This window comes from Gadus chalcogrammus, chromosome 6 (assembly GCF_026213295.1).
Source record: "Gadus chalcogrammus isolate NIFS_2021 chromosome 6, NIFS_Gcha_1.0, whole genome shotgun sequence".
NCBI classification, from domain to species: domain Eukaryota; kingdom Metazoa; phylum Chordata; class Actinopteri; order Gadiformes; family Gadidae; genus Gadus; species Gadus chalcogrammus.
Window position 1 is genome coordinate 23,011,314 of NC_079417.1, and position 144,179 is coordinate 23,155,492.

General features: G+C 44.1%; 3 protein-coding genes across 5 annotated transcripts; 2 read left to right on the forward strand and 1 right to left on the reverse strand.

Annotated features, from left to right (window-relative positions):
- Positions 1–14,222: 14,222 nt before the first annotated feature.
- On the forward strand, positions 14,223–74,213 carry LOC130384905 (hemicentin-2-like). The gene is made up of 10 exons (XM_056593303.1): positions 14,223–14,668; positions 14,782–14,879; positions 15,202–15,355; positions 71,299–71,417; positions 71,588–71,752; positions 71,976–72,086; positions 72,927–72,979; positions 73,092–73,182; positions 73,266–74,012; positions 74,086–74,213. Exons 1-10 carry the CDS (start codon positions 14,484–14,486, stop codon positions 74,211–74,213), a joined length of 1,851 nt encoding a protein of 616 aa, XP_056449278.1. The 5' UTR covers positions 14,223–14,483.
- A 1,420-nt stretch (positions 74,214–75,633) lies between these two features.
- LOC130384906 (uncharacterized) lies at positions 75,634–78,459 on the forward strand. Its single transcript, XM_056593304.1, has 7 exons — positions 75,634–75,723; positions 76,025–76,179; positions 76,473–76,505; positions 76,936–77,005; positions 77,417–77,639; positions 77,857–78,026; positions 78,114–78,459. The coding sequence occupies exons 1-7, from the start codon at positions 75,704–75,706 to the stop codon at positions 78,457–78,459; spliced, it is 1,017 nt and encodes a 338-aa protein (XP_056449279.1). The 5' UTR covers positions 75,634–75,703.
- Positions 78,460–80,640: 2,181 nt separating this feature from the next.
- Positions 80,641–104,452, reverse strand: ptgs1 (prostaglandin-endoperoxide synthase 1). 3 transcript variants are annotated; one of them, XM_056591652.1, is made up of 11 exons: positions 104,303–104,451; positions 104,146–104,223; positions 101,154–101,270; positions 100,017–100,157; positions 96,822–96,965; positions 96,552–96,733; positions 96,048–96,131; positions 86,604–86,850; positions 84,065–84,351; positions 83,588–83,735; positions 80,642–83,278 (listed from the first exon to the last, which is right to left on the reverse strand). In XM_056591652.1, the coding sequence occupies exons 1-11, from the start codon at positions 104,346–104,348 to the stop codon at positions 82,929–82,931; spliced, it is 1,824 nt and encodes a 607-aa protein (XP_056447627.1). In that variant the 5' UTR covers positions 104,349–104,451; the 3' UTR covers positions 80,642–82,928. The 3 variants fall into 3 exon arrangements, with proteins under 3 accessions (XP_056447628.1, XP_056447629.1, XP_056447627.1); XM_056591653.1 differs by lacking the exon at positions 101,154–101,270 and having other exon boundaries at positions 80,641–83,278; positions 104,303–104,452; XM_056591654.1 differs by having other exon boundaries at positions 80,641–83,278; positions 100,509–104,223; positions 104,303–104,324.
- Positions 104,453–144,179: the final 39,727 nt, after the last annotated feature.

A 144,179-nucleotide genomic window follows, 5' to 3' on the forward strand; every position in this document is an offset into this window, starting at 1 on the left:
AAACTAACCTTGGATTGCATTGCATTTTGAATGACTTGCTGTGTCTCAGCAGCAGTGTTATATTGGTATATCTGGTAGTAGGCTACGGCAGCGGCGAACTGATACCTAGGTTAAATTCCGCTGCTGCTGAGAAAGTAGTCCCTCAAAATGCAATGATTCATGCGATGCATGGTTAGTTTTATTTCTAACATTATTCTATCAACACAGATATTTACATCTATAGTCTGGCGTTATAATTGATTTACCTCGGGTGTACTGTGGAGTGGGTAAGACTGTTTCATTAGCAGGCTAGCATTGCCCGTTGCTGTGCGCTAGCCTAGCACGAGCGAACTCTGCAACTAGAAGGACTGAATGAAATGTGTTGAAAACTGTCTCCAATGATAAAGAACACCAAGGCTAACTTGGGAATCAGGCCCCATGTCCAAAATTCCGAACTACCCCTTTAAGAAAATTCCCACGAGCGCTGAGAACAGGCTTACTTCCTGTTTGACGACTATGCAGTCAAGTTTGATTGGATGTCACGGCCAAACGGTTTTGAATTTGAAAAAGCTGTTCGACAAATTTGTTCAGCTTTGTCTGAAGATCATGTATGGCAAGTTTGATGAAGGTTGGACATAATTTGTGGCCTGTGGATATGTAATATTGAATTTGACAACTTTCAACCTGGCGGGCAAATTCTGATGTTGCCATGAGAAATAATTTACTAGCTATATGGGGAGGTCTGATAGTATCACGAGACATTGAAAATAAGTTAGACATGTACTCATGTGAAGAGAGAGGAGTTAAAACACATCTTCATTAATTACAGCGCCCCCTAGAGGTCAAAGATCACCAATTTCAATGCGTGTCCCCATGATGATGTCATGGGTCGATGTACCAAGTTTGGTTATTATATGTCAAAGGTTACTTAAGCTTACTTCCTGTTTGGCGTCGTCGCGGTCGAATTTGATTGGCTGTAGCCGCCAAACGGTTTTGATTTCAAAAATCTATTCTGTTTTTCGTCAAGCATGGCCTGTAGATCATCTGTGCCTAGTTCAGAGAAGATTGGACAACATTTGTGGTAGGAGATACATTTTGAAGGTTTTTGACATAAACCAAGATAGCGTAAAATCCATCATGGCACAAAAAGACGACATAGGCTGTGGCTGTTTCTCAAAGTGAAGGCTGCAGCCTTGCTAGGACGCGTCCTTGCTAGTCGCGTCCTATGGAGATGAGACTAGAGTGCTAGCTCGAGTGCTTCCTAGCGTTTGTAACGTCTGACTTTGGGAACGACTTGGTAGTGTGGAAGCGCTTCCGCTTCCGCTTTTTAATACTGCGTGTCCTCTTGTAAACACATGTGCGCTTATGAATAAAACATGGCAGCAATCAAGCTGATCGATATTTATTTGACTTTTGTCTGTTATGAATGCGGTCATGTCTCGTTCGCATGGAGCCTCTTTGGGGAAGTCACAAAAGCTTTGTTGTGGTTGATCGAATTGTCTTTATTAAAAGGAAAATCCATTAAATTTTTATAAAACTAAGTGAAATTGTCTGAGAACTTAATTCATGCATCACATTTACAGTACGGTTGATTACTATTATGCAGGGGGAAAAAGAGAAAGAAAGAGATGATAAACGTGTATTTATTTGGATGTATGATCTGATTCATTCATTCATATATGCCTACAATCTACCAGTGCTTTGAACACATAAGTATATCATGTAAAATACAATTATATACGTTCATTAAAAATTACAAACATTGCAAATGATCGGTTGTGCATTAATTTTACAACATTGGATAGTGGCACTATCCCTTCCACCGGTAAACAAATGTTTGTGCGCCACCCTAAGGCGCACAAAAGCCTCAGTTTGCTGGGCTGACCCTAAAAAAAAACGATTCAACACAAACATAAATAGGTATACATAAATAATGTAATCTTGTGAGCGAGTAAATTGACATTGGTGACAGTGGTGTTTAACACCAGCTACGTCCATGCAAAATATAGCAACGTATCATTAAGTTGCAAAAACGTTTGAAAAGTGGCACAGGTCTTGAGGCTTGATTATTTGCATTAACATGATGAATCTATAAAAAGCAATACGGCACAAAATATTTCTGAAAACTAATATAACTTCACTTCGTTTGAACGTGTACTGCTCTGCCATTTTCAAGAACCCGCCCAGTGAACGCAGAGGATTGTGGGTAGTTTTGGCTCGTCTCGGATCCAGCGATGCATCCTTGAAAAATCTCGGAATTCTCAAAAACAAAGGACGCAAAAATGGCGCGGCTTTCGAGTGTCCTCAACATTGGAACAGTGCTTGTCGGCGTTCTATGACGTAGCGTCCTTAAAAGGGCGGCCGTTGAGCATGCTTCCTTGACATTGGGAAACAGCCCCTGTCTCAATTAAGGGAGGCCATTTTGAAGGCTCCTTCAAATGCGGCCGACAAATGCAGCCTTCTTTTCCCGGATTTGAAGGATCCACCGGATGGAACATTCACGGCCCAACGTATCCCAAGATTCATTGCGCATTGGATTTTTTCAGAAATGGCGTCAGAGAGAGCGGAAGCGGCAGTTGCAGCAAATTACATATTCATTGACAAAACTATGTTAAAACATTTTTTTATATTAAAATAAAGTTGGGACTATTTTAAATATGTAACTTTATTGTCAAAGTTCAATTTCATTAACACGAGCCATATAACGTTAACTAATTAACGTAATATTTTATATAATTATTATAAAACCAAATCAGAATCAGAATCAGAAAACTTTATTGATCCCCGGGGGGAATTTTTTTCGTTCCAGGTGCTCCGTACAAATAGAAATTACAAGCATAGAAGATAAGATTATAAAAAATAGAAAATTATAAATAAAATTAAAGTAAGAATAAAGTAAGAAGTGAAAGTGGACATCTCTAAGTGGGTTATATAAGACGGCTCCATATTTCTCCTCCGCCGTCTGGTTTGAACCGCAGCTGTCAGGGTTGCTAGGTTACAGGAGCGGCGCGTCATCACGCAAGGTAAAGGGTGTTAACGGCTTGTTACGCAAACTTGAAATGCTCCGTAGGGCAGACCGTCTCATTTAAAAATGTTCATTCAGCCTTCGGTCCGGCGTTCACGGTCTACGAAGGCAACACCTTAATAGACCGCATCCTTCGAAGGATGCGTCCCCTGAATAGAGACACAGCCATGGGGTGCGTTGACCTCGGCTTGGACCAAGGATTCCATTGATACCATGTTTGTAAATATTGGATGAATGGGTCAAAAGTTATAAACATGAATGCATGTCCAACTTTGACCTGTTGGTGGCACTAGAGCTCATGGGCTAGCGACCACAAATTAGCTGTGAGCTCTCTGGGGACTGTCCTGAATCAATGTGTTAAATTTCACAACTTCTGACCATGGCGTGCTATGGGCTGCCTCAGACTCCCATGGAAAGATATTAATAATAGGAAAACGTACAAAAACAATGCTTGACCCCCAATAAACTCTCTGTCTACTCTCAGAATCCCGAGAGATGAAGACAAAAAGGAGGCGTGCCTCCGTGAAATGCCGCAAGAACGCTGGGAGATTTCCCCACTTCCAACTCGGAAGGCTGGTGTCCGAGGCATCTGGATCACACCATAATACCACCTGTTGCCTGCCATGACTTGATGCTAATCAGAGCTATAGCTAAACGACGATAAGCTTAACCAGCACCATCCCACGTTACACCCGTTCACTCTAATACAAGCGGGGAACAGAAATGTGTCTCCGCAAACATTTTCTGGATATCAATCAAAGGCTAATAATTATCTTTAGACCATGTACTAATAAAATGAAAAATTTCTGGAGAAGGAGGGGTGGGCAGCTGAAAGGAGTCGTATTGAAACAAGTTTTGTGAGCTCAGTGCACGGCTCTGTTAACTTCTCGGGTCGGAGGTTTTTCCTTTTAATTAACATGAAGGACGTTGATGGTTTTTAGGCACTGTGGTGACTTTTTATCATTTAAAGTCGCCGAGGGATTTGTAGACTCAGCTGTCGGACACGTGCATTCAATAACTCTCACGTTCCTCTGCTTGCCATCATTGTGATTCAACATTTATTGATACATTTTTTTAAAAGATCCAAAGCCAAAGAACGGGTGCATTAGGGTATCATGGTCAAAAACTGTTTGCTCATCCCCAGCCTCACAATCACCTCTACTAACCTCTGGTGGGTGCCATGCCATTTGCGCTACCCAGGGTGGTAGCCCAAATGGCTGTAACAGGCACGGCGTATTGATCACCTGAATGATTATGGGAGACCTACGTAATATTTATATTATTGTTAATAGTCGAATATAAACATTTCAGTTGTCTTGGATTTAATTTTAATTTGCTTGTTTAGGTATGTATGACAACAATGTTGGTGTATTACAATTCATTTTGTCATTGGCTACTCCAACTTTGTTGCTGGTTGTAACCATTTGTTTTTACATAAATTGTTGATTGCATTTTTCGTGAATAGTAAACAAAAACAAAAGTAAACAAAAGGAATCAGTTTCTTAAGCAATAACATTGAACTCATCATCTCATCTCACCTTCATCCGCTTATCCGGGGTCGGGTCGCGGGGGGAGCAGCTCAAGCAGGGGGCCCCAGACTTCCCTTTCCCGGGCCACATTGACCAGCTCTGACGGGGGGATCCCGAGGCGTTCCCAGGCCAGTGTTGAGATATAATCTCTCCACCTAGTCCTGGCTCTTCCCCGAGGTCTCCTCCCCACTTACCAGATGCCCGAACCACCTCAGCTGACTCCTTTCTAAGTAAAGGAGCAGTAGCTCTAATCCGAGTTCCTCACGGATGGCTGAGCTTCTCACCCTATCCCTAAAGGAACGCCAGCCACCCTTCTGAGAAATCTCATCTCGGCCGCTTGTACCCGCAATCTCGTCCTTTCGGTCATCACCCAACCCTCATGACCATAGGTGAGGATAGGAACGAAGATCGACCGGTAGACCGAGAGCTTTGACTTGCGGCTCAGCTCTCTTTTCGTAACAACGGTGCGGTAAAGCGAACGCAATACCGCTCCCACTGCTCCGATTCTCCGGCCAATCTCACGCTCCATCGTACCCTCACTCGAGAACAAGACCCCGAGGTACTTGAACTCCTTCACTTGGGCTAAGGACTCATTTCCTACCCGGAGTAAACAATCCACCGGTTTCCTGCTAAGAGTCATGGCCTCAGATTTAGCGGTGCTGATCCTCATCCCAGCCGCTTCACACTCGGCCGCCAGCCGATCCAGTGAGTGCTGAAGGTCACAGGCCGATGATCCAATGAGGACCACATCATCTGCAAAAAGCAGTGACGAGATCCCCAGACCACTGAACTGCAACCCCTCCCCACCACGACTCCGCCTCGATATCCTGTCCATGTATATCATAATCAGGATTGGTGACAAGGCGCAGCCCTGGCGGAGACCAGCACCCACTGAGAACGAAACTGACTGGCTGCCGAGGACGCGAACACAGCTCTCGCTTTGGGAGTACAGAGATCGGATGGCCCCGAGGAGAGACCCCCTTACCCCATACTCCCGCAGCACCTCCCACAGTTTCTCCCGGGGGACCCGGTCATACGCCTACAATACACATGTAGACCGGATGGGCATACTCCCAGGTCCCCTCCAGGATCCTTGCGAGAGTGAATAGCTGGTCCGTAGTTCCATGTCCGGGGCGAAAACCGCAATGTTCCTCTTCAATCTGAGGTTCGACGATCGGCCGAACCCTCCTTTCCAGCACCTTGGAGTAGACTTTACCAGGGAGGCTGAGAAGTGTGATACCCCGGAAATTGGCACACACTCTCTGGTCCCCCTTTTTGAACAGGGGAACCACCACCCCGGTTTGCCACTCCTTTGGCACTGTACCCGACTCCCACGCAATGTTGAATAGGCATGTCAACCAACCCCTCAACACCCAGAGCCATTAGCATTTCTGGCTGGATCTCATCAATCCCTGTGGCTTTGCCACTGCGGAGATGTTTGACTACCTCAGTGACCTCCACCAGGGAAATTGACGACGAAACACCATCAACCTCGAGCTCTGCCTCCAACATAGAGGGCGTGTTATTCGGATTCAGGAGTTCCTCAAAGTGTTCCTTCCAACGTCCGACGACCTCCTCAGTTGAGGTCAACAGAGTCCCATCCTTACTGTACACAGCTTGGATGGTTCCCTGTTTCCCCCTCCTGAGGTGCCGGATAGTCTTCCAGAAACACTTTGGTGCTGACTGAAAGTCCTTCTCCTCCGAACTTCTCCCACACCCGCTGCTTAGCCTCCGACACGGCAGCAGCTGCAGCCCTTCGAGCCTGTCGGTACGCTGGAACCGAGTCAGGAGTCCTCCAGGATATCATATCCCGGAAGGCCTCCTTCTTCAATCGGACGGCTTCCCTGACCACCGGTGTCCACCACGGTGTCCGAGGGTTACCGCCCCTTGAGGTGCCTAAGACCCTGAGGCCACAGCTAGCCGCCGCAGCTTCAGCAATGGAGGCTTTGAACACCGCCCACTCCGGCTCAATGCCCCCAACCTCCACAGGAATGCAAGAAAAACTCTGCCGGAGGTGTGAGTTGAAGATACCTAGGACGGGGGCCTCCTCCAGACGTTCCCAATTCACCCGCACTACTCGTTTGGGCTTACCAGGTCCATCCGGAAATTTCCCCCATACCCTGATCCAACTAACCACCAGATGGTGGTCGGTTGACAGTTCCGCCCCTCTCTGGTCCCTGTACTGTGGAAGACATCCTGCCTGGTACCTGTACCGAAGAAGGCGCGTCCCAGCATCCTCAACGACTACAGACCGGTGGCACTGACGTCTCACCTGATGAAGTCCCTGGAGAGGCTGGTCCTGTCACTTCTTCGGCCCTTGGCTAGCTCATCATTGGACCCTCTTCAGTTTGCTTACCAGCCGAGACTAGGTGTGGAGGACGCCATCATCTACCTGCTCCACCGTGCCTGCGCCCACCTGGACAGTCCGGGAAGCACTGTGAGAATCCTGTTCTTGGACTTCTCCAGTGTGTTCAACAACATCCGGCCTGCTCTGCTGGGGAGTAAGCTGACGGCGATGCAGGTGGACCCTCCCCTGGTTTCCTGGATTACGGACTATTTGACAGGTCGACCGCAGTATGTCGGACTGCAGGACGGTGTGTCTGATACTGTGGTCAGCAGCACTGGGGCTCCTCAGGGAACTGTTCTTTCCCCCTTTCTGTTCTCCCTGTATACCTCAGACTTTCAGTTCCTCTCTGAGTCCTGCCACCTGCAGAAGTTTGCGGACGACTCTGCAATTGTTGGCTGTGTTAGTGAGGGGAAGGAGGAGGAGTACAGGAGCGTTGTGGACTCCTTTATCGAGTGGTGTGCAACTAACCATTTGCTTATCAACCCCACCAAGACTAAGGAGCTGGTGGTGGATTTCCGCAGGAGGAAATCTACCCCTACACCCATCTCCATCAACGGTGTGGATGTCATCCAGGATTACAAATACCTTGGAGTATTCCTGGATAACAAACTGGACTGGGCCAAGAACACAAGGCTGTTTTTAAGAAGGGCCAGAGTCGACTCTATTTCTTGAGGAAGCTCCGGTCATTCAATGTATGTATCATGCTGAGGATGTTCTACCAGTCGATGATAGCCAGTGCCATCTTTTTTGCAGTTGTGTGCTGGGGCAGCAGGCTGAGGGCAGCAGATGCCAGGAAGATCAGTAGGATCATCAGGAAGGCTGGCTCCATCCTGGGGGTCCAGCTGGACTCTTTGGTGGTGGTATCTGAGAGGAGGATGCTGTGTATACTACACAATATCCTGGTCAACAATGCTCACCCTCTCCACCAGGTGCTGACCTCGAGCAGAAGCACCTTCAGCAACAGACTCATCCTCCCCCGGTGTAACACAGAACGCCAGAGGAAGTATTTTCTTCCTGTGGCCATCAGACTGTTTAATGCATCTACCTCCGGCTGCAGAAGGGACCGTGGAGACACTATGCCCTGAGACCAATGTCACTTCATTATTTATTTATTTTTACCCAATTTATTTATTTATATATTTATTTACTTTTACCCAATTTTCAATTAATCACTTTAGTTAATTTACCTTTTACTACTAATACCACTTTTATCCAATCGCTCCTTTTCACTTATTTAGTTTGTACTTATTTTATTTCCATCTATTTGATCTATTTTGACTCTAACCCTGTGTTACTTTCCCACCTTTGTATTGTAACTGTTGCACAGTAATTTCCCTAGGGATAAATAAAGCATCTTGAATCTTGAATCTTAACCCGAGTGTCCAAAACATGCGGCCTCAGATCAGATGACAGGATCACGAAATCGATCATCGATCTTCGGCCTAGGGTACTCTGGTACCAGGTACACTTATGAGCACCCTTATGTTCGAACATGGTGTTCGTTATGGATAATCCATGACTAGCAGTCCAATAACAATCGACCGCTCGGGTTTAGATCAGGGAGGCCGTTCCTCCCCACCACGCCTCTCCAGGTGTCTCCATCGTTGCCCACGTGGGCGTTGAAGTCTCCCAGCAGAACTACGGAGTCCCCTACTGGAGCCCCATACAGGACTCAATTCAGCGCACCAGACCCCAACGGGTCTTCCCACAGGTGGTGGGCCCATGGGATGAAGAGAGGGGGGGGTGCAGAGGGGGGGGTGCAGTTTGTTCGGGCTGTGCCCGAACAAACTACCGGGCTCCGTGGCAAACCTGGCCACCAGGCGCTCGCCATCAAGCCCTCCGTCTGGGCCTGTGTAATTTAAACATCATGTATAGAGGATCATCGGGGGTGGTAGTAAGTTATACTTCCATGGTCGGCAAACAATGCTACGCTCGCTCAGACCTCTCGCTTAAAATGAATATTTCTACATCCGGAACGTCATGGAACGTACACTGTGCGTCATGCCCTAGGGCGTGGCTAGGCTCCCATTTTGTGGAAGAAAGTCTATACTTGATGTTGCCCTGTACCAATGAGCAGTTTTCATAGGAATGAATGGGCGCCATGTTTTAATACGCTGACCATTTCTTTATAGGTCAATGGTCTTATCGCATTTACATCAAATGAAACCGTCAATGTGTGTGGGGCTCAAGCTGGCAATTTACCTTGAGCAGTGTAAACGTGCGGACCAGGCCAGGAAAAAGGCGTGCATAAGATGGGCATATTTGACAGCAGGCGCGTGCCGTCCAAATGGCAGGTTGGGCAGCGAATTCCCTGCAAAAGCATGCTCCCAAAAAAAATTGTCACATTAACTATCTATAGTTTCTGTAGGCTTTCCGACTATTTTTGGTCTGTTGATATCAAATTGATGGTGGCGATTCTAGTTGAGTTTAACGTGTCATGCAATCTGGGGCAGCGGAGCTCAACGACCGCGATCCTCCGTATGTTCTAGGTCGTATAGGCTTCGCCTTTAAGGCTATCGCTATTCGGTTCTCCCTAGGCGTGAGCCGTAGCACTGAAAAATTTGTAATCCCCGCCCACCAACAGCTTGGGTCTCAATCACGTCCGCGGGCCTCATTTACGTCCGCAGTTCGCAGATACACGCAGGCGCCGGCGGACGTTCGGCTCCCATTTTCTTCATGTTCCTAGCCAACTGAATGGATACGAACATGGACTCCAGGACGGTCAGCATCTGCAAGTCATGTAACACGGGTTACATCTTGCTTCATGACGGCCATGAAGTGTGCGAGGGCTGCCTGGGGCATGAGCATGCTCTCTTGGCGCTCTCGCCGCTCTGCCTGTGTCAGCATTGTGAGACGCTGTCGATGGAATCGACGGCGGCATAGCAGCACCTCATCCAGAGGAACCCGTGGTTGCAGCAGACCCCAGGCATCCCTGAGCCGATGAGGCGGCAGTTGTTGGAGTGTCCCATCAGCCCGGATGGGCTGTTCGGGCCCCGCCTGTCGTCTATGGTGGACGAGATGCAGGCTGCGTCCGAGGAAGGAGAGAAGATCTGGAGACACGTCTCCCCCTCCGCCTCAACCCGGGCACCAGCGCTCCGCCCCGGGGTTGAGACTATCAGAGCTCACTCGACCAGAGGAATGTCGTCCTCTGTCGCTCTGCAAAGAGGGATGCCTATGGAGGATATCTGCCCAGCATCCTCCTGGGCTTCCCCATGCTCTTTTATTAGGTTCTAGTGGGGTCCCTGGACCCCCGGGGGTCCGCGGCGCGTTGCCAGGGGGTCCGTGAAGAGCTTGTTGTTACAACATAAACATACCGGTATTTATGGAAAAAATGCTGGGCCTGTCGTCATTACTCCCGTCGGCGTAACGTTAAACCAATGAACACTCGGCTTTTACATTACGTCAAACTCCCTCAGGCTTTACCTTCACATCTCGCACCTAAATAACTAAATAAAAGCCAATTAAACAGGCGCATTATGTTCAGCCCTCCCCCTGCTTTAAATTTCGGCCAATAGTAACTCTGTTAACATTGCGTCAACCTGTCAACGCATGCTCGAGTCTGAAAACTTTTAAGTTGACTACTGAGGAGAATCCACGATGGATAAATATTTAAAAAGGCCTAATACTGATAATCCTAAACAAAGCGGAAAAGTGAGGAGGTACGATGAAAACAACATTGCCTTTGGATTTATTGAGAACAGTTGTGGGAAGCCGATATGCGTTGTGTGAGGAAAAGTGAAGACGATCAAAACTCACTAATTTGGCCACAACGTCTGAGAGGGCACAGAAGGCTTCATTTTTAGTGGCTCAGCAGATAGCAAAATGCAAGAAGCCTCATACCAACGCACAAGAGCTGATCCTCCCAGCAGCAGTGGGTATGTGTGAGATAATGCTCGGGACAGAGGCAGCAAATAAATTAAAAAGCATACCCCTCTCCGATGACACCGTGAAGCGGAGGATCGATGACCTGTCGGGTGATATCTTATCGCAGCTTCTGGAGAGACTTCGTTGCAGTGAGGTGCAAATTTCCATACAGTTAGACGAATCAACTGAAGTGGCTAGCGCAGCACAGCTGATCACTCTTGTTCGCTACCTGTGGGATGGAGCCATTCTGGAGGACTTCTTGTTCTGCAAAGAGGTCCCTGGCAGGACAACCGGCGAGGAGGTATTCAAGATCCTGAACGAGTTTTTTGAGTTCCATGAGATGAGTTGGGAAAAATGTGTGGCTGTTTGCACTGATGGAGCTGCAGCAATGACGGGCCGAAAGAGCGGCGTTGTCGCTCGGATAAAGGCAGTAAATCCCAAAGTGAAATCTGTGCACTGTATGCTGCACCGGCAAGCGCTCGCCTCCAAAGGTATGGAACCAGATCTGCACTTTGTGTCGAGTACAGCTGTAACTGCAGTTAATTTTGTTAAGTCGAGGGCATTGCAGTCACGTTTGTTTGGCCAACTTTGTCGGGAGATGGATGCGGGCCATGACACACTGCTTTACCATTCTGAAGTAAGGTGGCTCTCTCGTGGGAAGGTGCTTCAGCGGGTATTCGAGCTACGCAGCGAGATGTCAGAGTTTCAGCGGAATGAAAAGCCCGACCTCGCAGAGTTTTTTTCCGACCCTGAGTATGTTGCCAAATTGGCATATCTTGTCGATGTATTGAACATTCTCAATAGCCTCAACCTCTCCATCCAGGGACGCTATTCATCCATCCTTGACGTTAGCGACAGAATAACTGCTTTTATGAGGAAAACTGAGCTATGGAGAAGAAGACTCCAAGATGGAGTGACCGACATGTTCCCGCAACTCACGGATTATCTTCACGCAAACAACCTGTCAGTTGCTGCAGTGAAAGAGGTAGCCACCTCTCACCTCACTGCACTCAGCAAGCACTTCAAATCGTACTTCGCGGACGTGAATACTGATGCTTGGGACTGGGTGCGAGATCCCTTTGCGCCAGGAGTAACATGTAGCGGCCTCACTAGCAAAGCAGAGGATGAGTTGGTGGACTTATCTTGTGATCGGACTCTGAAGGCCCGATTCCAGCAGGTGAGCCATGTAGACTTTTGGCCCTCCCTCTCACGTGAGTATCCTGAGCTCACAGCACAGGCCATGCAGGTATTGCTACCATTTCCTACTACCTACTTATGCGAGTCATCGTTCTCAACTTTGACTGCAATGAAGACAAAGTACAGAGCTCGTCTCCATGTAGAGAGTGATCTTAGAGTCTGTTTATCGTCCATCACGCCAAGACTGGACAAACTATGTAGTGAGAGACAGGCACACCCATCTCATTAGTGACACATTAATCTTAATATGGGGTGCCTATTGATCTCTCTTTCTGTTTAAGAGTATGCATTATTGTCACCTTATATCAGTGCTTTTGTATTGTCTGTTAACACTACTTGATTTGATTAATCAAAGAGTTGATGTTGCACTTGTTACATTATGTTTCACTGTGTTTCTACAGTTAATTGTATTTCCTTTCTCTCTCTCTCTCTCTCTCTCTCTCTCTCTCTCTCTCTCTCTCTCTCTCTCTCTCTCTCTCTCTCTCTCTCTCAAAGTTAAAAAGTTTGATTCTCTCTGTACCTGTTACTGCATCAGTACATTTTCATTGTCTTTAATCACTTTACTTATCAAAAAGCCTTTGCACTATTGTTGCAGTTCATTTTTATTTGTTCAATATATATATTGTCTGTTACATCAATGTTTTTTGCACTGACCGTTGTCAATTTCATTCATTGTTATTTGCTGTGATGAATTACCAAATGGCCCAACTATTTGTGTGTATGTGGGCGAAATTTTTATACACACATTTATAAAAAAAATATTATAATTTATGCCAAAATACAATAAAATGCTTATTTAACACTATTGTGGTATTAGCACTGAATGATTGAAGCATAAAAGAGTTCAAAAGCATCTAACAGAAAAAATAGACGTGAGCCTATATGATTACATTTGTGTTGCGGTTATGAGGGGGTCCTTGAAATAAATTCTGCCCTATGGGGGGGTCCCCGGCCCCATATAGTTTGAGAACCCCTGCTCTATGACACACTCAGTTCTAGGTGCTTTGTCAGAGTGAGTGTGATTGTGCGTGACTATTCCCCTCACATATTAAACAATATGAGGTGAAGTCAAATCTTCATGCTGAGAGCTCTTTTGTCTTATCAGACACCTTAGAACTGCTCGTTGATGACGTGCCGTTAGACGCATGACGTATGTTATGCTACGTCTGACGCATGATACTAGCTCGTATGTAGCTGTGTTTCTTCTTGTACTGATCAGGACCAATGAGGCATAGACTATATCGTGCTTCGCCCTTTAACCCAATAGCGATAGCCTTAAAAGGCGATGCCTATACGACATAGAACGATAGTTACGTATTGTAACTCTAGATTCTATGAGTATAGGCGCAGCCTTTTAAGTGTCGGCCTCATTGTCCTTTAAATAGCTGCAGAAAAGCTGTTTATTGGGAGCTGAACGTTCGCCGGCGCCCGCGTATATCTGTTGTTTCATTTACGAACTGCGGATGTAAATGAGGCCCGCGGACGTGATTGAGGCCCACACTGTTGGCGGGCGGGGATTACACATTTTTCAGTGCTACGGCTCACCCCTAGGGATAACCCAATAGCGATAGCCTTAAAAGGCTGCCCCGATACTCATAGAATCTAGAGTTACAATACGTAAGTTACTTTCGTTTCTCGCATAACCCTGCAGGCTGCAATAAGAATTGCAATCCGCGCTATAAGACGCCCATATGGTCGTAAAGTAGTCTGCCCCATGGTCATATCCTAGGACTGTTGTTATTTAAAATCGAAATACTCCGCCTGTATATTTTGGCATTGAAGACTATTTATTTATTTATTTCAGCAGGTATTAAAATTGTATACCTGATTTCATACCTGATTTAAACAGTTGTTATTGAGAAATATCTGATTTCAAAAGTGTTGTTATTGAGAGATATGCACACATCGTCGGGCCAAGTTCCAAATCGAAGGTTTGCTTGATTGATGACTTTTCATGTATTTGCAATGCACTCGCTAAGCCTGTTGTTAAAATAAAATATTGGAGAAATAACTTCCCTATAAGGGACATCATATGACGAGTCTTGCGGATGGCACTTCAAAAGCGTGCAGTAACATTAGGCTATTAGTTTATTTTTAATTCTTACTCACAATTAGTTCAGTTAACAGGTTTTAATGTAGCTCAAAATATACATGTTAAAAATATATATCAATTGTGGGTGTGGTCATACGCCAGTAGTTTCTGCCCCACCGAAATGAAAGGGCATCGCACGCTGCTGTTTGACAGTGTAAAAACGGCAGCAACATCTCTACCAAAGTCCCTCCCCTGGAACCGGGGAGCCGCCTAATAGCATTTACATCACAATGAAATAGCCAATATGTGTAAAGTAGCCAATACGGTATATTACCTTGGTTAGTGTAAACATGCGGACCATGCCTGGAAAAAGGCGTGCATAAGACGGGCATATTTGGCAGTGTCAAAATGTTTTCTGATCCAATCTTCCCCTAAGATCTGTCCACTCCACCTCAACAGTACCAGGGGGTACAGTTGACAATCAAAAAATGTTCTATCTTCCTTCCAGGAATGGACTGGAGGTTTGTCCAGCAGCCCAGAAACAAGACAGTGAAGGAAGGGGATAACGTTACTCTGGTCTGCCGGGCTCCCAGGAGCCGCCCCCCCGCCCGAGTGTCCTGGGTGAAGGAAGGCAGGCCCCTAGGGCCCCAGGCCCCCCTCACCACATCCCCTGCTGGAGATCTTCTCCTCCACAGGTCTGGTTGGATCTAGGGGGGGTGCCCACTGAATGGGTGTAGAGTGTGTGTACCCCTGTGTACTACACTCCAGAGTCTATTTAAATTGTTGTTCTTGTTATTTGCTCTCCTAGAGTGCTGAAGGACGATGCCGGGACGTACTTCTGCAGGGCCTCCAATCAGCAGCTCAACCGATCTGTCACATCGAAAAGAGTAACCCTCACAGTTCTGGGTATGCCATCGTCAACATACAAACCACATAGAGTACATAGAGGTAATAAGTCATAGCCTGAAGTCATTCGTTCAAATGTAAATGCTTCATAGAGAGAAAGAGAGAGCGAGTTTGTGGGAAAGGGGAGACGGACATAGAGGGAGAGAGATAGAGGGGAGAGGAAGAGGAAGGGAGAGAGAGGGGAATAGAGGGTGAGAGAGGAAGAGAGTATTACAGAACTGCTTTAATGCATTACATTGACTTTTACTTTGAAGTGAAGACAATGAGATCACAGTCTAACCTATCTAATGGGTGGATCAACAGTCTGTGTTCCTCTCCGCAGCGCCCCCTACGGTGAGTTTGCGGCCTCAGTGGATGACATTGCCCCCGGGGGGGTCTCTGCGGCTGCAGTGCGATGTGGGGGGTCTCCCTCCTCCCTCCATCAGGTGGTACAAGAGAGGTCCGTCCACGCAGACCGGGGGAAAAGTCACCATGGGGTATGTGTGCAGTTCCTCTCACAGGACAATTTAACGTTCATTTTATGAGTGCCATGGAAATATAACAACAAAATGTTGAATCTAAAACAGTAACTGCCCCACACAGCTGCTGATAAATAAAACTTTATTTTTCAATCTTCATAAATTCAAAATCAAATCTTCAACGTTAAAAGCAATATGCACAATTCAGATGCAAAATTCAATGTATACATTTCAACTCAAATATTTTAAACGTCCCCAAATTCAACATGCAAAATTCAGCTACAAAATTCAATGCATGAAATTGAAATCGATCCTAGATACTAGATCACGTCAAGCAAGGAGAGCAGGCGGGAATAAGAGCATCACTTGTGGGATACCCGTCCGACTCTGATGCGGGAAGGCATGTGCAAAGCAGGTTTTAGCCATGTCCAACGGCAGCAGGCCACCGGCAGTGATGATGGGTCTTTCTTTCTTGATACAAACTACAAAGATACAAACTAATGTTCTTCTTTGGTTTTATTCTTTATCCTTTATTATTCTCTCCAAACTTTGGGACCTATCTCCTTCCTCAATTAATCACCTAGATTTTTTAATATTCAGATAAGCTTGGAATCGTGCGCCTCTTTTCCGATTTATTTATATTTTAAACTTTTTAAGATATTCTACTTTTAAATATTGTTTTTTACAATGGAAGTGAATGGGGGGATGGCGGAGCCGTCCGCCCATTCTGACAAAACTACTTCAGACTTAGTCAATTATTCAAACGTTGAACAAATCAACACACTTTCAGTGTGTTCTTTTGAGGTTTGTGTGTGCGAGAGATAGTTGAGAGGTTCCTTTTATAGGCCTACCACATAACGTCATAGTTAATAATCAGGTTGCGTTTAGGTGCGTATTCGTGTAATTGTCGTGGTTAAAACCCATGGTCTAATACTCAAGATACGACTGGTTGAGAAGGGATAGGGTTTAATGATCAAGACTTTTATTGTAACTTCACAGAGTCACAACATAACCTGAGTTGGTTTGCAAAGAACTGGCCCATGCGGCTCGGGCTCTGTGAGGTAGCCCCGAAATCGGTGACTTCCTTGACCAATCACAATGCTCTAACCTACGGGCCCTTCCCGTTCTACATTAACATTTATCTTCCCGCCCATGGTGCCCAGAATACATTCTATGCAGTAATTCAAGCATTACGTAGCTACATATTAAACATTATAGTTCCATGAAGTAACATATAACACATCACAGTTATATGAAGTGGGGTCTCCTTACTTAAAATCATTTCATCACCATGTTTATTAACCTGATCTTAAATTGGCATGACTTATCATATGTATTAAAGAGATGAGCCCTGTAAAAGCAATATTAATTTAAACCGTAAAACATGCATTTGTCAACTTTATTTGTCTGTGGCATATCTGATTTTAACCGAGGTATGGATAAGTTAACTTAACTTCTAAGGCCCTGTCCACACTTGCCCGGGTAAACATAAAAACACACATTTGCAATGAAAACGATCTCCGTCCACACTATCGATTTCATATTGTTTATGGAATGTTTTGCATCGACGTTCCACACTGAAATTATTTTGATAAACAGCTGTCGTCATGGTTACGCGACTCCAGCAAGCCTTTATGTTTAGATTACAGGTGCGCAATCAGCTGTGATAGTTGCAGTTGATCAGCTGGCTAATCATTTTCACTCACAAGCCAAAATATGGCGTCGGAGGTTCATCGGAATGCAGGTTGACAGGTTGACAGGTTTATCTGTTGACAAAGGAAGGCCAGGTAATATCAATACAGTGTTCAACATTTGGCTCCATTGTAACTATATTTACCTTATATTCTCATAAACTTTATACTTATGCTTATTATTTAAGTGAACTGAGAAATAGACTGACGTCATTGACCACAGAGGGATATCTGTCTGAGTGATCACCGGTCAACCCAGTACCCTCTGAGGTGTTATGAATGACAACGGGACAGGGCCCGGAACAGGCCCCTCCCCCCCTGCTGACGCGCTTCTCTCTCTACCAATATTCCAACAATTTGGCTGAGAAGCCTCCAATATTTTACATTTACATTTACATTTAGGGCATTTAGCAGACGCTTTTATCCAAAGCGACTTACAATAAGTAGGCTACATTTGTCCCAAGCAGTGAAACAATATATCGCTGTCAGTACAGTAAAGATTATCATAGAACCATGTGCAAGTACTAACAATCGCTAGGCTAACCCATTCCCTGTGTACAGCAGTGATATCAGCTACTCTAAATGCTACACAATTAAGTACTATAAATTTGTGCGTACAATAAGTGCAGGGTGTCCGCGGAGGTCTTAAAAGTCTTAAAAAGTCTTAAATTCATTTTTAAAAATTTAAGGCCTTAAAAAGTCTTAAATTCGTCAAAAATGTCATATGCTGGTCTTAAATTTATAACTCGTAGGTCTTAAATTTGTCGGGGCAGGGCTATTTAATTTTTTATTTTTCTCGCGGGACTTTTCGGGAAGGAGATGTACGAGAGGCTACTTTCTTGCTAGCTGCATATATAAACGGATGTCTGCGCGCTTGCTAGCTAGTCTGCAACAATGGGTAAATGCAAGTTCAACGTCAGTTTCCGAGGTTGGCCAGATGCTTCCGTGCAAAAGTAGCCTACATTCAAGCTCGGCACCATGGGGATTAAGGCTGTCGTCAGCCATATGCGGAGCCAAAAACATAAAACCTCTGCCAGGAGCCACACACAGACCCCAGCCATTTCTACGTTTTGCATCTCTGCCCCGGCGCCACAGCCGCAGACGGTCCGCGCTGCTAGCACTGACCTGAGGGTAGCATTTGGTGCGACACCAACACTGAAAGCGGAGGTGTTGTGGATTCTAAACACAGTGGTCAAGCACCAGTCCTACAACTCGAATGAGGGGATAGGAGATCTCTTCGGTTTGATGTTCCCCGACTCTCAAATCGCGAGCACCTTTACTGCTGGAAAGGACAAAACGGCGTATATAACTCGCTTCGGACTAGCGCCTTTCATCCGAAACGAGCTAATCTGCAGCGTCAACAAGGCTGATTTTGTTTTGATGTTTGAGACGTTGAACCACGCCACTAAAAGCAAGCAACTTGACGTGCACGTCCGATATTGGGTCGGAGATCAAGTGCAATTCGGTACTTGAACTCGCAATTTATGGGGCCCCACATATATGGGGGTAAAAGGGATGATGATACATAATATTTTTTAGACAATATGCAGAATCTTTTCACTTACGAATTAACACGGTCGGCTATTTTTGCCAGCACGCCACCCTAGCCATATTATGGGCAACCGTGTTCCCCTTGGCTGTGATTTGAAGTTTGAATTCCTCGTAGGAGTTCATAATAATACATTGCTCGCCTTGGATGAAATACACCGCTCTTGCGCGATTTATTTTGCATAAGGGTGAGTCAAATGACGCGAGAAACGCCCCTTTTATGTGAACGCGCATTGAACCTAAAGCGGAAAACCTGGTTCAACTAATTGAATCTAAAGTGAGCGTCGTGGTACCATTTAACTATGATTGCGAGTTGCGGCTCTGTCGAGCCAGGTTTTCCCAAGAAAGCCTCGGTATGTTCAACGAGGTTCGTGGTATACCCCCCAGGTCTTACTGAAGGCATTTATTTAATGGTGAAAATATTATTAATCAGTGGAGTAAATATCGACGGTGCAACCGGTGCAGCTGCCCGGGGGCCCGTGGCCCCCCCCTCTCAACAACTCACAACTTGGGTGCACCATAAATACGTGCTGGTGCACCCAAATTAAAAAATTAGGCGCACCAGTGCACCCAAGGAAAAAGTTAGTCTGGAGCCCTGGAGTATCACTTTATGTTCAATAAACAGACAGATAGTAAACTTGAATGAGTCCCATTGAGTGACACACATGCTATGCTTTGGTTGTAATACAGCGGGATCCCCCCCACCATCGCGGGTTTAAGGTCTTAAATTTCATTCAAGGTGGTATTAAAAAGGTCTTAAATTTGACTTGCTGAAACCTGCAGATACCCTGAAGTGTGTACATGAAGTGCCAGGACGTACAACATACAATGGTGGCCGGAAGAGGGTGGCTATGCAGAGTAGAGGTGAACTCTGAACAGGTGAGTTTTGAGTCTTTTGAGGAAGCTGGTGAGCGACTCTGCGATCCTGACATCGGCAAGGAGCTCGTTCCACCACTGAGGTCCCAAAACAGAGAAAAGTTGTGACTTTGCTGACCAACCTTTGCTTGCTCTTAGCGATGGCGGGACCCCCGCACCGAAACTTGGCCCGGTCGGACCCCGAGGGCAGGACTGCTAGGGCCTAACTGGGACCCCCGCACCGAAACTTGGCCCGGTTGGACCCCGAGGGCAGGCCCCCCCTTCCCTCGGGGTCCGACCGGGCCAAGTTTCGGTGCGGGGGTCCCAGTTAGGCCCTAGAATAAGGTATTCAAATTTCAGGGCGGTAGGACCTTCCTAACTCAAAAACTGTTTTTCCACCTCATTCGGAACAACTAGGTCTTGCAGGCAACACTTCTGAGGGGCTTTGTCCAAATAACAGTCCATTTGGGAAAACCTTTTGTCTCTAAGGGCTAGAACTCCAAATCTCGGATATGTCATTCTCGGGACCCCGGGAAATGTGTGTCAACATTTTAGCATCCCTAGCTATCTCGAAAAGGACAGAAAAGGGTCCTGACCTCCAACAGTAGAGTAAATGTACTTAAGACAGAGGTTAGTTTCTAGTCCCCATTTTTTGTTGGATGGAGGTGTACATTTTTGGCTTAAGGTGTGCAGACGCAGCTGGCCTGTGGCCACGTCTTTGAATTGTGGGGTCAAAAGGTCAATAGGAGCCGGCACCATGCCGCTTATGAGATAACAAAAAGTTAATGTGTGTTTCTCTCATAACTTTTTGGCATTATTAAAGAGAGGCCTGAATCTCAGATATATGCATGTTGGATGGCTAGGGTGTAGGTCTGGGAAGAACTTCAGACCAAAATTTTCCAAGCGAGCCGCTGGGTGAGGTGCAACGAGATGGAGCACTTGCTGAGTCATTTCCTGTAGGGCTGGAGCCACAGGTTGATGCGTATGCGTCCTTTGAGACCCCCTTTGATATATAAGAGACCCCAGTCACCTATTGCATCACTTCCTTTAGGGCTTTGGCCTTCTAATTGATCATTGTAGTATAATTGAATGCCCTCTTTCATATATATGATACCACCACCACTGGGACGTGGCAACAATTCTCCAAATCCATATGGGGAGGGGGGGGGGGGGGTGCTTGTGGAGAGTAGGGGTGTACACTAGACATGAATAGGAAGTAGGGATGGGCGTGAGGAATCGATTACTCGAGTACTCCTCGTTACAAATGAACTCGGTTGGTGGACAGGCAAACTCGAGTTTGCCTGAAACAAGCAAATGTATCAATTTTCTGTCGGCGCCACTAACGCATGACGTGGGCACAAAGAAAATTAAATGCATCCATTTCCATGGCGCGTTCCGTGCCGTGTGCAGGCACGCCAGAATTCAAAAAGTTAAGAGATGGCGGTTAAAGCAAACCGCAGCGAAGAATTTAAATACTTAATAAGGTGAAATGTAAAAAATACCAAGCGAATTCGAGCTACCAGAAAGTACTATACGGCAACATATGCTCGTGAAACACAACGGTGAGTTTGGGAAAGCAGACCCGCAGCAACGGTGAAAGTGAAAGTGTGTCGGCTATTTTCACCGCCGCAAGACGCAGCTGTATCCCGGGCGTGTAGAGAAGATCACAACGCTGAGTATTTCCATAGTCCATTTGCTGCCGTTTTATTTGCAGCTTTAAGCATTTATTTGCAATGGTTAGGCTACTTGTTTCGTTTTTTTTAAACTGTTACAGGCCTTGGTTCGACGTGATTTAAATTGTGAGACGCAAATTTATTTTTGTAAGGAAAATGTGTTTTGAACGTTTGCAAAAATAAATAATGAATACTCTGATAACTCTGACTGTTTTGATGGAGAATAAGCATTACATGTTTGGTTGGTAATATTGCCGTTCATCATCAGGCCTATTCCTGCTGCAGATGCGTTGCATTCTAAAAATAGATTTGATTTAACGAGTACTCGATTGATCCTCGAGGAATTCCTGCGATCACTCGAGTTTGGAATTTACTACTCGTTCCCATCTTTAATAGGAAGCAAACTCAGAAGGAGGACTGACCTCCCACACATATTTAATTCATTGTTTCAAATAACCCTGCCTCTTTCAATCAATTAGCTTGGTGTTTTGCTTTCAAAAATAGGTGATAGAAGAAGTCTAAACTGCAGAAAATAAAAACAATCCAACGTGCCTTTTAAGGATACCTTGGAATATCGGTCTATTTTTTAACCATCGGACCGTAGTTTACGACAAAAACAACACAATTGACGGCAGCTCCTTTGCCGCGTGGTTTTTAGAGCCATGTAAGGATTAGAGGGGGTGGTCGAAAGCAACCACCATAGCAACCATGACAGTCAAGTGACGTGGATGCAGCCCCATTGGAAAAAAATTGAATACATACCCTACACAGGAGATTAATTATATTTAAATTATTATGACCATGGAGCCTTTATTTGCATGGGTTTACATTTCGTTCTGTGTAGCATGGAAAAATCGGAGAAACACTCCCACTCAGAATGCATTGGTTTACATTTCGTTCTTTGGAGCACATGTTCAAGTTGAATGATAATGCATGAATTTATTCTTTATTCTGCCATAGTATTTATTGAAAGGGTTTGGGGGGGTGGGGGGGCATACAAGTCTTTTGGCCATGGATCCAGATCGGTTTCGGAGCATTTCAACACCTCGGGCAACAGCGCAGGGTTGCCAGGTCCTGCTAAAAACGTCCTGCCCACATACCGTTGAAAATCCACCCAAAATGTCCTAGAAGCAGCCCAAATAAAATGATATTCCATTTTGGCCAATGTTAAGAAAGTAATAATATTTGAGGGAACTTTTTCTTCTATTATTTTTGTTGTTTTAGCAGCGAAATGCATTGTGTGTGTGTGTGTGTGTGTGTGTGTGTGTGTGTGTGTGTGTGTGTGTGTGTGTGTGTGTGTGTGTGTGTGTGTGTGTGTGTGTGTGTGTGTGTGTGTGTGTGTGTGTGTGTGTGTGTTTTTCCACGGCCAAACCCCACCCATCCTCTGGTGTCTAATAGTTCTGACTGAGTTTTCATAAAGATTATACAATACATACTGTAGGTATAACGCGCTATTTTATGTTGAAATGCGACGTAATCCAGTGTTCACGAAAACGTACACTGTCAACGTATGCTTTTGGTGACTCGGTTGGCTCTCATATATATGTGTTTCTAACAAGATGATATAATTAAAAGTTACATAAAGTAATGGTTCAATAACAGAACCGCAGAAAACACGTGAGTTGCTAGTTTAGCAAAAGCAGCATCCCTAGCAACCTGACGTCGTTGAAACATGCGAGTGAGCCGATAAAATCGTAATAATAACTGTAAAACTAAAGATCAAGGCAAGGCAAGGCAAGGCAACTTTATTTATATAGCACTTTTCATACACAAGGCAGACTCAAAGTGCTTCACATATAAACATTGTCATACAATAAAATAAAATAATAATAGATAAGTAAAAGAAAAACATATGCAAAGAAATGGGTAAATTAAAAAGGCATTTTAGTATTAAAATAAAAAATAGAGGCAAAGTTAAAAAGCTTTTTAGAAAGTGCAATGTATTTAAGATTTTAGCAGAAGGCTATAGCAAACATAAAAGTCTTCAGTCTTGTTTTAAAGGTGCTCAGAGTTGGGGCAAGTCTTAAATCCTCTGGGAGTTTATTCCAGCTATTTGTTGCATAGTAACTAAATCCTGCTTTCCCATGTTTTGTGTTTACTCTGGGGATAATTAACAGATTGGTCTCAGAGGATCTTAGTGGTCTAGAAGGCTGATGTAGTGGAAGCATATCAGTTAAATATTTTGGGCCTAAACCATGTAGGGATTTATAGGTTAGCAACATGATTTTAAAATCAATTCTCTGACCTACAGGAAGCCAATGTAACGATTTCAGAATTGGTGTAATATGATCAAATTTTTTGGTCTTTGTTAGAACTCTTGCAGCAGCATTCTGAACAAGCTGAAGCTTCCTCAGAGTTTGTTTTGGGAGACCTGTGAGGAGACCATTGCAGTAATCAAGCTTACTAGTGATAAAGGCATGTACAAGTTTTTGTAAGTCTTCGGTGGACATGAGCCCTCTAAGTCTTGCTACATTTTTAAGGTGATAATATGCCGATTTTGTAACTGATTTGATGTGACTGTCAAAATGTAAATCTGAATCCATGATAACCCCTAGATTTCTGGCTTTGATTGAGGTTTTCAGGGACAGAGAGTGAAGGTGTTGGGTTACTTTAAGCCTTTCAGTTTTAGAACCAAATACAATTATCTCTGTTTTGTCCTCATTTAGTTGAAGGAAATTTCGGCACATCCATTCCTTCACTTGCTCAATGCACTGGCACAGCAGATCTATGGGCCGATAGTCATTTGGTGATAGCGATACATAGATTTGCGTGTCATCAGCATAGCAATGATGGTCAATATTGTTATTTTGCATGATTTGCCCTAGTGGGAGCATGTAGATGTTGAATAAAGAGGGTCCTAAGATCGAACCTTGTGGTACTCCACATGTCACGTTGGTTGATTCTGATACAAAGTCGCCAATGGAAACAAAGTAGTTCCTATTTTGTAGGTAGGACCTGAACCAATTTAAGACAGTGCCTGAAAGCCCCACCCAGTTTTCTAACCTTTCCAGAAGTAATGTATGGTCTACAGTGTCGAATGCAGCACTGAGGTCAAGTAGCATTAGTATTGAGGTTTTGCCAGAGTCTGTGTTAAGACGGATGTCGTTTACAACTTTAATAAGGGCGGTCTCAGTGCTGTGCAGGGGTCGAAATCCTGATTGGAAGGTGTCATAGCAACCAGTTGATGCCAGGAAGTGATTTAGTTGCTGGAGGACAACTTTCTCAATGATTTTACTTATGAAGGGTAGATTTGATATTGGTCTGTAGTTGTTAATAATAGAGGCATCTAGGCTCCGCTTTTTTAAAAGGGGTTTAATAACTGCAGTTTTCAAAGCTTTTGGGAACTTGCCTGACTGGAGAGAGTTGTTAACTATCTGCAATATGTCTACTGCTAGGCAGTCGAAAACATTCTTAAAGAGGTTGGTAGGTATAGTATCAAGGCAACAGGTGGATGGCTTTAGTTGTGTCACAGTTTCCACAAGATTTTGAGAGTCTATAACATCAAAGCATGCCATCCTTGCCACGTAATTTTTGCCTGAACAGGGTGGTAGTCCAACATTTTTGTTTGACGTGGAGATATTGATGGCGCGTCTGATACCTTCAATTTTATCAATATAAAAAGCTGCAAACTCATTGCATTTCTGCGTGGAATGGAGATCAGGTGGAATTTCTGTTGGGGGGTTGGTCAGTCTGTCAACAGTTGCAAATAGGGTTTTTGCATTATTAGTGTTGGTTTTAATGATATTGGAGAAAAATGTTTCTCTAGCATTTTTTAAGTCTAAATTGTAGGCACGGAGGCTCTCTTTATAGATATCATGGTGAATATGAAGTTTTGTTTTACGCCAGATGCGTTCAACCTTCCTGCATTCTTTTTTCTGTGCTGTTACAGAAGCAGCTTTTCTCCAGGGTTCCTTTTGCTTTCCAGAAATCGTTTTAACCTTATAAGGTGCAATGATATCTATGACTTTCAAAATTTTCAAATTAAAGTTTTCTACAAGATCATCAGCAGAACATGGGTTTAGAGGTGGTAGCAAGGAGATGGCCTTTTTAAAAAAGTACATTAGAATCTTCATTGATATACCGTTTTTTGACAGTGTTTGATTTTGTCTGTATGTCGGGAATAAAAGATATGTTAAAGAAAACACAAAAGTGGTCAGACAAGGAAGGATCAGTCACAGAGAGATCAGAAACATTGAGGCCCTTTGTGATAACCAGGTCTAGAGTGTGCCCCTTACAATGAGTAGCCTCTTTCACATGTTGAGACAGTTCAAATGTGTCCAAAATGGTAAAAAGTTTTTTGGCACACTTGTCATTCAAATCATCAGTATGAAAATTGAAGTCACCAGTTATAACTAGACAGTCAAATTCTGTGGAGATGCTAGACAATAATTCTGTGAAGTCATCGAAAAAATTTGCAGAATATGTGGGTGGCCTGTAAATAATTAATAGGAGAACTCTGGGGGAGCATTTCAATACAGCACTAAGGTATTCGAACGATGGAAAATCAACAAATAACATCTGTTTCCCCTGAAATACATTTTTAAATATAGCAGCAACCCCTCCACCTCTTTTTCCAGATCTACATGCATCAAAAAAGTTATAGTCGGGAGGAGCTGTCTCTATCAGAACGGTTGCACTGTTATTTTGTTCCAGCCATGTTTCAGTTAAAAACATAAAATCCAGTTTAGAAGTGTTAATAAGATCATTAACTAAAAATGATTTGTTATTAAGAGACCTCACATTAAGTAGAGCCATCCTGATGGTGCTGTTGATAGGCTTTAAGGTTGTTTTTGGTTTGGAGGCAATAGATATGAGATTTGTGAGGTTAGCAGTGTGTCTAAGTTTCCCTTTGTTTACTCTCTTAGTGGTTACAGCATGAATGCGAAAGTTGCCCTGCTTTGACGTAGGCAACCTTGGGTTCAGCAGATTATGAGAAACTTCCTTTATACTGTGTCTACGGCTGAACCCTTTTTTGTCTCAGTAATACTCAGGACTACTATCAGTACGGTGGTGGGGGTGGGGCGCCATCCTCCTGGGTGTTAGCGTCCTGCGGCCATGACGTGGCGATGCTATCATTGACACAGATGCAAGTTTGATGCCAGCATATTCCAGTTTCTTAAATTCGGCTGGAAAATCGCAAAGGGAGACATCGGAGACTCTATCCCAGCTGGAGTTGTTGTTGTGGCTATGGGAGAGATGAGGCTGGAGGTCATCGTCGATGGGGGAATGCAGAGGAGGGGGGTGGCCGTTCCTCGCCAAGCCAGCATCAGCGATGGGGGAGGGCACAGTGTTGATGGCGTCGGGCGGGCTGTTGTCTCTCTTCAAGGTCTGTGGGCTGTCTGCTATCTGTGTGTCAGATAGTGGCAGAGTAGTTGTGTGGGGGAGGCTGTAGTCTCGCTTCTTCTCAACCAGTGCTCTGATTGTGGCCTGTGCGTCAGACCATGGCAAGATTGTGGCCTGTGCGTAAAGCGAGAAGAGAAGATTGTCCCTCAACAGTTTTGAGCCTAACCTGTTTGGGTGTAGGCCATCTGCTTTGAAAAGATATTTGCGCCCCCAGAATAAGTTGAAATTGTCAATAAAGTCCCTTCCTCTTTCATTGCAGACTCTGGAAAGCCATGTATTCAGTGCAAGTAGACGACTGAATCTGTTTATTCCCCTGTCAACTGTTGGTATGGGTCCACTGATGGAAGACTTGATGTGAATTTTGTCCAGTGTATCCAATAGATCAATGTAATCCCTCTTCAGAAGTTCTGACTGTTCTCTTTGAACATCATTAAATCCTGCATGCACAATAATCTGTGAGATTTTGGGGTTCTCCAATATGACTTTGTCTAGTTTATGGTTGATATGACTAACCATTCCATATGGGAAGATGCATGTTTTGATCTTCTTACCGGTTATATCCTTGATAGTTGAGTCTCCTATAATCAGAATGTCTGGTTCATCTGCTTTCTCTGAGATGGGCCCTTGTTGGACGGTGGCAGACACATGCGCAGCCCGCCTCCGTGGCGACTGGTTGTTCCATGTCTGTCCGTACCGTCTGTGCGGACACATTTCAGGGGTCAGGGTTGCACAGGTGGCCGAGGCATGCGCAGCCCGCCTCCGTGGCGACTGGTTGTTCCGTCTCTGTCCGCACTGTCCGTCCGGACGCATCTCGGGGCTCAGGGGTGCATCGGTGGCAGGCGCGTTCGTGGACTCTTGAAGTGGCAGGAACCGGTTCTTCAGTGGCAGGGTTGATTTGAGTGACGGGCTAATCCGGCTGATACATGTAACTTTAGCTTTGGGTAGCTTAGCATTTGGTGTTGAATGAACTTGTTGATTCACTTTGGTATGTTGCTTTGGCTTAGCGCCGACTCTGAGCCCGACTCAAACACAATCACTGACTGAAGATTATGCAAGTAAAAAGTATATTGCTCGCTAGAAATGTCATTAGAAACACGTTTAATGGTGAATCAGTCCTAAAATATTGCATTCCCCATTCAGATAAAGATTAATCAAGATCATACACATTCACTTACTGAAGATTATCAGGGAAAAAGTATAGTTCTCGCTAGAAATGTCATTAGAAACACATTTAATGGTGTATCTGTCCAAAGATATTGCATTTCCCATTCAGATAATAAAGATTAATATAGGCTACGTAACAATTTCACCAAATGCTGGGAGAACGTCTTGCCCCCTGTTGGTGCTATTCCTCCATTCATTTAGATGAGTGGAAGAAAGCGTCTACTCCTCACGCTTTGGTCAGGCAAAGCGTGACACTGAACACGTCTTGCGAGATGGACCACGTATCAACGTATCAACGTATCTATTTCTCTCTCTCTCTCTCTCTCTCTCTCTCTCTCACACTCTCACACTCTCACACTCTCACACTCTCACACTCTCTCTCTCTCTCTCTCTCTCTCTCTTAAACGTCCGTGGTCATTTCACAGATTCCTGTGAGACCAGGTTGCTATTTCCAGTTCACGCCTAACTTTGATCAGGAAGTGACCTCTCCATCCATTTTCTTTTAGACATTTCAATTTTAACAGCAGAACCATGAACTACACTGCATTCAGTTTATCATTAACTTATTTATTATAATATAATAAACATAATAAAATAACAGTTAGAAATCAAATGATAATTGTACTCTTACTTCCGGTGTTGCCATAGTAACACATTGCCGTATTTCGAGCGGTAGCTACACTCCCACCAAATTACCTTCAATAACACAAAAGGAGATGTGAAATACATTTACACTCTTCATTAATGGTAATTTCCAAGCTCTGGTCTGTTATTTCCCATAACTTTTGAAAATGAACCATGTGACCATAACCACCATTTTCCACAACAAACAATTCAACAACGAAGATAATCAATATAATTCAACTCCCAACACTTAGGAATACTCATTTGAAAATGAACCACAGTATAACAACTACCTTTAACTTAGAAAGAATACATTTAATCAATATCTGACCTTTGTCCCCTTATTCACTACTCTTCACTAGAACTACTAACTTCTGAATAGGTCTTTGAACGATGAAAGAGTGCTTGAGACATTCACCCCTTTGTCCAAACTTCCGTTCTCCAACTTGCACTGTCACTCTCCGTACCAGTCCATCATCGTCCTCATGTGCTTCGACAACCTTGGCAAGTTTCCATTCATTGCGAGGGACGTCCTCCTCCTTGATGATCACAATGTCACCCACATCCACGTTACGCCTTGGCGCATGCCATCGCTGACGCAGAGTAATATTTGACAGGTATTCCTTCCTCCATCTGTGCCAAAATTGCTCGGACAGATAATGGACCCTTCTCCACTGTTTTTTAGCATGCAGGTCTTCCTTGAGAAACTTTCCTGGCGGAGGAAGTGGTACTGAAGATTTCATAGATTTCGATTATTTACAATGGCCATAGCCTCGTAAAAGAATGTTCTTAAAGATGCAGCGTCCAACCTTCCAGCGCTGTTGACAAGGACTGTGCTCAGTACACTCCTCACTGTCCTGATTTGGCGCTCCCAGGAGCCGCCTGTGTGACTCGAGTGTGGTGTATTCATCTGAAAGTCGCATTGATTATCTGATAGGTATGCAGCCACTCTTTCCTTATTGAGTTCCTTCAGAGCCTTTGCCATTTCATTCTTCGCTCCCACAAAGTTAGTGCCCTGGGCCCAGTTTCCCGATAACGATGGATCTTCGCTCGTACGATCATTCTCACGATGGATCTTTCGAACCATCGTTAATTTCTTTGGAGCGTTTCCCGAAACTCCTCTTAACATGAACCTGTCCACTGACATGGTGCTGAAACGGGCCATGACGCAGGGGGAGACGCAGGAATGTCGCAGGAAAATGGGATTAAAAAGGGTTAAAATATCTCCCCATCAAGGCCAACCGCAGAGCAGCCTACGAAAAGAATAGAGTGCATAATATGAATACTAAAGATATTAAAACACAATTGGTTAGGCCTAGGCCAACATATATATCAGTCCTAATCCTGAACGCACTGTGCATACATTTATTCACGGCATTTCCTCCCCTGAAATAATTCCATATTACAAAAATCCAAAATAGCCTGTGTGACAACTACATTTATCTTAATGTGCTGATTTCTGAAACATACTTTGCGCAGCAAGAGAGCCGACTTTATCTGATTCCGCATAAGGTTTTATTGATTGGCTCTCTAGCACTATAGAATATTTGTAGACATTAAAAATGTAACGTTCCATTTATTCATTATCATTCAAACACGGCTATTCAAATTCAAATTCAAAAAAACTTTATTTGTCCCCAGGGGGCAATTGAGGGCACATAGCAGCAGCATTACAAAGGACAGGGCCATGTCCAAACAAAAACAAACAAACAAAAACAAACAAACAAAATCAAACACGGCTTCACCAGTCCATGTGGGGAGGGCACAAGCCCGGGTGGGGGGTTTAGGAGGAGTTGAGGAGGTGAACAGCCTTGGGAACAAAGGTTGCTTTTCTCCTGTGTCCTACAGCCGAGGCAGCGTAGTCGACGCCCTGAGGGGAGCCACTCAAAGGCGGGGTGTAGAGCGTGTGAGGGGTCCTGCATAATTCTTTTGGCTAACCGGAGTGTTTGCTGGTCGTGGAAGGAGGAGAGAGTTCTTATTGAAAGTCCAATTATTTTAGAGCAAACTCTGGCCGTACTCTCCAGGCGGTTTCTGTTTTGGAGGGTGATGGAGTGGAACCAGCAAGTAATAGAAAATGTACAGATGCTTTCAATGAAGGAGTAATAGAAAGTAAGCAGTATGTTTTTGCTGACTCCAAAGGAATTTAGTTTCCTTAAGAGATACTTCCGCTGATGACACTTCCTAAGGATCTCTTCAGTGTTGGAGGAGAATTTCAACTGGCTGTCGAAGATGGTGCCCAGGTATTTATATTCCTCCACCAGCTCCACCGGCCTCCCGTGGATTGAGATGATGGATGCTGCGGCCAGCTCTCTCTGCCTCTTAGAAAAGGTCATCACCATCTCTTTGGTTTTACTCACGTTCATCTCAAGGCATGAGCTGTCGCACCACTCCACAAACTCCTGGAGAGCTGATCCATGCTGCTGTGAAGGACCTGAGAGCAGGGACAGGAGAACTGTGTCGTCTGCGTACTTCACCAGGTGACACTGAGGCTGTGTGGATCTGCAGTCATCTGTATAGAGGATGAAGAGCAGAGGTGAGAGCACACAGCCCTGAGGGGAGCCCGTCGAGGTGTGTCGGAGGTCGGAGAAAATGTTGTTGACCCGGAATCTCTGTGACCTGTCGGTTAGAAAGTCCATTATCCACCGGATGAGCTGGTCGTCTAGATGGAAGTAGGAGGTGAGTTTGTTCGCCAGGATGTGGGGCTGTAGTGTATTGAATGCAGAGGAGAAGTCAATAAACAAGAGTCTGGCTGATGTGTTGGGCCGCTCCAGATGTTTGTGTACAGTGTCAATGATGAATGCTTTTGCGTCGTCCACACCTCTGCCTGTGCGGTAAGCATACTGTAGTGAGTCCATCAGGGTGTCGGTTACAGTGAGGATGTGTTTTTTAACAACCCTCTCCATGGCCTTCATCACCAGGGAAGTGAGGGCCACAGGCCTGAGTGTTGATGGTGCTTTTCTTTGGGATGGGGATGACTATAGAGTGTTTCCACAGCTGGGGGACTGTGCTAGTGTCCATGGATCTCTGAAACAGGGTTTGGAACACTCCCCCCAGCTGCTCAGCACAGAACCTCAGGACGCGGCCACTGATGTTGTCTGGGCCAGGAGAGCTGTTCTCCCTGGTCTTCCTGAGGGCTCTCACCACCTCCTCTGTTTTAAAGGTGAGTGTGGAGTCACCAGGTTTCAGTGTTGTTAATGTATCTGCTAGTTGGGTGGAGTTGTCAGTCTCAAACCTGGTGAAAAAGGAGTTGAGGTCGTTAGGGAGAGATGTAGAGCTACTACCCGCCACCTGGATGGTTTTGTGGTTGGTAGCAACGGTGTTAACAGCAGCCATGGTTTTGAGGCCCTGCCAGGCTGAGCGGAGGTTCCCCTGGATGAATTTTTCCTCAACCTTGTTCTTGTACTTCAGCTTAGCAGTTTTTATGGCACGCTTAACTTCCCTGTTGACCTCCTTCTTTTCAAACTCTGAGCCAGTGAAGAAAAACCTTTTTTTCTTGTTAAGAATTTCCTTCAATTCTTTTGTAATCCAGGGCTTATTGTTTGGGAAGATGGTGACCGTTTTGGAGGGGATGATGTTGTCCACACAGAAGTTGATGTAAGATGAGACGGTGTCCACTTGCTCCTCCATGTCGTTTGAAGGGGTTAGGAGGTTATTCCAGTCAGTGGATTCAAAGCATCCTTGCAGCGCTTCGATGCCGTCGCTAGTCCACTGCTTGATGTTTTTAATAACCTTCTTTGCCCTCCTTATGACAGGTATGTAAGATGGAGCAAGCAGGATGGTGTCGTGGTCGGCAGTGCCAAGAGGGGGGAGGGCTATGGACCTGAAAGCATCTGGTACAGAGCCATAGCATTTATCCAGTGTCCTCCCACGGCGAGTGGTGCATGTTACATATTGTTGAAAGCCTTTGAGTGATTTATCAGGAGAGCAGTGGTTAAAATCACCCAGGATGAATTTTGGGGAGTCTGGTGAGATTTGTTCTAGTCTATTTAATGAGCTTTTGATGTGCTCAGTGGCAGTAACTGCGTTTGCTCTGGGGTGTATGTAAGCCAGGATGAGAAAAAGTTGAGGAAACTCTCTGGGGAGGTAAAAGGGTCGTAGGGAGACAGCCAGGAGCTCGATGTCAGGGGTGCACAGTTTCTCTCTCACTACAACTGTGGAGCACCAGCGGGTGTTAACATAGAGACACACACCGCCCCCATGTTGTTTACCGGTGCGCTCACTGTCCCGGTCGAGTCTGAGAGGGGGTGCGAAGCCATCAATATGCGTCGTGCTTTCTTCATCGTTCTTATTTAACCACGTTTCGGTGAAAGCAAGAATAGAGGCACTTCTGTATTCATGCATGTGGTTAACGTTGGCTTGTAACTCATCCATTTTGTTGCGGAGGGAGCGCACATTGGCCAAGATGATAGACGGAAGTGGCCGTTGTTTAAATTTCTCCCGTTTAAGCCTAGCTTTAATTCCTCCTATTCCTCCGGTATATTGCTGACCCGATTAGGAGAGCTTGGTCTAGATCCTGCCCATATTGTTGGGCAGGATGAAGTAGGCTATAGGCAGGGTTCAAGTCATGATTCCATCTCTGTGGGGGTCTCTTAAAGTTGTTGACGGCGGGAGGAGACCACCGGCCTTGCACTGAATTTTGACCGGGGGGGGGATATAGGACGTAAATAAAGGCTATTATGAAAGGCTATGTCTTTGGCTGCTGATCAACACACTACGTATGGTAACAAATAAATTGTATTTTTTCATTTGGCAAGTAGCCGCTCATTATCGAAAATATAAGCCCCTTCAGGTCGAAGCACCTCCGTTTCGCGTCGGTGTCCAGTTCGCCCTGTCTGGGCTTATTTTCCCGATAATGACCGGCGTTCTATTATCCCACTTAAAGTCAATATTACTCTGCATGTGGAAGGGAAAATAGCTTTATTTGTAATTACAATATTATGCTGCTGTATTTTCAGAGACCCCCACAGATATTTGAGGTTGCTGCTTTCATGGGAGCCAGACCTCTCTCAATGGGAGCTCAGCTCCCACTTGCTCCCACCTAACTCGAAACCTGGCTATAGGTCTTTTTACAGTGCCGAGCCGGTTCGGTCGCAGCTTGGCACGTCCGGCGATTTCACCTTCTTATCTCAAGTTTCCTGTGTAAAACCGAGGGGGTCAAATCCCCCGTTCGTCACAGCGCTGGGTTTCTTGGTTCACAGGGGAAGGCGGGGCTGTGCAAGGAGTCTCTGACATCTTTAGAATAATTAGCATTATTGCATACTCATATACCACAGCCTCACCGAAGCGCCTGCAGTGCTTAATGCAAACAATCGCAACAAAAACGTTCGACACCCGCTGGTCTCAGCATGATGCATGTCTAGTAGACTCTTCTGTCATTGATCAATATGAGGACATTTTAACCACGATGGTTGAATTAAAATCAGAGGGAGACAGCAAGTGCAGCTCGAAAGCGACCTCCCACACAAGAGCAATGGAATCATTTGATTTTATATATGCCTTGTGACGTGGTGTTTGATCGCTACATTTCGGCTGCGCATGTATTTTTGGAATTTCTAATTGCTGCAATAAATTATGTTGTTGTTGACTTCTAACATGTCTCTATCTTTGCTGTTTAAATCTAACAGTAGTCTTTGAGTAATATATCGGCGGTAACCACTGTTTTTGGTTGTGGAATGGCTCAAGCTGGGCATTCCGTGGTATTGGATGTGTTTTAATAAAACACATCCAATACTAGGAATGTCCGCTGGTGACGCCACTGAGGCTATAGTAGGCTAACGATACTCTTAGCGTCCTACGAGGAGTCCTCGTTAGCTACGAGTGTTTTCCACAAAGTTCCAGGGCAGTTCTTTACGACCCTGCTTGGTCGTAAAAAAACATGAAACCTTCGCGCATCATTGTTGATGTAGCCGAGAACCACTTGAGAATCAGTCCAATAATATTCTTCATCGATCCTGAGCTCTAGCTCCTCCCTCAACATGTTGCTCACTGCTGCTGAGGTTACTGCAGCAGTTAGCTCCAACCTCGGTATGGTGACTATTTTGGTTGGCGCTGCTCTCGCTTTGCCAATGACCAAGGAGCAATGCACCTTATCATTGTTCAACAGCCTGATGTAAGAGCACTGGCCATACCCTTGACTGCCCGCATCAGAAAAATGAGGCAGTTCAGCTCTGGACCTCACCAAAGCCGTCAGCTGTGAAGCATCTTGGTAACTCGATCCTCTCAAGGTTTTCCAAATCCTTTACCCGTCTCCCACCTTACTTTCAAAGCCTTCGGCAGTGATTCGTCCCATCACGTACCTCTCTGACACATCTCCTGCAGTACTATTTTACCCTCAAGGATGAATGGTGCTAAAAAACCTAAAGGGTCGTATAGAGAGGCCACGATTGAAAGAATCCCTCGTCGTGTAGCTGGCTTCTCATCGAGTGTCACCTTAAAGGAGAAGCTGTCGCTTTCAATGTTCCATCTTAAACCAAGCACTCTTTGCACTGGTAATTCATCATGGTTTAGATCGACATTTTTCACCTCTACAGCGCGTTCTTCAATGTTGATGGATCCAGTACCTCTCGGTTATTGGAAAGGAATTTGTGAAGGTGCAACCCTCCCTTGGCACACAGATCTTGAGCTTCCCTTACTAACTCAATTGCCTCATCAACTGATTTCACGCTTATGAGGCCATCATCAATGTAGAAATGCTTCCTGATGAAGCTAGCTGCAGGGGGGCATTCTTTCTCATTTTGACTGGCAAGGTGTTTCATGCCATAATTGGCGCAGCCAGGGGAAGAAGATGCTCCAAACAGGTGCACCTTCATGCGGTGCTCTGTGGGTTCTGAGTTTGTGTCCATATTTTCCCACCAGAGAAATCGCAAATAGTCTCTGCCTTCTTTGCTGACATGAAACCTGTGGAACATTTTTTCCACATCGAAAATGACTGCGATGGGATGTTTAAGGAAGCGACACAGTACAGCTGTGAGACCATTTGTAAGGTTGGGTCCTGTTAGCAGATGATCATTTAAGGTTAGGTGAGGACGTACTTTAAAGGGAAGAGGCATCTCCAGGTGGCCAAGCTTGTTTTGCAGGATTCCTTCCTTTAAGATCTGCAGGAAGCAAATATCTTCTTGAGATATGCTTTTGTCGTCTGATTTGGTGTCTGCAAAATCGGACTCAAGAGCATTAATGATAGAAGATGGCGTTAAAGGTGGTAGCTCTCTTACAGATACCCGATGACAAAGTCCAGTCACATCTTTAGCATTCACACACTGTGGCACGCTTCCCACAATGCTCTAACCGAGGTCGGTTTTGATGGCGTAGGGCTCGTAGTCACCCCCAGACCTTTCTTGGTATTAGCGCTCTGGAGCAGTCATAGCCAATCAATAATCCCACACCACAGTCCATTAATGGGGGTATCTCCTCGGCCATGTTGACAAGGTGTTTCCATTTTTGGGCTGTTTGACAAGTGGGGATATGTGTGCGTTCAAGAGGAATGAAGTCTCTCGTGTAGGCTGGAGGTAAGCTGCTGGAAATGTTTTAGGAGAGAACTCTGACTTTGAGATCACATACTCTTTGACCCTTCACAACTGAATCTTTCCCCATCATGGTGGAGAGCTTCAGCTTCACAGGTTCCATCGCTGCCTGAAGCTTTTCACACACCTCTTGATCCACAAATGTGTGACTGCTTTGAGTGTCCAGTAGGGCATATGCTAGGGTTTCATTGTTGGGAGCGTTAGGTGCTGAAATCCATACTGGCATGATCATAGATGTGCTCCCACCTTCTCCATTCACGCAGCATGATAATGAGGATGTACTTTCCTGAACTGCACTTCGCCTTGAGTCTGCTGAGAAACGATCTTCATGCAGAGGTGTTGGGTGATTCTTTCTGCATCTGTCACATATGGCTCTGTTTCTACAGTCTTTGAGCTGTGACCTTTTCTTAGACATGCAAAACACCGTTTATTTCCGTGCATGCATTTTTTCTCTTCTTCTATAGACATTTGGGTTAGCTTTCTGCATCTATGTATGGATACAAAATAAAATACACTTTGTCATGTTTGAGTTTTGAAGTGGTGTGCTCCATTTCTTTGATTTCTCCGTGTCTCTCAACTGGATTTCACCAAGGTCTGGTTTGGATGTGAAGCTTGATAGAACTGGAGCTTTCATATTTGTGGCAAACGTGTTTGCTTTTGAGCGCTTCACCTCTCTTACTGGTGTCTCTGTGGAGTGCCTTAAAGCATGTGAGGATGACACTGGATTACATGCAATACGTGCCTCTTTAGCGATGTATGAAGCAAACTCATTAAAGCTTGGATAGTCTTGGCCTCGATCCAGCTGCTCCGTGACGTAGCGGTTCCACCTGGACGTCACCCATTCGGGAAGCTTGGCCAGCATTTTCTGGTTCTCCTCGCAGTCATTCAGAACTTGTAGGCCCTTTATATGAGACATGGCACTACTACATGTTTGCAGGAAATCACTGAATTCTCTCAGTTTGACAAACTCTTTTCCACCAATCCTTGGCCACGTATTTAGTTTCTCTCTGAAAGCTTGTTGCACTACAAAGGAATGACCATATCTTGCTTTCAACCTATCCCATGCTTGTTGATAGGCTTCCTCATCTTTCCTGTAGAAGCTGCCTTCTAGAAAGGATTTAGCCTCCCCTGCTATGTACCTTTGCAGGCAGACAGAACAGCCTGTCTGCAGGGTTGGAGCATCGTCTCTCTATAAGAGCCTCAAAGCTTGTGCTCCATTCTATGAACTTCGGAGGATCACCTGAGAATACGGTAGGTTCTGGGATTGGAAGGCGAGTGAGAGCTAATGATTCCTGTAATGCCTGGTCTAAGGATGACTCATTTTTTACAGCTTGCCGTTCTTGACTTGAGAGGCAGTGAGTGAATGACTTTGCATCATCAACTTTGCTGCATACAGGACTGCATGATCCATCCTTTCCTTTAGATTATTCTTCAGTGTAAACATTCAGCTTTGCTTGAATAACATCAATGTCTCTCTGATTTTCAAGTTTTTTTAACTGCCGACGTTGAGCTTCAATAGCAGCTTCCATGTCAATTTCAGCTCTCTTTGCAGCCAGCTGAGCTGCTGTTTCAGCCCTCTTAGCCGAAATGCTAGGTGATTCTGAGAGATGCTCTGAATGGTGGCAGCTGCGTGCAGTAACTCGGGAGGCTTCGGATCCATATATGGACCGAGCATATTCATTATCAAGTAGCATGTGTAAGCTTGATCTCTCTACCTAAGCATCAAACTCACCTCCTCCTTTAGTGATTTACACTCTCATCAATTGCAGTAAGTCTGCGGTCACAGCTGCGCATGCATCAACTTTTCTCAGAATTTCTTGACTTGGTGCGACTCGGATGGCATCATACAGCTCCTTTAAAGGCCCACAATGCAACTTCGGGCATTTCTTCACTGTTTTCTTGGTTTTAGCACGCACATTTCTTTACACAGCACCCCCTACAGCTTCGTAGTAGATATTTTACAACACTGTCGTAACAACTTGTTGACGACCCTTCCCCATGCACTTCTACGCAAGCCATGTGCATTTGTTTTCAAAGAAGCCGGCGAATGCGTGGAGCCATGTCCGAAGTAGATGTTCATAAAGTGTAGGCAAGGTTATACATTTTTTAAATGGTGTATTTGTATTGCAATAAACATATATCCATCCTTTTTTATAGTTGACGGGGAGAATTTATATCCTAGATTATAATTGTTTTATCTTAGGTTGAACAGAACAATCAGTGTGAGAGTGTTGGCCAACATAATAATCTAAATAAACAAGAACCTGGATTCGGGGATTCAGTCTGTATCTGCGGGACGAGACAGACGAACAGCAAAACACCCATGGAAACAAAGGTGTTTATATGGTTGCAACCAAGCAAGCTAGAAACATACAGGGCTCACAACATAACGGTCGAGAAAACAATTTTTACAGGGCTCACAACAAAATGGTTGAGCAAACACATTTGTACAGAGACTATCAATATCAAGAATACCACGAAGACAAAGTTCACCCAAGGGTACTTTCAATTTCAAAAGCAACACGGCCAAGTCGGCGTCTGATTTGCAGTCTTCTTTTTCTTTCAGTTCACGCTATTCCTGAAAAGCTTGCCCAACGTTTACTCGTGTCTGGCCTCTCTGTCGGTCAGTCTCCCTTTTCTCTTCTTCTGTTCCTCCGACATTGGGTTTCTCCTTCTCTTTTTAGTCGGCTGATCTATGATGAATGTAACAATCCCTTAGTTACTTGTGTTTATATCGAACTGGGTCCGTGTTTGGGGGTCTGTGCCGTAAAGCAATTTGTTACTTCGCGAGACCCGAGACTCCCGCGAGAGTGGGCGGCGGGTCGCCGGCAGAAACATATTCCTTTTCTCCGCCAAGATGCGCAAGGGGGAGTCGAAACAACCAACAATCGAACAAAAATGTATAATAGAACAATCGCAATGACTCTTAGCCTGTTATATTAAGGTAAATCAAGCCAAAAAAGTTGCATAGTTCCCCTTTCACTCGTGTCTGATCTCTTTTCTGGTCCATTCTTCTTTTGTTCCACCGACAGTCGCCTCTTGGGTCCCTTATCAGTCAATTGATCCATGATGAATGCAACAATTGCCTCGCAACTGGCTGTTTATATCTAGCCGGTGCCATGTTTGGGTGTGTGTCTGTGCCGTAAAGCATTTTCGAAACTACAATCTGACTACATTTTCGAGGCACGATTGGATACTTCCGCTACGTCACATCCGGATTGTGTCGGTCCGAACAGAGCAAGTTGCATATGCGCTTTTTCCTTGGAGAGGTGACATGGGGCAATGACACGCCCACCAAACGACCCAGAAATGGTTGCAGAACCATCAGAATAACTCTCAACCAGCATAATTAATGTCATTTTGGCTAAAAAAAGTTGCATAGTGGCCTTTAACTCTGAGCCAGCTTCTCAGCTTCATCCATCATGTCATACATGTCGCTTTCAGAGCAGTCTTGCTTCAACCTTGTGCGAATGTCTCTTACATTATTTCTCCAATTCTCATACGTTGCTTTAAATTTCTTCTCCCTTTTGAATTAACTTAAGTTAATTAAGTTATTAAGTTCTTTCAGTTCTTGCATTTTAGGTGTTAATCGTCTTTCACAAGAGGATTTCCTAATTTTTCCTTCATCTAGCTCCCCTGCATCTTGCCCTTGTGACATGACAGACTGATTATCACCATTTTTAGACATTTGAACCTTCTAGAATTAGCATATGGAGAAAGCAAGGTAAGTATGGTAAGTTATGATGACCGTAATTAGCATTGATTAACCAAATAACACATAATACATAATGACAGCCTTAATACCTAATCAGCACTTGAGATTAACTTTCTCAATTTATGCAATTTAGCAAAACAACAAAAAATTGCACTTTTCAGAGCATTCAATATACATATATATAATTCCTTCTTTTTTTTTTTTTATGTTCAGAATCCCCTTTAATGTCTTATTTGTTATGATTAAAACCGTAACATTCTATCTATCAACTTCCTGAGGCATATCAATTGCACTTTCTGACCTGTGGACCACGTTCGAGCCTGAAGCTGCTCCACGGAGTGTCCACATAGACCAGTAGATTGCTGGAGGATGTAAAGCAAGCTTGTTGCAGGATGAAAGCACCGCCGCTCTTTGTATCTCCTAGCCGGTAGCTTGTTGCAGGATGAAAGCACCGCTGCTCGTTGTAGCTTCTAGCCGGTAGCTTGTTGCAGGATGAAAGCACCGCTGCTCGTTGTAGCTCCTAGCCGGTAGCTCGTAGCCCATTGCAGGAGGTAGACACCGCCGCTCCTCGTAGCTCCTAGCCGGTAGCTCATAGCCCGTTGCAGGATGTAGACACCACCGCTCCTCATAGCTCCCAGCCGGTAGCTCGTAGCCTCTCCCTCCCTCTCTCCCTCCTCACATACTATTTCCAGTTCACGTCTAACTTTGACCAGGAAGTGACCTCTCCATCCATTTTGTTTTAGACATTTCAATTTTAACAGCAGAACCATGAACTAGACTGCATTTAGTTTATCATTAACTTATTTAACGTAATAAAATAAACATAATAAAATAACAGTTAGAAATCAAATGACATTGTACTCTTACAATGGTGTTGCCATAGTAACACATTGCCGTATTTCGAGCGGCAGCGACAGCCGGATCCTGCGGATGTTGTAAAGTGCAAATCTGCAGGATCGGGCCACCATACCATACCATTGCAGAAGTATATGATTTATCGGTTTTCTGGCAATATACGTTTTAGTCTAAAGTTGAGCAGAAAATTGCCAACAGAACAGCTCAGCATTTCTTTATTTTATCTCAAATGTATTGAAACTTGATCACATTAGCTAATTGTTTAACTCACTTTATTTGTTTCCAAACATTTTTAAATTTTTTAAATAGTGTGCATGTTTACATTGTTGCGCTCTCGTTACCCCGCGGCGGTGGTGCCACGCGGAGGTGGTGCCCCGCGGCGGTTGTGCCTTGCGGCGGTGGTGCCTCAGCAGCAGGGAGTGGGCAGTGGGCAGCGGGGCTCCGGCTGGAGACAATCGCGGGCAACAATCCCTTTCTCCTCCATGTTGCGGTTCATGTACTTCAGGGAGTCAAAGCGAAAGTTCCTTGCCCCCAATTCCTTCTCAACAATGGCTGAGATAACCCCCACTACGAGTCTCGTTGTGGAAATACCAGAGACGTCAGAGAACCCAACGTGTTATGCGGCAAAACACCAACAGCAGAACGGTTATCCAAATAACACAGAAGTGTAGGCCTACAACACTTGTGTTACAGTGTGAGTATTCACACACACACACACACACACACACACACACACACACACACACACACACACACACACACACACACACACACACACACACACACACACACACATGTGGCGCTCGCACAGTCGTAGCTCATTGCCTCATCGGCGGACCAAATTCTCTCTCTCTCAAATTCGAAATCGGAGCGTCTGAGCTTTCATTTTTCAAAGGCGGAGCAGGATACCTAGTGCTCGTTTTACACCTAGCGCCCATTTTCTAGCTACTGAGGGACCATAGGCAGGCTAGGGGAAGTCATATTAATGTTAGAAAACCTCATAAAGCGAATATTTCATGCCATGGGACCTTTAAACGATTTATCGATTAAATAGCATATTGAAAAGGAACTAGAAAATGCATTTCCTGCAGAAAATGCATTGTGTTGTAGAGCAAGGTAAGGTTGAAAATATGTTTGAATAAAGCCACATATATTAAGACGTAAAGAAATGTTAAATGGCTTAAATCAAGTAAATTGATTTGAACAGAGTTCAAAAGTCAAAATGGACAACAATGTAAACATATACTCTCAAAACTGTTTATTTTATTTATATTAGCAAAAGGTAATTTTCTTTAAATGCAAGGGCTTGAAACGATTTTTATAAATGTATGAGACCAGTACATTCATTTATTCCTCATAATTTATGTTGAGAGGAACTTAAAATGTAAGCAGCACCCAGGTGGAACTGTTGACACTTAAAGGTGCCATGACATGCTATTTTATGGATGCTTTAATACAGGTATTAGTGGGCCACTAACACAGTATTCAAAGACGTTCCCTAAATTCAGCCGTGGTGCAGTTACAGCTACTCCGAGCCAGTCACACATTGAATTTCCCCCAAATGTGCAGTTTTGGTGTCTGTAGCTATAATGCAAATGAGGAGGATCAAGGAGGGTCAAGGAGGAGGGTGGGGGTGTGGCCCTGAGCAGCTTGCTGCCACGGTACCATGCGCTTTGTTTACAGTGGAGGTATCGCAATGGCGAGGCCCACACAGCCTTAAGACGTGTTCTTTAAATATTCTAGAACACAGGAGTCCTGGAGCTCTATATCAAAATAATATCATATACATAGATATCTATATCATATAATATATATTATCACAGCCAAAAGCTGTCCGAGCCGATATTATGAATAACATAACACCAAAAGCAGAACGGTTATCCAAATAACAAGGAAGTGTACAACACCTGCGTAACAGTCCCGGAGATCTATATCTAAATAATATCATATAATACATAGATATCTATATCATATAATACATATAAAGCTGTGTGCGCCTCCAGACGATATTATGAATCACAAACGACTTGGTCGGGTTCTCCGACATCTCTGGTTCTTCCACTTTCACATCAATCTGAAGTAGACTAAACCGCGCGCTGCCTGCTGCAGGCTGCCCGCTGCCGGGCGGTGGTGCTTCGCGGCGGTGGTGCCTCGCGGCAACCGACGGCATGTCGCAGTTCATGTACTTCAGGGAGTCAAAGCCAAAGTTCCCTCTGGGCGGGCCAGGCTGAGTAAGGGGAGGAGCTTAGATGCTTAGTTAGGCCCTAGAATAAGGTATTCAAATTTCGGGGCGGTAGGACCTTCCTGTCTCAAAAACTGTTTTTCCACCACATTCTGAACCATGGTCTTGCAGGAAACACTTCTGAGGGGCTTTGTTCAAATGACAGTCCATTTGGGAAAACTTTTTTTCTCTAAGGGCTAGAACTCCAAATCTCGGATATGTGGTTCTCGGGGCCCCGGGAAATGTGTGTAAACATTTTAAAATCCCTTGCTATCTCGAAAAGGCCGGAAAAGGGGCGTGACCTCCAACAGTACATTAAATGTACATAAGACAGGGGTTAGTTTCTAGTCCCCATTTTTTGTGGGATGGAGGTGTACATTTGTGGCTTAAGGTTTGTAGACACAGCTGGCCTGTGGCCACGTTTTTGAAGTCTGGGGTCAAAAGGAACCGGCACCACGCCGCTTATGTGATAACAAAAAGTTAATGTGTGTTTCTCTCATAACTTTTTGTCATTATTAAAGAGAGGCCTGATTCTCAGATATGCATGTTGGATGGCTAGGGTGTAGGTCTGGGAAGATCTTCAGGCCAAAATCTTCCAAGCAAGCCGCTGGATGAGGTGCAACGAGATGGAGCACTTGCTGAGTCATTTCCTGTAGGGCTGGAGCCACAGGTTGAAGCGTATGCGTCCTTTGAGACCCCTTTTGATATATAAGAGACCCCAAGGTACAGCTTACTTAAAGGTTCTCGACTCAGTCACCTATTGCATCACTTCCTTTAGGGCTTCGGCCTCCTAATTGATCATTGTAGTATAATTGAATGCCCTCTTTCATATATATGATACCTCCACCACTGGGACGTAGCAACAATTCTGCAAATCCATATGGGGGGGGATGCTTGTGGACAGTAGGGGTGTACCCTTGACATAAATAGGAAGCAAACTCAGGAGAAGGAATGATATTTAATAAATATTTAATAAATTGTTTCAAATAACCCTGCCTCGTTGAATCAATGAGCTTGGTGTTTTGCTTTCAAAAATAGGTTATAGAAGAAGTCTAAACTGCAGAAAATAAAAAACATTCAAGCTGCCTTTTAAGGATACCTTGGAATATCTGTCTATTTTTTAACCATCGGACCCTAGTTTACGACAAAAACAACACAATTGACGGCAGCTCCTTTGCCGCGTAGTTTTTAGAGCCATGAAAGGATTAGAGGGGGCGGTCGATATAGCAACCACCATAGCAACCATGACGGTCAAGTGACTGGATGCAGCCCCGTTGAAAGAAATAGAATACCACCCTAAACAATCAGGAGATTAATGATATTTAAATTATTATGACCATGAAGTCTTTATTTGAATGGGTTTACATTTCGTTCTGTGTAGCATGGAAAAATCAGAAAAACACTCCCATTCAGAATGTATTGGTTTACATTTCGTTATTTGGAGCTTGGTTATTTTTATTTATTTATTTATTTTCAGTTTTTGGGGAGGTGCTTCAAAGATGCTAATTTTTCTGCAATAATCCAAAATCCAATGGAAAAACCTGTTGGCTTTTTGTCAAGGGAACCCAGGGCGACGCTCACTTCAGGGTTGGTCATCCCTCCACCACTCTATACTGTAAAAACACATGTTCAAGTTGAATGATAATGCATGAATTTATTCTTCATTCTGCCATAGTATTTATTTAAGGGGGGGGGGGCATACTAGTCTTTTGGCCATGGTGGATCCAGATCTGGAGCATTTCACCACCTGTTGTTGTTTTAGCAGCCAAATGCATTGTGTGTGTGTGTGTGTGTGTGTGTGTGTGTGTGTGTGTGTGTGTGTGTGTGTGTGTGTGTGTGTGTGTGTGTGTGTGTGTGTGTGTGTGTGTGTGTGTGTAACACGCTATTTTATGTTGTGGCAACCCGGTACTCGATTGGGCCGGGTTCCACGGATAAATGACACATTTGTGTGCGGGACAAGCCATCCAAGGCATTTATTACACACAACTTAAATCAAACACGAAGTAAACGCGGTCTCTAGGGCCTCCGTGGGCCTCTCGGCTTTCTCGGACCAGAGCGCTACCTTCTTCCTTGCTCCCGTGCCGTGCTGTCAGTCCACCTGCTCCTTTTAAAGAGTCTCCCTGGCTGTCCAGCCAGGTGTCTCTCATACCGCTGATTGGGGTTCGGCAGGTGCTCTCCATCGCCGGCTGGTGGGTGACGGTGGTATCGGCCATCCCGGACCAACCCTCGGGCTGGTCCGGGCCGAGGTTTACGTGGCTGGATGCCACAATGTCGAAATGCGACGTAATCCAGTGTTTACGAAAATGTACACTGTCAACGTTTGCTTTTGGCGACTGGGTTGGCTCTCAGATATACGTGTTTCTAACAAGATGATATCATTAAAAGTTACATAAAGTAACGGTTTAATAACACAAACGCAGGAAACACGTGAGCTGCTAGTTTAGCGAAAGCAGCGTCCCTAGCAACCTGACGTCGAGCGAGCCGATAAAATCTTCCTAATAACTATAAAACTAAAGATCAGACACAATCACTGACTGAAGATTATGCAAGTAAAAAGTATATTTCTCACTAGAAATGTTATTAGAAACACGTTTAATGGTGAATCGGTCCTAAAATATTGCATTTCCCATTCAGATAATAAAGATTAATAAAGATCATACACATTCACTGACTGAAGATTATTCAAGGAAAAAGTACATTTCTCGCTAGAAATGTCATTAGAAACAAGTTTAATGGTGATTCTGTCCTAAAATATTGCTTTTCCCATTCAGATAATAAAGATTAATAAAGATCATACACATTCACCAAATGCAAGGAGAACTTCTAGCCCCCTGTTGGTGCTGTTCCTCCATTCATTTCGAATGGAGAAGAAAGCGTGTTCAGGGTCACGCTTTGGTCAGGCAAAGCGTGACCCTGAACACGCCTTGCGATGTGGACCAACGTATCTATTTCACGCCTTGGCGTGATACCAGGTTGGTGTGTGCCACGGAATATCAGTGTCATTAACTTGCATTGGAGCAAATTCCGTGGCCACATCACAGACAATTTAAGTGATTCCGTGAGACCACCGCCGACTTTGAGTTAAGCGCCCATGGTCGACTCGCTCGTTGAAACGGGGATCCGTGTGTGAGCCACGGAATAACAGTGTCATTTACTTGCATTGGACCAAATTCCGTGGCCACATCACGGACAATTTAAGTGATTCCGTCAGACCACCACGGATTTTGAGTTAAGCCCCCGCCGTGGTCAACTGTGGCACACACTCAGATTGAAACGGGAATCTGTGTGTGTGCCACGGAATATAAGTGTAATTTACTTGCATTGGAGCAACTACCGTGGACACATTAAGGACAATTTAAGTGTTTCAGTGAGACCACCAAGGCTTTTGAGTTAAGCGCCCGTGGTCGACTCGCTCGTTGAAACGGGGATCCGTGTGTGAGCCACGGAATAACAGTGTCATTTACTTGCATTGGAGCAAATTCCGTGGCCACATCACGGACAAGTTAAGTGATTCCGTGAGACCGCCACGGATTTTGAGTTAAGCCCCCGCCGTGGTCAACTGTGGCACACACACAGATTGAAACGGGAATCTGTGTGTGCCACGGAATATCAGTGTCATTTACTTGCATTGGAGCAACTTCCGTGGACACATCAAGGACAATGTGTTTCAGTGAGACCACCACGGGTTTTGAGTTAAGCGCCCATGGTCGACTCCCTCGTTGTAACGGGGATTCGTGTGTGAGCCACGGAACATCAGTGTCATTAACTTGCATTGGAGCGAATTCCGTGGCCACATCACGGAAATCTGCGTGTTTCCGTGATGATCCCACGGATTTCGAGTTAAGCATCCGTGGTCATTTCACGGATTCCTGTGAGACCAGGTTGGACATAATCTTATACAAAAAATTGACATAATAACATGCGTCAAAATAACACACTCAAAAATGTATATTTCATCATAATAATACAGTTGTTGTTTTTTTACAAATATGAGATTGTCTGCATGCTTGCATGGATTTCAATGGCTCAGGTGATCTTCATGAATTGGTGTGTTGGAAACATGTGGGGGGGTTTGGACATTGACATTGTCATAGTTGTCATAGTTGCTCCTGTTGGTTGTCATCAGGCTCTGTAGATCACTAGGCCGGCTCACATTGAGAGGTTATAGCACATCACCTGTGAGCCTTCACCTGGTGTTGGATATTTCACGGTCCGCTCTCCTCATCAGCTTCATTCGGATCAATTTCCCCATAGAGCCTCCGCTCCCACTCATTTGACTCATCCATGCTAGTTACCATGAGGGTCATTTCCCTGGAGAGTCTAGATCAGGGGTGCCCAACCTTTTTTGACCCAAGATCTACTTTTCTACTTTTTTAGCCAACCTCCCGAGATCTACCAGTCTAGTGTCAACCTTCAAGCGGGGGGGGGGGGGGGGGGGGGGGGTCATTCCGTCTGCGCACGGCACCTTCTCGTATATGTACCGCGCAAATACTTTTTTTTTTTTTAATTTTTAATTTTTAATGTATATATATTTATTTATTTTTTCACCCCTCGCGGTCGACTTGGGATCTGTCGGCGGTCTACTGGTAGACCGCGATCGACTGGTTGGGCACTCCTGGTCTAGATGCTATCATAGATCTGACAATGGGAATACAACAGCAGAAAATCGATCCCATCACTGTTAGTACTATCAGGAGCACTGCACCTATTTTGGCTAACATCATTCGCCATATACCAAACCTTGTTTCCAACCATGCAAACATACCCTGACCATGGCCTGCATTATCCTTTACCTCCTTTCTTAGACGTTGTAGGTTGTTCATCGCGAGTGTGAACGATCCATCTGGAGCAGTGTTATTTGGGATGAAGGTACAACACATTTCACCTATGAGAGCACAGACTCCTCCCTTTTTGCTAAAAGCCAATCCAAGTGTAGCCCTTTTACCCCTATAATAAAGAGGGCAGGGCCCTAGGTTCTTATATCAATCTTAACAAGACTAGTTTTGATTTCCTATATTTGGTAACCATATAACAAGAGCATGCTTAATAAATATTAAACACTAAACATACACAATATCAACACTGAATTAGTAAGCAGCCAACAAAAAGGTAAGTAGTTGAACGTTTACTTATTTTAGTACAAAATATAAATGCATGTGCATGTCACAGATACCATCACAATAAACCATATCACAATACAGGCTATAAGTAATAATAACATCACTAAACCTAGCCAGTATAAAGAAAACATAAGAAAACAATCCCGTACAAAAAGAAAACCCTGTTGCAGGCCTGTTGATGTATAGTAGTCTTCTTCGCTCCTCCGAGCCAGAGAGAACACGGTAGGCTACTCACACGTCCAGGTGAACGGCAACGGGCGTCCTTTAATGTCCGTGGAAAGACCAGTATGGGGAAAGTCTGCGAAAGTCTGTCGAAAGGACAAAGGCGCTCCTCACTGCCTTATCGCTTGATTCCTCTTCGCCAGAGGAAGGTGAGCCAACCCTCGTGGTCACACCCACTATCTGGTGCGGCGGTCCACGGGAAAATCCCTTGTAGTAGCATCGCTAGCTGCGCTGGTTAGCAGGCCACTACTGTTCAGCTACTTTTGTTAATTAACTGACCGGGTCGTTAATATGGACTATTCCGGTGGAGTTTTCAGTAAAGTTTGTGTTGAACTTTATCTTGAATCTTCAGAGTTGCTGATATGTCATCAACAGACTGTACTCCATCGAAAAACATGTGCTCCATCCAACGAACGTCTTTCCTTTTTCTTCCCAACTCCAGCACGTCTTCCCTCTCCTCTACTTTCCCGCCTTCTCCACATTCACCCACAAACACAATCACGCCCCCTCCTGGCTGGATGACCATATCACAGTTCAATTAAGCAAAGGATATATACAACATTTACAATACATAAAATAACATTTACAAAGTTTGCAACCATTACACAAACGTCAAAAAACATTATGAAAAATAATAAACTTATATAATGTTGTTTATTCTTCTGAATAATTAGAACCCGAATCCCAACTTGGTTACACAAGGCTTGCCTATTTCTCCAAGCCACAGTGCTTGTGGCTTTCAGTTGTTCGCCTAAGGCAGATAAAGCATAATCCGTGTAGTTAATAAACCTTCGTTGATTGTAATAAATGGAATTGATCCATTCCGTATTTTTAGCGATTACGATTACTGGCCCAAATCCTGCTGCTATTTCACTTCGTGCTTTGAATTTTTCGGGTATGCCTCTGGGTTGTCCTATTTTGTACATTTTTATGTTCTCGTATGGTTCGTATGCTCTTTTCCGCCTATTTAGGTTAGTACTTTCTAAGTTACCAACAGCGCCTTCTAGTGATAGTAATATTGCAATTTCCGTAACTACTTACACTCTTGCGCTTCTACCTCTCCACACTTTAGGAAGTGTGGTACGAAGGATTTTATTGCCGCAGATCCAAAAATGATCCGCCACCATTCTGTCCTGACTTAAAGGGGTAGTTCGGAATTTTGGACATAGGGCCTGATTCCCAAGTGAGCTTTGGTATTCTTTATCACTGGAGACAGTTTTCAACACATTTCATTCAGTCCTTCTAGTTGCAGAGTTCGCTCGTGCTAGGCTAGCGCAAGTCAACGGGCAATGCTAGCCTGCTATTAAAAACAGTGTTACCCACTCCACAGTACACCCGAGGTAAATCAATTATAACGAGAGACTATACATTTAAATGTCTGTTTATAGAATAATGTTAGAAATAAAACCAACCTTGCATTGCATTGCATTTTGAGGGAATTGCTGGGTCTCAGCAGCAGTGTTATATTCCTGGTAGTAGGCTACGGCAGCGGCGGACTGATACCTAGGTTACCGGCTCTAGTTTTTTTACCTGCCGCTGTCATTGCTACAAGCGCAGAGTACAGTGAACGAAGGAATTATATTAGCGTATTCAATTAACAAGATATGGCCACGTTTGGAGGACTTAGCGATGCATCTGCTTTTGAAGACGATTATGGGGAATTTGTTGTATCCAACGAACCGTACATGTACGAGCTAGTGTTTTGATGTCCAAGCCAGCAGCAACAAGCCACAGTTGAGTCCTTTCTGGATCTCGCACTGGAAATTGGTGGAAACTTTGTGGTGCCCATCTGTAGCGCTTATTTCTACAATTTCTAAAAGCACACTGAACCACCATGTTGCCTAGTCGTTCAATTGCACTTCTGTTTACCTTCTTCGTCGTGATTCGGTTACAAACCTAACCGGCGCATGGTAAAATTCCGCTTCTGCTGAGAAAGTAGTCCCTCGATGATTCATGCGATGCAAGGTTAGATTTATTTCTAACATTATTCTATCAACACAGACATTTAAATCTATAGTCTGGCGTTATAATTGATTTACCCCGGGTGTACTGTGGAGTGGGTAAGACTGTTTTTAATAGCAGGCTAGCATTGCCCGTTGCCGTGCGCTAGCCTAGCAGGAGCGAACTCTGCAACTAGAAGGACTGAATGAAATGTGTCGAAAACTGTCTCCAGTGATAAAGAATACCAATGCTCACTTGGGAATCAGGCCCTATGTCCAAAATTCCGAACTACCCCTTTAAGAATACACATTCATGCCACGTGGTTAACATCCCGTATTTTCCGGACTATAAGTCGCGGTTTTTTTGTAGTTTGGCTTGCCCTGCGACTTATATTTCGAAGCGACTTATATGCCAAAATTGTGCGTACATAATCTTCGGCCGCAAGATGGCACCGTCATTCATTAGGCCTACAACTGAACGCTGCAAGCCTACTGCACCACCGAATAAATTATATTCTCGTCGTCATCGTCCTCAATGTTCTCCGGTTCAACCAAAGCTACCCCAGCCTTAGCTGCAATGTTGTGCAACATAGCTGTCACACATATCACAGCGCATGACTTGGCCAGCGAAAACTGGAGCCCTCCGCTGGACTTGTGAAGGCATCTAAAGCTAAACTTCCACCTCCCGATCGTGCGCTCAGGTTTAGGACCGCGGCGCATACGCGTCCGGTGGAATCCCGGTGTCACTGAATTCGGTATACTCTCAGAACTACGAGTGGGACCGACACACCCATATTGCTATTGCAATTTTATTCAGTCTCTCCAGACTAAACGTTCTTGTTTAAATGTTTAAAAATAAATGCGACTTATACACCGATGCGACGTATATATGTTTTTTTCCTCGTCATGGAGCATTTTTTGACTGATGCGACTAATACTCGGGAGCGACGTATAGTCCGGAAAATACAGTATATGCTTTTTTAGCTATTTGCTCTGGGTCTTGTGGATGCAGATCACCTTTAATGACAGGTGGTCGTTCTCGTAGTAGTTTCCGGTTGATATCGTGTCTTGTGATATTCCATATTATACCACATAGTTCCTCTGGGAGATGGCCTACATTTCTGACACCCTTGCTTTCTTCATCGTTTTGGTAACATTCTAATCCCTCCTCTATATTGAAATCTGTTCCTTTTGGCACTGTCACTATTTTTTCTGATAGAGTTTTGTCCATGTCTAGACATCTTCTCATAATTTTGTTCAGAGGACTTCCGTCCCGACTTTTTTCATAATAAATGTTGAAGACACTTGATCCTAAGTAAAATAAACATTGCATTGAACGCACACCGTACTACAATTTTCTTGCTCAGTGAACTGTTGTCTCCACTCTTCTCTACATAATTCCCAACTAAATTTAGTATTTATTACGTACAATGCTTTCTGACGATTTCTACTACATAAATAACAATTGTCTACCTCTATCTGTTTTCAATTGAACTCGATGTGACGATGACGATCTTAAGATTTCAGCTGTAATGGTTTCGGATTTGGGAGTTGGTATTGCGATCCCATTTATCATAATTTCATAATTTACCATTGATATTGCAGTCGCCAGTGTTTCTATATTATTCTCTTTTGATATCGTTGTTGGGGTCACCTCTACTTTGGTTAGCATTGTTGTCTGTATTATTTTATTTTGAGCAGTAGCCGCTGTACCATTTGTTGCTAGTGTGTTTATTTGTTCACTTATGATTGTTGCTTCTTCTCTAGTGGGAGTTACATTAGTGATTGCTGGTATTGTTGTTCCTTCTTTTATATAGGTTACATTAGTGATTGCTGGTATTGTTGTTTCTTTCTAATAGAAGCAACGTTAGTGATTGAAGGTTGTGCTAAATCCCTGACGTCAGTCAGGGATTTAGCACAGTTCCATTAATCTCGCCTGCATCTAGAGATGAATTTAGTTTATTAGCGGTTGCAAGTGAATCTTTCCCATTGTCTCTAACTGGAGCTTGATCTACTTTACCGGTGGCTGCGGTTGTATTCACTTTGTTATTATCCGAAGATTTTCCTGAATTACTTTGTTTGAATTCAACGACCTTACCCGGTTGATTTTTGTTTGTACAAGGAGCTTCTGCTTCTAGCGTTAAGTTGAATGTTCTTTCTGACACTACTGTATGAAGCAAATATTCCTTCATACGTAATTTATACTCGCTGTTGTAGTCCCATGTCTTTTGTGACTTTGCTGTCGGACACCATTTCATTGGTTTTGGCTGAATATGCAATTCACACTGACTGAGGTAGTTGATACATCCAGTGGAATATTAATGCACATAATGATTGTTTACCTGACATGACAGTAATCACAAATTTATTAAATTGGTTTTGACATGGTATCTGAGCATATAAGACAATTCTATCTTCCTTGTTAACTATTCCTGAATGTGTCAGGGCTGGATTGTTCTGTGTCTCTCTTACGCTTCCTTCACTACCAGCCCCTGATTCCTGGCCGTTCCAGGTCTGCATTGTCTCAATAGTTTCATCATTCCTCGAGATCTGTCCTTGAGGCAGCGGAATCTGGCCCAACCTGTAGAGCAGGGGTGCCCAACCAGTCGATCGCGGTCTACCAGTAGATCGCCGACAGATCCCAAGTCGATCGCGAGGGGTGAAGAAAAAAAAAAAAAAAAAAGATTTTTTTTTTTTTTTTTAAATAAAATTAAATTTGCGCGGGACATATACGCGCGGTAGCACATGTGCTGTTAACAGCAGTTGAAAGCCGTCAACAGTAGTTACACACTCCTAAACGTTGGCATGGCTGAGGGGAAACAAGCTAAGACCTACCATTTTCACCCTGAGTGGGAGGAAGATTATTGATTATCGTTGAGAAGGTGCCGTGCGCAGACGGAATGAAACCCCCACTGAAGTCCGTAGGTTCACGATACAACCCCCCCCCCCCCCCCCCCCCCGTCAACAATTGTTCTCTACCCCCCCCCCCCCCCCCGCTTGAAGGTAGGTTTGCTGGTAGATCTCGGGAGGTTGGCTACTTGAAAAGTAGATCTTGGGTCAAAAAAGGTTGGGCACCCCTGCTGTAGAGGATCAGGAGCAGGCTCGCCATTTTCAGCATCATCGTGTGGCTGTTACTCCTGGCTCGACTGGATCTGGTCCCGGGGTAGTTGGTCAGCCCCAGGCGTGTCTGCATCTGGCTCCTCCTCACGCTCCTCCTCATGCTCATCCCTGGTTTTGGGTTGAGCGGCTTTTGTGCAGTGGTTGAGGTGATACCACGTGGTACTTCCTTCCACCTGGACGGCTGTTGGTGTTGCGTAAACTAAAACCAATCTATTGGGAAGGGAAATCGAAGTCAGTATATCCAAAACCAAAGGTTGATATAGGTGGGTTTAACATCAGCCGCCATGAACCCACGCTGTTCCCAAAGTCATGCACTAAACCGAAAACATTTCATGCGTTAGCAGGCGTTTATACAACAAAGTTTAAACAGAATAAAACGCGACATGCCCCGTTCCAAGACCACCACCTCTGCTGCCAGAGCTGACATATCTGACTCCTGTTCCCCCTCCACCTTTCACCAGCCGGCTCTTTCTGTGATGGTTGCAGTTCGTCACTTCATGATCAAGTGCTCACAGTGGCCCTCATTTATCAAACGAGCGTACGACAGAAAACGTGCGTAAAATGGACGGACGCTCATTTCAACGTTGAGCTTGGCATTTATCAATTTGAACGTGAGCGCAGGCTGCGATGAAAACTCACGTCAGGTCTGAGCTCGTGTACGCAAGTTTTTTTGGCGCAACATACGGGTATTTCAATGATGAATCGTGCAGCACAAGTAGGCCTAGCCCATGTTCAACATCTGTATTAATTACTAAATAATTGGAATTAGCCCAGCCGTTCAAACAATTACAATCAAGTCAGGCCTAATTAAAAACAGTATTGCTATGAAAATAATTAGAATGTGAAAGGTGAAATGTTTATTCAGCTGTCTATATTAACAGGAGCTTTGCCAAATAGGTGTCGTGTCTCAGCGATGGCAGATCTGGCTCTGTTAAGGACCTCAACGCACAGACGAGAGAGTTTTTCGAGACCGCGCCGATTTTTTTAAGGAGGGCGATGAATGGCTCTTGAGTCGTTTTCGTCTCCCAAGGCATCTCCTGATGGAGCTATGCAATGCTTTGGAGCCACAGTTAAGGCGAGAAACTAGGCGATCAAACGCAATACCTGTGCAGGTTTGCTCTACCTTGGGATTTTTGGCCACCGGGATCTTGCAGCGGGAGATCGGGGACAGGTCTGCTATTTCCCAGCCAAGTATTAGCCGAACCATGCCAGCAGTTTTGGCAGCTATAATGTCCCTCTCCGAACGTTATATTAAATTCCCATATAATAACGATCAGCAAACTGGAATCAAACAGGATTTTTATGCTATTGCTAGGTTTCCAAATGTGATTGGTGCGGTTGATTGTACCCATGTGCGTATGAACCATCTATTAATGATTACGCGTACATCAACCGCAAAAGCTACCATTCAGTTAATGTTCCGATTATTTGCGATGCCAGAATGTCAATCCTGAACATGGTAGCCCGATGGCCTGGGGGCACGCACGATTCTTTTATTTTCCAAAATAGCAACGTTGGGCATCGTCTACATCAGGGCGCACTACATGGTCAGAGTCATCTCGGTGAGTTACGCTGCAGTCGCACTGTCTGCACCGGCCTCCTCCCGTTTCTTGCTTGGCCGGCTTCACAGCCGCAACACGTTTTTTGGTGCTGAGCTTCATGTCGGACCATTTTTTCTTCACCTTATTCGGAATTAAATAACTTTAACGGAATGCAAACAATAGCATATATGTGAAATGTTTTAAGCTGGATAACAGAAGTTGTACATTTAATTTATTATTTAATTAATTTAATTAACAAACCTCTTCCGTAGCCCGACGAACATTGGAAACACTATTCACTGCAACAGTTATTTCCTTCCATATAGCATTCTTTTGCTGGCCTTTAATGCCAGCTATAGGCTACCAAATAAAAACAGTGACCCGAGCGTCTCCATTTGGGTCTCGGAAAAATTCCTCTATTTTACCGTTGGACGTTTCTCCATGTCGTAAAAGTTAGGGGCGAGACTTCTGAAGACGTGCTTTTATATGGGCGTGTAACGTTAATTACGATCGATCTCAGCCGCCGTATTTATCAACACCAAGATCCTTCGTACACTGGGATTGGTGTGATACGAAGGTTTCGTAAATCTCACGTGGGTCCTAACGTAAGATGAATCATGCGTTCAGATTTGCGCTCATTTCTACGTTCGTTTGATAAATGAGGGTCAGTGACCCTGCCAAGTAATCTTGACTGTGCCTGTTTTAGGTTGTCCCGGGCTTCAAGGTGGGATCTTAAATTAAACCCCAATCTATTCGGAATAAGTGTATACATGTCGATTAAAACGGACTACACCACCTCTTCTATTCGGCATAGAATTCTATGGCGAACAGATAATTGTATTCCGAATGAAGCGTATATCTGGGGCCGTATTCACAAAGGATCTTAGGGCTAAAAGTAGGCCCTAACTGGCGAATTTAGGAGTAACTCCTAAAAATAATGGGCGTGTCACTCTTAAATTTAGGACTCCTAACTTTTTTCACTAAGAGCAATTCACAAAGTATTTTAGGCCTAAAAGTAGCACCTAAGTCGCGGAGAGCTTAAAAGTCCTCAAGAGGACTCCTAACTCAGTAAGACCTATTCACAAAGAATCGTAAAATGCCTGCGAGACGAAATATTAGGGTATTAAACTTGTTGTGGATTAGTGCGCGATGCATTAACATCCCCGACTAACATGAATAATCCGATTAGTCCCGAAATAAAATGTTTGGCCACACTACGTTATTTAGCAACAGGGGAAATGCAACTTTGCAATGCCGACGATTTAAAAATATCGCAACCATCAGTCAGCCGTGCCATAAACTTTCCTTTGGACATTCAACAATTACACAGGATCAAAGCCAACTTCATGGCACTTGCAGGTATGCCCGGTGTGGTCGGTGCTATTGACGGGACGCACATAAAAATAATTGCGCCATCAAAAGACGAGGACGTGTTTGTTAATAGGAAGAAAGTGCATTCCATCAACACGCACGTTGTTTTTGATGCAAATTTTAACATAGCCTACTGGATGTTGATGCAAAGTGGCCTGGAGCTTCAGCTACCCATGATTCGCGCATTTTAATGGTGTGCGGTCTGAGGCAGCTTTTTGAGATGTACAAGGTGTCACTTGCTGGGTGACAGTGACTATCCATGCAAGACGCGGCTCTAGACACCGTGGCTCTAGACACCCTACCTCAATCCACAACCGGTCGTGTATGTTTGTGTGCTCTAGCATACATGGAAGAAATCAGTAAACAATAATAAATATGGATTCAACAAATAAAAGGCATCAAAGAGCCATTACGATGTGTTTTACGCATAGGACTAAGCGTAATCTGCGTAATCACTTACATGTTATACTTTAATGTTGTGGAGAGAGGAATTGGGCAGATGAAACGGCGGTTTCATGTCCTCCACGGCGAAATACGCCTTACCCCAGAGAGGGCAAGCACAGTAATCACTGTATGTGCCATTCTACACAACCTCTGCAAGCGGAGGAACATTCCACAGCCAGACGATGATGATGATGATGATGATGGCGATCAACATGACAAGGAATTTGGCCGTGTGGTACAGAGTGGACAGGCATTTAGGGATCACTTTGAAAACACATTTTAGGTAAACACCTTGGCACAAATCAGTCAACACTTAGGTAGTTCATAACATTTATTTTCTTTTAAATTTTACGTATTTTTATTGTTTGCTTTCTCTCTCTCTTGAACGTGCAGGCTACAACGTCATTATCGTGGTCTGCACAAAATTGTCATCATGTGTGTATTCTGCTAACTGCACTATAACTACTTAATAGGAATTCATTTCTAGCCTAGGCTATTTCCTTGATTTTCGGTGATTCAGTGGGCTCGTCTGAACAACCAATCACCGAACTGACCGCTTCTAACCTCGTGCACGAGAATTGACGTAATCCATAGCAACGGCGCGTCACTCTTAGTTCACTCTTTGTGATTTATCCTTAGTAAGAGTAGGTCTCAGCGGCTTTGTGAATAACTTTTAAGAAAAAACTCCTACGTAAAATGTTTTAGCGCGAGTTAGGAGCACTCCTAGCGGTAAGATAAATTGCTTTGTGAATACGGCCCCTGATCATTTTCTATTCCGCATAGAAATCTATGCGGATCAGATGTGTCCAGGTAAACGCGGTTAATCAATCCCCACCCATAAGGTAGTATAGATTGCAAAGTGGAGGGATGGAGACAGAGTCTTCAGTCCCATTTGCCCATGCAGCCAAGTGCATGCGTAATGGGTACACATCAGGGCAACTACAACAACAACAACTACTTCAACCTGTTTGTGTGAGGGGGCGTATGATGGGGTGAATCTAAAGGTAATTTATTTGGGTTAAAAATATCATATTATCAATTGTTAACATTTTATAAAAGTGTTGCAGCAGGAGTAATGGCATTGGAAAGGTAAACCCACTACTTCTGAATGTAAATCGAGAACCTAGCATGTAGGATCCCTTCCCAGCAGATGTAGCGTCAATCCACCTATTGTCCTTAACTAGGGAGATGTAAAATAAAATAAAAATTACAACATAAAAATTTGCATTTTGAATATTAGGTGACTCACTTCTATGTTAAACGTTACTCATTATCACAATACCCTTCATAATTCTACCAGATTGTCCTACACTAACTATTTAAATTTGAAGATCTATTCTTCTTTTAATCTACCTGATAATTGCATTTGATGTTTTCCACGATATGATTCACTACTATGTACCCAACACGTCTCTCTGTGTTGTCCTTATCTAGTTTTCCGTTGGTCAACATCGAATCGATACACTATTTCCATTTTCTAATTAACCTCATTGTTTTATCTGAAGTACGCTTTTAGTACCCCCTCGTTTATTCCATCACTCTGAGTAGGAGAGGATTCTCCCCTACCTCGGTGGTCCTGACACACACACGAGAACAGGCTCACACACACACCCTTTTTTTTTTACTTATTTATTTTAAATGACATTTGTCATTGTGGATAACATGAATTAGAAATTTGGATAACATTTTACACGAGAACAGGCTTGTGTAACACACACACGAGAACAGGCTCACACACACACCCTTTTTTTTTTCTTTTTACTTATTTATTTTAAATGACATTTGTCATTGTGGATAACATGAATTAGAAATTTGGACAACATTTTATTGTACTTATTTGGTCTAATTTTAAAGGTTGGGTAGGTGATTTGCGAAACGCCAGCAGATTTTGAAAATACACAACTCAAATGGTCCTACCCCCTCTCCTTCAACGCTGACTCTGACTCCACCCATTCCAAGTACCTGGACGCGCAATCATGCACGAGCGCGAACAGAGATGCGCGAGAGCGAGCCAGGCTAGCGTAGGTTTTCGTTTAACAACATGGCACTACATTCAGCTGTAAGTTGCACCCAGTACCGCGGGAAGTAGGGGTGCTGGGGGTGCTGCAACACCCCCTGTCCGAGGCCCTGTCTTATCACAGAAAACGATCATTTCTAAAAACTCCGGCCAGAGTGGAGATTTCTGAAAACGCCGGTTATGTGTTGTCGGTTCAACGGGGAGAAACGGGATTTTAGTTTCTGAAGCGTCACATTATGCACCAGGAAATGCTTAACGTCATGTGAGCGCCCGCTGTACCGTATTGGTCCGAATATAAACACAAACCCCATTGTAAGACGACCTATATTTGGAAAAAAGATTTGAAGACCAGATCCGGTTTTTATGAATAAATAAATTGTATTCATTGAAATAATATACGAAAATAAAAAGGCATCGAATAAAACACTGCATTGCCACTAAACAGTAGTGCAAATAGGCCGTACTGATGTGTACACCAAAGACTATTCCTGACACTCCTCTGCCCCGCTGTGTTCGCTCTGGCTGTGGTCGCTCCGAACTGTTTCGGCCCGTGGCAAAGCGAGTCATCCTCGCTGCTGTCCAAGGCATTTTGAGACGCAGCATTTATTTAATGCTCATATGACCTAGTGCTGAAAAAAGGTTATATGAAAAAGTGTGAGGGTAGCGGTGGTGCGCTAAACTTGTTCTGTGAGCAGCTGGATGTGAACGATCGATTTTCAACTGTGCGCGCATGCACTGGTGTAATTGAGCTGCGCTGCTATACATCTTTTTTTATCAATGTAACGAGTTGCGAGTCTAGTGCAGGCTGAGTTTTTTTTTTCCCAGCACCCCCTGCTGAGAATACGTTCTCGCTGCTATGGTTGCACCAGATGTTATAAACATTAAACGGTCACATAAATCATTACTATTTTTAGAAAATGTATGTTTGTTTCATATAATTGTATTTGAAGTCCTGGTTTTCACTAGGGTTGCCGCGGTGTGGACATTTTCACACCGAGTAATACACTCGTCTCCACACCGGTATTACCGAGTATAAACGGTATAAACTTTGAAACTAGGTCAACCGCCACACAAGCATCGGTTTTTAGACCCTTCTCGTCCTTCAGTTGCCGCCAACGTTCGAAAGCAGCGCCTAGGATTATTCTTGATTTCAGTTTTTCTCTTTCAGCGTTTTTATTATCAATTACTCTCTGAAAAAGAGTTTTCCTTCTCTTTGCTGGTGGTGGTGGTGGTGGGGATGGTGGCGTTTTGTCTGCCATGGAAATTGTCTTCTACTGCTAGGTCCAAATGTGGATTAACTAGTTCCAGTAGCTACCGCAGGATAACAACAAACAGGAGCTTGCTCTGGGTCACGAGCTCTGGGTCACGAGTACTGCACGAAGGGGTCGCGCGCGGGGCGCGGGGGAGGGGGAGTGCAGTACGACCGTTTGATTGACGTACTTACTGTCCAATGAAACTCGGTGGCAATGGATATGATTGGCTGGAGTTTTTCGAGCCCTGCCCGTTCCACAGATGATTGACAAGTTTAATTTTCATGTCAGTACTTCTAACTCAGTGGCTGTAAGCGGGTTATGATAAGGATTTCAAGTAATTTTGCAAAAATGGCCAAAAAAGCAAATCACCTATGCAACCTTTAAGTATTGCTGATTTTTTTTTCTAGATTATAAGATCACTTTTTAATAAAATGTCTGTTATTATCGTAACACCTAAGGAAATATTTTATTTGTGTTGTCATTTTGGTACTTGAACCTCGTCAGTTCTGTTGTACTGTGCCTATCCACGTGCTCCCGCAGAGTCCTCTGGGTTGGGTCACTCTCCTCTTTTGATGAGTGCAACTGTATACCCTAGCGCCATTAAACCCCTGGACTTCTGTGGATGTGTGGTGTGCAGACAACTTTTAATGCTAATTGTTCATGTTACGGAGTCTAGATAATTATTCCTAAGTCCTCTGATCACCATGTACCTCTACTCCTCCCATACAGAGCTCTCCACTGATTTATTACCTCTGGGTCGGTCCGCATCCGTCCTTTTTCGTTCTTTACATTCCTCTCCCTTCTCCAAACACTTTCTCCCTCTGGACCAACCCGTGTTTCACCAGTACTCTGTGTACCAAGATCTACTGATCCATACCACATGGCGCTACGACGCGTTGGAGAGTCTCCAAGGTTGCCGCGACATACAGAACCAAAGAGTCACCGATCCCAGTGTCCCAGTGTGCAAAACAGGGGTCATTAATGGGCCACAGGTTATATTCATACACCCAAGCACACAAATAATCTATTCAGTACAGTGCAAATTCATCCTCTCTCTCTCTCTCTCTCTCTCTCTCTCTCTCTCTCTCTCTCTCTCTCTCTCTCTCTCTCTCTCTCTCTCTCTCTCTCTCTCTGTCTCTGTCTCTCTCTGTCTCTCTCTCACTCACTCACTCACTCACTCACGTATACACCTTGAAAATAAGAATTCTCAGAATTCTTTTGGTGAATTTTCCTGCCATGGGGAGGTGAGAAGCATATTTTGAACCTACGCAAGTGTAAGTTTCTCCAGTGTCGGCCACCATTGGCGTGCCTCTGTCATTTATCAGAACCTGCAGTATTGGATCCTCATCAGCCTGTTTTGTGATTGCTACAAGCTGACCCTCCCCCTGTGAATTCTCTGGGCACCCCTAGTATCCCTGTCCCATAAAGGGACCCGTCTGTCCCTGGTGGCTGTTGCCCTGTCCTTGCTGTGGTGGAAAAGGGTTAATTAAACAATTTCTCTTAGTACGTCCTTCCTGGTTGCACCCATAACATATTGAAGGACCTCTGCGTTGTCCTTGGGATCCCTGTTTTTGACTCTATTTTATACTGTCCTTGGGGTCCCTTATACTGATTCTGCCTATTTCCATTTGTGGGGTTCCCATAATTATGGATGAGTACATGTGTGACGGGTGGAGTAGGTGACCATTGGCTCTGAGGCTGTTGTACTGGGGGAGAGAATGCCTGTTGTCCATCAACTGGAATGGGATAACTTCCTGATGACGTGTCGGGTGCTCTTCTCTCCTCATGCGTTCTATGCTTCTCATGTAACTCAAGTGCTAGGAGGCTTTGTAATGCTTTACTGCAGACAGGCCCCTCTGTCCCTGGATCCACACTCAAACTCTCTCCCTCATTTGTATTACTCTTTTTTTTTTCTGCCTCCTCTGACTCCTCGTTCTCTTCTGTGTGTTTCTTCCTCTCCTTTTCTTTCCTGGAGAAGGCCCTTTGCAAATTTGATCATTAGCATTTTTCCCATTTCGTCCCTGTGCTCATTATTATTAGAACTAGTTTCAGAATTGTTACACTCTTCCCTTACTTTCCCAATCTCTTCATAACAGTCCAAGTGTATGAGTGTGCCCCTCCTTCCCTGTATGTTACAATTCTTCTCTTCTTCAGTTAGTGTGACTTCCCCTTTAATGTCTACCATGCCTGTTATCAATGGGGTCTGTGTCATACGGCGGTGGCTTAACCTTCGGGGGCAGTGGTTGAACCTCCTCGTCATTAGTTATTATTTCTCTAGCTGCCCTCAGTAGTGCTCGCCATCTCTCTCCCTCCTCTTGGAACAAAGCTAGTACTAACTTTTCCCTGTCCCTCTTCTCTAAGGCCCTTTTTCCACTTCTGTTAGCTTTGTAGTTCCTTATTACTACTTTCCATGTCCCTACACATTATTGGATCAAAAGTCCCTCCCATGGGCCATATTGTACCTGTTTTAGCTGTCCTTTTTTCCCTTTTCTCAGAGATCCTTGTTATCTCATCTGAGCAATGGATTGATTCTGCTCAAAATCTCTACTGCTGTTGGTGTCATATTAAATTTTTGGTGAAACTTTAACTATATATTAATCCAATTTATTTGAGTTTATTCTACTCGTTAGTTTAAATGTTCTATTATATCTCTAACTGTCCGTCCACACCAGAAGCGAATTGAGCGACCAAATCGCCGGAAGTCATTCACTTTCTATGGGCAAGAGCGACCAAAGCGACCAACGCTACCAGCGGCCAAAGTTGAGCGACCAGAGCGTCAAAAAGAAGTTGAAAACTTTTTAACTTTATGCAAATTACTATTATTCGCTTCAGCGGCCAAACACTGACAGCCAATCGGAATGTAGACGCTCTTCGCTTGCGTGGATCCCAGGGAACATCAGCAGGCACTTTGGTTCCTACCTACCTTTATTCACTCACTGAACAAAATGTCGGCTGAAGTATTAATCGCGGCTGTAACTGGGCACCCGGTGTTGTACGAACCCACCCTTTTTCAGTTCAGAGATCGAAACGCCATAGTGGTTTGGATATCAAGTGATGATAAGCGGGAGTATTTATAGGCTACATCTAGAACGTTCGTATTTAAGCGGGAATCATTATAATTTGCTCTACATGCCACCAATCTAACCAACCAATCGCGTGTTGCATGCTTTAAACAAAACCAAAAAAGTTTTTGAAATCGTCACATAAACGAACTAATCGACAAGACGAGGCTCACACCTCAGGCTCCGTGAATAGTGGGGAATAGAGGGATAAAAGACAAGAGATATATCCCTTGTAATTTCTCCCTCTATTCCCCACTATTCACGGAGCCCGAGGTGAATATTTTTTAATTAAATAGTCTAGATCAGGGGTGCCCAACCTTTTTTGACCCAAGATCTACTTTTCAAGTAGCCAACCTCCCGAGATCTACCAGCAAACCTACCTTCAAGCGGGGGGGGGGGGGGTAGAGAACAATTATTGACGGGGGGGGGGGGGGGGGGGGGGGGGGTTGTATCGTGAACCTACGGACTTCAGTGGGGGTTTCATTCCGTCTGCGCACGGCACCTTCTCAACAATAATCAATAATCTTCCTCCTACTCAGGGTGAAAATGGTAGGTCTTAGCTTGTTTCCCCTCAGCCATGCCAACGTTTAGGAGTGTGTAACTACTGTTGACGGCTTTCAACTGCTGTTAACAGCACATGCGCTACCGCGCGTATATGTCCCGCGCAAATTTAATTTTATAAAAAGGGTTAGAAAAAAAAAAAAAAAAAAAAAAAAGAACTTTTTTTTTTTTTTTTTTCTTCACCCCTCGCGATCGACTTGGGATCTGTCGGCGATCTACTGGTAGACCGCGATCGACTGGTTGGGCACCCCTGGTCTAGATAGATAGATAGTCAAGTCTTTATTAATACCAAACGACACAAATCGTCAGGAATCCATTTAGGTGGTTCGTCCCACACAGGACAGTAGCCTACAAGACCACACACAACAAGTCTGACTGGACATACACACAATACATCACATTAAAACTAGACACGCGTTGATAGATAGATAGACAGAAAGGCCTAGATAGATATATGTTCCATTATTTGCCTTGTGGAGCCAACCAGTCCTGTGCACGTATGCAAATTAGCCATGTGCGCTAATGTCTATTTGTTTTGAATGCGACGAATGACCATAGCGTCTTTGACGCTATGGTCGCTCCTGGTGTGGACGTACAGTAAGGCTTCAGATGTGCACTCCTCCCGTGCGCGGCTATCTCTCTCTCTGCCTCCCTGCCGATTGGAATGTGGGTCCCGGCTATATTTAGCCCTGCACTGCTCGTGCCCTTTTCCTGCTTCTCTTGCTTTCTGCTCGTCCCCATTTCTGCTCGTCCCCCTCCGGTTGCAGTTAGAGTCAGCGCGGTAGTCTTTAATCAATTGTTGATTAAGCAATATAATATTGTTGATTAATCACATTGCTGAATCGAAGAAGGTTCAAACATTTATTCATCACTTCACTACAAACAAATTGACTATTCTCTGTCCGTCTAATTTATTTATGACAGAATAAACTAAAAGAAAACGGGCCGTACTAGTCTCCGAGGTAACTTAATCCTATCACGGCTTGAATACAGAAAAAAAACGATTTATGCAAATCTTTATAGCGTATCGAAAATTGTCGAATTTTTGGTACAAGATGCTGAGTGGAACTAGTCATTAACTCGTCTTTAATTACAAATAAAAGGTTGACAGAGCGTTGAAACTGGCCTTTTGCTTAAAAACATGAACGGTCGGATATATATCAATCAAACAGAATTTCAAACAAGAAACCTATTATTTCGCAGTGCCAAGGTCAGAATTACAAACTAACTATCTCAGTTTATCCAAGAGCTACATCTCAATCGGTCCATGATCAGCACATTAAACTCATTCAAACGGCACATTAAACAACAAGCCTATCCCTTCAAAATAATGGTTGAACACATACAGTAACTACTCGACCAGATCAAGAACAAAGTCAAGTCAAGCGGTACCCCAAACAAGAAACTTATCTTTTCAAAAGTGCGAGAAGCCTGCTTTCCCAAAATGCCAAGATCGGAATTAGAAATTCACCATCAATTGATGCAGGATCTGCAGTTCAACCGCTCCAAGACTAGAATTGAAAATTCACTAGTCGGCATCCCATGGAAGTCCCTCTCAAATAAAAACTTCTGAATTCATCCACAACACTGAATTCCAACTGACAACTCAACTCCAATTAGGATACTGTCAGAAAATTCCTACAGGTCTGTTTCCTTCGACCTGCGGGCCCGCTCGCCCCGTCCTTAGTAGAACTTCCACTCATTTGTTCTTCCACAAGACAGTCACAGGACTTACAGTAGGCCTACTTAACCAAAATACCAATAACAACAACTCGTATCAATTGAGAGCCACAAAGCGTCTTAGTTATTTACAGCCACAGAGCGCTCATGGCTTGTGTTCACACGCACGTCAATCTCTCCCGGAGGTCCCCTATTTCTCTCTCTCTCTTTATCTATAATTTTGGTTTGTTTAATTGAAGAGACACTTTACCTGCTGCCAAGCGTTCAGACGGGACAGGAACAGATCAAACAACCGTATTAATTAATGGTAAGCCAACTTACCGGGAATTTGATGAGCTCTGGGGTTGTGTGATCCGCTCGTGCCCCGTCCTGCAGCCCTGCAGCTGGCGAGTCCCTATTCTTCTATCCTGTTTGTGACGCTAATTATGTGGTAGAAACTATGCCCGAGTTCTCTAACACTTCGACTTACTGAGAGATAGCAAAAGAAATCGAGGAGTCAGGAGCAAGTATTGACCGAGACTTTACTGTTCCCTCCTGCGTAGTATTACTTGTCCACATCCCCTGCCATCCAGTGGTCATACGACTCTTTTTGTTTTTAAGATTTGATAAGTAGATTGGCGAACACAGAGCTTGCGTGTTGTTCACGGATGTCACAAGCTCTGTGTTCGGCAATCTACCTATCGAGTCTTAAAAAACAAGATGGCGTCGACGGGTGAACTACTGATGGTATTGTGTGCATAAAATGTCCTTTTTAATAAACAATCTGTACACTTACAAAGTTATCATGCCTTGCTTTATATGTTAAGACCCTTATTATACTATCAAAGAAGAGTCGGGCTACTTCTAGCCTTTTAAGTAGTTTAAAATAACGATTTAGTTTTTACCATAACACATGCCCCCATCGTTCCAAGTTTATAGCGTTTTGGTAGAATCGGCTAAAAACAGCCAACTTAAGAATGCGTCTATACTCGCTTTTTTCCTCCCAAAAGAACATTACAACTCGTTATCATACTAAACATATCCCAGATCCATTTTACACCGGATTTGTCCTTTAAAATGACACCAATATTGTAGAAAAGCTACTCATAGACTTTTGAATAATTCTCTAATTAAAGCTTCACCTCTGATTTGTCCCATTCAAGTTTTCCACTAGACCATTTGTCTGTGGATGATATGGAGCAAAGAGACTCCTCTCAACGTTTAAAGATGTGCATATGTTGGAGTTCAGCTGTTTCAAAAACATAAGGGGCCCTATCTTGCATCCGGCGCAAGTGACTTAGTCACTGGCGCATGTGTCGTTGCTAGTTTACAACTGGCGCAGAGCGTTCTTTTCCCACCACCGCCACTCGCCGGTAAATTAGGGATTGATCATGCGCCCCAAGGGGCGGTTCGGCGGAAGGAGGAGGCGTGTTCTGGCGCAAACGGTATTTTGCCGTTTCTGAATACCATTGCGCTACTGACCAGGAAATACCTGGTTTAAAGTCAGTGGCGCGTTGTTCAGATGCTATTTTAAGGGCGCATGCATACATGCGCATGCGATGCATACGGATTGCTTGTGCACCTCGCGCATACACTTTGCTTCTCCCATCTACCTAGCCGCACATTCTTGGTAAATTATTTGGGAAAGAACAGCTGATGCATCGGTAATAAGTTGTACTTTTAAATCAATGCATCTGCAAACACCGTACAGCAAACACATATTTTCTTGACATCGTGTAGGCCTACATGCCCATAACTTTTAGGATTGATGAGTATTTGATCGTGAAAAACATTGTTTTACCGCGAGTGAGTGTTAAAAAGAATGAATGAATGCGGGCGCGCGTGTGTGCTCTGTTTAAACACACGCAAACTAAACACGTAACGCATAATACAATCAATGGCAATGTCTATTACCGCGGGGACACATGCATATTAGGATAGCATACAATACTGATAAGAAACAATGTTTATAATGTATTGCGTATATCATTAAATAGAACCACAGTTACCGCATATCATATGTTATATCATATACGTTTTCTTTGCCGACATTTATTTGAGGACTCAGTTTTTCTGAAGTTGTGGAAGAAAACCCCTTATTCCATGTGTGAATTAGGCCATATTATTTGGCAATAAACTGAGCCATTTGCAGTTTGAAATTCATGTGCATCTGTCTCATCGGAGACTGCAGACGCGCTGTCAAAATATCAACTCGTCCGATTCAAATGCGCTCATGGCTCTTAAAGGGGATGGGAGCTGGCACTCTCATTGGTTTGTTGGATGTTACGCCCAAACCACACCTACGGGTAACTAGGCTGCTCAGACCAACCGTTTTGACACTTGCGCCGCGAAGCAAGTGTCATTTATCCGCCTGTAAAATAGCGATAGCGCCGTAGAACCGCCCACAAAGCTACTTGCGCTTTGCGCTTCCCACTTGCGTTTCAGACCGTTAAAATAGGGCCCAAGGAGTACATTTAGCAACAGATCTGTTTTGCATTGCACAGAATCCAGTAGCGTGCGGTTATCCAAAATTTCAGTGGGGCCGAAACTACTACCTACTACCACACCCACAATTAGTTTTTGTAACTTGTATATATTGTATATACATATATATATATATTAGTGCTGTGAGTTAAACGCGTTATTAACGACGTTAACGCAAACCAATTTTAACAAAGTTTATTTTTTGCGATTATATTGTGCGATTAACGCTCTTTTGGCTTAGCAAACGTTATAGTTTTTCACCTGCTCTCTAGCATCAACTTGTCGCGTTAGAAACACTACAACACCATACCGGATCTAGCAACACCGGAAACAAAACAACAAGCACGCCTCACAAACTTGTTGGGGCAAGCAAGGTCACGGAGTGGGTGAAAAACTAATTAAAAGTGTGTGTGTGTTTGTGTGTCACTCTGTTTGAGCCTGCACGAGAGTTCAATGTTGTCATTAGCTGTTACGTCTTTCTGACCATTCGCAGTTCAAGGCCCACCTGGGCTGTACCACTTTGGGAGGGGCCGCTCAGTTACTCCCCTCTTGACTAAATCGATTTGGTTGCGACATTGACAGTTTGTTAGTGTTGCGGCTGTGTTGAGTGAGTGAGAGGTTGCGGGACAGTGCTGCAAAGAACTTTTATAAAAGCAATATTGCTATCCCGCAGTAATCAGCCCGAGAGCCCCGAAACATTAACGGCACCCCAGGAATTCTCCTGACCTTCCCGATTACCACTCCGCCCCTGTGTGTGCGTGTGCGTGTGTGTGTGTGTGTGTGTGGGCGTTATTCGATAGCCTGGTAATGTGTATAGACCTACGTACGGTAGAAATATTCATGCTGGTTTAAATAATAAATGTTAGTATTTCCCATCTTTGCTGAGCAAGAGTTTTGCTCGAAAGTTCAGTGATTGAAACAAATAAAAGCCTGGGCTATTGACGTTTTACGGTAGGCCTACCACCGTCATACACCTACCCGATGTCAAGTGGACCGGGTTGAATTCACTGCGGGTCTCTCTTCTTATATCCATCTTACCAAATATATTTTATTACTGTTCTTCTCAAAACTCTGATCTCACTAAAAGACTAGCAACACGAAATCAAGGGATGTTTTATTAATCACGATTAATCGCAAGTTAACTATGAAATTAATCGAGATTAAATATTTGAATCGCTTGACAGCACTAATATATATATATATATATATTAGAGCTGTCAAGCGATTAAAATATTTAATCGTGATTAAACGCATTAATGTCATGGTTAACTCACGATTAATCGCGATTAATCGCAAATTAGTTTTCTATGCTAAATATCCCTTGATTTCTTTGTCCCATTAATTCTTCTCATTTTAATTCTCTTATCAACATGGTGAAGTGCATCGGCTTGCCTTGTGCAAATTATTTTTTATTGATAACAACATTGGCGTATACTGATCAAAACAGAACGATACAAAAAAAGAGCCTATAGTGCAATTAAACGACTGCTTTGAACAAATGTCATTTGAACATAGCAGTCAGGCTACTGCTTCTTTGTTTTGAGCCAAAGAAAATAAATAAAAAAATAAATAAAATAAAATAAATTTAATAAAAGATTCGTGTTAATCGCGCGATTAAAAATTTTACGCTGTTAATAACGCGTTTAACTGACAGCTCTAATATATATGCTTCACATCAATCGCCATATATCCACTTGTCCTGTGCACACACTTGCTCGAAAAAGTAGACACGGGAAACAAAACACAGCGCTTCTCTTTGAGCAAACACATAGGCATTATTTCTTTTCATACCATGCTCGGGAGAAAGTTCTGTTTTCCCCCTATCCTTCGTTTGTTGGATAATGTTTATGTCCGGTCTCTCTGGGCCAAGTTTTTTGATTTCTAACTTCTCTTCCAATTTGAACCACTCAAATGTTTTTTTTAACAGAAACTCAACACTGTTTATCACAGGTGCAACACCACTCGCCATATCTGCATCTGATATAGAAACCCAAAATCACAAAATATATATCATTGATACCTTTGTAAGTATTCATTAAAATGAAAGGCTTAGTACATACATGGACTGGGATATATTCCTTCTACTTTTTAATGGAGAGCCTGCTGAATTGGCATTGTGCACATTGTGAAACCTGATGGTTCAAAAGTAGACATGGGAATGCAGTCCAGAAACAAGACAATCTATGGATAAGATCAATCTATTATACACTCCAATCAAATAATTACATCTACCAATTCATCCAAGTCAACCCCCATTCCAGGCCAATCAAACCTGGCGGTGCCTACATATTTCGTTTTTCGGGTTCCACAGTGGCCTCCATGGGCACTATCATGGAATTCCAAAAAGAATCCTCGGCAACCGCTACTTTCCTGCGCACTTCCATGTCGTTTATATAAGATAGATAATACATTGTATCACCTATTGAAACAAGGTTGTTGTCCCTATCCTGCAAGAAACATGTACTTTATTCTGATTAGCTATCAAGTTAGAGCTGGCGATCAGGGAATTATTTTTGAGGTAGGCCTAGTGTTACCATGGCTGACCATCCAGTAAGAAACGGGCGGAGCACCTCCAAATAACATATTTTCATTTTGCTCCTGGGATATACCTGGGACAGTATCCATCTTTTTTGTAATTGAATAGCTCAGTATACATGTGATGGTCCATTTTCCTCAGGATGAACATACATTCATGTGACAAACGTCACTTCCCAAAACATTCATGCATCCTTGCAACCTGAATTTATCCACTTTGTGCCCTTGGGTATGGGTTAGGTTACGCCCTCGTTCCAATTATATTGCCTCAATCAGACAAATAGACAAGAGCAGAGTAATTTCTTTATTAGTTCCAAAGAATCGCACATGATTTATATGATTTTAAAAGAACTAAGCAGCACAGAATGCCTTTTCATTCGTGAATTCACCCAAATCAATAATCCATTCACCAAACAATTAACAAGATATTGTCCGTAAAATAAGCTATAAGCCTACGTGATTGTGATTGTGATGATCGGCAAGTTAAACTGTTAGCTTAACTGCATAGACACAATAACAATTCAACAACAAAGCATGGTATTTATTTATTCAAAATTATAAACAAATCAACAGATTCAGGCGTGACCTCAGATCTGATCAATTACAAATAACTATTTTACATAAAAAACAATGACTAACAACACCGAATTAAATAACAGAAGATCAAAACAATAGGGAAATCTTGTTTTCGGGTGCAATCTCACGCAGCTCGTCAATCATTTTGTACCACTTCGCTTTCCGTAGAACCAGTTGTTCTGGGTTGGTCCTTTGGGCGGTGTCAGTTAACATGGCGTTTCAAGGGGGAACAGGAATTCCAATTGGGAACCAATCTGAACATTTAAAAATTGGAATGGAGTCTCTAGGTGCAAAATTGAGGAAAATTTGAGATAGGTCCCAATTTTTGTAGAGAATAATAAAGAAAGAAAGAAAGAATAAAACCTAAGAAGAACAATAGTTCTTCTTAGGTTTAGGCAAAATACAGCACACTTAGGCAAAATACAGCACCCACCTAACTAAAAATAATGCAAATATTTCTAGATATTATGATGTGAAGGTGATTCCTGAGCTAAATATGCTAGTGTATTTCCATGGACATTTCCCTACATCAGACCAGGTTATACAGGTACATACTGTATGTGTGCACAGTATGAACTGTTTCACAGTTCACAGTTCACAGTAGGAGCCCTCAACTGTGTGACTCTGATAAACTGACCATGTGTCACCTCCCAAAGGTGTTCTTCTGACAGTAGCTTGTGTACAAAAGGCCCACGGTTTCACCACATGGGATGTTGTGGTTCTGATTTGTGTCACTGAGTTGAAATTAATATCCTTCAACCCCGTCTCTTCAGAGAGGAAGGTAGTGGATATATTGACACACGGCCTTGGGTGTGTGATCGCTGCCCGCTTTTTTGTACCAACATAGACAGAGAAACAGCAGCCTGTACATCCTGTCTGTGAGGAACTACGACGAGGGAGTGTACACGTGTGAAGCCACCAACATCCTGGGTCAAGACCGCCAAACTGCCACAATAAGGGTCACCGGTAACTATCCTGTTGCACTTACACACAGTGTGCTGGAACAATATCTATTGCAACACGGCAGTTTTGATTTTGTTTCATTTATACCTGGGGCCTTCAGACTCTTAGACTTTAGGACTGTGAGTGACGCTGAGCTCCTGCTGGCTCCATGCTTCTCCCGCTTCCTCCACCAGTGATGCCCGTCATCGTGGGCTTTTCTGGGCAGGTGAGCAGCCGGCTGGGGGCCCCTGTGGAGCTGCCCTGCAGAGCGGTGGGGGTCCTGCCCATCACGTACACCTGGACCAGAGACAACACAACGGGCCCCCACACATCAACCACCACCACCACCATCACAGACGGTGAGGAGGGGCCCAACACAAACTGGTTTTCAAATAGTCCATTCCTAACGTGATTGAGCTTATAAAACCTCCATATAGAATTGGTCTATAGAAGTTAAGATTAATGCTTACTGTAAACCCCGAGCAAATCTGAGCAAAAAATTTAACAAGAAGTCATGATATTTTGTAGATGATAATAAAATTCCAGAAAGTGACTAAATGAGGCGTAAATCCTGAGTGACAGATGGAGCTCTGAGGATGTCTGCTGTGCGGTGGACCGACGCAGGTGACTACTACTGTAGGGCAGAGAACCAGGCCGGGAGCGACCGGATACACACTGTCCTCCTTATCATAGGTATCTAAGATAGCACCACAGACACATGCACACACGCACACACACACACACACACACACACACACACACACACACACACACACACACACACACACACACACACACACACACACACACACTTACTCACTCACCATTGGCTTTCATTGTCATCCTTATTGTTTGTGTATATTCAGAAATGTGTTGGTTCACTTTGCCGCTTTTCCACTGCATGGTACCAGCTCGACACGACTCAACTCGACTCAGCTCGCATTTTTTGCGTTTCCACCGCGAAAACATGGTATCTGGTACCTGAAGTGGCTGCTTTTTCTAGTACCGCCTCGCTCTAGGTTCCAAGCGGCTGAGCCGATGCTAAAAGGTGACGTCGGCAGACGGCCGGCCACTGATTGGCCAGAGAGTGTGACGAAGTCACGAGAGCGACATGGCAACCATGCTGGTAACAGCCATAGCAGCGCCGCAGCCAACATATTCCACTTCTTCAACTTCTTCAACATGCCAGCTAATAATAGTAATGTTATCGAAGTCCTCCATTGTTGTTATGTGGGTTCTGTCCATGTGTGGGTTGCGTAGGTGTTGTTTGCGTCGCGTACAAAAATACGTCACGGCCCTTTCGCGCAGCCGACCCCGCCCACGTCCAGGAGGTACTATTTGCGGTGGAAAACGACCCGTGCTGCTATCGTGTCGAGTCGTGTCGAGTCGAGTCGAGTCGAGTCGAGCTACATGTGCGGTGGAAAAGCGGCATTGTACTGCCTTACCACAAACCCGTTTGCAATCCTTAGCCAGCCGTCTCTTGTCAGCACTTGCACATTGAATACCTTGTTCTTTCTCTCACCTGTTTGTAAGATGAGAACCGCGGGGGTGACACCCGAGAGCAGAGGAGAATGAGTTGGTCTGCTGTAAGTAGGAAGGATCTTTTGAGAAGGTTCATGTGTTCCTTTGCTTTTCCAGTAAAATGATTGATTATTCATTTCTTCATCTTGAAGAAGACCCCTTTCTTTGTTTCTTTAGAGGACAAATACTAACAAGGAACTCCCAGCTGTCCAAATCAATGGTTCAATTCTTAAAAATCACTCTAGGATCAACCATGGCTCACATTCAGGTATGTTCACTTGTAAAACCGCACCTGTAGATTGTCCTTTGTTTGACAATATATATGCTGACTTTTCTCTCTCTTTGACTCAGTGATGTACACGGAACCCATCACCCACAGGACGGACTTAACTTTTACATCACTAAAAGAGGCTCTATTCAGAGAACTACACCCGCCAGGGTCACCTGACTACCTGCACCTGCTGGCCCTGCCAGAGGACCAGGCAACCCAGCCTGAGACCCAGCCAACCCAGCCTGACATCCTGCCAGCAAAGTCTGACACCCATCCAGCCCAGACTGACACCCAGCCAGCCCAGCTTGACCGCCTGCCAGCCCAGCTTTCACCCAACAGTCAGATACTGCAACCTCCCCCTTCAACCGTAGACCCCCATACCCTTGACCAAATGGGTCCCCCGCCACATGTTTCATCTCCGTATTCTGAGTCCTACATTCTCAATAGCCCAGCACCAGGACACAAGGACACTGGGACACCAGCGCACCGGGACACCGGCACTCCAGGACACCAGGACACCGGGCTCCTAGCGACCACCAGCCAAACCCTTCCTCACCACTCCTTCGCTCATTATCATTTAACCAAGATATCCACCGCTAGGCAACTCCAGAACGTTGCTGGCGAGACGTCGGCGAAGCAGAGTGGCGAAGATAAGGAAGTATCCCTCTATCACATGGATCCACCGGCACCGCCAGAGAGGATGGGAGCCAGCCTCATATCCTTCCCTAAGTCGGTGTTTCCTCTCACTAGGTCTTCAGACTCGACAGAGCCCACTACAGCGTTTGTCACCAATAGAGATAATCTGCCGCCCCCAGTGAACCGCCTCGGTCAAGATGCAGTTGCTTTGTCCTTGGCATTGCATGTGACACTCCAAACCTCTCGCCAGTCATTGACTCCAAGGACCCACTCAGGAGCCCAGCTTAATCATCCTCCTACCAAGGGGTCCCTCGTGGTGTCACACCTCGCTCAAGACCCACATGGGAGTCCTGGAGATTTGGCACAGGCCGCCCTCGCTAACCATGGCTTGAAAGCAACGCAAAATCCTTCTAGAGGACAGTCCACCCTATGCTCCTTCACGCAGTCAGCCCCTGAGCTGCCCCCTACATCAGTCCATGACAAACCCCAAACCACTCCCTTGCCTCCAGCTCCTCCACCCATCCGAGGATCCTCTTGGACCCCCTACAACGGTCTGTCTCCCACAGGTCCAGTGCCTTCAGCACAACAGCAGACTCCACTTCCCTCAATCCGACCGCATGGCCCTTTTCATGCCCCTCATTCTGTGTCCTCCATCGCCACCGACACCTGCACCACCACCACCACTACCACCACCACTACCACCACCACCACCACCCCAACCAACATTACCATCAACAGCACACCAAACAGAACCACCATCACAAATGCCACCAACCCAACCACCATCACCATCACCACCACTAGAGCCTCCATCACCAGCAACACCCCCCAAACCATCATAACCAGCCCTCCCTCCAGATCCACCATAACCAGCCCTCCCTCCAGAACCACTAGCACAATCACCACAACCAGCACCTCATCCAAGACCGCCTCCACCAGCACAAGCACCCCCACCAGCACCACCGCCACCCCAATCACCCCCAGCCCCACCACCCCCATTACCCCCAGCAGAACCAACAGCACCACCGCCACCGCCATCACCCCCAGTACCACCAGCCCCACCACCCCCAGCACCACCCCCAACAGCATCACCACCCACATTAACCCCACCACCACTACCACCACCACCACCACCCCAACCAACATTACCATCAACAGCACACCAAACAGAACCACCATCACAAACGCCACCAACCCAACCACCATCACCATCACCACCACTAGAGCCTCCATCACCAGCAACACCCCCCAAACCATCATAACCAGCCCTCCCTCCAGATCCACCATAACCAGCCCTCCCTCCAGAACCACTAGCACAATCACCACAACCAGCACCTCATCCAAGACCGCCTCCACCAGCACCAGCACCCCCACCAGCACCACCGCCACCCCAATCACCCCCAGCCCCACCACCCCCATTACCCCCAGCAGAACCAACAGCACCACCGCCACCGCCATCACCCCCAGTACCACCAGCCCCACCACCCCCAGCACCACCCCCAACAGCATCACCACCCACATTAACCCCAGCACCAGTACCACCCCCCACACCACCAGCACTCCCAGCCCCACCATCCCAAGCGCCACCCCCACCAGCACCCTTATTACCCCCGGCACCACCACCAGCCCCTTTACCCCCAGATCCACCACCAGCACCACCAGCCCCATTACCCCCAGCACCACCCCCAGGACCACCAGGGATGATCATTTAACCAGCCCTTCCAGAAGGTCAGTCCCTGAGGGTCTGACTCCCAGTCCACAAACCGTGCCTGATGGCAAACGTTTAAACACGAGTCAGGCTGTTGAGCCAGCTCTGACCTCTGGGGCCACCAGTAAGCCCCGTCCTACTGTTGGACTGAAGACCAACACCTCCCAGTCACCCATGACCAGCGATGACCCCCGGTAAGAGCAAAACCAGCGAACCTTCTGATAAAATACTACTGATTATATTTTAATTGGGCTTTTCCCTCAATTAACCCTGGCAGGGTTAATTGGTCTAACCCTGCCAGACCAATTTGCAAACGCACATTAGTCTGAAACCTTTCGGTACATTTTCAATTTACAAGGTGTGTTTTCAACACGCTCAGACCAAAGTGTTTTTTTCAAATATATATGTGTTTGTGTGTGTGTGTGTGTGTGTGTGTGTGTGTGTGTGTGTGTGTGTGTGTGTGTGTGTGTGTGTGTGTGTGTGTTTTTATCACAGAGGGACACAGAAGTCTTCTTCATGGCTGCCAGGGCTGGAAAAACATGACGTCCCCATCGTGGTTGGAGTGGGCGTGTCTCTAGCCTTCATCTTCATCACAATGGCTTTCTATTCGCTGTTTCAGAGCAGTGATCCTCTGCCAATCATTCGAGCAGGTCTGGATACGCTAAGCCCTGCACCCAGCACCCCTATGTCCCAATTGGCCTTTTCCTCTAGCGACAATCTCATAAAGCTAGCCTTACAAAAGGCTCGCTGGGAGGGGAACTGAATGTGGAATTTGCAATCTCACGAAGAAGAATGTCTGGAATTTGATACTTACAGTTTGTGTTGTACTTGTCTCAGATATTGCTTTGTCAAATTCGTCAAAAAAACTGTATTTCTTCTGCTTGTCGTTGTTGTTCTTGTCCTTCTTCTTCTTCTTCTTCTTCTACTCTTCTCCTTGTCCTAGGGACCGTGGCGCTAACTGATGCACAACAACGAGGTAATAGTGAGTCAAACATTGTGAGGAACAAATGGGGTCAGGAATCTTACATTTGTCAACTTTGAGCCAACAATATATTTCACAATGTCTGAGAGATCAGCTTAAGCCACAAAAGATACCACTTTTTCGGCGCATGCGCTGTCACTTCCTATGCAAGGTCAGGATGGTATGGTAGTCACTAGAAATTAAGCTGAAATACTTAGGAGGAGGGGACAAATTAGGCTCCCCCCTGGGAATTACCTGAAGTAAACAGTTCACAAGAAATCTGAAATATGTAGGAGGGACCAGAGCTGACCGGATGCTGTCTGATAATACAACCACCGAGTGAGCATTTCAAACCAAGATGGCCACACGGTGAATAAGAACCATGATCAGGAGGTTCTTGATAGACATGGCCAGCGTGTCTCTAACGGGATGCTGTCCTCCACAGCTCAGAGGAACGTGGGCGTCCCCATCAGACATGCGGAACAACAGGCCGCTGGTAAAACATACGACAACAGGTGATTATCAAATTATAAGTGTGCTGAGTGTATTCTTTTTAATAATATTATAATTTCAGGGTGTAATAATTGTTCAGCACAAATCAAAATTAAACTGGCATTTGTAATACACATTACTGCTTAAATAATAATAATTAGAATCATAATGTGGTACCTATCAAGCTCAACAGGTAGAATAAGGCCTGAACACTACCAGGGTTAGGGGTTTCATTCCCACCCATGCTCAGAAGTGTATTCTTCATGGTATTGTATGATGCTCTGGGTGAGAGTGTAAATGTCATGTATATTCATATAACTAAACAAACTATTCAAATTCTAAAGGGTGCTCATATTAAAAGGAGCACTGTGTGTTTGCCCATGTGTGTGTGTGTGTGGGTGTGTGGGTGTGGGTGTGGGTGTGTGTGTGTTCAGAGCATTTGCGGATGACGAGTGTGTAGCAGTGATTGATCAGAGCCCTAATACGTCGGACACCCGCGCCCGGCCGCTGGGGCCCGGTCTGGTCATGGTTCAGATGGAGCCCCCACCTGAAGACCTGAGAGAGGAAGACCTGAGAGAGAACCACCAGCGTTCCCTAATGGAGGACAATGCTGTCCCCATGGAGACGTTTCCTCTTTGTGCTCTCCTGGACTCACAGGTCAGAGAGATCACTACGATATGCAGACCATCAAGACCAGGACAACATCTAGCCCCATGTATATTTTATGCACATTTTCTGTGTGTGTGCTTTTCTCTTTTTCACATTCTATATTAAAATATATATTCTATAAAATTATCATATATTATAGATATTTTTAGGCGTCAAAATAAATGACCAAAAACATGGGATTACCCCCTCCCTCCCTCCCTCCCAGGTGGAGGAGGACAAGGCCTTCAGCCTGCCTCCACCCAGCGCACGGCTCCGATGTGTGGAAGACTGGGTCAGCAGCTGCCTCCACCCGGTCTGCCAGGAGCCTCCGACCCGACCCCCTTCTCTGACTCCACCCTCCTCTCTGCTTCCACCCTCCTCCCTGCCTCCTCCTCTGTCCTCCCTCGCCTCCCACTCAACCTCCCCCACCCTCTCTCTCTGCCCCTCCTCCCCCTCCTCCCTGGCCACTGTACGGGAGGAGAGGCTCCACTCCTCGCTGACCCTCCAGACGCCGGCCGAGCCCACCTCCACCTCCTCCCATGCCTCCACCACCTCCACCCTTCCTGTCCACCACAGCCTCAGCGTCTCCCACACAGTGAGCTCCCCGCTCCTCGTCTCCCATCATGTCTCGCTGGGCTCAACCACCACCGTCACTGTGGATGTCACCTTCCATCCTAGCGCCGCCACTGCCATGGCGATTTCAACCAGCACTCACATCAATTCGCGCGTCACCAACACCCCCACAGCAGCGGGTCCTCTGTTTAACTTCCCATTGGCAAACAGTCAAGAGAGCGACCAATCAGCTTTGAGAATGCCGCACTGCAAGTAGCGAGATCTTACTAGTAATGGATTCAATGATCATTTTCCTTGATTCAGTTTGCGTCGGTCAGTTCGCCAAGAAGAGTTGTTCAGAATCGTTCGTTCGTTCAGTCGAGTTTCCGGTAGCGGTGAATCGAAACGTGGAATTTACGGTTCTCAGCTGAGTCAGTCAGACTCAGCTCCTCCCTCGTTCTCATTCTCAAACGATCGTGGAAGTCGGTCATCAATCAATATCACAACTTCAACCAAACGCAGCCGGATGGGGGGGTGTAGTTGATTATTAGATGTTTAACATATCAGCAAGATAATAGATTTGATTTAGCAATGATGTTGCGGGTCCCGGTGGAGAACGAACCATGAAAGATCAAGACAGATTGACGAGACATTCAAATATTTGATTAATCTGGCATGACACAGAAAGTACAAAGACAGCATGCATTTATCATTTCACTGACATTGAATCGTATTATCGTACGCTCGCTCACTAAGCCTCTTCCCTCTTCACCACTCACAGTCAGTGAATGAACAGTGAGTCAGCGTGTCAGCGACTAGTAGGTCTGGGAGGAGTCGAGTCTGAGAACAAACAAGACGAACGAAAGAGAGGAATCAGTTCAGTTCGAACTGATTCTTCTCAGCGTTTTTCAACTCTTTCAACGTTTTAAACTATGATGCTTTTTCTGCTTTTTTTTTTACAATGTAAGTAACTGCTCAGTTACGATTAAGACATCCGTCTGCCCAGTAACGATTGAGACATCGTAACTAAATACATTTTCATCCGTTCACCTTCATTCAAACCATTTAACCTACACAATTGTATCTTTCTATAATATTAAAACAGAATTTCGATAAAATGTGTACTTTATTCAGAATCACAGTTTAAGTTTCATATCGGCTTTCAGTTGGTCTCATTGGTTTACGCTGAGGTTAGAGCGCGGAGGACGTGCAGGCATTGTTGCTAGATTGGGCGGTTTACCATCTGCGGCATTTTAGCAAGCACACTCTCGCAGTTGTTAGGACGAAACGCATTCTAGTTGTACATATTATCCGATCAATTCATATTCACTGTACAAAAACTAATGTTGATATTTTAGGCCGATAAGAAAACATATTGGAAGATCATTACGTCAATGTATCAGTCAACTTGTAAAAGTATATTTCATAGACAGTGTACTTTAAATAGCCTCTCTTTATTCTCAGCACACTGAGACAATGTTTAACATTGACATATATGTGTTTGAGTATCTTTATTATTTTAATAGTGACCATAATCAAAGGGATATCAATGTTGGTATAACTTGTAGGTCTATTACAAATTTCACTGTTGATAAAAATGTATATTTACAATATTGTGTGAAAAGTGAATAACATTTGGCCAGTAATGTGTATAGTATTGTATTAAAGATGCCAAGAATAGAAACTATTGCTCTTGTTTCAAAAATTCTTGCAACAAGCTAGTGACTGTTAACTAATTCCTCAAACCAAATGAAGTTCAATTGGCTATAACATGAAGTTATACATTATCTGTTTTCAGTATGTGCATTTAACATTTGTAACTTAAACCATGCCGCCTCTCTCAAAAGTGTTAATCACACTAATAAAATAAAATGATTGATCACAAATGTTTTCTATATGTTTTCAAGCGGAGATTAGGAAAGGAGAACTGAAGACCAAAAAACCAAAAGCATTTAAGAAGATTACATTACTGTTATTTAAACTACATTTAAATAAGACGGTTGGTTAACAATATGAATATGTTTAAGTCGCAATGTAAAAAAAACTACTCAGAAACAGACTGTCTGCTCTAACTGGCAGGGTGGTGTGAACTAGTCAACCCGGTATCACACGATTTCGTGCTCATGCGCACAAACGTTAATCTGTGCGCATCGTGTCCCAGATCACGATTTTCCAAATTTTTTAGTACTGCACAGAACGAAATGTAAACCAATGCATTCTGAATGGGAGCGTTCTCCAACAATTAACGTCGTTTTTGAGGAGGTCTGCTTAAAAATCAGAAATGTTGACATATATATAACTAGATAATAATATATACAGATATATAACTAGAGGTTGCACTGTACTATCTGCGCTCACCCCTTCTGAAGCTTCTCTCTCTCTCGTTTCGTTTTGTGGAGCACGTCAATTGTCGGTGAACGCTCCCATTCAGAATGCATTGGTTAACATTTCGTTCTGTGGAGCACTAAAAAAGTCGGACAATCGTAATCTGGGACACGATTCAATAGATTAATAACGTTTGTGCGCATGAGCACGAAATCGCGTGATACCGGGTTTGCAACCCAACCAGCGTAGCTCTGCTGGGTGGGTGGTGTGAACTAGCGTCGTTCTTCAGGCTGGATGGTGTGAACTAGCGTAGCTCAGCTGGCTGGGTGGTGTGAACAAGCGTATCTCTACTGTCTGGGTGGTGTGAACTAGCGTAGCTCTGCTGAATGGGTGGCGTGTGAACTAGCGTAGCTCTGCTGTCTGGGTCCGTGGGAGTGTTTCTGGGAATGGGAGTATGATTCTTGAAAACAATAAGAGTGGAAAGGGCTGGCCGGCATTTTTTATTGATAGAATATATCAGTTAAAGGATGATATTTTTATTGATAAAATTAATGGAAAAAAAAATCGATCAGCATTGACTATGTTGCTAGCAGGGTTATTTTACGTTACCAGCCAGTTGTAATGTTAGAAATGTGACTTCAAAGAAAATGTTCCAAATCATAACTTATAATTAAAGCTACAAGCAGCATTTAACGCGGGGCCAAGGCTAACAAAGACCATTAAGACTGACTCAGACCATTAAGACCCTGACGCAGACCATAAAGCCCCTGACGCAGACCATTAAGATCATTCTTTTTTAATACTAACGCTGGAATAGTCTCAGCTTTGATCAGGTGATGCGCAAACAAACTTTCATGATCATACGTCAAAAGGATGAGGAGTTAAGTGTCTTTGAAGTATTCAAATGATTGCTGTAGCACCTCCTACACTGGAAAAAGGGTTTTAAGCCGTACTTCATCTGATTATTATTATGTAATTCAATTCAAATAAACATTTTTTGTTTTATTTTTAAAATAACTTTTTTTTATTTCAAAATACTGTGAAATATAGATATTTTTAATTAGGAGCTCAATTAAGAAATATCCATTTTGACAAATGTAAAATTTTAAGGTTGTGTATTCAACTGATTAATAATTTTGTCATTCAATCCAAATAATTTTTTTTGTTTTCTTCCTAAACCACTGTTATACTTGATTAGGAGCTCAATTTAGAAATATTTGTTCAGACAAATGTACAATTTCAAGGTTACGTACAAGCCTGCGCATGCGCATTAAATACAAAGACGCTTACGACTACTGGACCAAACCGCAGTGTTGCCAACTTAGCGATTTTGTCGCTATATTTAGCTACTTTTCAGACCCCTTTGGCGACTTTTTTTCAAAACAGCGACAAGCGACAAATCTAGCTTCTTTTTCAGCTGCTATTGGTGACTTTTGGCGACTTTTTGAGGTGAAAGCACTAGCCTTGACCAGAGTGACGATGACTCACTGGTTCTGTGAGCTAGGACAGTCTGTCTGTGTCTGGAGGGAGGTCTGGAGTTGGTCTAACTCTGCCATTTAGATTGTTAATATATATTGTATATTGTGTGGCGGCAGTAGCTCAGGTGGTAGAGCGGGTTTGGTTGATAATCTGAAGGTTGTTGGTTCGATCCCCGGCTTCACCAAGCAGTGTATCGAGGTGTCTTTGGCAAAGCACCTAACCCTGACTGATGTCGCGATGTGATGTCGAATCCAGACAGAAGCGCCTCAAGGTCATGAAGCGGCGAGAGCCGAGCGGGAAAAAATGATGATGATGATGATGTATACAATAATGAGAAACAATTGTTTGATTAAATTGTAATCTTTTTGATTGGATAAACCAAATTATTTCTGATAGATATTTCTTAAATGAGAACCAATTGTTGGAGTGAATCAATATTTTTTTGTTTACGATTTAAATGTATTAACTTCATTCAAAGAATAGAATTATACTTGGTGCCAAGTTGTATTATTTTGTTTTTATGAACATAGGAAATATTGTTTGAGGCAAGCTATATATTTGTCATTGGCTCAAGTTATGTAATATAGATGTGAACCATTACCCATGTTTTTTTTAATTGGTTCAACAGAAGGCTTTTTCCAGTGTATAGTCCAGTATGGATGAAGTGATAGCCTGCTTAACCTTGACCTATGTTTCTTCAAGTACTTCAAGTAAATGCTTAAATTCTTTTTTATTAAATTTGATTGGGGCAAGTATCGAAGGCAGGTATGATAAATCCAATTGAAACAAATATATGTATTTCGTTTTCAGTACAAGACAATCCTCCCCACCCATACATTATAAAAAAACTTAAAAGTTCCAAATAATTTAGCATCTCAATTAAATAGATCCTCTCACAAATAATAAAACAAACTACAAAAATAACTACAAAAACCCAACCAATCAAAGCTCTGTGCTGGGGTCCCGGGGTCTGTGGTCCTCCTCGCTGCGAGGGACGTGGAAGGACACGTAGGGACACCAGCGGCTGTTTAGACACACAAGCCTCTCCAACGTGGCAGAGTTAACGATGTCGAAGCCCGCCGCGCCCCCGAACGTGCTCGGCTTCCAGTACACCGGCGAGCAGATGGGGTTCCCCAGGAGACCCTTGAGGGAGAACGGGGCCCCCATCTCCACCATGCTCTCGCCGAAGATGGCGCTGTCGCGCGTCCGCTCCAGCAGCAGGCCCGGGTAGAACTCCAGCGCGTCGATGTCCCCGTACAGCTCCTCCAGCTGCCTCGCCATCTCCTTGTCATCTGTGGGGTCAGTTTGGTTTATCAAGAAGCCCTTCGTCACAGTGGCAGCCTCAAACAGCAGCAACAAGGAGCTCACACTTTCTTTGGATCTTCCGTTCTTCGTATCAACAACGATGAATCAAATTTCCACCTACGTTATTGCTAAATACAACAGCAATGTTCCGGCAATACTGCAGAATAGAATAAGTATGTCTATGTAGAATGAAGGAACATTTCTGCACCCCCAGTCTTGGCCAGAAAGGTGTTTTTGTATGTATTTTTGCACATAGTGCATACTTCTGAAAAAAAAGGAACATCAATAATGCTTACCGGTGAATTCATAGAAAGAAGCGTATGGCTTGAGTTCAAACTTCTTGCGGTACTCGTTAAACGGTTGCACACGCAGTGCTCTGGACTCCTTGATGACCAGCTCCACTACCTCTTGGAGCCGAGCATGGACATTCCCACCGCCCCCTATCTGAAACACAGAAACTCATGGTTACACAGGAATACACATCATAGGAAACACATGGGGATTCAACTCAGCATTTATCACATTGATATCACAATCGAGAAGCATTGACTCAAAATAAAATAATGAATAACGTACTCTCAAAAATAATAAACACAATATTGAATATAATACTGAATAATATACTGAAAAGTCTGCTGAATATAATTCTGACTAAGATACTGAATAAAATCATTCATAATATACTGATTAATATACGGAATATAATAATTAATAATATACAGAATTTATACTGAATATAATTCAGAATAATGTACTGATTATTATACTGGTACCTGTCCGGCCTGCTGTCTTGCGAAGGAATCCACCAGCTTCTCAACCCCAAAGTGTAGAAGAACGGATGTGTTGAACAGGAAGTCGGGGTAGGTGATGTCCTGTCCATCCACCAGGAAGCTGTCAGGCATGAGAGGGTGCCAGTGGTACAGGTGGTTGAATTCCAGCGAGATGCGGTTGCTGTACTGGAACTGGTCGTTGAAGATGAGGGTCGGGTCAAACTTGAGCTTCAGCAGGTAGCCGCTGAGCTGCTGAACGTACTCCTCGATCACGATGCGAATCGTCTCGCCTGGGGCGCACACACACACACACACACACACACACACACACACACACACACACACACACACACACACACACACACACACACACACACACACACACACACACACAAACCACATTTCACAAATGTCATGAAGTTACATTTCACAACGTGTGACAGTCAATAAAGCTTTTTTCAGCTTGGACAGAGCCCAATACAAAAGCAGTAAACCGAGAACCCAATGTTACACTGTGAGGTTGCAATAACGGAGACTGACCTAATGTCAGAGAGTACTCCATTTATCAACGACGATGAAAATAGCACATTGCCGACAATCACATGACTCATTGACGGAGCAGTGCCAGATGTAACATTTCTCTTCCCTCACAGAACTTATGGTGCGTTCACATTGCTTGGGGAATTATGGGGAAAACATTTTTGCGACGTCGGAAAGTTCTCGTGAACGACATCAGGAAGTGTGTATTTATGTGCCTGCTTGTCTTTCAGTGAGGGGTTGAGAGAGAGAGAAGGAAGACGCTCTCTGCGAGCCAGAGAGAGCGTCGATAGACCACGAGACGGACTGAATGAACATTCAACCTTGTACATTGGTTCTTGTGACATTGTGTTTATTTGCCACAACTGGAAATAAACAGGAGTTCGCTTCATTTTGACCAAAGAACTGTGTCCTGACTCCTGTGAACCCGTTACAGTGGTGTGAGTCATTGGTAGGAGTCAGTCATGGAACAATCGCCATTGGCCAGTGTCCTCGGACACCTGGCACAAACAGCAGAGCTACAGACCCAGCTACAGCAGGCTCAGAACGAGGTCCTGGTGGAGCTGGCCCGCTCCTTGGCCGCCGACCGGGAGGCCATGCGGGAGCTACTCGGCTCTGGAGAACGCGGCGGCGAAACCCGACCGGGGCGACTAATATATGTCCCCAAAATTAAAGACACCAATGCCAGGGTGACACGCTGGTTCCTGGCCCTGCAGGACTGCCATTTCCAGGTGATCCATCGGCCAGGACGAGCTCAAGCCAATGCGGACGCACAATCCCGGAGGAACGCTTGCCTGGGACTAACCAGAGGAACCCCCGGCTTACTGCTGAGGGTGGGGGTGTGTGGCAACCCCTAGCCGTCGGGCTTGGACGAACCACGCCAGCACCCTGAACAACAGCGCCCAATCCGCGGACAGGTAGTCCAAGGGAGATACATACGGTTCCTTTTCCCCCAGTGTGGAAGAAAACTTTATGATTACCCTTTTTTTTGTGAGCTGCACGTAATAAAACCATTGCACTGCAACCCTGCCGCCGACGACCGGGGTTGCCACAATATATATGTGTAGATGCGTATATATATATGTGTGTCTGTATGTCTATATATTCAACCCTCACTGTCTCTGTGTTATCGTTATATATTCACCCCTCACTGTCTCTGTGTTATCTTTATATATTCACCCCTCACTGTCTCTGTGTTATCGTTCTATATTCACCCCTCACTGTCTCTGTGTTATCTTTATTTATTACACGGGTCTTTTCAACGTTCCGTTCACTTGCATGGGCACTTCCGGCGGTCAATTATTTTTGGATAATTCATTGGCAACGGATGAATAATGACCGCTGTCAAGGTAAACAAAAGGACTTTTTGCCTTTGGTATCACTCCGCAGGTAGTCCGGTAACTTGTCAATGTAATAAGCGGGAAATGTATCAACCCAAGCGCTGTCGGTTGCTAAGCGACGACGTCAACGCCTTGGGCGGACTATTTCTCTGCTGATCAACACTATGAATGCTGGTAACAAATACATTGTAAATAAATTGTTTCGTTTTGGGAAGTAGCCGTGTAATAAGCGGGAATAGAACTTCGCCGGTCATTGTCGAAAAATAAGCCCCTTCATGGGGGCTTATTTTTTCGATAATGACCGGCGTTCTATACATTATCCCTTACATATTCACCCCTCACGGTCTCTGTGTTATCGTTATATATTCCCCCTCACCGTCTGTGTGATATCATTATATATTCACCCCCTCACTGTCTCTTTGATATCGTTAAGCACCCCTCACTTTCTCTGTGTTATCGTTAGATGTTCACCCCTCACTTTCTCTGTGTTATCGTTAGATGTTCACCCCTCACTGTCTCTGTGATATCGTTATATATTCACCCCCCATTGTCTCTTTGTTATCGTTATAATGCCTTGACTTGCACTGGTTACATTTTCTGCCATACCACACAGGTGAATTTAGGGTTAACTTATTTTATGTGGGAAGAATGAAGAAGGTGCGTACCGATGATGATGAGTCTGGTGGTCTGGAAGAGCTGCTCGTCTCCCCAGGTGGGGTGCACCTCCTTCAGCACGTCACACACCCGGTTGTGCTCCCGCAGCCACAGAGTGGAGTACAGGGTGAGGCCGGGCAGCAGGCCGAACACTTCCTGGCCCAGGGCCAGGCGCTGGCTGGGGGGCACGCTACTGGGGTAGCTCATGGCCACCGGGACCTCCTGGGTGGTCGGGGGAAACATCTCCCCATAGATCAACTGAACGGGAATTTTTTTTGAGTTAAAATTAGCCTAGGCAATATGTAGAAACCATCAAGAGTGAGAAAAAATATCCCACCCCTGGCTTCAGGCCTCCCTCTAAAGCCATTCCCCCAAAACACGTGACTAGCTCGCTAGCTTTAGCGATAGGTCTGCACGATGCACACATTAGTGCATGTATTTTATCTATTTTAACGTGTTTTAACTGATTTTACTGATTTGTACTTTCTACCGAGACACAATTATTTCCTATTTGGGATTTAAAAACTTTTATTTTTATAACACATTTATATACATTATATACCTCATCCTCCTCCTCATCGTCATCCGCTTATCCGGGGTCGGGTCGCGGGGGGAGCAGCTCAAGCAGGGGGCCCCAGACTTCCCTTTCCCGGGCCACATTGACCAGCTCTGACGGGGGGATCCCGAGGCGTTCCCAGGCCAGTGTTGCGATATAATCTCTCCACCTAGTCCTGGGTCTTCCCCGAGGTCTCCTCCCCACTGTACGTGCCTGAAACACCTCCCAAGGAAGGCGCCCAGTGGGCATCCTTACCAGATGCCCGAACCACCTCAGCTGACTCCTTTCTAAGTAAAGGAGCAGCGGCTCTAATCCGAGTTCCTCACGGATGGCTGAGCTTCTCACCCTATCCCTAAGGGAGACGCCAGCCACCCTTCTGAGACTCATCTCGGCCGCTTGTACCCGCGATCTCGTCCTTTCGGTCATCACCCAGCCCTCATGACCATAGGTGAGGATAGGAACGAAGATCGACCGGTAGATCGAGAGCTTTGCCTTGCGGCTCAGCTCTCTTTTCGTTACAACGGTGCGGTAAAGCGAACGCAATACCGCCCCCGCTGCTCCGATTCTCCGGCCAATCTCACGCTCCAAAGTACCCTCACTCGCGAACAAGACCCCGAGGTACTTGAACTCCTTCACTTGGGCTAAGGACTCATTTCCTACCCGGAGTAAGCAATCCACCGGTTTCCTGCTAAGAGTCATGGCCTCAGATTTAGCGGTGCTGATCCTCATCCCAGCCGCTTCACACTCGGCCGCCAGCCGATCCAGTGAGTGCTAAAGGTCACAGGCCGATGATCCAATGAGGACCACATCATCTGCAAAAAGCAGTGACGAGATCCTCAGACCACCGAACTGCAACCCCTCCCCACCACGACTACGCCTCGATATCCTGTCCATGTATATCACAAACAGGATTGGTGACAAGGCGCAGCCCTGGCGGAGACCAGCACCCACTGAGAACGAAACTGACTGGCTGCCGAGAACACGAACACAGCTCTCGCTTTGGGAGTACAAAGATTGGATGGCCCTGAGGATAGACCCCCTTACCCCATACTCCCGCAGCACCTCCCACAGTTTCTCCCGGGGGACCCGGTCATACGCCTTCTCCAGATCCACAAAACACATGTAGACCGGATGGGCATACTCCCAGGCCCCCTCCAGGATCCTTGCGAGAGTGAAGAGCTGGTCCGTAGTTCCACGTCCGGGGCGAAAACCGCATTGTTCCTCTTCTATCTGAGGTTCGACTATCGGCCGAACCCTCCTTTCCAGCACCTTGGAGTAGACTTTACCAGGGAGGCTGAGAAGTGTGATACCCCGGTAATTGGCACACACTCTCTGGTCCCCCTTTTTGAACAGGGGAACCACCACCCCGGTTTGCCACTCCTTTGGCACTGTACCCGACTCCCACGCGATGTTGAATAGGCGTGTCAACCATGACAGCCCCTCAACACCCAGAGCCTTTAGCATTTCTGGCTGGATCTCATCAATCCCTGGGGCTTTGCCACTGCGGAGATGTTTGACTACCTCAGTGACCTCCACCAGGGAAATTGACGACGAAACACCATCAACCTCGAGCTCTGCCTCCAACATAGAGGGCGTGTTATTCGGATTCAGGAGTTCCTCAAAGTGTTCCTTCCAACGTCCGACGACCTCCTCAGTTGAGGTCAACAGAGTCCCATCCTTACTGTACACAGCTTGGATAGTTCCCCGTTTCCCCCTCCTGAGGTGCCGGATAGTCTTCCAGAAACACTTTGGTGCCGACCGAAAGTCCTTCTCCATGGCCTCTCCGAACTTCTCCCACACCCGCTGCTTAGCCTCCGACACGGCAGCCGCTGCAGCCCTTCGAGCCTGTCGGTACCCTGCAACCGAGTCAGGAGTCCTCCAGGATATCATATCCCGGAAGGCCCCCTTCAGTCGGACGGCTTCCCTGACCACCGGTGTCCACCACGGTGTTCGAGGGTTACCGCCCCTTGAGGAGCCTAAGACCCTGAGGCCACAGCTAGCCACCGCAGCTTCAGCAATGGAGGCTTTGAACACCGCCCACTCCGGCTCAATGCCCCCAACCTCCACAGGAATGCCAGAAAAGCTCCGCCGGAGGTGTGAGTTGAAGATACCTAGGACGGGGGCCTCCTCCAGACGTTCCCAGTTCACCCGCACTACTCGTTTGGGCTTACCAGGTCTATCCGGAAATTTCCCCCATTCCCTGATCCAACTCACAACCAGATGGTGGTCGGTTGACAGTTCCGCCCCTCTCTTTACCCGAGTGTCCAAAACATGCGGCCTCAGATCAGATGACACGATCACGGAATCGATCATCGATCTTCGGCCTAGGGTACTCTGGTACCAGGTACACTTATGAGCACCCTTATGTTCGAACATGGTGTTTGTTATGGATAATCCATGACTAGCACAGAAGTCCAATAACAAACGACCGCTCAGGTTTAGATCAGGGAGGCCGTTCCTCCCCACCACGCCTCTCCAGGTGTCTCCATCGTTGCCCACGTGGGCGTTGAAGTCTCCCAGCAGAACTACGGAGTCCCCTACTGGAGCCCCATACAGGACTCCATTCAGGGTCTCCAAGAAGGCCGAGTACTCTGAGCTGCTGTTTGGTGCATACGCACAAACAACAGTCAGAGTTTTCCCCCCTACAACCCTTAGGCGCAGGGAGGCGACCCTCTCGTCTACCGGGGTAAACTCCAACACCGCGGCGCTCAGCCGGGGATTTATGAGTATCCCCACACCCGCCCGGTGCCTCACGCCCTCGGCAACTCCGGAGAAGAATAGAGTCCAACCCTTATCCAGGAGTACGGTACCAGAGCTGAGACTGTGCGTGGAGGTAAGCCCCACCAGATCTAACTGATAGCGCTCCACCTCCCTCACAAGCTCCGGTTCCTTTCCCCACAGCGAGGTGACGTTCCACGTCCCCAGAGCCAGCTTCTGCCGCCCGGGTCTGGTCCGTCGAGACCCCTGACCTTCGCTGCCACCCATGTGGCTGCGCACCCGACCCCAACGGGTCTTCCCACAGGTGGTGGGCCCATGGGATGAAGAGAGGGGGGGTGCCACGTAGTTTGTTCGGGCTTTGCCCGACCGGGCTCCGTGGCAAACCCGGCCACCAGGCGCATTAGATAGGCGTATTATATACATTACATTTATATAACTTGTTGGATTAATAAAATAGAAAATTCCTTGGATGAATCAGCACTCGCACTCACATCGCTTTGTTTCCCCTGATTGATAATCTGATGAAACAAGTTTTGCTGTTCCTGACCACCATTCCACATTGTTTTTATTACCTTGAATCTTTATCTCCGCACACAATCAGGGCTTGAACATTTAGAGTAAATGTTCTAGCCCTGTTTATTCGGTTATAAGCCAACATGTATAATGTTCCTAATGAAGTTCTCCATGAACATACGTCTCTGAGTTCATCTCTGTTCTGGCATGTTTTAACCTGATTCAGCATGTTGACTAACTCACATTCGGAGCCACACACTTGACCAGCTATGTTCTACTGGTCTGAATGACATCTCTGTAACTGGTTCAGTCTCTGGTGTCTTTGAGACTGAACCAGCTTTTCAATAAATTAATTGAAAGCACTTGCCATACCATACCATCCTCCCCCCCCCCCCCTCCTCCTCTGAGAAAATATCTATAACCTACCGGGACCTTAGGTCCATTGACCACACCCTCTTCACTGCCTCCATACAGGCATTACCTCTGTCTGACCTTCAGGATGAGCTCTCCTCACCTGATAACTTGGTCACCAAATATAATGCAACTCTCTCCAGACTCCTTGAGGATATAGCCCCGATCAAGAATGGGCTTGCACCTGCCACCTGCTCATGCCCCTTTACACCCCAAGAAGGCGACAGGCCGCCGTCTTGAGCGCCTGTATAAGAATACTAGCCTTACCATTCACTCATTGCTATACACAAAACACATCCTTGAGTACAGGGATGCCCTAAATGCTGCCCGTGCTAGGTACTTTTCCTCACTTATCAACTGCCTTAAGTCTAGGTCCAAGTCACTTTTCAGAACAGTTAATAAACTCCTCAAACCTCCTGTCGCTGCCTGCCCAAAAACACTTGAGCATTGCCAGGCTTTCCTCGATTTCTTCGAAGACAAACTTGATGTAATCTACAATTCTTTTCATCCTTCAGCTGAAACTCTCTCTTTATATTCACCTCCTCTGGGCTCTAAATTTGCCCATTTCACACTGGGTGATTCTTTCACTATCATAAATATCCTCACTAAATCGAACCCCTCCTGTCAGCTCGACCCTGCCTCCACCTCCTTACTCAAGGCATGCACCAAGCCAATCTGTGAACCATTGAAAATACTGGTTTACTCTAGCCTCAGCTCTGATGTTGTACCCCTGCTCTTAGAATGGCTGCAGTTACCCCCATTTTAAAGAAGCTCAACTCAGATCCCACTTCCTTGTCCAACTACCATCCTATTTCAAACCTCCCCTTTCTGGCCAAATTACTGGAAAAAGTGGCTGCTTTACAACTTCAGTCCTTTCTCACAGACACTACATTTTATGAGAACTTCCAATTTGGTTTCCGTAAACATCACAGCACAGAGACTGCACTCCTTCGAGTTGTAAACGACCTGCTCCGGTCTGTTGATAATGGTTCCCCAGACGTTCTAATCCTTCTGGATTGACGCGCTGCATTTGAGACAGTCAACCATAATGTGCTCATCACCCGTCTGTCAAATCTTGGTATCTCAGCCCTCCACTGGTTCCGGTCCTACCTCTCCACCAGACAACAGTTTGTAACTCTGGGCCCTCACAAGTCTTCCACATCCCCTGTCACTCGTGGTGTCCCTCAGGGTTCTGTTCTTGGGCCTCTCCTCTTCCTCATATAGATCCTTCCCCTTGGCCAAATCATCCAATGACATGGCCTTCAATTCCATTGCTACGCTGATGACATCCAACTATACCTCATTACAGTCTCCTTCACTGATCCTCTTCCCAGCTCACCTACTGACTGCCTACCTAACATTAAGCTCTGGATGCACGATAACTTTCTCAAACTCAACACAAATAAAACAGAAATCCTCCTCATCAATCCCAATTCTCAACGGTCCAAATCAAATAGTGTTTGGACATTGATGGAACAGTAGTACAATCTGATTCCGTTGTCAGAAACCTTGGCACACTGATTGACCCCTCACTCAGTTTCAATCCCCAAATTAAATCCCTCACTAAGACTGCATTCTTCCACCTCTGTACCAGGGGCGGATGGTGTATAGGGGCGATTTGGGCGACACACTACCAGTGCAGGGAGAAAGACGATTTTTTTTTTAACAAATTCTATCACATCAAAAATAGTTTTCAGTGTTCTAGACATATTATCTGTCATTGTCCAATCAGAATCGTCAGATTCAAGTCGCGTTTGAAATGGTCCTGCCTCTCTGGGCGAATTCATTGACGTGGAAAATCGCCCAAGGATGCTCCCATTGACTGTCATGTTAAAACTTTTTTTTTCGGAAAATGAGCCTTCAATGCATTTTCAATGGGGATTTGGGACTCTCTCTAACATGCTTGCATTATACGTAACTGAGCAAAGAGCGCGAAGGGATATCTTTGATCAAGTCACTTGCTAATTTCAACATGGCTGCTAATGTGTGCAATTCCGTTGCGTCTCTGAAAGAAGTTCCTTTTAGTCGACGATCCAATTCAGGTAAATTGGCATTAAAACAATCAGGACCTCCAAGGCCAAAATTAATAAAAAAGCGGTCACACGACGACATTCTGTACCAGAAGCTCCAGAAGAAGGACATTGATGCAGTTTTCATCAAAGGGCCCTCGAGAGCTTCACAAGCAGTGTGCAGACCATTAGGTAAGATAACATTAATATTATTTGATCCTTCTCAAAGCAAAACTTTGTTATGAGAACATATGCATGAAAGGAGACTGTATTTGTTTTCTTTTTTTATAATATATGGTATTTTTTATAAAATATTGCCAGTGGTATAATCTAGCTTGCTGTACTCTGTGCTGGACATCCTGGTTAGGCGAGGCACAATGGATAGCTTAAAAAACAGTGTTTAACACTAACACTATGCATCCTTGCCCATTTTAAGTGGGTATACTCATCATGCCTTCAGTGTGTCTTGAACAACCACACATAAAAGGTTGCCCATATTATATTGATATTTTATCGTATTTGTCTAAATGCATACTTGACTGTAGATAGATTTATGAGTGAAGTTACCAACATAATAGATATAAAACAGTGTTTAACACTAACATTATGTATTCCTGCCCATTTTAAGTGGGTATGCTCACATCTTTTTACTGGATAAAGTGTGAACATGTGCATCACGTATACTACAGTACTGTACACAGCCTAACAAACACATTATTTGTTTGTTTGCATTCAGAGAATCTGACCAGCTGCAAGAGCCATCAGGAACCAACAGACCAAGGACGGCTTTGACAGAAGAGGCGAAGCAGAGGCTGTCTGAAGAGGTCTGCGACGTCATCCTGGCTCACATCAAAGCGATGTGGTTCTCTTTCACTGGCCACCTTGTGAGTGCTACCTTAGCACAAGGAAATATGTTTGAAAGGTACTAATTTTCTGCTGATGCTCTGAATGCCACTGTGAAGGCATATCCCACGCTGAACAAGGCAAAACTCAAGACGGGAAGGTCTCTAATCTATGTGAATCCTGAATTCAAGGGCTGCTGTGGTGCACTGGCACTCATGAGCTACAACCTCCAGGAGAGGTTAACTACTCCTATGACAACAGCTGAAGCTGAGAGATGTTTCTCAACTGCGAAATTCAATGGGCCAGGAACGTCTGAATGCACTGGCCATGCTCTCCATGGAGAGGGAACTAGTCCTCAACATGCGTGATTTCAATGAGAAAGTCATTAACCGCTTTGCTGCACTGAAATAGAGACTAGCAAAGTTTCAGTACAAGTAATGTAGTCTCTCTCTCTGTTTCTCTCTGTCTCTCTTTGTCGCCCCCTTCCCCTGAGAATCGACACTGGGTTACAGCGGCCATCACAACCCCCCCACCCCCCCTTCCCGTGAGGATGGACACTGGGTTACAGCGGCCCTCAAAACCCCACACCACCACCCACTCCTTTCAAGTGTATATTGTACATAGTTCTCTGCAAACCTATGGTGGCATCATGCCTTCAGTGTGCATATTGTATGTAGTTCTCTGCAAACCTATGGCGGCATCATGCCTTCAGTGTGTATATTGTATATAGTTCTCTGCAAACCTATGGTGGCATCATGCCTTTAGTGTGCATATTGTATGTAGTTCTCTGCAAACCTATGGCGGCATCATGCCTTCAGTGTGTATATTGTATATAGTTCTCTGCAAACCTAGGGTGGCATCATGCCTTTAGTGTGCATATTGTATATAGTTCTCTGCAAACCTAGGGTGGCATCATGCCTTCAGTGTGTTTATTGTATATAGTTCTCAGCAAACCTATGGTGGCATCATGCCTTCAGTGTGCATATTGTATGTCGTTCTCTGCAAACCTAGGGTGGCATCATGCCTTCAGTGTGTTTATTGTATATAGTTCTCAGCAAACCTATGGTGGCATCAAGCCTTCAGTGTGTCTTGAACAACCACACATAAAAGGTTGCACATATTATATTGATATTTTATCGTATTTGTCTAAATGCATACTTGACTAGATCGATTTTTAAGTGGAGTTACCAACACAATAGATTGGCCGTAACACACTCACCCCTTTTAGAATCTCACTCACTCACTCACTCTCTCACAAACACACATACAGATAGAGACAGAGAGAGAATGTTAACTTGTGTATAATTCCCAATTATTATTGATGCATTTGCACTTTTAATCTTGCTGAATTCTACAAGGCAAATAAATTAAGTTAAAACTTAGTTAAATTAAGTTAAAAAGATAGTTTGGTTTACAAACGTTCAACCCCCCCTAAAATAAAAATCACCAGCCGCCACCGTCTGTAACCTAGCCTGCATTTGGCCCTTCCCTCTCTAACTATGATGCACCAACGCTGGTTTACTCCATAGGTACCTCAAGTTTAGACTACTGCAACTGCCTCTTCATCGGCCTACCAACTAAATCACTTCAAAGATTGCAATATATTCAAAATTCAGCAGCCAGCGATCTGCTCACATCAACCCTATTCTAGCTCAGCTAAACTGTTTACCGGTTCTTTCCCGAATCAAATTCAAAATTCTTCTTCTCACCTTCAAAGCCCTCCATGACTGTTCTCCTCCTTACCTCTCTGACCTTCTGACCCCTTATACTCCATCTCGCTCACTCAGATCATCTGACCACAATCTCCTCTCCATCCTCCGCAGACTTTCTACCCTGGGTGGCAGGTCTTTCAGCGCCATGGCCCCCAAACTCTGGAACTCCCTTCCTCAATCCCTCTGTGACTGTCCCTCCTTCCCTCTCTTTAAAGCTGATCTCAAGACCTTTCTGTTCCAAGAACACTTCAGCTCTTCTACCAACCCTGCATACACCCTCTGTATATATTATTTATTTTTATTTTATCTTTATTTCTGGTGCTGTCTTGTTCTGTCTGTGCTCATGACTCTGTAAAGCGACCTTGAGTATGACAAAGGCTCTATATAAAATCAACTTTTTATTATTATTATTATACCATGAAAGTGCATGTATATCTTGCTTTTCAAGACACCCAAAGCACTCTGTGTAAGTGTGTGTGTGTTTGTGTGTGGCTGTATGTGTGTGGGTGTGGTGAGGGTGGGGAGGGCTGACATTTAAAATAAGGTCTTGTGAGAATACACAAGACATCAATCTCATTAGAACACAGAAAACATTGGAACATGTTGGGCCCCGTCTCCAACAACCCTTGTGAATAGTTCTAAAGATGTTTCTCAACGTAACCTGTAGCCTTCAGGTCGAGCCAGGCAGAGCACCTGATATCTCAGCTTCCCGTCCTGGTGCAGGCGGAGCTGCAGCTGTCGCTCCAGGTTGTCTCCGTAGATGTGGCCCGCGTCCACCTGGTCCCCAAGATAGAGATAGCATGAGGACCTCTGTATAAATATACATCCATCCTATCTTGGATTTGAAACAGAACTAAGGCCATTCAAGTGAAAGACTATTATTGTACATCCGATGAAGTTACACAAACACCGTATTCTGTGTGATTCTATTGAAATTAGCCTACTGTAAAGATTATTATGTACTTGTACAAATGTCCAAATGTTATCCTTTTTACTCTAGATTGGTCTTTTCATATCTGAGGAATGCTGACACCTGCAATAAGATTCCTTTAACTTAAAATAAATAATTCTGATTCTAAACCTATTCCAACTCAAATGAAAACTTGCTGAGGTCAAGATCCTTCTAAAGACAGAGTGAGAGGCACCGCGTGGGAGAAGCCCCGGGGGAAGGCAGGGCCCCGTGGGAGAGGGCCCTACCCCATGGGAGAGGGCCCTTGTGAAGGCTGGGCCCATCCGGTGGTGGGTCTTGAAGAACTGGTGGGTGAAGTGTTGGGCGAAGAAGGCGAACATCAGATTGGCTCCCTGAGGGTCCGGTCTGAACTTCTTTCTTATCAGGAAGCGCGTCACCAGGTCTCTGGGGTCCGGGAGCACGGCTTTACCTGATAGAGAAAAACACAACGGTTGTAAAACAAGAACCAAAGTTTGGTGTAGATTGTTGTTAAAGACAAGGGCAGGCAGTGAATTTACCCTTGGTGCCCATGGGCATGGGGCAGTCCTCGGGCACAGGGGGTAGTATGCGGGTGTAGTAACTGAGGTTGTAGTATGACTCCCAGCTCAGGTATCCATACTTGGAGTTGAAGGTCGGCGGACTGGGAATGAAGTTGGATCTGACTTTTGGAGGATAGATGAAAATGTTGATAATTTCTGATGATGACTTATCTGTGATCTAATGTATTCTTTAATATCCGATATCCGTGTCTTCACGTCTCTTTCCCCTAATGACACCATAAGAGTGAGGGAGGGATTCCAGGAGATTGGACAGACGACCACACTTTGAGCCCTACTTTCCATAATGCTGTCATGTCTATATATATATATATATATATATATATATATATATATATAGAGAGAGAGAGAGAGAGAGAGAGAGAGAGAGAGAGAGAGAGAGAGAGAGAGAGAGAGAGAGAGAGAGAGAGAGAGAGAGAGAGAGAGAGAGATATATAGAGAGATATATATTCGTGTTACTGGGATAATGTTTCCGTTATAACCGTACTAGTATGCATTCATATTAATTTTATTAATTTACTCATGCTTTGGGTTTGTATAAAGGTTTCATCTGTTTTCTTACCAAACAGGAATCAGAAAAGGGCCTTTAGTCCTATAGTGGTTGGTCTTTTATAAATCTATCATTCTTATCTTAATTTTGCATCTGAAACCAGAGAGAGAGGGAGGTTTCTCAGCATCAGTTTACATCCTCTGCACTGGTGGAATGCGTATAGCCCCCAGGTAAGGGAAGGGTCATTACAGGACATGCAATATACTGTCAAATACTTGATACATTTCACAGGCAACTTGGAAGATATGAGTGCAGAATAACCCACCGGTATAGTGTGACTGTTTGAAGAATTATAGGTGCATCGTGTGAAAACCGGCTGTAGTTGTGGGGGATAGTACATATGGTACCACTAACCACTTCCTATTCTGAGGACTATCTCCTATTAGCAATGAAGCAATGACCTATTTATCGTGCCAATTGAGAATGGATAATATTAGATTAGATTATAGTCATTTAACATTAGATAACAATATATTACAATAAATGACATTAGATAACTCACCTACACACATACACACTGATTTTGTGAAGTACTTTAAGTGCCTTGAAAAGTGCTATATTAACCCAAAGAATTATTATTAATAACCTTAATAACATTCCATTATACAAGAGGGGTATTTTGCGTAGATGTTGAGGTTGGCTGTGGACCAGGGCCCTCGTCTGGGCTATGACCCCTGATAACTGCAACCGGCAAAGGAAAGGAGATGTCTGAGGTGATACTGAATACATATGAGCAGGAAGTCGGAGCAGGAAAGGGCTACAATAATCACCACTACTGCAGCTGCTACCACCGCTTAGAAAATACAAAAATATATAGAATGAGAGTCTTGTGCATAAGAACATGTTTGGGTAGGTGCTCCCAGAGGATACGCAGGCTGAGATAGTACAATGACCCACTACTGAACAGTGGAAGGATGAGCTCATTTCGGAGAATAAGGGGTGTCCATGCCAAGTTATGGCGAGCTATACAGACGTTGCCAACATGGCAGTCCCGCCCCCCTATTGGGAGGACAAAATGTACCCTCTTTGACTTCTTGTCAGGTTATATTGTGGTAGAAATTAACCTTACATTCTATGTTAAACTATGATTATTATTAGGCCTACATATCATATAAATACTTTAATAGTGGAAAGGAGCTGATCACCTTTAACCTAGATGTTATGTGCCGTGTGACACCAGTGAGTGGGTCCAGGACATTCTCACCTGATGGGCCATGTGACACATCAGTCAGAGAGTCCAGTCTACTCCCATTTTGATGTACTCTCTGAAGACAATGCTTACATTCACACGTGTGCATCATCTCTGTTTGTATAAGGATAATATATGTTCTAAGGTCACATTGGGATTCAGAAGACATAGGGGTATGCTGACATCCACACAGTATGACCCTGATGGGAAATTCTATATTTGATGAAAGTCCAACTTTGTATTGTGTAAAATTCGGGGATATAAGGAGCTGTCTGGGATTCATTCAGTAGTGTGTATTCGCAAATACCATTCAGCTTTGTTGTCTCTCGTTTGCGGGTGGCAATAAACTCTCCATCTATACTTGACCTGGACTCCCCGATTCCTATTTGCTTATAGCTAGTTGAAGTAAATTAGATCAGTTGTAATTATTAATGCTACAACAATATGAAACTACATTTAAGGCCTTCACCTTTAACAACTAACTATAAGAAAGACAGGAGTATATGTTTCTTCATTCTGTGCATTGTTTAGTTGAATTTTCTCTTTTTGTATACATTTTTTTTGCAATAGCAGATTATGTGACTTCTCCCTCAGCGAATTTAAGAGTTAGCAATTCTCGTACCGTAATGTTGGCTCATAAATAAAGGTCTTCTTATCAATTTCGTGCTGGTTGCTCTGAGCTACGACATCACCACAACAGTGTTTACTTGGATCAAGCACATATGTAAGGATTTATAATATACATAAATACATTTTCAAACTTGTATTATAAACATGGGGTAGCATGACCTTGATAACAAGAGAGATTTACATTTGTATATTCTTACATTGGATATGGACGTGTTATGACAGTGTTAATTTCAGATAACTGTCTTTAGGATATGAGTGTAGGCAGGTGCACAGTACCTTGTGTGAGAACCTATGACCAACACCCAGCCCCTGATTGGTCTCTTCCTCTCCATGATGAAAATGGTCTGCACGTCTTACACAATGCTAGCATGACCTCCCCGAAACCCTGCACTGCAGAGGCAACCCGCAACTATCTGTCCTGCTCCCACGTCTGTGCGAATTTAGACCAAGATCGGCTTAGCCTTCTGTAAATATGGCCACTCTAAATATTTACTGGCTTGAGCATAACAGACTGAATGGTAGGGGACTCGAGCTACAAGCATGTCATCTTGATTTATCTCGTCCAACAAAGCTCCACCGGTTGTGGTTAAAAAGAAGAGCAATGTTTAAAAGGACATTCACAGTTATTAAAGACTCTTAAAGACTAATAAAGATCTGAAACACATGAGCATGGTAAACATCAAAGTCGGACACAGTGTTTTTGAACTTCCTAACGTGTCACTTCCTATCTGTATTATGTGCATAATGTATGATTATTGTGAAACATAAAACAATGTTTACAACATACCAGTGAGGACCACCCTCATGAGGATGTTGCGCAGGAAGCTGCTGTTGATCACATCCCACAGCCAGTGGAAGTGTGTGAGGAGGTAGTGGACGGTGTCTGGACTGGGCTTGAGCAGATGGTGAATTCTTGTCCAGAACTCAGCTACAAAACCCAACAAGAGAAGGATAAAACACACACAGTTTTAAAAAGCTTACTTAAAAAGTTAAAAAGCTATCTCGAAGACTGGTGGGCGACAAGAAATATATACATATTTTCTTTTCCCGATGATCATGCATTATAACTTCAGTTGGTTCTCATCCGAATTCGGCCACAGGATCCAGGCAAGCAAGGTTATTACAAAGTTATTTTTACCTTGATTTAACGTTTTTCATCTCTGTTTGTCATATGAAAATACAAACAACTGTACTGGTACCTAGTGAGAGAATTTGCCATCTTTTCTATCATACTAATTTGATGGTTGAACATTGTCGATAGGGGAAATCTTATCCATACTTCTTCCTTCTGCTCTTTTGTGAGCCAACTGTGGTCTGGAAAGCACTCGGGTTCTGTTGGTTGTTGTTGGCATCCGTCGTGACATTATGAGAAGATATTCCATTCCAGTTTTCACCATTCCCTCTATGGAACATCCCTGTAGAAACTGTCTCCCACTCTGTGTTCTACTGGACTTCAGTTACATAAATTACATTATTTCCAACTGTCAATTTTACTGGTTGGTTTGATCCAAACGAAATGATCCAAATAGCTGCGCAAACGCATGCAACACACTACAGGGCTGAAAAAGGAAGTAGCTAAGACATGTTTGGACATGTTTCAACATTCGACCCCCACACAAACGAAAGAGTCGTGGTTATCTCGACCATGCAGAATGCTTGACATTCGAACAAATGAGAAGGAAATCTGGGTGGTATCAGTAGAAAACACACCAAAATAAACTGCCCATCCTCCCTCCTACGTACAATACATGCAGGTTTCTATAGTAGGCCTACTTCGGGTGAAGCGTGAATCTGCACTGTTGATAAGCAAGCCTTTCTATGTATCAGCAGCTGCTCATACATTCTCTGCCTGCGGCTTCATCCAGCCTGGTTATGCGCCCTAGAGCAGAGACAGGAAATGGAAGCATAGTTTGGACACACTCACGAACAGTGCAGTTGTCCCCATGGAAGCCGGTGCGAGTGCAGTCACACTCAAAGCGCTCTGTGCCAAATCGCACACATGTTCCAGAGTTTTCACAGGGATAATTACAACATGGATTCACTGCGGAAAATAGGGAAAGACATCATTATGGGACGCAATTAATGATTTTGAATGATTATCACAAATTAATGAATGAATGTGATCATTAATAGTCGAAGCAGGACAACATGAACACTACCGATTACATAGTAAATATGTGAAGCACAAATTAAGTATGGCTACACAAATACTACATGTAACTGACAAGATTCTATAAATGAAACACAATGCAAGTACATTAATAGAATAATATCTGTAAATACACTTTAGAAGTTGCTGAAAATGTTAAAGCAAGAAAACTTGGAATGCCTAGAATATGATTTAGGTCCAAAGCGATCAAAGCTGTAGCTTAGTAAATGCATACATGAAAAAAATAATTATATGGCATAAGAATATAGTGTTCCCAAAGCACAAAAAGCTACTTCACATACAATGTTAATAAATGTCTGTATCTATACAGTGCTTTTATGCAAATAATGTGGACACTCAATCGCCACAATCCCTGTCATATCATAATTTATGGACAGAAATATGATGCAAGTTCATGACGGTATGGACTTTAATGTAAAGCTTGACTACATCTCATTCCCTTCCACTATGGCCTTTGTATTCCCTGTGATCGGACAAGAATGAGAGCTGAGGGGCGGGCGGAGGTGTTACCGTGCAGCTGGAGGGGATATGAATTATTGGTTTTATGAATGAGTGGTTTCAAACAGACACTATAATCACCTCTAATTGGAGGGTGACGCACATACTAACCCTTAAAATCATGTTCGAACATTGATCTTGAGTGAGTGAGTGAGTGAGTGAGTGAGTGAGTGAGTGAGTGAGTGAGTGAGTGAGTGAGTGAGTGAGTGAGTGAGTGAGTGTGTGTGTGTGGGGTGGGGGGGGGGGAATAGCCTTGGCCACACGGTTGGGCTAAAATCACCCTTTGCCATGCGCATGCGCGCGCATTCCCGGCCATCCGTGTACTTCAGGCATTGCCGGGCATTAGTGTACTTTGAATTCAATTGAAAGGGATTATTGTATTTTATATATTCTATATAGCCTATTTGTTTTGTTAAATGTCATGAAGTCCAATAAGATACATTATGTACAAAGTTCTTAGTTGTGGCGTCATATAGTTAGAGATGAGTTAAATGGAGAAAACAGTGTGGCAACAGTGGCCGAAGAGGTAGCAAAGCTATCAATGAAATCAAGAGGTTAGTTCGATTCCCTCTATTGTCAGACTTACGCTTTTGTCAGATTGTAACGCTTTTATGATCACAATGTTTTTAGTCAGCCAGCCAGACCTCCTGTATCATAATGTTTCAAATTAGGTGCGTTTTTAGTCAGCCAGCCAGGCCTCCCGTATCATAGAGTTTCAAATTCAGTGCCTCCCTGATATTCTGAGGACAAATATCTTTGGATTAATAGAAGAATTTTCTGTGTGCATGTACTGATAATTGTAGCCGGGTGCAAATATCATTCACTTCTAAATTGCACCAGGGTTCTAATTGCACCATATCTATAGGCCTACTAGGAATAAAATCGTTTATTCCTAGATATGTCTACCAATAGACATCATTTACCCTTTTAATCTAATTAGGATATGGCCTTTAATAGTTTACTGGCATTGTTAGGGAGTAACGGAATACATACCTACCGGCGTGACGTATTCAGAATTCAAATTATAGCTGTATTATAACTGTATTCCGTTACAGTTACAGTTAAAATTGTTGGTATGCTTATTTAGAATACAGTTACATTGTGGAAATCAATGGATTACATGACGATACTTCTGTTTCAGCAGTTTATTCGTGCTTTCACACCAACAGCATTTAGTGCGCACTAAACGAGTTTGGTCCCTTGGTACGTTTGAGAGTTGGTGTGAATGCAACCACCTCACTTCGATGCGAACCATTTCAGACGACCGAGACTTCCCTGAACAGCTGGTCTCGGTTCGCTTCCAAACGAACCCTGGTCTCGGTTCGCTTCCAAACGAACCCTGGTACGGTTCGCTTGAGATGTGAAAGCGAACGCACCTCGGTCCGATCCAGTTCTACAAAGCATATGCCTCTTTGGACGAAACAGGCACCCGCTCAGCCGCGCACATTATGGGAATTATTGTTTGATTAGCGGTAACTCCAAGACTACAGCAAATTGTTGGACCGTCGGGGAATTTGGACAGACACCCACATAAAGCGTATGCTGGAAAACACACATAAAAATGCCGATGCATTTAACACATTCAGCACCAGGATGAGGGAGAAGGAGTTCGACCGGTCCACTACTGTATGAAACAAATCAAGATCACGAGTGCAGCCCGCTATCCAGCGGGCTGCACTAGTGATATTGATTTGTTTCATACAGTAGTGGACCGGTGATTATTTTGCCTACCTCATAGACGCTTTCCCCAACTTTTTTATCTTTACCCCTCCCCAGACCCTTTTGTCCTCTCTCTCTCTCTCTCTCTCTCTCTCTCTCTCTCTCTCTCTCTCTCTCTCTCTCTCTCTCTCTCTCTCTCTCTCTCTCTCTCTCTCTCTCTTTGATGCAATAGCAAATATCTTTCGCATGAACATACCCTTATAGGCTTTGTTCCACTACAACAAATTATATGAAATAGTGCACTTCCAGCTAAACTTGGGCCTAACACATTCAGCCAGTTTAAACAGAAGAACACACCATAATAGCCCTGTTTAGTAAGCAGGATTTGACTCCTACACTTATAAAATGCAATTCAATATGGAAGTAATCCAAGTATTCAGAATACAATACTCGGATTGAGTGATGGCACGGAATACAATACATATTACATTTTTGGGCATTTATTCTGTATTCTTTAACTGGATACATTTTAAAAGTATCATTCCCAACACTGTTCATTAGTAAATGCATAGATGAAAAAAACGCTTACCCATAGTTGCTCCGGTGAATAAAGACATGTCCAGCAGCAGCAGGAGAAGAAAAAAAGCAAACGTAGACTTGACACCGGCTGCAAGGCAGGGAGAGGGAGGGGTTGAGGTAGACGTAATCAATCATATAATTAAAACGATTCAGATGAACAAACTCACGTGTCTTAGCTCCAAGCGAAGCATCTGCTGCCCTGGCGCTCATCATGTCAGGAGTAAAAATCCTTCAATGAGCTAAAACATGGATGCAGGCCTGAGGTGGATCGGAGAGACAACTGAGAACATGCACAGTGTGTGTGCGATGACGTCCCTCCCCTCTTTAAGTGGGATGTGTTTCTGAGCGTTTTCTCAGAGATATTGGTCAGCGTTTGCCGAGCTAAAGCCGATTTGAATAAATTCAGCACAATTGAATGCCACGGATCAATTGCCAAGAAAGCGAAATAAGCGAAAATAAATAAAGGAAAAAAATAAGACATTTGTATTATATCGATATATGCCACAATTCGCATTGCAATTCGCCTCTAGCTCTACCTGGTGGTTGAAGATGGAAAGACATGTGCTGTGTGTTAACCTATGTGACCCAAGGAGTAACCCCTGACTGCAGCTCGCAGATCGAGGAGGAGCTAAATGTGGGCGGGCTTAAACGTTTAACTCCGCCCACATTTAAGGAAAATTCCGCGCAGTATCATTCGTTCTCCCGCTTTCGAGCGGAGGAGCTAAATGTGGGCGGGCTTAAAAGTTTAAACCAGCCCACATTTAAGGAAAATTCCGCTCAGTATCATGGACCAGACGGAAATATGTTCTCCCGCTTCTGTCTTTGGTTTATTTGACTTAGCTATTATAATTGTGTACGAGTGTACAAAATAATATGTGTCTATACTAAAAAAGACATTTGAAATGACAAGTTAAAAGTAGGAATGTCTAAGTCTATCAAATGCATGAACCCTTTTCCATATTACCGGTAAGTCATTGTGCTGTTCTGTGCTGTATTGATGTTTGAGAATGTGCTGCCGGATCTCCGCCACCAGATGGCGCCTGAGAGGATAAAACCATGGGTTAAACGTTTAGACCCGCCCACATTTAGCTCCTCCGCTCGAAAGCGGAGAACGTATGATACTGCGCGGAATTTTCCTTAAATGTGGGCGGAGTTAAACGTTTAAGCCCGCCCACATTTAGCTCCTCCTCGAACTGCGGGCTGCAGTCAGGGGCACTTGGACCCAAGCCCAAGCCCCCAGGTACTACATACTTCTGCAATCCACCGGTGCTCAGCGGCCAAGCCCGGTATTGCAGTTGTTTAAGCGGGCTGTGGACGGGTCTCTCGATTCAAGGGGCCCAGAAGTAGATATCTCCGTTCACTCCAATACAAGTGGGAAACAGGAATGTGTCCCAGCAAAAAATTACTGGATATCAATCAAAGGCTCATTATTATCTTTATGCCATGTAGGCTAATAAAAAAATGTAAGTTTTCTCTTTTCAAAACGCCACCACAAGCGTATTATTAGCCGTTTTATGTTATTATTTTTGCTGGAGAAGGAGGGGTGGGCAGCTGAAAGGAGTCGTAGTGAAACAAAATTTGTTTCGGCCCGGTGTGGGTGTCGGATTAGTCTCGCAAAGCCCGACCAAACTACAGCAAGTAGAATGTCAGAATAGTAGTGAGCAGAATAATAGTAGTGTCGGATTGACTCGGCTGTCCGATCGACTCGGGGTCCTAGATGCGCAATAATGACGCACTTCCTGTAAACGCTGTCTTTTAAATGCGCATGTGCGCACATCACTACCCTGTAGTAATGCGCTCCTCTTAGCTGCCTCCTTTAGTTGTCTCTCTCTCTCTCCTGAATCCTCCTCTTTTCACTGGGCATTTCGGCTTCACTTAACAATAACAAACAATAGGCTACCCAAAATAGTGACAAGATTTAGGCATGAACCATTTTGAATGAAAGAATTCATGTGATGTATTACTTCCATCATTTATTCTTCTTGTTAAAAGGAAATGTTAGAAACTAACTATCAGCAGACATGTAGTTTAGTTTGCCTAAGAATGTGTAGAGTCTAGACTATGTGATAACGGGCTGCTTGTCTGCAAGCTAGCTAGCTGTCTGATTATTTAGGCTAAACGTTACGTGGCAAACTGAGCCTGGATTTATGGAGATTGTAATTCATTTCATAAAACGTGATGATGATTGTTTGTTTGTTATGCATCTCAAATTCACCTTTTCCGAGAACATCAAGGCAGTCGTCTCACAGGTGCCGGTGTTCCGGTCGCGTGCAGCGCCGCTCACACGCCGCGCCCGCGCGGCAACTCGCCGCCTCCATTAATTTCAATGGGGGAAGGGCGGCAGAGGGGCGGCGGCAAAAGCGGCTGTTGCCGCGCGGCAGAGTTTGCCCTCCCCCTACTGACTTTCACTCTCAGTGCCCGAACGGAATTGAATGAGGCAACGGATACTTTATGAAATGTTTCGAGTGGCGATTTTTATAGGCCTACATGAAATTCTGCATCCATTAAATTATTTAAAAAAAAAAAACTTTTTTTTTTTTTTCCTCGGAAGGGCAACCTGAGTCGAGGAGGGCATATGGGCAGTTGCCCAAGCAACCTGAGCAACCCCCCTGTGCACGTCCCTGCAAGGCAGACTCAAAGTGCTTCACATATAAACATTGTCATACAATAAAATAAAATAATAATAGATAAGTAAAAGAAAAACATATGCAAAGAAATGGGTAAATTAAAAAGGCATTTTAGTATTAAAATAAAAAATAGAGGCAAAGTTAAAAAGCTTTTTAGAAAGTGCAATGTATTTAAAGGTTGGGTACGGAATTTGCTTTTTTGGCCATTTTTGCAAAATTACTTGAAATCCTTATCATAACCCGCTTACAGCCACTGAGTTAGAAGTACTGACATGAAAATTAAACAAGTCAATCATCTGTGGAACGGGCAGGGCTCGAAAAACTCCAGCCAATCATTTGGATTGCCACCTCGTTGCATTGGACAGTAAGTACGTCAATCAAACGGTCGTACTGCACTCCCCCTCCCCCGCGCCCCGCGCGCGACCCCTTCGTGCAGTACTCGTGACCCAGAGCTCGTGACCCAGAGCAAGCTCCTGTTTGTTGTTATCCTGCGGTAGCTACTGGAACTAGTTAATCCACATTTGGACCTAGCAGTAGAAGACAATTTCCATGGCAGACAAGACGCCACCATCCCCACCACCACCACCACCACCACCACCAGCAAAGAGAAGGAAAACTCTTTTTCAGAGAGTAATTGATAATAAAAACGCTGAAAGAGAAAAACTGAAATCAAGAATAATCCTAGGCGCTGCTTTCGAACGTTGGCGGCCACTGAAGGACGAGAAGGGTCTAAAAACCGATGCTTGTGTGGTGGTTGACCTAGTTTCAAACTTTATACCGTTTATACTCGGTAATACCGGTGTTGAGACGAGTGTATTACTCGTTGTGAAAATGTCCACACCGCAGCAACCCTAGTGAAAACCAGGACTTCCAATACAATTATATGAAACAAACATACATTTTCTAAAAATAGTAATGTGACCGTTCAGTGTTTATAACATCTGGTGCAACCATAGCCGCGAGAACGTATTCTCAGCAGGGGGTGCTGGAAAAAAAAAAACTCAGCCTGCACTAGACTCGCAACTCGTTACATTGATAAAAAAGATATATAGCAGCGCAGCTCAATTACACCAGTGCATGCGCGCACAGTTGAAAATCGATCGTTGTGTTCACTTCCTTCACACCATGGTTCACATCCAGCTGCTCACAGAACAAGTTTAGCGCACCACCGCTACCCTCACACTTTTTCATATAACCTTTTTTCAGCACTAGGTCATATGAGCATTAAATAAATGCTGCGTCTCAAAATGCCTTGGACAGCAGCGAGGATGACTCGCTTTGCCACGGGCCGAAACAGTTCGGAGCGACCACAGCCAGAGCGAACACAGCGGGGCAGAGGAGTGTCAGGAATAGTCTTTGGTGTACACATCAGTACGGCCTATTTTCACTACTGTTTAGTGGCAATGCAGTGTTTTATTCTATGCCTTTTTATTTTCGTATATTATTTCAATGAATACAATTTATTTATTCATAAAAACAAGATCTGGTCTTCAAATCTTTTTTCCAAATATAGGTCGTCTTACAATGGGGTTTGTGTTTATATTCGGACCAATACGGTACAGCGGACGCTCACATGACGTTAAGCATTTCCTGGTGCATAATGTGACGCTTCAGAACCTAAAATCCCGTTTCTCCCCGTTGACACGACAACACATAACCGGCGTTTTCAGAAATCTCCACTTTGGCCGGAGTTTTTAGAAATGATCGTTTTCTGTGATAAGACAGGGCCTCGGACAGGGGGTGTTGAAGCACCCCCAAAACCCCTACTTCCCGTGGTACTGGGTGCAACTTACAGCTGAATGTAGTGCCATGTTGTTAAACGAAAACCTACGCTAGCCTGGCTCGCTCTCGCGCATCTCTGTTCGCGCTCGTGCATGATTGCGCGTCCAGGTACTTGGAATGGGTGGAGTCAGAGTCAGCGTTGAAAGAGAGGGGGTAGGACCATTTGAGTTGTGTATTTTCAAAATCTGCTGGCGTTTCGCAAATCGCGTACCCAACCTTTAAGATTTTAGCAGAAGGCTATAGCAAACATAAAAGTCTTCAGTCTTGTTTTAAAGGTGCTCAGAGTTGGGGCAAGTCTTAAATCCTCTGGGAGTTTATTCCAGCTATTTGTTGCATAGTAACTAAATCCTGCTTTCCCATGTTTTGTGTTTACTCTGGGGATAATTAACAGATTGGTCTCAGAGGATCTTAGTGGTCTAGAAGGCTGATGTAGTGGAAGCATATCAGTTAAATATTTTGGGCCTAAACCATGTAGGGATTTATAGGTTAGCAACATGATTTTAAAATCAATTCTCTGACCTACAGGAAGCCAATGTAACGATTTCAGAATTGGTGTAATATGATCAAATTTTTTGGTCTTTGTTAGAACTCTAGCAGCAGCATTCTGAACAAGCTGAAGCTTCCTCAGAGTTTGTTTTGGGAGACCTGTGAGGAGACCATTGCAGTAATCAAGCTTACTAGTGATAAAGGCATGTACAAGTTTTTGTAAGTCTTCGGTGGACATGAGCCCTCTAAGTCTTGCTACATTTTTAAGGTGATAATATGCCGATTTTGTAACTGATTTGATGTGACTGTCAAAATGTAAATCTGAATCCATGATAACCCCTAGATTTCTGGCTTTGATTGAGGTTTTCAGGGACAGAGAGTGAAGGTGTTGGGTTACTTTAAGCCTTTCCGTTTTAGAACCAAATACAATTATCTCTGTTTTGTCCTCATTTAGTTGAAGGAAATTTCGGCACATCCATTCCTTCACTTGCTCAATGCACTGGCACAGCAGATCTATGGGCCGATAGTCATTTGGTGATAGCGATACATAGATTTGCGTGTCATCAGCATAGCAATGATGGTCAATATTGTTATTTTGCATGATTTGCCCTAGTGGGAGCATGTAGATGTTGAATAAAGAGGGTCCTAAGATCGAACCTTGTGGGACTCCACATGTCACGTTGGTTGATTCTGATACAAAGTCGCCAATGGAAACAAAGTAGTTCCTATTTTGTAGGTAGGACCTGAACCAATTTAAGACAGTGCCTGAAAGCCCCACCCAGTTTTCTAACCTTTACTTATGAAGGGTAGATTTGATATTGGTCTGTAGTTGTTAATAATAGAGGCATCTAGGCTCCGCTTTTTTAAAAGGGGTTTAATAACTGCAGTTTTCAAAACTTTTGGGAACTTGCCTGACTGGAGAGAGTTGTTAACTATCTGCAATATGTCTACTGCTAGGCAGTCGAAAACATTCTTAAAGAGGTTGGTAGGTATAGTATCAAGGCAACAGGTGGATGGCTTTAGTTGTGTCACAGTTTCCACAAGATTTTGAGAGTCTATAACATCAAAGCATGCCATCCTTGCCACGTAATTTTTGCCTGAACAGGGTGGTAGTCCAACATTTTTGTTTGACGTGGAGATATTGATGGCGCGTCTGATACCTTCAATTTTATCAATATAAAAAGCTGCAAACTCATTGCATTTCTGCGTGGAATGGAGATCAGGTGGAATTTCTGTTGGGGGGTTGGTCAGTCTGTCAACAGTTGCAAATAGGGTTTTTGCATTATTAGTGTTGGTTTTAATGATATTGGAGAAAAATGTTTCTCTAGCATTTTTTAAGTCTAAATTGTAGGCACGGAGGCTCTCTTTATAGATATCATGGTGAATATGAAGTTTTGTTTTACGCCAGATGCGTTCAACCTTCCTGCATTCTTTTTTCTGTGCTGTTACAGAAGCAGCTTTTCTCCAGGGTGCCTTTTGCTTTCCAGAAATCGTTTTAACCTTATAAGGTGCAATGACATCTATGACTTTCAAAATTTTCAAATTAACAACAAGATCAAGAAGATGAAGTGCTCCAACTGTTGCAAGAGCAGAAATCCCTCCGAGAAGAACTCAGCAGCAACACACAAAGCCTCTGACAATTTGTGTCCCTCCTTTGTAAGAGAGCGAGCAGCCATTATGTCTAGGACAGCCGGATGTGAACAGGCAAAAAACTCCTACATACAGAGGATCAAAGAGGCCAAAGCACGCCTCGGACGAGTTTAAGGATAGCAACATTTAATGTCCGATCTCTAGTCAACAAGACAGTAGGAGTCCTAGAACATCTTCAAGATGTTGACTGTGACATTTGTTTTGTGCAAGAGACCTGCCTTCGAGATGGGAACAAGGCCAAGCTGATGGAAATCAAAGACTATGGATGGGATGTCATATCGGACCCGAGGAAACACAGGAGTGGTGGAGGAATAGCCATGCTTTACCGGGATACTGTTCAGTTAAAATCCAACAGCAAAGTCATGAAGTACAAGTCTTTTCAAGTCATGGAGTCACTCTTGCACTCTGAACAAGATACTGTAAGACTGGTAAACATCTATCGACCTCCGTACACCAAGAAAGCTCGTTTCACTGAGTGTGCTTTCCTAGAGGAATTTGATGAGTATCTCAAAGACCTCTCAGGGAAACCTGGTTCTCCTATCATCGCTGGGGATTTCAACTTTCATATGGAAAGACCAGAAGAACACTACCCCAAGAAGTTTTACCAACTCTTGGAAGACCACGACCTGTACCAGCACGTTCCACTTGAGCCAACCCATGACCAAGGTGGAACTCTGGACCTTGTAGTTACCAACAAAGCCCTTAGAAGGAAACTGAGCTTGTTTAAGATCTGCCCCTCAAGGACCAAATCTGACCACTTCCTTGTACTCTTTGATGCTGATATTAAGCCAAAGATCCCTAAAGACAAGTTTATGACCTACAGAAATTTCAAAATGATTGATGCAGAACAATTCAAAGAAGAACTAATTGACTCAAAATTAGCGGACTTCCCTGAAGACATGCCAGCAGATGATGCTGTCATTCTCTACAACACTGTGCTGACTCAGCTAATGGATAAGCACTGCCCTTTCATCAAGAAGAAGATAAAGAAGAACCCGATGCCCTGGTTGGACTTGGAACTCCGCATTCTCAGGCGCAAAAGAAGAGTGGCTGAACGTGCTTGGAGGAAGAGCAAAGAAGAAGAAGACCTTGCAAGATTGGAGTTGCCTCATGTTATACAGTCGCCAGGACCGAAACAGCGTGTGGCAAGATCGGAGTACGTTAGAGCTAGGGATGAGTTCACTTGTTTCGAGTATGTCAAGAGATGTGCTCACCACAATGCCTCTCTCAAATCCCCCTCAGGGGACTCTAAAATACTCTACAAGAAGCTCAATAGACTACTTGGAAATGATGCTCAAGACCTTCCAAACCACAAAGATCCCGTTAAACTTTCTGAAGATTTCAAAGATTTCTTCGCAGACAAAGTTACTACCATCCGGGATGGTATAGAGAAGGAAAAGAGTATAACTCCTACAGCAGCTGAGGAACCCTCTTTTGCTACTGACAAAGACCAACCCCTCAACAAAGACCCTACTCTTGATGAGGACTGCAGATTCTACAGTTTCTCTGAGATAACAGCTGATGAACTCAAAGACTTACTCTCTAAGATGTCCAACAAGTTTTGTTGCCTGGATCCAATCCCAACATTTCTTCTTAAAGACTGTGTAAAAGAGCTGACGCCTGTTCTACTCCACATCATCAACTCCTCGTTAAAGACCGGAACCTTTCCATCTGACATGAAGAAAGCAGTCATCAAACCAACTCTGAAGAAGGACAATGCTGATGTTGACATCCTTAGCAATTATCGACCAGTCTCCAACCTTTCTGCTATTTCGAAGATTCTTGAGAAAATTGTGCTGAACCAACTCAACGTCCATCTCTCAAGACATAGTCTCTACTCAGAGGTCCAATCTGGATACCGCCCTAATCACAGTTGTGAAACACTGCTGGTTAGAATGTGTGATGATATCAACAGGGAGATTGGAGCTGGCAATGTTGTCATTGTTGTACTGCTTGACCTCAGTGCAGCGTTTGACACCATCGACCACACAGTATTGCTGGAAAAGCTACTGAATGACTATGGTGTCACCGGAAGCGCCCTGCAGTGGATGAAGTCCTACCTTGAGAAGAGATATTTCTGTGTAAAGATTGACGATACGCTCTCATCATTCTTGGAGTTGTTGTTTGCAGTCCCCCAAGGATCACTCCTGGGGCCGATTCTTTTCATTCTTTACATCAAAGCCCCCCAGAAAATCGCAGGGAAATATGGACTTGATATCCAACTATACGCAGATGTCTTTCAGCTTTACATCTCGTTTCATCCAAATCGTGCATCTCAGTTTACAGATGTTCAAGACAGAACCAACAGATGTCTTGCAGAAATAAAAGTGTGGATGGTCAACAACTTCATGAAACTCAACGAATCAAAGACCGAGCTGTTGGTGCTAGGCAAGAGTCATGTCCTCAAACAATCTGAACTCAATGTCAGCCTGCAGTTTGGAAGCACGACAATTCTACCAACTGAGTGCAAAGGGGATAGCTGGAAGAGCCTTGGAGTGAAGTTCGACAAATCCCTCAACATGGAAAGACAGATCAACAGTGTGAAGAAGAAATGCAGCTGGACAATGATGAACCTGAGAACCATTGGTCGCTATCTTGATGAAAGTATCAAGCTCATGATGGTGAAGCAATTAGTCATATCTAAGATAGATTACTGTAACTCTCTTTACATGAACCTGCCCAAGACCAGATTAAAGGAGCTAAAGTCCATCCTAAATGGGGCGGTACGTTTCATCTATAAAATCCAAGACAGAACTACTGACCTGGTTCCCTTCTACAAGAAATCCCACATTCTCCCAATAGATCAGAGGATTTTCTTCAAGGTCTGTCTACTGACCCACAAAACAGTTCATGGTAATGCACCTTGCTACCTTAAAGAACTTGTTGAGATGGAGGTAGCATCAGACACTTGCAACACCAGATCGAAGATACCAGGTGACAACTTCAAGCTGAAGATATCCAGAACGGCAAAGACGAAAGTAGATGCCAGGAGATTCTCCAATTACGCACCAGTTGCATGGAACTCTCTACCTCTAGAAATAAGATGCATTAATAATACTAAATGTTTTAAGAGAATGTTGAAGAATTATTTATATAACCAGTTCTAAAACCATTTTTATTTTTTCTTTATAAATATAATGATGTCACGGTAATATCAGTTTCTTACCAACTTGAAAGTCTACACCACTTTTTGTGCACATTTCACAGCCAGCCGCTCTGACATGGTTAGCTGCCTTCCTTGTGTTGGCTTGCTAATCATATGTGCGGGATATAAATGCCTCATTTCATTTCATTTCATTTCAAAGTTTTCTACAAGATCATCAGCAGAACATGGGTTTAGAGGTGGTAGCAAGGAGATGGCCTTTTTAAAAAGTACATTAGAATCTTCATTGATATACCGTTTTTTGACAGTGTTTGATTTTGTCTGTATGTCGGGAATAAAAGATATGTTAAAGAAAACACAAAAGTGGTCAGACAAGGAAGGATCAGTCACAGAGAGATCAGAAACATTGAGGCCCTTTGTGATAACCAGGTCTAGAGTGTGCCCCTTACAATGAGTAGCCTCTTTCACATGTTGAGACAGTTCAAATGTGTCCAAAATGGTAAAAAGTTTTTTGGCACACTTGTCATTCAAATCATCAGTATGAAAATTGAAGTCACCAGTTATAACTAGACAGTCAAATTCTGTGGAGATGCTAGACAATAATTCTGTGAAGTCATCGAAAAAATTTGCAGAATATGTGGGTGGCCTGTAAATAATTAATAGGAGAACTCTGGGGGAGCATTTCAATACAGCACTAAGGTATTCGAACGATGGAAAATCACCAAATAACATCTGTTTCCCCTGAAATACATTTTTAAATATAGCAGCAACCCCTCCACCTCTTTTTCCAGATCTACATGCATCAAAAAAGTTATAGTCGGGAGGAGCTGTCTCTATCAGAACGGTTGCACTGTTATTTTGTTCCAGCCATGTTTCAGTTAAAAACATAAAATCCAGTTTAGAAGTGTTAATAAGATCATTAACTAAAAATGATTTGTTATTAAGAGACCTCACATTAAGTAGAGCCATCCTGATGGTGCTGTTGATAGGCTTTAAGGTTGTTTTTGGTTTGGAGGCAATAGATATGAGATTTGTGAGGTTAGCAGTGTGTCTAAGTTTCCCTTTGTTTACTCTCTTAGTGGTTACAGCATGAATGTGAAAGTTGCCCTGCTTTGACGTAGGCAACCTTGGGTTCAGCAGATTATGAGAAACTTCCTTTATACTGTGTCTACGGCTGAACCCTTTTTTGTCTCAGTAATACTCAGGACTACTATCAGTACGGTGGTGGGGGTGGGGCGCCATCCTCCTGGGTGTTAGCGTCCTGCGGCCATGACGTGGCGATGCTATCATTGACACAGATGCAAGTTTGATGCCAGCATATTCCAGTTTCTTAAATTCGGCTGGAAAATCGCAAAGGGAGACATCGGAGACTCTATCCCAGCTGGAGTTGTTGTTGTGGCTATGGGAGAGATGAGGCTGGAGGTCATCGTCGATGGGGGAATGCAGAGGAGGGGGGTGGCCGTTCCTCGCCAAGCCAGCATCAGCGATGGGGGAGGGCACAGTGTTGATGGCGTCGGGCGGGCTGTTGTCTCTCTTCAAGGTCTGTGGGCTGTCTGCTATCTGTGTGTCAGATAGTGGCAGAGTAGTTGTGTGGGGGAGGCTGTAGTCTCGCTTCTTCTCAACCAGTGCTCTGATTGTGGCCTGTGCGTCAGACCATGGCAAGATTGTGGCCTGTGCGTAAAGCGAGAAGAGAAGATTGTCCCTCAACAGTTTTGAGCCTAACCTGTTTGGGTGTAGGCCATCTGCTCTGAAAAGATATTTGCGCCCCCAGAATAAGTTGAAATTGTCAATAAAGTCCCTTCCTCTTTCATTGCAGACTCTGGAAAGCCATGTATTCAGTGCAAGTAGACGACTGAATCTGTTTATTCCCCTGTCAACTGTTGGTATGGGTCCACTGATGGAAGACTTGATGTGAATTTTGTCCAGTGTATCCAATAGATCAATGTAATCCCTCTTCAGAAGTTCTGACTGTTCTCTTTGAACATCATTAAATCCTGCATGCACAATAATCTGTGAGATTTTGGGGTTCTCCAATATGACTTTGTCTAGTTTACGGTTGATATCACTAACCATTCCATATGGGAAGATGCATGTTTTGATCTTCTTACCGGTTATATCCTTGATAGTTGAGTCTCCTATAATCAGAATGTCTGGTTCATCTGCTTTCTCTGAGATGGGCCCTTGTTGGACGGTGGCAGACACATGCGCAGCCCGCCTCCGTGGCGACTGGTTGTTCCGTCTCTGTCCGCACTGTCCGTCCGGACGCATCTCGGGGCTCAGGGGTGCATCGGTGGCAGGCGCGTTCGTGGACTCTTGAAGTGGCAGGAACCGGTTCTTCAGTGGCAGGGTTGATTTGAGTGACGGGCTAATCCGGCTGATACATGTAACTTTAGCTTTGGGTAGCTTAGCATTTGGTGTTGAGTGAACTTGTTGATTCACTTTGGTATGTTGCTTTGGCTTAGCGCCGACTCTGAGCCAGTGAGACGCAGCTGGAACTGTCTCTCTCTTGTCCAGCTTCGGGAAGGATACAGATCATACACATTCACTGACTGAAGATTATGTAAGGAAAATGTAAATTTCTCGCTAGAAATGTCATTAGAAACGCGTTTAATGGTGTATCTGTCCTAAAATATTGCATTTCCCATTCAGATAATAAAGATTAATATAAGCTACTCCGTGTTCCGGAGCCGCGGGGGATTCTGGGAATTGGGGTTCTCAGTTGACAAATGGGGCTTTTGTTAACTTGTTTTGTTGTTAGGATTAAGTGGGGTTAATGGGTTCGGGATGTTATGTGGTTGTGTGTTGTTCCATTAACATTGTTCGTGTGTTCATTATTGTTGACACCGTCACCGAGAATGACGTGACCATCGTTTCGTGCAGCTGTTCCGTGTTGAAGTCTCGTTCAATAAAAACCAACTCTCGTTGTCGAGCGTGCCCCCCCCCTACAAACGTGTCTCCCCCCCCTCAACAAACGTGTCCCCCCCCCCCCCCTTCAACTAACGTGTCCCCCCCCTATAGATTGTCTCATTACACGCTAAATAATATAATTATAGCCTTGTAGTGACCGTAACATAATTCACCTACAGTATTTCGTTATGTGTTGTTCTTTCAATTGTGTTGTTGTTTACTCCATGTCATTTACGTTCTTGGTGGTTCAGGGATCGCGGTCCCTTTAAGGATTACGTGCGTCTCATGACGTCACAGACCATGCTGGATTTGTTTACCTTCAGCACCCTTTGATTTCCGGTTTTCTTTTTTACAAAATAAACGAGTCACACGGCTGTGTGCTCAACGTGCGAAGTTGTGTTCTTAACTTATTGCAATTTCCACAGCCTAATTATATATATAGGTTTTGGCATAAACACAACTAGGGTGCACTGTACTATCTGCGCACACCCTTTCTGAAGCCTCTCTCTCGCTCTCTCTCTCTCTCTGTCCCTCCCGCTCTCTCTTTCTCTCTCTCTCGTACCGTTTTGTGGAGCATGTTAATTGTCTTAGAACACTCCCATTCAGAATGCATTGGTTTACATTTCGTTTTGTGTAACACGCAAAAAGTCGGACTATCGTGCTCGGGAACACGCTTCAATAGATTAACGTTTGTGCGCAGGAGCACGCAATCGCGTGATACCGGGTTGATGTATGACAGTTAACAATGTTGGTGTAGGTTTATTACAAATATTTATGTCGGTAGGCTACTAACCTCGTTGCTGATCATTATGTAACCATTTATTTGTTTATAAATTATTGATAGCATTTTTCGTAAATAGTTGGATGGAATCTGTTTCTTAAGCAATAACATTGAACTGTTTTGTTTTCTAGGTCATCATACATTTACTATGTTGTTGGTATTATATGTTATATGGAGCAATCTTTAATATTGATGAAGTTAACTTATGCTTCATGGTCGGTAAACAATGCGACTGCGATCGCTCAGACCTCTCGCTTATGATGCTACAATGCTAAAAAAACAAGAATAGGTAACGCTTTATATTAAGGTCCTTGTATTAAGCCTTTGTTAATAGGTAATAATACCTTATTATATGCTTATTAACTCTAATTGGGTTTAATAAGACTATAAGTGTCCATAATAAAATAATAAATATGTTTATTGTGAGATTGTAAGACTTTTACAAGCACTTATAAGAAACTTGTTTACTATTGATTGCTTAATAACATTTATAATAGTCTTATGAGTTTCTCATAGTTGTTAATAAACGCATTATAAACCCATTTATTGAGTCTTACTAACTTACTTATTATGTCACTGTTAAACCTTTACTAAGCATTCTTTGTTACTTTATGAAGGTAAAAATGGCTTTATTATTCATTTATTAGCAGTAAATAAGCTCTATTGAACAATGCTTATTAAGGTTAATAGGTCCTTTGTTAAACAGTTAATTATGCATTTTGCAGGTACGGGATCTAAAGCGGGAACACTGCTTATTACGGTTAATAAGCCCTTTATTAAACTGTTAATTATGCATTTTGTAGGTACAGGATCTAAAGCGGGAACACTGCTTACGGTTAATAAGCCCTTTAATATACACTTATTAACAGTTAATGAGTACTATATGCTGTCAAGGTTAGTAAAATGTGAATTAAAAAACATACATTAAGACGGCTCTTTTGAAAAATATATTCATGCTTTTACAAAACGTCAGAACAGTGAAAAATATACTCAAACATCAACATTTTGTGCAATTGTAAAAAATATATATATTTCTTACATTTTACTAAATGTAAAAAAAAATTGAATAACAAAACTGCTACAACAGTAGGGCAAAAAAACTTCCATGAAACAATTTTAAAAATCTCTGTTGCGGGGAAACCAATAAAATGAAGTAGGGTTGTATGAGGTGCTTCTGCATATTTAATCTGTTAGTCTATGCAGATAGAGATCAGCACAGTCATAAGTTAGAGTGAGACGTCACTGTATCAGAAATCAGCATTATACTGTTGATACTCTTTTGAAAAATATATTTTTACCATTAAAAGCTTCAGAACTTATGAAAAATATACTTGAACATCAACATTTAAAAAATATCACATAAAAATCTTGACTTGAAAAGACTTGACAATTCATTTAAAATAGTAAATGAATAAGCATAACAAAACAATTAAACGAGTAGCCTACTCCTTTCTTGTCACCATTCTAGCCTACTCTGTACTGCTTAGCAACATCATGTAGGAGCCTACCAAGAAGGCCATCTTTGTGTTTCCTGCCCAGCCATTAGGACCACTCAACGAGACAAAGATGGTCTGACAATAAGCGTTCAGTTTGATTACCTCTTTGTCTCCAAACTTGCTCTTTAATGCTACGCCAGGCTCTTTCAATGTGTTGTGTGTGGGCACCTGTTTGAGGATCTACATACCACCTTGAATGATTCACAGTCATGTGATTGTAGCCAAGCGCAGGCAGGGCACGATAAGGACGCCATTCATCGCTTATGATGGATGATCCTATCCTGACATGGTAGACTATCAGTGGGATAAGGTCTTGTCGACCTCTTCTTTCTACAAGGCGCAGCACTGGCTTTGCTCTGTGACTCCCCTGCTGCTGCACTCCAAGCATGCCGATGGACCAGTCACACGTCCCCGGCCCCCTTCACCCCCTTGCAAAGACCTTCCAAACACCCTGTCTTCCCGATCCCTGTCCATTGTCTCAGTCCTCCTCCCGCAACCCTCTCCCCTCCCTCCCACCCCCTTGTGTCAATGTTTCGACCCCTACAGACTACTCCCTTGCCACCCCAGCACCCCACCCCATGACCCTGGGCCCCTTCCCCTGCCCTGCCCAGCTTCCCCAGACAGGTGAGGAGACTGCTGTCTACTGTGCGGGCAATTTGGCAGGGGCACTGTGATGGACTAGACCCTCAACAGCAGGAGAAGCTGTGGCTGCTACTGGCAGAGTTTAAGGACAGCTTTGCCTTGAATGAGAGCGATGTGGCTCAGATGCACCTGGTGCAGCATGAGATCGACACTGGGGATGCCAGGCCCATCAGAATGCGCCCGCGTCGCCTGCCCTTGGCCCGCCAGGAGGCTGCGGACCAGGCGCTGTGGGAGATGCAGCAGGCGGGCCTCATAGAGCCCTCAGATAGTCCCTGGGCAGCAGCCGTGGTGATGGTGCCTAAGAAGGGGGGTAAGTGCAGATTCTGTGTCGACTACAGGCCACTTAACGCAGTGACGAGGAAGGACTCTTACCCCATCCCGCGCATTGATGAGGCCCCTGATGCCAGACCCAAGACTGCATTCTGCACTAGCAGAGGATTGTGGCAGTTTCGGGTCCTCCCTTTCGGCCTCTGCAATGCACCTGCGACCTTCGAGAGGCTGATGGACAGAGTGCTCGCCGGCATCCCCCGGCAGCAGTGTATCGTCTACCTGGATGATATACTGGCACACGGGGGCTCCTTCAAGACAGCACTTGCCGCGCTGCGTCAGGTTCTGGAGAGAGTAGCTGCGGCGGGCTTGAAGCTCCATCCTGATAAGTCCCATTTCCTGAGGAGAGAGGTAACTTTCCTTGGGCACAGGGTGGGAGGAGAAGGCATTAGCTCCATGGAGGACAAAGTGCAAGCTGTCCAGGACTGGCCCACCCCCACTGACACCAGACAGCTGAAAAGCTTCCTCGGACTGGCGTCTTACTACAGACGCTTTGTGAGGGGCTTCTCCTGTGTGGCCGCTCCCCTGTTCCGCCAGCTACAGAAGGACAGGGAGTTTGTGTGGGCAGAGGATTGCCAGTCTGCTTTCGAGACACTCAAGGGAGCTCTCACCAAAGCCCAGGTGCTCTCCCCTCCTGACCCTGCCCTGCCCTTCATCCTGGACACGGACGCTAGTAACGTTGGCAATGGCGCCTTGCTGACACAGGAGGGGCCGGAAGGGGAGCAGGTGGTGGCGTATTACAGCAGGAAATTTAACAAAGCTGAAGGCCGCTACTGCGTCACTCGTCGCGAGCTGCTGGCCATCGTTAGAGCTGTATGCCACTTCAAATATTACCTCTGTGGCCTGCGCTTCGCTGTAAGGACTGACCCCTCTGCGCTTTCAAGGAGCCAGAAGGGCAGGTGGCACGGTGGATCGAGGAGCTGCAGTCCTACAGCTTTAATGTGGTGCACAGGGCAGGGGCACGCCATGCTAATGCAGACGCCCTCTCCCGACGCCCCTGCAGTCAGGATGGCTGCCGCTACTGTGAAAGGAGGGAGAGCCGTGAGAAGGAGCTGTGCAGCCAGGAGGAGGGATGTTCTGCGGTGGAGGTGGCGTCCCCAGTCTGCTGTGCACTCCGGGAGGTCGACACCGCAGGATGGAGACGGCAGCAGGAGGAGGACGCAGACCTTCGACCAGTGCTCCAGTGGTTGGACCTACAGCGGCGGCCCCCATGGGAAGAAGTGGCCGTTCTCTCCCTGGTTACAAAGGGACTGTGGGCTAAGTTCGAGGCCCTGCGGCTGTGGGATGGCGTGCTTCAGCGGACCTGGAAGGAACCCGCCACCGGAGAGGTGAGGTGGCAGGTGGTGGTGCCTCACTCTCGGCGTGGGGAAGTGCTTCAAGCGGTCCATGGTGCTGTGGGCTCAGGGCACTTTGGGGTGACAAAGACCCTGCGTCGCCTCCGCCTTGGCTTCTACTGGGTGCAGCACAAGAGGGACTTCGAAGACTTCTGTCACCGCTATGATGGCTGCACAGCCCGCAAAGGCCCCACTGAAAGGTCCCATGCCCAGTTGCAGCAGTTCCCTGTGGGGTTCCCTATGGAGAGGGTTGGGGTGGATGTGGTGGGCCATTTACCCTGCACAGAGAGGGGGAACAAGTATGTCCTCACGGCCATGGACTATTTTACCAAGTGGCCGGAGGCGTAAGCTCTGCCTGACCAGGGGGCGGAGACCATAGCGGATGCTTTGGTCGGGGGGATGATTAGCCGTTTTGGGGCAGCGGAGTCCATCCACAGTGACCAGGGGACAAATTTTGAATCCAGTGTCTTTGCGGCTTTATGTAGCAGGCTGGACATGCAGAAGACCTGTACTACCCCCCTGCACCCACAGAGTGACGGCTTGGTGGAGCGATTTCATCGCTGTATGGAGCAGTCATCTGCCTCTGGTGCTCATGGCATACAGGTCAACTGTCCAGGAGTCGACGTCCTGCATGCCTGCTCTGCTAATGTTGGGCAGGGAGCTTCGCACCCCAGCTGACCTGGCGTTTGGCCGGCCGCCCGATTCTCCCCCTGTCCCTCCCGGCCCAGAGTATCGCGGTCCAGGAGACTCCAGGACCGCCTGGAGACGGCTCACTCCTTCGCCAGGGGACAGCTGCTGAGCGCAGTGGTGAGGCAGAAAAGGAACTATGATGTGCGTTCTCGTGGCAGGCACTTTGAGGCTGGGGAGCTGGTCTGGACCTACAGCCCGCATAGAAAGAAGGGAAGATGCCCAAAGCTCGATAGCAAGTGTATCGGGCCATGCAGGGTCCTTGAGGGAATGGGGGAGGGGGTGTACAGGGTCCAGCTACCACCTCGGGGAAAGAGGGTGGCTCTCCACAGAAACCGGTTGGCCCCTTATCGAGGTACCGCCACCCCTCTACCCGCTCCAGCGAGCCCTGCAGCTCCCCGCACCGGTGCGAATGGGCCCCGGACACGCACACCTCAGTGTTCTGGCCCTGGGTCCCCACCTAACCCTATACTTGTCTCCCCTCCCTGTCGATCACCATAATCAGCAACTTGGCCCCCAGCCCCGCCCCTCACTTTCCCCCTGCCCGCCCCCGGGCCTGACACTCGTGGGCCCCTCTCGCCCCCAGCCGCTTCCCCCAGCCCCCCGTGGCCCCAACACGGTCTCGTAGGGAGGGGAGACCGCCGGGTCGCTTCCGGGACTTTGTTTGTTCCCTCGAGGACGAGGAACTTTGAAGGGGGGAGGCAATGTAGCGACCCTGGGACATTTAAATAGTTTGTGTGTTATGTGTTGCACTGTATTGTAATGTTCTTCTTGTCAATCAGCGGGGGGGCGAATCATTAGGTCAGCTGGGGGAGGGCCTTGGAAGAACAGGAGGGTGGGGGCCTGCACGTGAGTGAGACCATGTTGGGGGTTGCCGGGGTAACCGGTGTTTGTTTTGTGTGGGATTTCTGCCGTTGGTTACGGGTTTAAGTGACATGGTTTTTGTACATTAAAGGTTCCTTCAAATACTAATGACTCGACATCGTTATGTCACCGACGAGGTCATTACAATATGATATAGATATCTATTAGGGATGGGCACGAGTAGTAAATTCCAAACTCGAGTGATCGAAGGAATTCCTCGAGGATCAATCGAGTACTCGTTTAATCGAATCTATTTTTAGAATGCAACGCATCTGCAGCAGGAATAGGCCTAATTATGAACGGCAATATTACCAACCAAACATGTAATGCTTATTCTCCATCAAAACAGTCAGAGTTATCAGAGTATTCATTATTTATTTTTGCAAACGTTCAAATCACATTTTCCTTACAAAAATAAATATCTGTCTCACAATTTAAATCACGTCGAACAAAGGCCTGTAACGGTTTAAAAATAACAAAAACGAAACAAGTAGCCTAACCATTGCAAATAATTTAAAGCCGCAAATAAAACTGAATGGACTATGGAAATACTCAGAGTTGTGATCTTCTCTACCCGGCCGGGATTACAGCTGCGTCTTGCGGCGGTGAAAATAGCCGACACACTTGGTTGCTGCGGGTCTGCTTTCCCGAACTCACCGTTGTGTTTCAGGAGCATATGTTGCCGCATAGTACTTGTATACTCTGGTAGCTCAATTTCGCTTGGCATATTTTACATTTCACCTCATGATCTCCTATCTAAGTATTTCAATTCTTCGCTGCGCTTTGCTTTAACCGCCATCTCTTAACTTTTTGAATTCTGACGTGCCTGCACACGGCACGGCACGCGCCACACAGAAATTTGATACATTTAATTTTCTTTGTGCCCACGGCAAGCGTTAGTCGTTAGGCGTTAGGCGCCGTGCAGAAAATGTATAGATTTCCTTCAGAAAACTTTGTTTGTGCGTACATGCAAACGCGAGTTTGCCTGTCCACCAACCAAATTAATTTGTAAACGAGGAGTACTCGAGTAATCGATTCCTCACGCCCATCCCTGATAACTATGTATTCTATTATTTAGATATAGAGTTCCAGGACTGTAACGCAATTGTTGTACACGCTTTTGGTGTCATGGCGCATAACACGTCGGACTCTCGTCTCTGGTATTTCTACAACGAGACTCGTAGTGGGGGTTATCTCAGCCATGGTTGAGAATATATTGGGGGAAAGGAACTTTGGCTTTGACTCCCTCAAGAACATTGATGAAGAGAAAGTTCAAATATTTGATTTAATCTTAAGGCATGATCATGGGAAAAGTACTGGCAGCAAAGTTTACCAAGAATACATTCAGCGAGACAATAGGTGAACAAGATTCTTATAGGCAAACGTTTTCATTGTGGGTAGGGAGTGGGAGTGACCTTAGGCCAAGTAAATTTGTAATACAATGGGTGGATATTGGACATGTCTGCAGGTCTGTAAGACATGGCTGTAAACAGTTTACACAACAAAGAAGTCAGTCGATTGACCTGGTCACAAAACCAGACTTACTGGCTCCAGTGGGAACTCATATACAAATTAACTTAACCTCTCTCAGTTAAAAGAGAGGAAGGGATTTGTTTTAAGTTATAGGGAGAATGTATACAGATTCTTCTAATGTGCATAATAATTATGTAAACAAGGTTAATATTATTTGTATATGATTGTATATTTGTAGTTATGATTGATATTTCCACGACAGTTCCTCCCTTTTTGATCATAAGATCAACACTTATTACAGGTGCAATGTTATGGCACAGGATTACAAATGATGGTAAAACAAGTTAAAACACAGAATAATAGGAACAAAATTCAAAGAAATTAGTAAAAATCAATCATTAATAAAGTAATCAATATGTACATTAGTAAAATTGTAAATTCAAAGAAATTAGTAAAAGTAAAAGTGATCATTAATAAAGTAATAAAAATTAAATTCAAAGAAATTAGTAAAAGTAATCATTAATAAAATAAAAACGAAATTCAAAGAAATTAGTAAAATTCAAAGAAATTAGTAAAGCTAAAGAAATTAGTAAAGCTATGTGTCAATCATTAATAAGGCCATAAAAATGTACAATAGTAAAAATTATGTCTAGCATGTTAGGTCACTCATTTTCCATTTGGTAACTCTTCATTGGAGTAAGGGGCCCATTCTGAGAAGGAAATGCGAGTAGTCAAGGGGATGTTGGTGGAGAGGTCTGGTGTGATGCTATTCATCATATTTGTAGTAGTTTTAAAGCAGGTTGAAATTAATGCTTTAATACATGCGATTATTATTAACAAAATTATTACTGCAACGGCGGCGTATAATGCATATTGTAAAATAGTGTATCCAAATGACCCTAATGACAGTGCTAAAGGGTCCCAAGAGTGATTATTATTGTTACGACTATGTATTTCAGCGATGGTTGTTTTCATGTCATTTAGCATTTGTGTGAGGTTAGCTGAAACATCTGTGATATCGGTGCAACATTCAGGACCAACTACTTTACATGTTCCTCCAACAGCAGCTAACAAATAATCCAATACAGCACGGTTTTGTAGCACCATGAGTCTTGTAGATGACAGTTGTGTGTTTATTAAAGTTATAGAGTTAGTGGTGGGATTCGCTAGGGATTCCACGGATACAGATAAATCGCAGACTTGGTCTAGGGCTGCCATGACTCCATAATTGGGGATTAATGCTCCTAGGATGCGGGACCATGATGTTTGTGTGTGTGTGTGAAGTGGGTCAGATCGTTTTGTCCTAATGACAAGTTTTCCAAGAGGGGCTGGGCGTAGGGCTGGGACTACAGAGGCTAGAGCGCATTTTCCGGTCCATTTTGGAGGCAGAAAATCATATGCTGAGTTGTTGCAAACCCAATACAGTCCCTGAGGTGCAGGCAGTGTACAGTTTTGTGTAAATAGGAACACCAGGGCAACTTGGGAAAGTCTTGGGGATCCTCTTATTTCTAATGCGTTGTGTTTGTGTTGAATGGGTATGGTATATACAACTCTGAGCAGTAGTTATACAACTCTGAGCAGTAGGGTTGGTCCAGATCTCCCATTGAAGAGTATCTGGTATTATTGTTTTCTTTTTCTGTTGTTTGGACACACCATGGGAAGGGGCCCATTATTGCATCTATTTTTACAGATAGGGGTTTCTTGCAGTTTGTGCACTGGATCAGGGAGCCGGGCTTTGAAATGACCGTTTCACATGGGTATGTTCTTAGGGGATACTGTGTGATGTTAGGGCATTCTGTTTTCATCCAACTCCAATCGTTTGTCAGAGTGTTCAATGGAATCAAACCTGATTTGTAGTAGGAGTAGAAAGCGGCTGCCATAGCACATGGGGATAGCGCTACGGCCATCAAGGGTAATCCTGAGGATACAGAGTGGGGTCTGATTCCACAGACCTTGGTGGTGTTGAAGTGGGTTTGAGCTGCAGCAAGTAGGCTTGCAAACTGGTTGTGTGATGATGTGGTTAGCTGGGGTTCCGCTATGGTCGGGAGTCGGTCGTTGGTACTGGTGGTTGCGTTGCATTGGTCTGCTGGGCTCATCAGGAGTATTATGCAGATCACGGTAGAGGTGGTCCATCCGAGGCGTTGGTGCTTTCCTCTTCTGGAGGTGCTGGGCGGCATCGGCTTGCATGGATCCATTCTGGTTTTCCTTGGAGTTTGACTGCAGTCCTCGTGGTCAGTAACACCTGGATTGGTCCTTGCCATCTGGGGAGGAGAACATTTGGGTTAAGTGACTTTAACATGATCATATCACCAGGATGAAAGCCATGGGTAGGGCTGTCAGATGGTATTGGGAGGCTTATACTGACTTTCAAATGATGTTGTCTTATCACTTTAGCTAGAGCTATGGTGTAGTCAGTGATAGCTTCATCTGTCCATACTAGAGCTGCTCTGCTAGTTGTTGGAGGTGGGCTAACTCCTGTGGACATAACTCTGCCCATGAGTACCTCATGAGGTGACAGTCCTGTTGTTCTGCATGGGGTACTTCTTATGGTATATAATACTGTAGTGGTATGAGGCAACACGGCTACTTAGACACAGGCTTCTGTTTCACCACGCCCTCTCCGGCCCGTTCGCCAATCATTGCTTGTCGAGGGGATAAAAGTAGGCCGTGCCCTTCCTCCTGAACTCTCGCTTCCTGCCTCTTCAGCCCGTCCACTTCCGGGTCGTTGCCCTCGCCGCTCACCTCAGAGCACAGGTAGGCGCACCCACCTCTGCATGCTGTGTTGTGTACATTCGTCAGCGTTTTACTAAAACTCAAACCATTACTATAATAGATCTGCCGAGATCCTCATCGCAATCGGGGCAATGTATTGGGGTCGTTTACCGCCGCTGACCAGAGCATAGGTGAGTCATGGTGAGCTTTTGGTTGTTAATTGCCTGTCGGTCTGGTGCTAAGCTCACTTTGCGCTCCTCTCCCTTTAACAGCTTGTCGCATGGTGCGTGGTGGCTGTCTCCCCCGCTACGCCGATACTCTTCACCCCTCTCCCTCTTTAGAAGGGACGCAAAATAACCGGACTGAGAACCGGGATTATGAACGCATAACCGAGAGCTGAGCCTTCCTTGTTATCTACTAAATCATTGCTGTATTGTCATTGATGCTGCTTCGCTGCCACTTCCGCCGACTTGGTTCGGGGCTCTGTCTGCTGCCCCTGGTCGGCTTGCCTCCAGCTGTTAGCCCTGAGTCCCGCTGCTGCTGTGCGTTGTGCGGTGTGTGCGTGTGTGGCTGCCGCTCGGGTGTGCCGCTGCGAGCTCCGCCTGGACTCACCCCTGGTTTGGACTGTGTGGGCGTGTGTGCGTTTTGAATTCATCTCATAAGTTTTGTGTCGTTGTTCATTTAATTTTCATTTGGAAGGGGAACTTCTCAATCTGAGCCCTTGTTTATTTTTGTTTAAAACAAATGTTATGATTTCTTGTTGAGTTGATATCTCTGGTCAGAGACTTTTTCTTGTTTACTTTCATTTTGAGTGATTTTTGGTTACTGCAAATTAATACTCTTTAGTTTATTGATTTGATTTGTTATGTGATATTGTCTGTCAGTTGTGAGCCCTCCTAACTGTGCCCCTTTCTCGTAGAGCTGAGGGCCGACGGTGGTGGTGGTGGTCCTCCTGGGTGGTGGTGGTGATCCCTTGTGTGCGTGTGCTTTGTTTTAGATTTTATTCGTTTGGACTTCACGTTTTTGCTGTGTGTGTGAGGTGCCCTTGTTTCTTTTGTTGGATTTAATTTCCCCCTGACGACCACTCTCCCAGCCGGTAAGCCTCAGCTTGTAACCACTTCCTTGCCCAGTTGGGCTTACTTCTCTTTTTCATCTTTTTGTGCCAAACCGTGTTCATAATAATAAAATGCTTTGTTATTTTTGAACTCTGTCTCCCGCCCTCCCTGATTGAACGAACCTGAGTGTCTTATCGTCAGAGGTGACAATCATAATCAATTCAATTCAATTCAATTCATTTGTCTAGCCCTTAATCACCATTACAGTCTCAAAGGGCTTAACAGGCCAAGAAAAAACTCCCTTGAATCAGCAAGGAAGAAATCTTGATAAGAAACGCAGTGTAGGGGAGCCCTTCTTCCAGGGATGGTCAGGAGTGCAATGGGTGCCACAATTGACATACAGGTACTATTCACATTAAAAGGAATTGTATACATTCTCCCTGTACCTTTAGATACCTCCCTTATTCTCTGGATGGGAGCTTCGTTGGTATTTGAATTGCCATTGTAGCCACGAAATCTGATACTCAGGCCATGTCTATCGAATGACTTCTTTGTTATGTAGATTCCGTTAACTGTCTTGCAGTCTCAACGATGGTCACTCCAACCCACATTGCGAACGTTTCCCTATAAAAATCTCGTTCACCCATTGTCTCACTGAATGTATCCTTGGTAGCTTTGCAGCATGTGCTCTCTCCCTAGCCTTTCATCGTTTTCAATGGAAAAACTCACGCCACAACACGCACAAGTTCATGCTAATCTACTAAAGAAACACACAGCTAATTATTTGTATACTTACATGTCCCTCGTCTGCAGGTATTCCACGCAAAGTTGGAAGGGACCCCTCGTAGAGATAAAGTTTCACAGCTAATCCTTCCGTGTACTGACCGAAGTTGGAGAAACAGTCAGTCGTAAATAGCGTGGTAATAGCGCAGACCAAAAGGTTTTTGCCAACCGTAGCCGGGACTTCGCCTTCAAGAATGAAATCAATCCACGTCGCTCTTTCGTCCTCTGGGACACGATGGAGGGATTTGTGGACGTCCATACAGCCAACAACAGAACACCTCTTGTGAATCCTCGACATGATGAATTCCAAACATGCAACACAATAGGCCGTATCTTTTTTATACTCTGATTTAAGGGGGCTGGAGTTCACATTCAAATGAGCGCCCCTTCGTAGGAACGGGCGCTGAAACTGACTCGCTCGTTTGGTAGCTTGAGGCGGGCTGCTTCCAGAAATTCGTATCTTACTCAAAAAATCATGTACAGACATTTTTCAAAGTTTGTATGCGTGTGGGAGCACCATATACCCACAACAACACCCCAAATCCCAGGAAAAGCGCTGATTTCATAATATGTCCCCTTTAATATGAATTCATAATCATATCCAATTACTTGTCTATGGTATTTGACTGGATGGGCAACACTTGCCAGGTTAGGCAAATCATGAAATTGTGTAAAAAATGTCTGCCACTTTTACAATTTAGCCCTTAGTTCAGTCGCTACATAATTAATGTGAGTTTGAGGAAGTTTACTTTGCTCAAACTTCACAATATGAAATCACACAACAAGCACATCACCATACTTGTTGTTGTAATATATTAACTATGGTATTTGCAAACATACACTCACCCAAACTGCTATATTTGTATGTAAAAAAACTTTCAACCTTTAGACTTCCGGGTTGTTCTAGTGGACTAATTTAATTTTGATAAAGCTTCTATGTTTCCATGGTATAACATGGTATATCATGGTATAAAAAATTAGCATCTTTGAAGCACCTTCTCAAAAACTGAAAATAAAAAAAAATAACCGTGCTCCAAAGAACGAAATGTAAACCAATGCATTCCGAATGGGAGTGTTTCTCTGATTTTTCCATGCTACACAGAACGAAATGTAAACCCATGCAAATAAAGACTTCATGGTCATAATAATTTAAATATCATTATTCTCCTCAGTGTGTAGGGTGCTATTCTATTTTTTTCAACAGGGCTGCATCCAGTCACTTGACCGTCATGGTTGCTATGGTGGTTGCTATCGACCAGCCCCTCTAATCCTTACATGGCTCTAAAAACCACACGGCAAAGGAGCTGCCGTCAATTGTGTTGTTTTTGTCGTAAACTAGGGTCCGATGGTTAAAAAATAGACAGATATTCCAAGGTATCCTTAAAAGGCAGCTTGGATGTTTTTATTTTCTGCAGTTTAGACCTCTTCTATAACCTATTTTTGAAAGCAAAACACCAAGCTCATTGATTTAACGAGGCAGGGTTATTTGAAACAATTTATCAAAGAAATATTTGTGAGAGGTCATTCCTTCTCCTGAGTTTGCTTCCTATTTATGTCTAGTGTACAACCCTACTGTCCACAAGCATCACCCCCCCCTCCCCACATGGATTTGGAGAATTGTTGCCACGTCCCAGTGGTGAAGGTATCATACATATCAAAGAGGGCATACTACAATGATCAATTAGGAGGCCGAAGCCCTAAAGGAAGTGATGCAATAGGTGACTGGGTCGACAACATTTAAGTAAGCTGTACTTTGAGCTCTCTTATATATCAAAGGGGGTCTCAAAGGACGCATACGCTTCAACCTGTGGCTCCAGCCCTACAGGAAATGACTCAGCAAGTGCTCCATCTCGTTGCACCTGCACCCAGCGGCTCGCTTGCAAGATTTTGGCCTGAAATTCTTTCCAGACCTACACCGTAGCCATCCAACCTGCATATCTGAGAATCAGGCCTCTCTTTAATAATGACAAAAAGTTATGAGAGAAATACACGTTAACTTTTGTCTCATAAGCGGCGTGGTGCCGGCTCCTTTTGACCCCAGACTTCTGGGGGAATAGCTGAATCAATTCATTAGTCAATCAGAAGCATGTAAATATCTTCCAGGTGGCGTAAGAGGGCGAACAAGGTGTCCTTCAACATCTACGCTTCCAGGCGATTGCAACGGTGCCACACATGAAGATATTAGAACATGTTTAATGGTAGTAATTAGCTGTCAAAATTGGAGGCCTTAATCAATAATGAGCAGCTATTGATTTGCTTCCCGATAGAAATTTGTGACAAATGACATGTTATTTAGCATCTACACGTTGAGCTGAGTCCAATGACACCAAGCATGACACTCTAGCAAATGGTAACATGTATTTTACATGGTACACCTAGGTCTAGGACATGATCTTGGTGTAGCAAGAGGGCGAGCTTGATCTCATCGGACTCAGCTTAAAGTGTAGATGCTAAATAATGTAATTTGTCAAAAATCTCCATCGAGGAAGCAAATCTATAGCTGGTCATTATTGATAAAATCCTCCAAAATCGACAGCTAATTACTACCCAAAAACATATTCAAATATGATCATGTGTGGCACTGTTGCAATCGCCTCGAAACGTAGATGTCAAAGGACACCTTGTTTGCCCCGTTACCCCCCCCGGGAAGATATTTTCATGCTTCTAATGGATTGACTCATATTTTAAGGTTCTCGGAGTGAGACTTTAAGCGGTTGAGACGAAAGATGATATCATGAATATTCCCATTCACATTTTGATTCTTCGTCATAACATCCGACCAAACATCCTTTACAGTCACCGAGCGAGGATTATGAAAGTCCAGGCCCCCCCTTCCTGCACTCGTGGTCCGACCTGGCCAAGTTTCGGTGCGGGGGTCCCAGTTAGGCCCTAGAATAAGGTATTCAAATTCCAGGGCGGTAGGACCTTCCTATCTCAAAAACTGTTTTTCCACCACATTCTGAACCATTAGGTCTTGCAGGTAACACTTCTGAGGGGCTTTGTCCAAATGACAGTCCATTTGGGAAAACTTTTTTGCTCTAAGGGCTAGAACTCCAAATCTCGGATATGTCGTTCTCGGGGCCCCGGGAAATTAGGCCTGCAGCGGATTCGAATTGTATTCGAATCCGTTCGGTTCGTTTACCACAGTTCGGAGCATTCTGGAGATCCGCGGATTTCGGTTTCATGAAGGCATTGCCTTATGTAGCGTATTTTGCCTACTGTAGCCTACGTCCGATACAAAGGGGGTTTAGGACCCAGCGGAATGCATTCTCTCCAGTGCTGCCCGAGACAATGAGACTTTTCCCGCCCCTCCCTTCAGCCTGTCAGCGTTCAAAACAAACTGGGCTTTAAACTTTAAGCGGTCCATGACAATTTATGAATGGAAAAGATGAATGGAAATGACAATAAGAGGAAATTTGAGGAAGCACCATGAAGCACCATGAAGCAGCATGAAGCCAGTAGAGGCAACTCTGGCTTCATGCTGCGCTCGTCGCCAGAGTTCTAAGCCTCGTCGGCCGTTATCCCTTACATGTTACACTCAGTGAACCATGTTTTCAAATGCATTTAGGGGAACATTTATTGCACAAAAAAGCCTTGCAAGTTGTCTGATTGCCGTCAATTAACACATTGCAAATAGCCTGTGGGTCTCATTCATTTTTGTGTTTCTCCCCCAAACCCTCCGTCAAAAAAAAGTCTGCCTTTTTACTATCACGGACATGATCCTAATCCGAACCGTATCCGAAACCGAGGCCCAAAACGGTTATCTGAACCGAACCGTGGACACACTGATCCGTTTCACCACTACGGGAAATGTGTGTAAACATTTTAGCATTTCTAGCTATCTCGAAAAGGCCGGAAAAGGGGCGTGACCTCCAACAGTACAGTAAATGTACATAAGACAGAGGTTAGTTTCTAGTACCCATTTTTTGTGGGATGGAGGTGTACATTTGTGGCTTAAGGTGTGTAGACACAGCTGGCCTGTGGCCACGTTTTTGAAGTCTGGGGTCAAAAGGTCAAAAGGAGCCGGCACCACGCCGCTTATGAGATAACAAAAAGTGAATGTGTATTTCTCTCGTCACTTTTTGTCATTATTAAATAGAGGCCTGATTCTCAGATATGCAGGTTGGATGGCTACGGTGTAGGTCTGGGAAGAACTTCAGGCCAAAATCTTGCAAGCGAGCCGCTGGGTGCAGGTGCAACGAGATGGAGCACTTGCTGAGTCATTTCCTGTAGGGCTGAAGCCACAGGTTGAAGCGTATGCGTCCTTTGAGACTCCCTTTGATGTATAAGAGAGCTCAAAGTACAGCTTACTTAAATGTTGTCGACCCAGTCACCTATTGCATCACTTCCTTTAGGGCTTCGGCCTCCTAATTGATCATTGTAGTATAATTGAATGCCCTCTTTCATATATATGATACCTCCACCACTGGGACGTGGCAACAATTCTCCAAATCCATATGGGGAGGGGGGGGGGTGATGCTTGTGGACAGTAGAGTTGTACACTAGGCATAAATAGGAAGCAAACTCAGGAGAAGGATGACCTCTCACAAATATTTATTTAATAAATTGTTTCAAATAACCCTGCCTCGTTAAATCAATGAGCTTGGTGTTTTGCTTTAAAAAATAGGTTATAGAAGAAGTCTAAACTGCAGAAAATAAAAACATCCAAGCTGCCTTTTAAGGATACCTTGGAATATCTGTCTATTTTTTAACTATCGGACCCTAGTTTACGACAAAAACAAGAGCCATGTAAGGATTAGAGGGGCTGGTCGATAGCAACCACCATAGCAACCATGACGGTCAAGTGACTGGATGCAGCCCCGTTGAAAAAAATAGAATACCACCCTACACAATGAGGAGAATAATGATATTTAAATTATTATGACCATGAAGTCTTTATTTGCATGGGTTTACATTTCGTTCTGTGTAGCATGGAAAAATCTGAGAAACACTCCCATTCGGAATGCATTCGTTTACATTTCGTTCTTTGGAGCACGGTTATTTTGATTTATTTTCAGTTTTTGAGAAGGTGCTTCAAAGATGCTAATTTTTCTGCAATAATCCAAAATCCAATGGAGAAACCCGTTGGCTTTTTATCAAGGGAACCCAGGGCGACGCTCACTTCCGGGTTGGCCAACATACGTCATCCCTCCACCACTCTACACTGTAATAACACATGCTGAAGTTGAATGATAATGAATGAATTTATTCTTTATTCTGCCTTAGTATTTATTTATTTATTTTGCAGCGAAATGCATTGTGTGTGTGTGTGTGTGTGTGTGTGTGTGTGTGTGTGTGTGTGTGTGTGTGTGTGTGTGTGTGTGTGTGTGTGTGTGTGTATAACACGCTATTTTATGTTGAAATGCGACGTAATCCAGTGTTCACGAAAACGTACACTGTCAACGTATGCTTTTGGCGACTGGGTTGGCTCTCAGATATACGTGTTTCTAACAAGATGATATCATTAAAAGTTACATAAAGTAACGGTTTAATAACACAAACGCAGGAAACACGTGAGCTGCTAGTTTAGCGAAAGCAGCGTCCCTAACAACCTGACGTCGTTGAAACATGCGAGCGAGCCGATAAAATCTTCTTAATAACTATAAAACTAAAGATCAGACACAATCACTGACTGAAGATTATGCAAGTAAAAAGTATATTTCTCGCTAGAAATTTTATTAGAAACACGTTTAACGGCGAATTGGTCCTAAAATATTGCATTTCCCATTCAGTTAATGTTGGGTTTTGCGTATCATATGCACGCGAAATGGACGCATCCGCCCTCCACAGTAGTTAATGCTGGGTTTTGTGTATCATATGCACGCGAAATGGTCATTTGGCGTATGTACTGCACGCATTTTGAAAGTGTCAAACCCTGCGATCTGTATGCATATTGGTGAGACTGGGTTGCATCAATTCACCAGAGGAAGATAAAACTACAAATGGAGCAAAATAATCCGTGCATGGTTCGTTCCTTGAATATTCTGATTTAAGACAAAATCAGAAAAAACAATTAACAGTCATTTTTTGGTTTTCCTGATTTGGTTTTGAAGCCGAAAAAGGGCGAAAGGAATATACAAATAAACAGTATTTTTCTGTTTTTTAAATCCAAACGGGAAAACTGAATAACCAGTTGCTTGTTTTGTTTGCGTGATCTTTAGATAAAACCGCAATGAATGCCGGGAAAAGGGCACACAGATTAAAAAATAATACATATAAAGACGTTTCAAACGTTCCATCGAGTCTCTCGCATTCTACAATGGCCAGCTTTATTGTTTTCCGTGGGAGCCGGCAACTTAGTCTGCGAGTGGACGATCTGAAACTAAATCGGAAACTAGATTTCTTCTTCGAAGGTTGTGCTCCACACAGAACCTCCTCACCGTCATAACGGAGCACTTTGGGGCACCAGATCTCTTTAGAGCGGTACTGAACGCGTCGTGTGTCTTTCCAGTGTCAAATAGTTCGCGAATAAAATCACCATAAGGTTCAAGTGCGGCCATAACTAAGGCTAAATATAATTAGACAATCTATTGCTGGTTTAGGTGGATGGCTCTTTTTTCTTCGCTGCGTTCTGCCTTCTGGTGTAGCCTATAACTATAAATGTATCTATTTTTGTTTTTGTTTTTCTGTTTCGGGTTTAAAAAACCAACACACATAACACATAAACACAAATACAATACAATCGGAATACTCAAAGAACGAACCATACACAAATTCTAAAAATCTGTGTGGTTCTTTCTTTGAATATTCCGATTTAAAACAAAATCAGAAAAACCAAATAACGTTAATAAGTCGTTTTTTGGTTTTTCTGATTTGGTTTTGAAACGGAAAAAGGGCAAAAGGAATAAACAAATAAACCGCTTTTTTCTGTTTTTTAAATCAAAACGGGAATACTGAATAATCCAGTTGCTTGTTTGGTTTGTGTGATATTTAGATAAAACCACAATGAATGCCGGGAAAAGGGCACGTGGTTTTAAAAAAATACATATAAAGACGTTGCAAAAATTCCATTGAGTCTCGCATTCTACAATGGCTAGCTTTATTGTTTTCCGTGGGAGCCGGCGACTTAGTCTGCGAGTGGACGATATGACCGTGGAGAAGATCGCCATGATATTCCAGGGGGCTGTTTACTAAGCTGGTCATAAAACATTAAAATACATCTAAATGACAAGTAGCCTACATATTGTACAATAGGCTACATAGAAGAAGGAAACTAGATTTCTTCTTCGAAGGTTGTGCTCCACACAGAACCTCCTCACCGTCATAACGGAGCACTTCGGTGCAGAAGATTGCTTTAGAGCGGTACTGATCTCGTCGTGTGTCTTTCCATTGTCAAATAGTTCACGAATAAAATCCCCATATGGTTCAAGTGCGGCCATAACTAAGGTTAAATATAATTGGACAGTCTATTGCTGGTTTAGGTTGTAGGCTCTTTTTTCTTCGCTCGCTGCGTTCTGCCTTCTGGTGTAGCCTACAAATGTATCTATTTTTGTTTTTCTGTTTCGGGTTTAAAAAACCAACAAACAAAACACAAACACAAATGAAATGCCGTTTATTTGTTTATTCCTTTTGCCCTTTTTCCGTTTCAAAACCAAATCAGAAAAACCAAAAAACTACTCTGTTATTTGGTTTTTCTGATTTTGTTTTAAATCTGAATATTCAAAGAACGAACCATACACGGATTAGGAGGGAGCAAGGTACGTTTTATTACTCCGTTTTCTGGGAATAATTGACGCAAGCAGAAACCAGAAAACAAGCCGTTTTTTCGTTTTGACAAGAAAACGAAAATCTAAATTTCAGTTTGTTTATTCGTTTTTTGGTTCTTACTGAGCGAAACGAATTTACCACTCAATATCTGGTTTCCGCCGGTGGGCGGGTCCTCTTATTGGCTAGCGTGCTTCATTGCCTTGTGCTCTTCATAATAAAAGTTCTTCCGTTTGATAATGTCGACAAAAATATTACTGTATTATAGACACTAGCAGACACAGAGGACCACACCACCCACAGTCAAGACTGACACGGCTTCAAATAACAATAATAGTATTCATAATCATTTGAAAATGAGAACTTATGAAGTTATGATGACTTCAGTGCAGTTGATGTTTAGCCACAGTTAATACATGCAGAGTAGACCTGAGGGCTTTACTACGATATCAATGTCCGGCTCTGAACTATGCGCCCTGTGCGCGTTCACATCAATGGAGCTGCGATCGCCGGCTGCTGATTTCCTCACAGCCTGAGAGCTATGAGGAATACAAGTGATTACAACACATTTCTGACAGCTGAACATTGCGCAGGGCTCTCCGTGAGACGCACGCAATTCAACCCATTCACACGCCACACAACTTGCGCCGCTATTTAACAGTGGAAGGGTAGGAATCAAATGCGTCCGGGTGAAATTTCAAAATCGTCCGGGATTTTATTAAAGCCTCAATACATGTTCACATTTAATTTGCGTTGCGTTCCTCTGGGTCTGTCACAAACTTCTGGGTCTGTCACAAACTCCCCTACTCAGTTCTGTTCGCTTTGCATTGGTGGAAGTGAGTAGGGGGAGTGGTTAAGTAAAGCCTTCAGATTGGACGGTTTGACTTTAGAGTTACCGTCATGTTTTGTATTATTTCTTTACCATTATTGTTTTATAGGGACAAACATTAACACATTTCTCCATTCTCCTGCAGGGGATTGATAAAGTTCTATCTATGTAACAGAAGGAAACACTTACTCATACTCCATCAAATATTCATACTCATACTTTGCACACTTTACCACAGCATTGGCCTACTGAATGCCACAGATATATTTTTAAGCATTGGACTGAATGCCACATAAATATAATTTATGTTTTGCACGTTTGCAACGTTTAAAAGTTCAGGGAAAAGTATATGCCTCTACTGGTGTTGCTTAGGCCAATATCCTTTTGAGGCAGTGTTGTTTCTGAATATTAGTGTTAAGGGCCAATAATGCCTACTATCATACATTAGTCACCATGTCTGTGGACAAATTTGTATGCAGTCACATATTAATATATATCCCCCCCGCCGACAAAATCTCACTCTGAACTCAGTTCAAAAATGGAGAGCCCTGCATTGCGCATCTGTTGACCTTTATCCATTTACAGTAAACAGATCATTTTTTCTTGCTGGAAGATATTTTATATTGTTTTCATATAATTATTTACTGACAGTGATTACAGAATGCGAGTGTGTGTTATATTGAAAGCGAGGCTGGGTGTGCCTATGAATATAGGCTACAGTGAGTTTTTTAAGGTGCTGTACAAGCAAATCATATTGACTACTCTGTACAGTGACAGAGTGTACAGTAACCTACTTCATTCAATATTGAATAGGCTACTGTAGCCTACACTATGTACAAATGGTTTTGCTCTTTGCTCATGGCAGTTGTGACAGTCATTTTAACATGTCAGCAGGCAAGCTTCACTCATTCCAGGATGTATTATGCTTTGTCATATAGCCTACTTGGAACGTGTTTTGAAATGGATCTATAGTAGCCTATAGAAATTTGCCAGCTGGAATACAAAGCAAACTCTCCTTCAAATGCACATTCAAGGAAGTATTGTATTGTCATCCCCAAATAATGCTGCAATGTAATAATATACATCTTTAAATGCACAATAATGAGTCATTATTTTTATTATGACTTATCAAAGATTTGTATTGGCTCCCAGAATGCAGGTCTGTTAGTGACCTCCCAGTATCTCTAAAAACAGACTGGGAAGTAGAGCATTCAGTTACTGGGCTCCTTTAGCTCTCCCCATGGGTCAGAGAGGCAGACCCCCCCCCCTCACCTTTCGCACCTTGTAGTTTGGCCTTGGCGTCTCGCAGTCTCTCTGTGTTTCCATATATTCTCCACAGCTCCACCCCCAGTCTGAACCAACTGCAATTTTTCCCCTTGGTTTTCCTGGGAGTTTTTACTCAGTCGATGTGAGGGTTTAAGGCAAGAGGATGTTGTTATGAAGCTCATGCTATGTAAAGCCCTTTGAGACAAACTGTTTGTAAAAACGGGCTATAAAAATAAAATTGCCGTGCCTTGCCTAACCCGCTTGGACTGTAATTCATATTCATGCTACTAGTTTGATCATTGACTGACTACATGAATAGAGATTCTTATAGAGGTCTTATAGTCAAACGGTATAGGGTACATACAAATTTGTATGTGTTTAGGCCAGTTATGAGATCTAGTTAACATCATTGAAAGTCATTTCCAAACACATTAAAGAAAAGAAAAAAACAAAAGCAAAGAGATTTTGCAGCAGTAGCACACTTTTACTTAAACAGAGTGGGATAGGAATCAGGTTAACAAAACATCTAAGAACATCTAAGCTGTCTAACACATTACCAACGCAACATTGAAACATCATAAAACATCACAAAAAAAACAGCTGGAATACAAAGAGTTTGCTTTGTATTCCAGCTGGCCTGTTATGAGCAAATTTCTATACGCTACTATAGATCCATTCCAAAACATGTTCCAAGTAGGCTATAGGACAACGCATAATGCATCCTGGAATGAGTGAAGCTTGTCTGCTGACACGTTAAAATGACTGTCACAACTGCCATGAGCAAAACCATTTGTACATAGTGTAGGCTACAGTAGCCTATTAGATATTGAATGAAGTAGGTTACTTTACACTCCCTTTCACTGAAAAGAGTAGACAATATGATTTGCTTGTACAGCACCTTAAAAAACTCACTGTAGCCTATATTCATAGGCACACCCAGCCTCGCTTTCAATATAACACGCACTCGCATTCTGTAAACACCATCAGTAAATAATAATATGAAAACAATATAAAATATCTTTCAACAAGAAAAAATAATTTGTTTACTTTAAATGGATAAAGGTCAACAAATGCGCAATTTTCAGCTGTCAGAAATGTGTTGTGATCACTTGTATTCCTCATAACTCTCAGGCTGTGAGGAAATCAGCAGCCAGCGATCGCAGGTCTGCTCTGCATGTATTAACTGTGGCTAAATATCAACTGCACTGAAGTCATCATAACTTCATAAATTCTCATTTTCAAATGATTATGAATACTATTATTGTTATTTGAAGCCGTGTCAGTCTTGACTGTGGGTGGTGTTGTCCTCTGTGTCTGCTAGTGTCTATAATGCAGTAATATTTTTGTCGACATTATCAAACGGAAGAACTTTTATTATGAAGAGCACAGGGCAATGAAGCACGCTAGCCAATAAGAGGACCCGCCCACCGGCGGAAACCAGATATTGAGTGGTAAATTTGTTTCGCTCAGTAAGAACCAAAAAACGAATAAACAAACTGAAATTTAGATTTTCGTTTTCTTGACAAAACGAAAAAACGGCTTGTTTTCTGGTTTCTGCTTGCGTCAATTATTCCCAGAAAACAGAGTAATAAAACTTACCTTGCTCTACACGGACCCTCCTCCAACAAAACAAGCAACTGGATTATTCAGTTTTCCCGTTTTGATTTAAAAAACAGAAAAATGCCATTTTTTGTTTATTCCTTTTGCCCTTTTTCAGTTTCAAAACCAAATCAGAAAAAACAAAAAACGACTGTTAAATATTTTTTCTGATTTGGTTTTAAATCGGAATATTCAAAGAACGAACCACACACAGATTCAAAAGAATCCGGATTCAAAAGGACCCTTCCACAGCTGTTTAAGTGGGCTGTGGAAGGGGCCCAGAAGTAGATATCCTCGTTCACTCCAATACAAGTGGGGAGCAGGAATGTGTCTCCGGCAGGAATGTGTCTCTTGGATACCAATCAAAGGCTCATAATAAGTTTTTTTCTTTACAAAACGCCACCTCAAGCGTTTTATTAGCCGTTTTCTGTAATTATTTTTTGTTCGAGAAGGAGGGGTGGGCAGCTGAAAGGAGTCGTAGTGAAACAAATGTTGTTTCGACCTGGCATCCGAGAGGGCCTAGTTCGCTGCTCCGTTAACTTCTCGTGTCCGATTTTTAGACTGGTTCAGCTGCTGCTCAATAACTCTCACGTTCCTCTGCTTGCGATCATTGCGATTCACCATTGATCCATTTATTCAAAAGATCCAAAGACAAAGAACAGGTGCATTACGGTATCATTTTATATTATTGTTAATAGTCTAATTAACATTGCGGTAGCGTTGGTATTTCATTTTTCATCTGCTTGTTTAGCTATGTATGACAGTTAACAATGTTGGTGTACTACAATTATTTATGTGTGTAGGCCACTCAAATTTCGTTGCTGGTTGATATGTAACCATTTATTTGTACATAAGTTATTGATTGCATTTTTCGTAAATAGTTAGTGGGAAGGAATCCGTTTCTTAAGCAATAACAATGAACTGTATTCTTTCTAGGCCTACATGCATTTACTATGTTGTTGGTGTTATATTATATTGTTATTATATAACATTATATTGTTATATTATATTATTGGTTATATTGAGCAATCTTTCATATTTATAAAGTTCACAAGATATTTTTATTTGAACTGCCTGTATTTCCTCTTGATTGTAATATTACAGTATAACCTTGGTTATCAGCTCTCATAAAATGGTGTCCAAATGGCTGCATGTGTAAGAAATAGGACTTCAACAACAAGTGTTACAATAAGAAAGCTTTTATCACAAAAATCCTCCCACCCCCAATTTTAACAGAACACTTTTTTTTTCTTTTTTTACTTTGGAGGGACAACTACATACAACTTGGAGAGGAGAGTAAGTCAGTTTGGTTGGGGCAGAAGAGTGGAAGGGGGAAAAAAGAAAGGTAGGGAAGAAGTAGGGAAATGAATGAACAGTGTGATAAACACAAATGATTACCAAAAAAGGTTTTAATTACTGATTTATCAAATATGCAGAGAAGAGCATCATTGAATAAAGATTAAGGAACTGGGGCCGTATTCATAAAGGATCTTAGGGCTAAAAGTAGGTCCTTACTGACGAATTTAGGAGTAACTCCTAAAAATAATGGGCTTGTCACTCTTAAATTTAGGACTCAATTCACAAAGTATTTTAGGCCTAAAAGTAGCACCTGAGTCTAGGAGAGCTTAAAAGTCCTCAAGAGGACTCCTAACTCAGTAAGACCTATTCAAAAAGAATCGTAAAATGGTTGCGAGACGAAATGTTTTGGAGACAATGGAAGACTGTGAGTTAATGAAGAGATATAGGCTAAATCGTGAGGGTATTAAGTTGGAGTTAGTGCGGGATGCAATAACATCCCCGACTAACAGGAATATCCGATTAGTCCCGAAATATAATGTTTGGCAACACTACGTTATTTAGCAACAGGAAAAATGCCCCTTTGCAATGCCGACGACTTATCGCAATGCCGACGACGGAATATCGCAACCATCAGTCAGCCGTGCCATAAAGCAAACTGTCAACGCAAGTAGTATATATTATCCACTACCTGTGCTGGTTCATGAAAACAGCAACTTCCGGTTGGGGGGAGGGGCAGGGAGGTGGGGTTTTATGATGGTCATAAACCATATAACCCTCCAACCCAGTCGCCAAGAAAAAACGTCAGTGGTGTACGTTTCCATGAACACTGGATACGTAGCATTTCAACGTAAAAAATAGCGTGTTATACCTATGGTATCCACGTGTGCCGCTGTGGAGGTGGGTTTCGTGGTTTGGGTTTCACGGCTTTCGCGGCAAATTGTGGACACGATTGTTTAGGGGGGGGGGGGGGAGACTGTTGTTGACCGGGGAGGGGGGGGGGGGGGGGGGGGAGAGACACGTTTGTTGAGGGGGGACGACGACACACGATTGTAGGGGGGGGGCGACACGTTAGTTGAAGGGCGGGGGGGGGGGACACGTTTGTTGAGGGGGGGGGAGACACGTTTGTAGGGGGGGGCACGCTCAACAACGAGAGTTGGTTTTTATTGAACGCTCGACAACGAGAGTTGGTTTTTATTGAACGAGACTTCAACACAGAACAGCTGCGCGAAACGATGGTCACGTCACTCTCGGTGACGGTGTCGACAATAATGAACACACGAACAATGTTAATAGAACAACACACAACCACATAACATCCCGAACCCATTAACCCCACTTAATCCTAACAACAAAACAAGTTAACAAAAGCCCCATTTGTCAACTGAGAACCCCAATTCCCAGAATCCCCCGCGGCTCCGGAACACTGCGTAGCTTATATTAATCTTTATTATCTGAATGGGAAATGCAATATTTTAGGACAGATACACCATTAAACGCGTTTCTAATGACATTTCTAGCGAGAAATGTACATTTTCCTTACATAATCTTCAGTCAGTGAATGTGTATGATCTTTATCAATCTTTATTATCTGAATGGGAAATGCAATATTTTAGGACCGATTCACCGTTAAACGTGTTTCTAATAACATTTCTAGCGAGAAATATACTTTTTAATTGCATAATCTTCAGTCAGTGATTGTGTCTGATCTTTAGTTTTATAGTTATTAGGAGTTGATCGGCTCGCTCGCATGTTTCAACGACGTCAGGTTGCTTTCGCTAAACTAGCAGCTGACGTGCTTCTTGCGTTTGTGTTATTAAACTGTTACTTTATGTAACTTTTAATGATATCATCTTGTTAGAAACACGTATATCTGAGAGCCAACCCAGTCGCCAAAATCATACCTACGTTGACAGTGTACGTTTCGTGAACACTGGATTACGTCGCATTTCAATATAAAATAGCGTGTTATACACACACACACACACACGCACGCACATGCACAGACACACACACACAAGCACACACAAGCACACACACGCACGCACAGACACACACACAGACACACACACACACACACACACACACACACACACACACACACACACACACACACACACACACGCACAGTGCATTTCGCAACAAAAAAATATTCCCTCAAATGTTATTACTTTCAAAACGTTGGCCAAAATGGCCAATAATATCTTTTTTTTTTGGGATGCTTCTAGGACATTTTGGGTGGATTTTGAACGGTATGTGGGGGGCACTTTTTTTGCAGGACCTGGCAACCCTGCGCTGTTGCCCGAGATCTGGATCCACCCCGGCGTGGTGCCGTCTCCTTTTGACCTTTTGACCCCAGACTTCTGGGGGAATAGCTGAATCAATTCATTAGTCAATCAGAAGCATGTAAATATCTTTCCGGTGGCGTTAGAGGACGAACACGGTGTCCTTCAACATCTACATCTACTTCCAGGCGATTGCAACGGTGCCACACATGAGCATATTCGAACATGTTTAATGGTAGTAATTAGCTGTCGAAATTGGAGGCCTTAATCAATACTGAGCAGCTATTGATTTGCTTCCCGATCAAGATTTGTCACAAATGACATGTTATTTAGCATCTACACGTTGAGCTGAGTCC

Coding starts and splice junctions, on each gene's coding strand:
- LOC130384906 (XM_056593304.1), top strand. CDS start 75,704: ATGACCAGCGATGACCCCCG. Junction 76,506..76,935: donor AACTGATGCACAACAACGAG/GTAATAGTGAGT, acceptor TGTCCTCCACAG/CTCAGAGGAACGTGGGCGTC. Junction 77,006..77,416: donor GGTAAAACATACGACAACAG/GTGATTATCAAA, acceptor GTGTGTGTTCAG/AGCATTTGCGGATGACGAGT.
- LOC130384905 (XM_056593303.1), top strand. CDS start 14,484: ATGGACTGGAGGTTTGTCCAGCAGCCCAGAAACAAGACAGTGAAGGAA. Junction 71,753..71,975: donor CACCACCACCATCACAGACG/GTGAGGAGGGGC, acceptor CCTGAGTGACAG/ATGGAGCTCTGAGGATGTCT. Junction 72,087..72,926: donor CACTGTCCTCCTTATCATAG/GTATCTAAGATA, acceptor CCTGTTTGTAAG/ATGAGAACCGCGGGGGTGAC.
- ptgs1 (XM_056591652.1), bottom strand. CDS start 104,348: ATGATGAGCGCCAGGGCAGCAGATGCTTCGCTTGGAGCTAAGACAC. Junction 96,966..100,016: donor CATGAGGGTGGTCCTCACTG/GTATGTTGTAAA, acceptor ATCCTCCAAAAG/TCAGATCCAACTTCATTCCC. Junction 83,279..83,587: donor TTCTTTCTATGAATTCACCG/GTAAGCATTATT, acceptor CTGACCCCACAG/ATGACAAGGAGATGGCGAGG.